The following is a 144,179-nucleotide window of genomic DNA, read 5'->3' as shown; positions in this document are numbered from 1 at the left end:
AGAAATGGGTCACACAAGAAGGTCCAGTCATGGATGACCAAACTCGAGGGTGGTAATGCTGCCTTACAGCAGGTCAGTCTGTCTTCTCACCTCATATATTTTGCAGAGAGTCTCCAAGAATTCTCTGACATAGGGTCGCAGCTTTACATACACCTGAGATATAAGATTTAAATCATGAAAAGCACACTATTAAGGGGTACAAACTTGGCCTCGTTTGAAAGTGAGCTTTCCGGCTGTTGTTATACAAGTCAGATGATGCTGCTTTCCCAAAGATGCAAGTTGTAATTGTTGTATATAGATAGTGATGTGATGCAAGTTGTAACCTTTATCCTTTGTATATGAATAATTTACAAAAGGGCAATTATTCATCACGCTGCTCAATCATCATTTCATTTGGACAAATTATTAGGCTACTTTCATACCGGTGATGTGTGATTCATGGCCCGATATTGCACTTTCCACCATGCGAAAGCCCTGTGGATAAGAGGTGTTTTAATCTGAAAACAGCCTCGCATCACTGAAAGCAATGGAATGAAGAGATTCCCTGCAATGGGGCGGCAGCAGTGCTGGCCCTATTGAAAGCAATGGGAGAACTCTGTGATATTAGCGGCAGGGATTCCTTCATCCCCGCGGGAAAGCCCTTCACCCCTGCCGCCTCTGATGGGACTCCCTGCGTGGATAAAGGAATTGCCTACCTCTGATGTCACAGAGCATTGCTGCCGCTGACCCGATTGAAAACAATGGGCGATATTACAAGAAGATGGAACATGCTGCGATGTGCTTCTCGCATAGCATTGCGGTGTCATGCAGAAAAACATCGCTCCTGTGTGTGAACTGATTCAAATGAATGGGGTTCATATTTGTGCATCTCACAACGCACAAATTTAACACAATTTTATCACCCGTGTGAAACCCGCCTTATTAAACGCATATCTGAACTTAAGTCCTGCTCTTTGCAGCAAAACATAGTCACACTGATTTAAATCGTATGTCACTTCTATGTTAGTAGCACCCTTAGTAGCTACACTAGCCACTTATTAGGCCAGCCTCACAGGACTGGATAGGAATTGCGGAATGAGTGTTTAATCCAGTGCATTGAATTACACAATTCCACTCACATTAGCGGGTCGGAATGGTGTAATCCACTCACGGAAAATGGAATGCAACATGTTCTATTTTAGTGTGGATAACCGCGACATAGAGAACAATGGGCTGTATGGTTGTGGATATACTGACAGCCCATATGCAATTACAATGCGTATGAGCTGCGGGTATCTGTGTCATTCCTAAGCGACAATGCGGGACATATAAAAACACACCCCAAAATAAAAAGGTTTACTGTGCATGAGCGACTGCGTGAGTATGCATGACGCACAGTACATTACTCCGCCGTATGCAGGATCACAGCAGGGCTCATTGTTGGAGTCCGCTGCGGAGCCTCTGCAAGTGGATTCCGTGTACGGCCGTGTGAGCCCGGCATTACTCTGGTCAACCTCAGCCTTTATTGTAAACATTACAGAGTAACAAACCTTGTAGTCGGTATCCTGAAAGGGTGCAAAAAATGTGAACTGCGCATCAGGTTGTGGGAGTAGCGTGCTCTCAACCAGCACTTCTTCCTGCATTAAAAGGGGATATAGTAGCTAGAAGAACAAATGCTGACATACAGTGACAATAGCTAGTGGTACCTACATGTGTGATAGCTCCCCCACGGACTACTCTCTGCTTTACTATTACCTTCTTGAGTCATGTTTTGTACATCTTATCAAACCTCCTAACCAAATCATTTACATTTGCTGAAATACAGAACTATCAAAACACTTATAGAAAAGTTTCACACAAGTCCAATATGCACACAAAATACTTCCCCAACAAAGCTGCAAGTGCATGTAACATAATACACTGAAAGACCAAACCCACCGCACGCTTCGCTGAGGCTACTGACGCAGCATGTTGGGGGGTTATTATGCCTTCTGATGTAATGGGATGTATTGATCCATGTGATCATTACGCCATTTGCTACCCCAGATGAAGCCTCAGTGAATCGCGCGGCGGTGCGGTGGGTTTTTCCTCTTTTTGTATATCATGTTACATACACTTGCAGCTTATGATATTTATAGGGGATTTGAGCGCCGGCACTTTAGTGAATATGTCTGAAATATGAAGTTATATTGCAGACTGAAGCACTTTTAGGTGGTTGAAGTTCTGGTATCCATTAGACCTTACAATGTATATAGAAGGGTTTACCTCCTTATTAATATATATTAAAAATCCATATAATAAGATAAAGTATCCTTTTATGTAGGGTTAGTAATCTCCAGCAATGTACAAAGTAAAACTAGTAAAAAAAAACAAAAACTACCAGCCTTTTCTGAACATTTACAGAGAGCCCGTGGATAGGGGAGAGGGACTATAGAGAGGGGTGCAATTATAGGGGTACAGAAGTAGCAGTCACACCCGGTGCCTCGGGGGGCCTAGAGACATCTAGTATGTTAGCTGGCCCTCCAACTAGTTAAAAACCGAACGTTCTAAGCACAACATAATTAATAATGGGATATGTAGGAACAAAAGGGCTAATTGGCTCCTGCCTCTTGGGGTTTTTGCCTTCCTCTGTGGTAGACGTGATGATTAGTTAGTGTAAAATGTCTATCGATTTGTACTAAACTACGTAGCTGTAGTGACTTTAACTCTTAGAGGATAATGACTGCATAATTTCATTATAGTAATTGCTGGACAATGGCATGGTGAAAGATGTGTGTGTAGTATAATGTTAGCCTAATACAAACATTTCACAAGCAGCCTCTTAAAGAGTTAAGTCACATTCCAATACTGAAGAAGAGTATCCAGCCCCTCCTCCACAGAAACTTCAACAAAGAGATACTTTCAGTTTTGACCGCATGTTAAGACAAAGGCTCCTATGTAGACCAGACTTGAGAGAGAGGTGAAGGGAGGGGGAGGCGAGGAATTCTATATAACCCAGCGAATAAGAATATATATATGTTACTGATGTAATCTGGTAAACGCCCATAAAGGGCAGGTATTATGTGTTTCAATAAATGAGGCTGTCAGGACGTTTCTGGTCAGAGAGCCATCTTGGACATGAAACTGATATCTTGCGTCCAACTTGGGGCAGTGTGCGCATACTGTTTTCCTATACAATTTGGAAGCTACGGAATACCCCGAAACCTGCTGGAGGAAAATATGATCCAGCTCACCTCTGGATCAACAACATAGGGGGATAAACAGGCTGAACTAGACGGACATGGTCTTCATTCGGACTTACAAACTATGTTACTATGTAAGTAAAATCAGAGGCCGTGAGGCAGATGCGCCGATACCAAAACCGTATATAAAATAGATCCGTCTTACCAAGGCCAACACCAAAGAACTCTCGGGAGTACTGCGAGTTTTACATGGGATCCCGCTTCTCCGCGGCCGCAGATTATCTGAAGCAGCTTGGGCGCTACACATGAACTTAAATCTGAAATAAACAAGTCCAGTGAGCGATCCTACAACACTAAACAAGCATTGGCGCGACTAATTCACCACACTCACGGATTGAAATCTTCTCTGGCCTCTTCTCCAGGAAGGGGGCTAAAATACAGAGGGTCTGGAATACTTTTTTGCTGCACTTCTGTAGGATTTGGTGGACTTCGGCCAGCTAGAGAAGGAATGAGCATTATAGACACAGGTTTATCTTAAGTGACGTGTCTGATGTGGTCAGGTCATGTCAGATGCTTAATAAACCGTACAAAAATGACGCTTTATGGAATCAAACGCGGTCAATAGACAGTAAGATTATGGAGAACAGACATGCTGCTACTAGTGGCTACACCATACCCCACAGTGGGATCCAGTATATAAAGGAGTCAGAGTATTCCCTATAAGGAGGACACATACTACCGGTATTACTCTAGACTCTTAGCCTTTAGGCTGGGTTCACACGGGACGAAACTTCCGTGTGGAATGTCCGCACGGCAATACCGCCCGTGGCTCCCACTCATGAGATTAGCCAGCAACGTGGACGAGATTTTGCAAAAATCTTGTTCACACGCTGTGGCCAAGCTGCGCGGAAACAGACACACCGCATGCAAAGCAAAGATGCAGCATGTCAATTCTTTTTTCATTTCTGCAGCAGCTTATCTCCTTTCTATGGGGAGAGATGGCCGCAGCAGAGATGCAAGCGGCGAAGCTGTGGGTTTTCAAGCTGCGCTTATTTCGCGTTTTTTCGGGGTTGCCAAGCCGCAGGATGTCCGTCCCGTTTGAATCCAGCCTTAGGCCGCCTGCAGATGGTCGGGTCAGATCCCCTGCGAGAATTCTTGCAGCAAGACCCGACTTCCGCCCCTGCAGGCACCGTTGCGGGTCTCACCTGCTCCTGCGGCTCCGTCTCTGTGTTGTGCCAGCTGCCGCCCAGCCGACACATGCGCAGAGCGGAGCCAGGAGTGACATTTCTGTGCGGGCCTCTGCGAGACCTGCACAGAAATAGAGCATGCCACGATTTGTTTTCTGCGTGTATTTTCACGCAGACAAATCGCGTCCGTCTGCCTAGGATTGCGTTTTGTAATGCAATCCTATGGCAGCGTCCACGGGCGGAAATTTTGTGGGAAATCCCGCTGCAGAAATTCCGCCCATGTGCAGGCGGCCTATGGGTGCTTTCACACGTAAAAGAGTATTCCGCTGTATTAAAAAAATCCACACCAAGATTTGCACGCCTAACATTGATCTTCGCACGGATTTGCAATGGAACTCGGCACTATGAAAATCCGCACATTGAGCACACGGATTTTGATGTGGATTTTTGTGGTGGAATATTCCAGTATATGCAATTGCTCATTTACCCTTCTCATAATAAACAAATATTGTAGGTTTTTGGTAAAACTTTTTTTTTTTGTTCGTAGCCCCCTTTAACAGTTCTTAGCATGAACATACATTGAGAAGGGGCCCGCCCAATCAGCACACTACATGGGGACACATCTTCCTCTGGCACCAAATATCACAAGTGGACTATCATAGTTCACAGGATAGAGAATAACTTTCTGATTGGTGGCCATCTGACATCCCCTATCAATTCAGAAAATGCATCCTTGGCATGTACCAAAGTGCAGGTAGTAAAAGGACGCAGATGCATGCCTCGACTCCATGCACTTCAGTGAGACCTCCAAAGAGAGCCACGTTCAAGTATTCAGTGGGCGTTCAGATACTGACCCTCTGCTGATTGGGCAATGCAGCATGGGAAGTAAAGGAAAAAAGTGCAGCACAGTGAACTACTTGCAGAAATCTAGGCTTTCTACATGCCCTCTGCATAATAGTATACTGCAAACAGCATAACAGCAATAAAACGGGGGAGACCCCCTGAAAATCAGAACCTACAAACATGAAACATGGTGCAAATACCAGCAAATGAGTGATAGGGCTACCTGGTGTATTAACATAGTTGTTGAAAACTCAGGTATGCATTAAAAGGTGTGTTCCCATTAAAGACTTATATGGCATAGCCACAGGATAGGACATTAGAAAAAGTCTAAGTGTGGGTTCTGGATGGGGGACATGTACCTATCAGAAGTTTTGGTCCCCATTGTCACTGGCCACAATAGCTGGGGTGGTCATAAGAACAATATTAGCCAAGAACCCTTCTCTACACCATTTGCATAACTCCCATAGAAGTCAATAGGAGTTATGCAAACAAATTAGCACATGGGGCTACGCTCTTTCCATAATATGGGAGCTGTGAAAGTTGGGTAGCTAGCTGTATTTTGCTTTTTTGTAACTCTCATTGACTTTTATGTAAGCTGCGGAAACCATGTAGCTCAGTGAAGTTCTATTGTTGCTGTTAATCCGGCCATCTTATAACCAGCATGTTCACACCTGTAACCCCTTAATGTTCCATAACGTACAGTTACGTCATGGCGGTTGGGGTCTGTATGGAAAGGGACTGGGGGGGGGTCAATCCTGCTCCATACAATGCGGCTGTCTGACAGCTGACACCTGCTCGCAACCGGCGCATAAAATGCTCACATTGAATGCTGCTGTCAATTCTAACAGTGGCATTTAAATATCGCTGTTGGATTTCAGGGGTCCCGGCCACCTCATCTACGTGAGATTCCTTTCGATTGCCTGAAGGCTTCCAGGGCTGCCAGTGGCGTAGGTTCATAAACTGCCTGTCAAATTGCAGTATATGTAATGCTATGGTATCACATTACACTGCTAGAGCGATCAAACAATTGCAAGTTCAAGCCGTTTACGGAGACCCAGGCTAGTTTCACACGGGCAGTCTCGATTTTGCCACGAGAAAATCGCGGCAAAAATTGCATCTTTGTTCCTGCAATTTTATGAGAGTTAGCGATCCTTTATTCTTAGAATTATCGCGAATTGCTGCCGCCCGTGTTAACAAAAAAAAATATATCGGGCTTTTTTTTGCGAAGGTCAGTTGGACATACTAATGTTAAAAAGGAGGCTCCATAGGGCAACATGGGCGATTTAAAAAAAATGCAGAATGCTCTATTTTGTTGCGGACTCCATTGAAGTCAAGGCTCCATGTGCAAAAAAAAAAAAAAAAATTAAAATAGTGATTAAAAAGAAAAAAAAAGTGGGGGTACCAAATAGGAACCACAGGACATCCCTCAAAAATATGAGCCCTCGCACAACTATGTTGATGGAAAAAAAAAGTTATGGCTGTCAGAAGAGAAGAGGGTTATTAATTTCGAAAGGGAGGAGGAAAAAAACAAAAATGAAAAAAAAAAGGACCGTGTCCTTTAGGGGTTAAGGAGAACCAGTCATCGACTATAAGTACTAGAGATGAGTGAGCACACTCGTCTGAGCTTGATGCTCGGTCGAACATTAGGGTACTCGAGATGCTCATTACTCGAGACGAACACCACGCGGCACTCGAGTCAATTCCATTTCCTTCCCCGAATGTTTAGCGCCATTTTCTAGCCAATAGACATGCAGGGAAGGCATTACCACTTCCTCCTGTGACGTGCCAGCCCTATCCCACCTCCCTGCAGTGAGTGGCAGGTGAGATCAAGTGACCGCCAGGTACTTAAAGCGGTCCCGCCTGCGGCTCGCCTCAGACACACGCTGGCAGAAATTGGGGAAAGTGCTGCTGCTGCTGCTATAGGTAAAGTGTTAGTGTAGGATCCTGTCCTCAAGTACCCCAACGGTCCTTATTAGGGCCACATCTGACCATGTGCATTACTGTTGTGGCTGCTGGGAGCAGTTTTGCACAATTTTTTTTTTTCATCTCGGGCCGTGCAGGCTATTACAGCTATAGCGTTCTCAGGCTGCAGTCAATTATACAGAGTATAGGGAAGGTGGTACTGAGATAGGGACAGGGGTAGTGTAGGATCCTGTCTACAAGAGCCCAACGGTCCTTCCTAGGGCCACATCTGACCGTCTGCATTTTACTGGGTGGCTGCTGGGAGTTGTAGTGCTTCAGTATTACACAGCTAGGCCTGTTTGCAGCCTTCCGTATAATTTTTTTTCTGTCTGGAGTTAGCATTACAATACCACTGTCAGCGTTAAAGTGGACGCAAATAATTCCATAATTATTTATACCGTTCTCAGTCTGCAGTGAATTAGACCGTGGTCTCACTGCTAAACAGTACTGTAATATTTCCTGGGCCACTGCAAAGTATTTCAGCTCTGCCGCTGTGCAGAGCGTCTCACAATACCCTTTCCTTGGAGGGGTTGAGATCGCCGCAGTTACCAGCACTATCTACTGGCTTTAGAGTCTTCTCCCCCTCCACACAGCCTCTATAATCTACAAGTCTCTGCGAGCGGTAAATTACCCCTAGGTATCAGCACAAGACAGCGGGTTACTTTTTTCAAGTCACAGCATAGAGCCTCCGCTATCTACAAGTCTCTGTGTGCGGTGAATTAATTTGTCAGTGCTGTACAGTGGGGTTATTTATTTGGCCCCTGCTCTATTAGTAATCCGCCATGATGAGAGGTAGGGGTTGAGGACGTGGACGTGGACGTGGACGCAGAGGTCCAAGTGAGGGTGTGGGCACAAGCCGAGTTCCTGGTCCAAGTGAATCACAGCCGGCTGCTGCGGGATTAGGAGAGAGGAAAGTTTCTGGGGTCCCCAGCTTCATATCATAATTTATGGGTCCACGTGGTAGACCTTTATTACAAACAGAGCAGTGTGAGCAGGTCCTGTCGTGGATGGCAGAAAATGCATCCAGCAATGTATCGGCCACCCAGTCTTCTACGCCGTCCACTGCTGCAACTCTAAATCCTCTGGCTGCTGCTCATCCTTCCTCCCAGCCTCCTCACTCCATGAAAATGACATATTCTGAGGAGCAGGCAGACTCCCAGGAACTGTTCTCGGGCCCCTGCCTTGAGTGGGAAAAAAATCGTTCCTCTCTCACCTGAGGAGTTTGTCGTGACCGATGCCCAACCTTTGGAAAATTCCCAGGGTCCAGGGGATGAGGCTGGGGACTTCCGGCAACTGTCTCAAGAGCTTTCAGTGGATGAGGAGGACGATGACGATGAGACACAGTTGTCTATCAGTGATGTAGTAGTAAGGGCAGTAAGTCCGAGGGAGGAGCGCACAGCGGATTCGGAGGAAGAGCAGCTGGACGATGAGGTGACCGACCCCACCTGGTTTGATAAGCCTACTCAGGACAGGTCTTCAGTGGGGGAGGCAAGTGCAGCAGCAGGACAGGTTGGAAGAGGCAGTGGGGTGGCCAGAGGTAAAGGCAGGGCCAGAGCGAAGAATCCCCCAACTGTTTCCCAAAGCACACCCTCCAGTCAGAGGCCTAGGTCTTCCAAATGTGTGGATGTTTTTCAGTGAGAGCGCGGATGACCGACGAACAGTGGTGTGCAACCTGTGTCGCACCAAGATCAGCCGGGGAGCCACCACTACCAGCCTCACCACCACCAGCATGCGCAGGCATATGATGGCCAAGCACTCCACAAGGTGGGACGAAAGCCGTTCACCGCCTTCGGGTCGCACTACTGCCTCTTCCCCTGTGCCCCAACCTGCCACTCAGATCCAACCCCACTCTCAGGACAGAGGCACAAGCGCCTCCCAGCCTGCACCCACACCCTCACCTCCACTGTCCTCGAACCCATCCAGCAATGTCTCTCAGCGCAGCGTTCAGCTGTAGCTAGCGCAAGCGGAGCAAAAGCGCAAATACGCCGCCACGCTTCCGCACGCACAAGCTTTAAACGTGCACATTGCCAAATTAATTAGCTGCCGTACAGGCTTGTGCAAACGGAGGCTTTCAAAAACATGATGGCGGCGGCCCCGCGCTACTCTGTCCCCAGTCGCCACTATTTTTCCCAGTGTGCCGTCCCAGCCCTACACCAGCACGTTTCCAGCAACATAAATCGTGCTCTCACCCACATTGGGGGAATTTGGTGGAGACTGGGACCGAGTCAGAGCCTGGGACTACTCACATCCTACCCACACCCAGAATAGTAGGTCCTACCTCGGTGCTGGTATCTGCGGAGGTCCATGCCACCTCCTTTAAACCCTACCCCTCCTCTTACGCAACCTCTACCTCTCAATTAAGAAGTGTGAGCAGCAAGTCACCAGCAGTCGGTGTGGCGCGGCAGCACAGCGGTGGGCAAGCGTCAGCAGGCCGTGCTGAAACTACTCAGCTTAGGTGACAAGAGACACACGGCCCCCGAACTGTTGCAGGGTCTGACAGAGCAGACCGACCTGGCTTTCACCGCTGAGCCTCCAAACTGGCATGGTCGTGTGTGACAACGGCCGTAACCTGGTGGTGGCTCTGCAGCTCGGCAGCCTCACACACGTGCCATGCCTGGCCCATGTCTTCAATCTGGTGGTTCAACAGTTTCTGAAAAACTCCCCGCACTTCTCTGACCTTCTCGGCAAGGTGCGCCGCGTCTGCGCACATTTCTGCAAGTCCAAGACGGACGCTGCCACCCTGAGGACCCTGCAACATCGGTTTAATCTGCCAGAGCACCGACTGCTGTGCGACGTGCGCACAAGGTGGAATTCTAGGCTGCACATGTTGGCCAGGCTCTATGAGCAGCGTAGAGCAATAGTGGAATACCAACTCCAACATGGGCGGCGTAGTGGGTAGTGGTAGTCAGCCTCCTCAATTCTTTACCGAGGAGTGGGCCTGGATGGCAGACATCTGCCTGGTCCTCGGAAATTTTGAGGAGTCTACCCAGATGGTGAGGGGCGATGCTGCAATCATTAGCGTTACCATCCCGCTGCTATGCCTGCTGAGAAGTTCACTGCAAGGCATAAGGGCCGACGCTTTGTGGTTGGGGGATGACAGTATGTCGCTTGATAGCCAGACCATCCTCACGTCTATATCTCAGCGCATTTTGGAGGAGGGGGAGGAGCAGGAGGAGGGGGAAGAGACAGCTGGGCACACAGCAGAGGGTACCCATGCTGCTTGCCTCTCATCTGTTCAGCGTGTATGGGCTGTGGAGGAGGAGGAGGATCCTGAAAGTCATCTTCCTAGCAAGGACAGCCATGTCTTGCGTACTGGCACCCTAGCACACATGGCTGACTTCATGTTAGGCTGCCTTTCTCGTGACCCTCGCGTTAGACGCATTCTGGCCAACACGGATTACTGGGTGTACACCCTTCTCGACCCACGGTACAAGGAGAACCTTTCCATTTCATTCCTGAAGAGGAAAGGGGTACGAGCGTAATGCAATACCACAGGGCCCTGGTGGACAAAGTGATGCTAAACTTCCCATCTGACAGTGCTAGTCGGAGGGAGCAGTGTAAAAAGATGGTGAGGGAGTATGTAGCCGATTGTACCACCGTCCTCCGTGATGCCTCTGCTCCATACAACTATTGGGTGTCAAAGCTGGACATGTGGCATGAACTTGCGCTGTATGCCCTGGAGGTGCTGGCTTGCCCTGCCGCTAGTGTCTTGTCAGAGAGGGTGTTTAGTGCAGCTGGGGGAATCATCACGGATAAGCGTAACCACCTGTCAACTGCCAGTGCCGACATGCTTACACTCATAAAGATGAACAAAGCCTGGATTTCCTCAGACTTCTCTTCTCCACCGGCGGAGAGCAGCGGAACCTAAAGATTCTTTTTGCTGCAACCGCAGATAAAAGCGCTCTTCTCTATCACTGGAAAAGCGGGGCATTTAGCTTTGTCAATCTGTCTCTGATATTAGTCCTCCTCCTCCTGAAACATCATGTCATCACGCTGAACTGCCAATTTTTCTGCAGCCCAAAAGGCTCATCTAACAATTTTTTTCCAATTTTTCAACATTTCAAAAGCTTTGATACTTTAACATGAACCAATTCTTTTTAAGAGGGCTGCCTCCAGGCTGTGTTACAAATTAAGCAACAGTGAGCTGTATCTTTAAAAAAAATATTTATGGGTTTCACCTGCCCTCTTAGTTGAGCAATTTCTCAGGGGTGCATTTGTACTCTTGGTACACTAATTTTTCCGGCCTTCGCCTACAGTCATGGTACCCCAATTTTCAGGGTTTCGCCTATACTCTTGCTGCAGAAATTTTACTGGGGTCTGCCTAAACTTCTGCTACATAAATGTTACTGGGGTCTGTTTATACCGTTACTACATAAATGTTACTGGGGTCTGTTTATACCGCTACTACAGAAATGTTACTGGGGTCTGCCTGTACCGCTGCTACAGAAATGGTACTGGGGTCTGCCTGCACCGCTGCTACAGAAATGGTACTGGGGTCTGCCTGCACCGCTGCTACAGAAATGGTACTGGGGTCTGCCTGTACCGCTGCTACAGAAATGGTACTGGGGTCTGCCTGTACCGCTGCTACAGAAATGGTACTGGGGTCTGCCTGTACCGCTGCTACGGAAATGGTACTGGGGTCTGCCTGTACCGCTGCTACGGAAATGGTACTGGGGTCTGCCTGTACCGCTGCTACGGAAATGGTACTGGGGTCTGCCTGTACCGCTGCTACGGAAATGGTACTGGGGTCTGCCTGTACCGCTGCTACGGAAATGGTACTGGGGTCTGCCTGTACCGCTGCTACGGAAATGGTACTGGGGTCTGCCTGTACCGCTGCTACGGAAATGGTACTGGGGTCTGCCTGTACCGCTGCTACGGAAATGGTACTGGGGTCTGCCTGTACCGCTGCTACGGAAATGGTACTGGGGTCTGCCTGTACCGCTGCTACGGAAATGGTACTGGGGTCTGCCTGTACCGCTGCTACGGAAATGGTACTGGGGTCTGCCTGTACCGCTGCTACGGAAATGGTACTGGGGTCTGCCTGTACCGCTGCTACGGAAATGGTACTGGGGTCTGCCTGTACCGCTGCTACGGAAATGGTACTGGGGTCTGCCTGTACCGCTGCTACGGAAATGGTACTGGGGTCTGCCTGTACCGCTGCTACGGAAATGGTACTGGGGTCTGCCTGTACCGCTGCTACGGAAATGGTACTGGGGTCTGCCTGTACCGCTGCTACGGAAATGGTACTGGGGTCTGCCTGTACCGCTGCTACGGAAATGGTACTGGGGTCTGCCTGTACCGCTGCTACGGAAATGGTACTGGGGTCTGCCTGTACCGCTGCTACGGAAATGGTACTGGGGTCTGCCTGTACCGCTGCTACGGAAATGGTACTGGGGTCTGCCTGTACCGCTGCTACGGAAATGGTACTGGGGTCTGCCTATACCGCTGCTACAGAAATGGTACTGGGGTCTGCCTATACCTTTGCAACTGGAATGTTACAGGGGGTCTGTTTATACTATGGGTGCACAATGACCTCTCATCGCAGTGTTTTACCTATCTGGGCCAAAAACACTGACTGACTAGGGCATGAATTGTGGGCCGAGGCCAATATGTATTTTCTCTCGTGTTACCACAGTTATCCGGGGCACTGGTTTGGGCCAAACAAGAGGAGCAATACTGCACAAATGAGACATGCACAGCTGCACTAGCATCGGAGTCCGCTCTATGCCCGCGATTGCTGAGGGTTTGTGCAGAGGCCTATGTCCTCGGCGCAGTGAAAGCCTGCCATGTTTGGGCACTCTGATTTCTTCATGGTTCGCGTCTTGGGTTGCCTAGGACCCAGCTATGCTGTTGGTGCACACAGACTTCCCATAGCGGTGTTTTACCTGTCTGGCACAAAGTCACTGACTGACTTGGGTAGGGTGCAGAGTGCAGATGGCTTTCCCCTTGCGTTGGCGATGAGGTATCCGACACCCAAACGCAATGAATAGTGTGGCACATGGATTCCCCATTGCTATGTGACTCACGGCACCTTGTGTGCGCTGTGGACGCAGGGTCGTGCGGGGGGTTGGGCAGCATTTAACCCAGGAGAAGAGGCAGCAGTGTGTCCCGCAGGCAGTGCTTGTGCTTGGTTGCAGGTAGTGTGGTGCTTAGCTAAGGTGTGCCTTGCTAATGAGGGTTTGTCTGAAGTACAAATAGTTAGGGGGGGGGGGGCAGACTCTTGCCCCTATTGTGGCTTAATAGCGGGACCTGGGAGCCTGAGGTGCAGCCCTGCATGCTGCCCCTGCCCTTCCCTATTCGTTTCTGTGGTGTTTCCATGACTTTCGGATGTTTTCCAGAGTTTCACAAATCAAGATCTATGCGGAGCATCGGTCATATACAAAAATGCTCGAGTTGCCGGTTGACTTCAATGGGGTTCGTTACTCAAAACGAGCTCTCGAGCATTGCGAAAAGTTCGACTCAAGCAACGAGCACCTGAGCATTTTGGTGCTCGCTCATCTCTAATAAGTACCATAGACTAAGTTATGGTGCTTATAGCTTAGCTGATGTGGCATGCGGCGGAGCCTCTTCATATTCACTAAATGGAGTGTGGGTAGGGAACTGGGGGTGCCCAGAGGAAACCCACACAAACATACAAAAAAACTCCATGCAGATGTTACCCTTGGTGGGATTTGCCCCTGGTACCCCATTGCTGCAAAGCAACAATGCTAACCACTGAGCCAGTGTGCTCAATAAGAGTTGCAATTAAATGACAGCACGCAAATAGATGGTGGATGTACCACATGTGCAGCCACTTCAGCTGTATAGGGGCCCAGGAAGGGAGAGGGCCCGGGCTGCCTGGGACATTGCAGCTGGACCCCCTGGAGTTTCATTTTTTCAATGAAGTGGGTTCTGTGCTATACAAGACTGCTTATACTCACCTCCTGGCCACTTTGGTCCACCACCGACTTGTCACGTTAGATTGTGAGATTGCTGAGGCCAACCCCCGCTTTGCATTGAGGTTGAGGATTGGCTGCTTGTCACATGATTGCAGTACGCAGTAGTTAGCAGGAGACCAAAGTGCAGGAAAAAAAGTTAGTTTATTGAGCTTTATTTGAACTCTAAAGCTAGAGTATCCAACAATCATTAGGTGTTCGATGTAGCAAATGTACGGGCAAACTCTGGGAGATACCTACTGGAGGAAAACACATTGCATACTCACCAGATCTGCTGCTATCAGGAGAGTTGAGGCAAACAAGAGGACTGGAAATACCGGACTCTCCTGGGGAAGATTCATCTATCTGGAAATGAACTCGAGTCCTGCGATGTTGATCTGTGAATCAAGTTTACACTATTACACTCCTTCGTTTAAACTCTCGAAGTATTGTACTGGCCCAGTACATGCTTTCCTGGCCCCCTCCATAATGTCATACATGTCACATCTTATGTAGATGCTCTGTGCAAAACAGTCTTGTCATTCTGTTTTGTGTATTGCACAGCTGCAGCATGTGACGAGTTAATGTCTAGTGTGAGCCGACTGTCTGGTAAATGTAACAATTTCTATCCTGTCACGTGGTATGAGTGAAGGTATAAATGTGAGTGCTTGAGAGCGGGAAAAGGAGTTCAGGAGTCCATCTTCGAGAGCTGCTAGAGAAAGTACAGAGGCACATGAGGGCCTGCTGCTATGAAGAGAGAGTGAGCAGCAAGTGACTGCATCTTTCCAAGGCCTAGTGCAGAGGTACTCATTCACAATTGTTTCACAACTGAGCACCCTGAAGTCTGGGTCTGCCATGTGAAGGTACTCTAGTTTATCTAATTTCTCCACTTTCAAGTCTGTAATCTGGGAGAGGCCCAGCGCTGCCCTGACCTTGGCTGCGTGCATCCCTCCGGGAGGGAGCATGGTAAGTGCCACCATGACAAGCCAGCATCTCGCCCTCCCAGTTCCTCAGTGTATGCCATTGATAGGGGGTCAATCATATTTTTAATAACCTAACATAAGAAAGATAAGGAAACAGTGTAATAAATGTGACATCAGTTATTTGGTTATATAATGTTATGTATTATGGAAATGAAAAATATGTAAAACATTCCGGAAGTTGCTAATAGAACTTGGATATAGAATCATATGTAAAAAGGTATATTCAAGCGTTTATTTGGATGATGACTTTAAAATACTAAAATGTATGATTAATTAGATTTTATTCAGCTATCTTACAAGTCTGAACCCTTCACCAGGTACTGAATACTAAGTAAGTGGCTAAAACCAGTTCTATGTGTTTAACTAGAAACAATGCCCCTCTTTTGATGTGCAAATTGTTGATGGACCTTGAAGATTACATTCTGGTTTGGGAAGAAGTGTAATTAAAAATGTACTCAGACAGTATGGAGCCATCTGTATGTAACTGTTTTATGTCCACTTCAAACAGTTTTGCTGATACCTTTTGTTTAGAAGGCTTTTGATTTACAGCCATGTTGTAATCTGTTGGAATGTGGACTTGGTCAGCAAAAGTAGATTGAAACTAAGTATCAGGTAACATTTGGAAACGCCTTCTTTCCATCTTGCATAAAAACTAGCAAATGTTCGAAAATAAACTAGAACTCATTCTGATACACTAGACTGTCTGTGTGTAGTGGCTTATTATGGTTCTCACCTATGAGTACTCAATATAATATTTCCTCTTAATTTGGACTCAGGCAACATTAGCATTTGGTCTCCGTTGACAGACCCCCAACACCATGTGTCCGGGGACACCCCACGGGACTCTGCAGTATCTGATCCAATTCTGTAAAGTTGTGTCCAAACTAAAAGCCATCTGTCAGTTTTTCCTGCACACAGCAGTCAGCATGTCTTTTTGACGCAGTGGCGGCGAGCGCCTCAGCTGCACCACAATTGTTCCTGTGTGATGCAGCACAATATAAACTAGGAACAGCCCACAATGATGTACATATCTGAGATGTTTGGCCAGAACTCAGCACCTTGACATTTTCTCAATACTGGTGGCCAAATGATTGGTTAGCTCAGCAGAAGCCATGACCACTGGCTTTCTATTGCTGGCTGCATTACTCAGGAGGAGAGCCAAGTGGCATCAAGGGAAAGAGAACGAATGGCAGCTCGAGGGACAGTTTGATTTGGTAGACTATACTTTGCTAAACTTATTTGTCAGATTGTGGCACATTGCAATGTTCTGCTGCATCGAAAATGGATAAGATTAATGGACGTTGCATAATAGCGATGTTGGAAATACCCCTTTTAAGTAGGCTTCTAACCAACCAAGCAGGTTGTTGCATCAAACATGACTGAAACTTGGTTGGCGAATGGAACAAGTTATTTACCTTCATCTTCAATAAAATCTTGCAAATGTTGCACGGTGTGTTTTCTGCTACACGGGGTCACTGCATCATCCCAAGCAGTTATATTATTAACAGCGGGCAATTTCAACTTCACCTAATAAATAAAGTCATGAATTAAACGAGCTCTTAGTGGAATCATACCTGAAGGAAGGTTGTTAAAAGCAGTTCTAATGCTAGGAAGAACATAAATTTGCTTTAGAACAAAAATGTATTTATTTTTCTTTTATATGTCTCTATGGCTTTTACTGCTAATCTATGCTGCTGGAGTGAGGCTCTGGACGGAATCAGTCTCCTTTCCCCTTTGGCAGCTGACAATATAGGAGCCTTCTCAGCTACAATGTTACTGCAAAAGCTCTGGTGCTTCCAAGACATGCAGATTAGAAAACCATTTCTGTTGGTAGCTCTGCAGGGCACAGATGATCACCATGCAAAGACCTCGCTGTGGGGTGCAGAGTCCATCCTCAGATGTCAGAGGCAACCTCATGATAGTTGTCAAGAGTCAGAAATAGGTCTCAAATCAGCATCATCATCAGCCTTAGAAACACCATATAAGATAGCTAGCTAGAAATCTGAAAGCTAACTTAATGAGGTTTGATGTTCACATCTAACTTTCTTCACTGGTTAGTATCTACAAGGAAAGCATTAGAGATATTATACAACAGTTTGCGCCAGTTTACATGTGAGCGCTCACACTTTGCGGTCGTCTGTTCATAGACTGTGGGGTCACAGCACTGATACTTTCTTCTGGGTTCTTCATACTATTAGATTCCTTTGGAGCCCGGGATGGCATTTTACGAGACCTCAGAATCATTCCCAAACTCCAACCGAAAAACCCAAGGTGATCAAAAACTGGAACGTTTATCCTAAAAATACATTGCATCAAATTAAACAATTGTATGCGCTTGGCTAACAGCCATCAGAAGGCACAACTACACAATGATCCAACAGAAACCCGTAATGCAAGCATTCATGATAAAGAGGGAAAGACTAGAACAAGTCTTTGTATTTAGTGTGTTTGACCGACCACTATTGTATTCATAGTCCTTACAGCCAATCTGCCTTCTGCCTCATCTCCGTGATACAGGTTCAGTGTACACAGGGGCGTAACTATAGAGGGTGCAGGAGATGCAGTTGCACCCGGGCCCAGGAGCCTTAGGGGGCCCATAAGGCCTCTCCTCTCCATATAGGGAGCCCAGTACTATGAATAAAGCATTATAGTTGGGGGCCCTGTTACAGCTTTTGCATTGGGGCCCAGAAGCTTCAAGTTACGCCTCTGAGTGTACAGATACCCGAACCAAACATCTTAATATATACCTACATATAGAGACAAGCACAGCACATACACAAATTAAAGGGAAGCTTTAAGCTAACTTATGGGCTCAATGTAGGTGACCCGATGGGTCCGGGGATTTAGGGTTATACTTCCATTCTATGCAGAATTCTGATAAGAACTTTTTTTTAAGCAACCATTTCTTTAAATTCTGTGCCTCTAGGCGCTTGGTGAAAATCGATGCAATCGTGCAGATGGGAGGGACCTCTGTTACTTCCAACCCCTGAGCAGATAAAAGCTCCGCAGGGATCGGAATATGAGCTAGTGACATCAGAGATTGGTCAGCAGGTGGGAGAGAGCTATACTCCTGTGGACTGCCGTAAAAGCAGGGTTGCGTTTACAAGCATTATACCTAGCACTGCTTACCCGTGTGACGACAATAAGGGCAGATTGAGAAAGAAGATGCGTGCAACTGAGGAAAACAAGTTCTGCATTATCCACTCTTGCAACCCAGTAGTAACAAAGTGCTGACGGTATTCTGTGCTGAAAGTGCTGTTAAAAAAGTTCAGTGCGGAGTAAGAATAATGATGTAGTACTTCTATAACAATGCAGGAGGCTGCTGGGTAAGGCCTGTGACTTTTACAGATGCATCCTGGTGGTCCACAGCAGAGTAGATGGGTTGACGAGCCTCGCAGCCTCCTCTGCAGTAAGTCTAAGTGTCGTGGCCTGAAGTAGGCATATTTGTTAATAAATGCTCATATATATGTGTATATATATGTGTATTGCACAGCTGCAGTGTGCAAGAGGTTAATGTCTAGGTATCTCTGGAAAACGTAACAGTTTGTGTGTATCCAATGTTGTCACATGAGCATGAAAGATATATGTGTTTGTAAGGTGTGCAAATGTGTTATTGGAGTCTTGGCCAAGCAGTCAGTCAGTCTTGTCCGTCCGATAGCAATTGAGTCTGCAAGTCTACATGTGGGCAGGAGACGTCCCCACCTAGGCCTATCCTAGAGAGATAGGTCCATTTACTTTGAATGGAGAATACCCAGTCTTATCCCCAGTTGGCATAGAGTTGAGAAGCTACAATTGAAGTATTGAGACAGTACTTTAACCCCTTAGTGACTGGGCTTTTTTGCTTTTTTCCATTTTTGTTTTTTCCTACTCCCTTTTAAAAAATCGTAGCTCCTTTATTTATCCATCGAAGTCGCTGTATGAGGGCTTGTTTTTTGCGGGACGAGTTGTATTTTTCAATGGCACTATTTATTGTACCATATAATGTACTGAAAAACTTTTTAAAAATTCTTAGCGGAGAGAAATGGAAAAAAAACCACATTCCACCATCTTTCGGTGCATCCTGTTTCTACGATGCACAAACTGCAACAAAAACGACCTATGGGTCAGTACTAGAGATGAGCGAGCACCAAAATGCTCGGGTGCTCGTTACTCGAGACGAACTTTTCGCGATGCTCGAGGGTTCGTTTCGAATAACGAACCCCATTGAAGTCAATGGGCGACCCGAGCATTTTTGTATATCGCCGATGCTCGCTAAGGTTTTCATTTGTGAAAATCTGGGCAATTCAAGAAAGTGATGGGAACGACACAGCAACGGATAGGGCAGGCGAGGGGCTACATGTTGGGCTGCATCTCAAGTTCACAGGTCCCACTATTAAGCCACAATAGCGGCAAGAGTGGGCCCCCCCCTCCCAACAACTTTTACTTCTGAAAAGCCCTCATTAGCAATGGATACCTTAGCTAAGCACCACACTACCTCCAACAAAGCACAATCACTGCCTGCATGACACTCCGCTGCCACTTCTCCTGGGTTACATGCTGCCCAACCCCCCCGCACAACCCAGTGTCCACAGCGCACACCAAAGTGTCCCTGCCCAGCCTTCAGCTGCCCTCATGCCACGCCACCCTCATGTCTATTTATAAGTGCGTCTGCCATGAGGAGGAACCGCAGGCACACACTGCAGAGGGTTGGCACGGCTAGGCAGCGACCCTCTTTAAAAGGGGCGGGGCAATAGCCCACAATGCTGTACAGAAGCAATGAGAAATCCAATCCTGTGCCACCTCCATCTGGAGCTGCACACGTGGGCATAGCAATGGGGAACCTATGTGCCACACACTATTCATTCTGTCAAGGTGTCTGCATGCCCCAGTCAGACCAGGGTTTTCTATAAATAGTCACAGGCAGGTACAACTGGGAATCCCCAACTCCGCAATGGGAATTCCGTGTGCACCACAGCATGGGTGGCTCCCTGGAACCCACCCGCTGTACATAAATGTATCCCATTGCAGTGCCCTGGACAGCAGAGCTAATGTCAGATGAAATGCAGGTGGGCTTCGGCCCACACTGCATGCCCCAGTCAGACTGGGGTTCTTTAGAAGTGGACACATGTAGTTACAACTCCGTGTGGACCCACAGCATGGGCGGCTCCCCGGAACCCACCGGCGGTACATAAAAATATCCCATTGCATTGCCCATCACAGCTGAGGTAGTAATGTCGTGCTTAATGCAGGTGGGCTTCGGCCCACACTGCATGCCCCAGTCAGACGGGGGTTCTTTAGAAGTGGACACAGATGCATTTACAACTCCCTGTGGACCGACAGCATGGGTGGGTGCCAGGAAGCCACCGGCGGTACATAAATACATCCCATTGTAGTGCCCAACACAGCTGATGTAAGGTCAGCTGTAATGCAGGTGGGCTAAAAATTAATTGGATTACACTGTAGGTGAGGGCCCCCAAAAATTGGTGTACCAACAGTACTAATGTACCTCTGAAAAATTGCCCATGCCCAACCAAGAGGGCAGGTGAAACCCATTAATCGCTTTGGTTAATGTGGCTTAATGTGTAACTAGGCCTGGAGGCAGCCCAGTTAAAATAAAAATTGGTTGAGGTGAAAGTTTCAACGCTTTAATGAGCATTGAAAACGTATAAAAATTGTTTAGAAAAATTATATGACTGAGCCTTGTGGGCCTAAGAAAAATTGCCCGTTCGGCGTGATTATGTGAGGTTTCAGGAGGAGGAGCAGGAGGAGGAGGAGGAATATTATACACAGATTGATGAAGCGAAAAGGTCCCCGTTTTTGATGGGGATACACAACGATGCTTCCATCCGCGGTTGCAGCCTACGTATTGTTTAGGTACCGCTGCTGTCCGCTGGTGGAGAAGAGAAGTCTAGGGAAATCCGGGCTTTGTTCATCTTGAGGAGTGTAAGCCTGTCGGCACTGTCGGTTGACAGGCGGGTACGCTTATCTGTGAGGATTCCCCCAGCCGCACTAAACACCCTCTCTGACAAGACGCTAGCCGCAGGACAAGCAAGCACCTCCAGGGCATACAGCGCTAGTTCAGGCCACGTGTCCAGCTTCGACACCCAGTAGTTGTAGGGGGCAGAGGCGTCACGGAGGACGGTCGTGCGATCGGCTACGTACTCCCTCACCATCCTTTTACAGTGCTCCTGCCGACTCAGCCTTGACTGGGGAGCGGTGACACAGTCTTGCTGGGGAGCCATAAAGCAGTCAAGGGCCTTAAAGAGTGTTGCCCTGCCTGTGCTGTACATGCTGCCTGATCTCCGCGCCTCCCCTGCTACCTGCCCCTCGGAACTGCACCTTCGGCCACTAGCGCTGTCGTATGGGAATTTTACCATCAGTTTGTCCGCCAGGGTCCTGTGGTATAGCAACACTCTCGAACCCCTTTCCTCTTCGGGTATGAGAGTGGAAAGGTTCTCCTTATACCGTGGGTCGAGCAGTGTGTACACCCAGTAATCCGTAGTGGCCAGAATGCGTGCAACGCGAGGGTCACGAGAAAGGCATCCTAACATGAAGTCAGCCATGTGTGCCAGGGTACCTGTACGCAACACATGACTGTCCTCACTAGGAAGATCACTTTCAGGATCCTCCTCCTCCTCCTCCTCCTCAGGCCATACACGCTGAAAGGATGACAGGCCAGCAGCATGTGTACCCTCACCAGTGGGCCAAGCTGTCTCTTCCCCCTTCTACTCATCTTCCTCCTCCTCACCGCGCTGAGATATAGACAGGAGGGTGCTGTGACTATCCAGCGACATACTGTCTTCCCCCGGCTCTGTTTCCGAGCGCAAAGCGTCTGCCTTTATGCTTTGCAGGGAACTTCTCAAGAGGCATAGCAGAGGAATGGTGACGCTAATGATTGCAGCATCGCCGCTCACCACCTGGGTAGACTCCTCAAACTTTCCAAGGACCTGGCAGATGTCTGCCAACCGGGCCCACTCTTCTGAAAATAATTGAGGAGGCTGACTCCCACTGCGCCGCGCATGTTGGAGTTGGTATTCCACTATAGCTCTACGCTGCTCATAGAGCCTGGCCAACATGTGGAGCGTAGAGTTCCACCGTGTGGGCACATCACACACCAGTCGGTGCACTTGCAGATGAAACCGATGTTGCAGGGTGCGCAGGGTGGCAGCGTCCGTGTGGGACTTGCGGAAATGTGCGCAGAGCCTGCGCACCTTTCCGAGCAGGTCTGACAATCGTGGGTAGCTTTTCAGAAAGCGCTGAACCACCAAATTAAAGACGTGGGCCAGGCATGGCACGTGAGTGAGGCTGCCGAGCTGCAGAGCCGCCACCAGGTTACGGCCATTGTCACACACGACCATGCCCGGTTGGAGGCTCAGTGGCGCAAGCCAGCGGTCGCTCTGCTCTGTCAGACCCTGCAGCAGTTCGTGGGCCGTGTGCCTCTTATCTCCTAAGCTGAGTAGTTTCAGCACGGCCTGCTGACGCTTGCCCACCGCTGTGCTGCCACGCCGCGCGACACCGACTGCTGGCGACGTGCTGCTGCTGCTGGCACATCTTGATTGCGAGACAGAGGTTGCGTTGGAGGAGGAGGAGGAGGGTGCTTTAGTGGAGGAAGCATACACCGCCGCAGATACCACCACCGAGCTGTGGCCCGCAATCCTGGGGGTGGGTAGGACGTGAGCGGTCCCAGGCTCTGACTCTGTCCCAGCCTCCACTAAATTCACTCAATGTGCCGTCAGGGAGATATAGTGGCCCTGCCCGCCTGTGCTTGTCCACGTGTCCGTTGTTAAGTGGACCTTGGCAGTAACCGCGTTGGTGAGGGCGCGTACAATGTTGCGGGAGACGTGGTCGTGCAGGGCTGGGACGGCACATCGGAAAAAATAGTGGCGACTGGGAACTGAGTAGCGCGGGGCCGCCGCCGCCATCATACTTTTGAAGGACTCCGTTTCCACAACCCTATACGGCAGCATCTCCAGGCTGATAAATTTGGCTACGTGCACGTTTAACGCTTGAGCGTGCGGGTGCGTGGCGGCGTACTTGCGCTTGCGCTCAAACACTTGCGCTAGCGACGGCTGGACGGTGCGCTGAGAGACATTGGTGGATGGGGCCGAGGACAGCGGAGGTGAGGGTGTGGGTTCAGGCCAGGAGACGGTAGTGCCTGTGTCCTCAGAGCGGGGTTGGATCTCAGTGGCAGGTTGGGGCACAGGGGGAGAGGCAGCGGTGCAAACCGGAGGCGGTGAACGGCCTTCGTCCCACCTTGTGGGGTGCTTGGCCATCATATGTCTTCGCATGCTGGTGGTGGTGAGGCTGTTGGTGGTGGCTCCCCGGCTGATCTTGGCGCGACAAAGGTTGCACACCACTGTTCGTCGGTCATCTGCACTCTCAGTGAAAAACTGCCAGGCCTTTGAGCACCTCAGCCTCTGCAGGGTGGCATGGCACGAGGGGGCGCTTTGGGAAACAGTTGGTGGATTATTCGGTCTGGCCCTGCCTCTACCCCTGGACACCGCACTGCCTCTTGCAACCTGCCCTGCTGCTGCCCTTGCCTCCCCCTCTGAAGACCTGTCCTCAGTAGGCGTAGCAAACCAGGTGGGGTCAGTCACCTCATTGTCCTGTTGCTCTTCCTCAGAATCCTCGGTGCGCTCCTCCCTCGGACTTAATGCCCTTACTACTACCTCACTGATAGACAACTGTGTCTCATCGTCATCGGCCTCCTCACCCACTGAAAGGGCTTGAGACAGTTGCCGGAAGTCCCCAGCCTCATCCCCCGGACACTTTGCAATGGTTGGGCATCAGTCACGATAAACTCCTCTGGTGGGCAATCTGAGCAGGGGCCCGAGAACAGTTCCTGGGAGTCTGCCCGCTCCTCAGAATGTCTCATTTTCATGGAGTGAGGAGGCTGGGAGGAAGGAGGAGCAGCAGCCAGAGGATTCTGAGTTGCAGCAGTGGACGGCGCAGAACTCTGGGTGGACGATAGGTTGCTGGAAGCACTTTCTGCCATCCACAACAGGACCTGCTCACACTGCTCATTTTCTAATAAAGGTCTCCCGCGTGGACCCATTAAATGTGCTATGAATGTGGGGACGCCAGAAACGTGCCTCTCTCCTAATCCCGCCGCAGTCGGCTGCGATACACCTGGATCAGGAGCTCGGCCTGTGCCCACACCCGGACTAGGGCCTCCACGTCCTCGGCCGCGCCCACGTCCTATAGGCCTACCCCTACCCCTCAGCATGCTGTATTACCAGTAATGCAGAAACAGAACGCTGTAATTAAATGTGCCGCTTATTGGCCTGTGGTTGGAGGCTGAGTTCGCTTACGGAACGCAAGCCTGCTGTAACACTTAGCTGGCTGTGTATGATTTTGTAGAACTACTACACCCAGCACACACGGACCCAGAACACTGAGCACAGTGACAGGCAGGCCAAATAGATTTTTTGCCCAATATTTTTTAGAAAAGGCCCACTGCGTATATTCAATCAAAAATATATGTCTTCTGTCCCTGCCTCCACACTTCTGTCCCTGGAGTATTACTGCAGGGCGCAATGCTCTGCACGGCCGATATGCCAAAAAAAAAAAAAGTGCAACACTGCAAAAAGCAGCCTCCACACTACTGCACACGGTTAGATGTGGCCCTAAGAAGGACCGTTGGGGTTCTTGAAGCCTACAATAACTCCTAACACTCTCCCTACAGCAGCTCCAACACGATAGCACTTTCCCTCAGCTAACTCACAAGGCATCTGAGGCGAGCCGCGGGAGGGGCCGATTTATATACTCGGGTGACACCTGATCTCGCCAGCCACTCACTGCAGGGGGTGGTATAGGGCTTGAACGTCGCAGGGGGAAGTTGTAATGCCTTCCCTGTCTTTCAATTGGCCAGAAAAGCGCGCTAACGTCTCAGAGATGAAAGTGAAAGTAACCCGAACATCGCGTGGTACTCGTTACGAGTAACGAGCATCTCGAACACGCTAATACTCGAACGAGTATCAAGCTCGGACGAGTACGTTCGCTCATCTCTAGTCAGTACGATTACTACAATACCAAACTTATATAGTATTGTTTTTGCTGTAGTACTTGTATTTTTTTTTTAAGATATTACATTTTTTTCAATTATTTTCTGCGGTCATTTTGTGCGCGCGATAACTTTTTTATTTTTCCATCGACGTAGTTGAGCAAGGGCTCATTTTTTGCGGGATGTCCTGTAGTTTCCGATAGTTTTAATAATAGATATGGCAAAAGGGGGGTGATTTAAACTTTTATAACTTTTTTTTTACAATTTAAAAAACTTTATTGATCTTTTTTTTTTACTTTACTTTGAAGTCCCCCTGGGGGACTTTAACATGCGATGCTTTGATCGCTCCTGCAGTATGACGTAATGCTATAGCATTACGTCATACTGCTTTTTTACAGGCAGTCTTTCAAGCCACCCTGTGTGGATGGCTTGATAGGCAGTCTACTAAGGCAGCCCTGGGGCCATTCATTAGTCCCCCGGCTGCCATGACACCTGCACAGATCCCCCGATCTCACCGCGGGGGGGCCGTGCGGGACCCCCAAACAGCGTTCGGGGGATTTAAATGCCGCTGTCAGAATTGACAGCGGCATTTAAAGGGTTAATAGCCGCAAACGGCCGAGCGCGGCTATTGCCCGGAGGTGTCAGCTGTAATAAACAGCTGACGGCCGCGCTGTATGGAGGGAGATAGCAGCGCTACCTCCCTCCATACACATCCTGCTGCTGCAGGACGTAAAAACACTATGGCCCGGTCGTTAAGGGGTTAACAGACAACTAAATAGTGAGTGTTGGCCGGTAGAGAGAGTGAGAGAAGTCGTCCGGGAGAGTGATCCTACAGATAACATGGACTATATATGTCAAGATGTCCCGAGTTGCCTCCCTGCCTCCTCACAGATAGAAGTTGTTTCTAATCTAATCCTCCTGCAAGACCTGTCGTGTATTATCCCCGTTGGATGTTCCAGTCAAGAAAGGCTTTACCTCCCATTCCTGATTTAGTCTATTTAAAGTACAGCCCTGTGTGTGTGGACTATTTATTGCACCATCATCGGAGTTCACCGCAGTGGATGAAACGATGGCGTCACCCATGACATATACTGAAGTTGCCATGCAGAGGTTTATACAGCTAACCACATCACCAGCGCTGCCTGGATTGGCCTTCCAGGATCTTGGTAAAGGGTTGCACACGTCCTTCAGGGGAGGAGATTGTAGTGCCACCGTGACATCCCTAGCAGCTACCCTGCCATCTCCTCAGCTGTGGGCCCTGCGCCTTGGTCACTTCATAAGCAAGACCTTGCATGAAGTAGCCCCCTGCCCAGGCATATGTATAGTATCATACCAGACCTCCTGAAGACGCTGTAGGGCCCTGGTACTACTGCTGTACTATTACAGTAGCAGTCACCAGGAAGACCCAGCAAGAGAGCAGAACGTCGTTAACCACCTAAATGCCACGGTCAATAGCAACTACAGTGCATAGGTGGTTAGAGGAAGGGCTGTGATAGGTTCTCCAGCGCTATGGCTCAGCCAATCAGAGCCAGCGCTTCCTGGAGGCGTTTGGAAACCCCTAACCAGGAAGCGGTGACTGAAGACAAGTGCTGGGGACCTGTAGAGAACATAGTAAGTTAGACTGAAGGAAGACACTGTCCATCTAGTTCAGCCTGTTTCCACCCTCTAGTTGATCCAGAGGAAGGCAAAAAAAAAACCAACGAGGCAGAAACTAATTAGCACATTTGGGGGGAAAAAATTTCTTCCGGACTCCATAATGGCAGTCAGAATAATCCCTCGATCAACGTTCCTACCTGACTGCAAGACCCGGATCAACAACCCTGCTGGTTATTTAATGTCTATAACCTGTAAAATCATAGCGTTTTAGAAAGGCATCTAGTCCCTCTATGGATTTTGCCATCACAACGTCCTCAGGCAGAGAGTTCCACAGTCTCACTGCTCTTACAGTAAAGAACCCCCTTCTGTGTTGGTGATGAAACCTGCTGTATTCTAGACGTAGAGGATGCCCTCTTGTTACCGTCGCAGTCCTGGGTATAAACAGATCATGGGAGAGATCCTTGTATCGTCCCCTAATGTATTTATACATAGTTATTTGGTCGCCCCTTAGCCGTCTTTTTTTTTTAGAGTAAATAACCCCAGTTTTGGTGCCTCTCTGGGTATTCCAGTCCCTTCATCCCGTTTATTAGTTTAGTTGCCCTTCTTTGAACCCCCTCCAGTACCCTGAGCACCGGAGTCCAGAACTGTACGCAGTATTCCATGTGGGACCTGACAAGTGCCTTATATAGTGGGGGGGTAATGTTCTCATCCCTCGCCCCTATACCTCTTTTAATGCACCCCAAGACTTTATTAGCTTTTGCAGCAGCTGACTGGCATTGGTTACTCCAGTTTAGTCTACAATCCACTAGTACCCCCAGGTCTTTTTCCATATCACTTTTCCCTAGCAGTACCCCATTTAGTGTATATTGGTGACATCCGTTTCTCCTGCCCATGTGCATAACCTTACGTTTATCAACATTGAACTTCATTTGCCATTTTTCTCCCCAAGCCCCCAGTTTATCTAGGGCTGTTTGTAGCCGCACATTGTCCTCTGCGGCGGAGCTGACAGCGCCTGTTAGGTGATGTATTATTTTGTTGTTTTTTCTTTTTAAATGTATCTAGGTACACACACCTTTAATTCCCTGCGGACTTCCAGGTAGTAAGATCATATACTATCTAGTATGTGATTATTTTGGCAGTGCCCTGGTCTCAGCTGTACCATCCCAGAGGCAGGTTACCCCCATCACTTGGCTTCTTTTTCAAGATCCCACTGTCTCAAGCCAAATAGTGCATTATCCCTCCTGGACGGTCAGGAAAGCGGACCTCACCCAGCAACGTCTGTCTGAATAACGTGTGATCCACTGCCATTACACTATGGTCTAAGGCCGCTGGCAATTACCCCTCCTCTCTCTACTACCGCCCGTCTCTGGTTTTAGACGAGTGCTAGGAGGCGAAGTAAAGACTCCAGTCCTGAGAAAGAGGACAATTCCATGGGGAAGCGACACAAAAGCTTTGGATCTACTCCGTGAAAGGAACCCTCTGCGATCATCGATGTCTTAGGCCTCGGTCACACGAGCCTGGTTTTAGTGCAGTATGGGCGCGTGAAAAGATCCTGTCTAATAGAACCAATGTAGATCCAATACACCAGCTCACCGCACAGACAGGTGCAGGCACACCCCACAGCAGTAGGAAGCAGAACCTCCGACACTTCCGTGGATACCAGAATAAAAACTGTGTTTTATTTAGACATCAGGATAAAAACATCTTGCAAAAAAGTTTTCTGTAAGATGTTTTTTATCTATGATGTCTAAATAAAATACTGTTTTTATTCTGGTATCCAGGGAAGTGCCAACGGTTCAGTTGCCTAATAAAACCAATGGATTCCTATGGAAACATTCAGATGAAGAAATCAGACATGCAAAAAGTTTGCAACTAACAAAGATAGGAGATGCAAAGCCCGTATCTGAGGTCCGTGCTGCGAGGAAAGATCAGACCCGACCTATTTGTGGTGCGTGATGCGCCAGAGTATCTCCCATGGGAGCCGGATAACACGCAGCACGCAGCTCCCGATCATGTGAATGGGCAGTGTCACTGCTAATTAAGCTCCAGACTTAATAGCTGGAAATCACCCGCTTACGCCATTTTCTCGAGCGTTATGCGTTTTTTTGCGATTATATTTAAGTGTGAAAAGCACGCTCGTGTGAACAAGCACTTAGAGAGGACAGGCGTATGAGGACTTCAGCAAAGTAAGGGTTCTGTGAGAGGGGGTGATATCCACATTATATATAATAACATGGAACCCCTCAGTATAATGAGGCTTGTTAAAAGAAAGAGACCCGCACGAAATGAAGCGTGCTGCGGGCATTTTCCCGCATGTGTGATTCGCACGCCAAGGAAAAATGACATCCGCAGGTATTTAATTACCTGCAGGTGTCCAATGCATTCCTAGGGGCGCGGATCACGCGTGCAGAATACGAATTTGATAATTCTAATTAACCCGTGGACATGGGGCATAAAAATTCTGTTGCGGAAAATCTTTCTGCAACGGATTTAAGGCTGCATTCCCACGAACGTATATCGGCTCGGTTTTCACGCCAAGCCGATATACGTTGTCCTCATCTGCGGGGGAAGGGGGGGGGGGGGATTTGAAGGAAGGAAGAGCCATGAGCAGAAACTGAGCTCCTGTCCCCTCTCTGTCTCCTCTCCGCCCCTCTGCACTATTTGCAATGGGGAGAGGCGGGATGGGGGCAGGGCTAAGTTTTGGGAATTAGCCCCGCCTTCGTCCCGTCTCTCCCCATTGCAAATAGTGCAGAAGGGCGGAGAGGAGGCAGAGAGGGGGCGGGAGCTCAATTCCTGCTCATGGCTCTTCCATCCACCCCCCACCCCCCCCACCGCACACCAGGACAACGTATATCGGCTCGGCGTGAAAACCGAGCCGATATACGTTCGTGGGAATGCAGCCTTAAGGACGTCGGGCAGAATTGTTGTTACAGGACAAATAATTACACAATTAGTCTGCAGAAAAAAAGACCCAAGAAATTCAGCAGAAAAGCAGCAAAATCCACATCAGCGTTGCGTCCTGCAGACAATTCTGTCCCCATGTGAACGGTCGGTGCATGCATATATATATATATATATATATATATATATATATATGTTTGGTATTTTAATCCCCCAAGGCTTCATGTCCACAGGGGAATTAGATTTAACAAATCCATGTGGGAGAAAAAACAAAAATCCACATACCATAGGAACGCATGGAGCATCCGCGGTTAATTAAATAGCCGCAGATGGTATTTAGGTGATTTGTGGATTTCACACGCGGGGGGAAAAAAAAATTCCATGGCACGCTCCATTGTAACGTGGATCACACATGCGGGAGCTCATATTTCAATGATTTTCCACATGAAGACAATTATAGCGCATTCACAGCAGACATCCGCGCCGGCCCGATTTCCCCGTGGACACGAGGCCGAACACAGACTTCACATAAAGCTCGGCGCCGCCCGTAAATGTCACGATGGAAGCAGCTACTTCTTACCTCTCACACCCGCCTGCAGCTTTGTACTCCACCAAGAGAAATAGTTTCTTCTGACTTCTCATATTGTCCAGCTAATAATAATCACTAATCACTTTCACCAGGATTAACTTATTAGACCCTGGTTAACATGTTCAGGGCTGAAGCATGGTGGCCGACGGCTGTGTATTGTGCCAGTAGTAATGCCCTTTAATGTGCACAATCGTCTGGCTATTCACTGCCGACCTGCTGGACGCCATGGTCATTGCCAAGTGATAGCCCCCGTGGGCCACATGCACAGCATTCGCCTGACCGCGGGGCTCATGGCCTGAACTGATGGACCAGAGACCACTAGAATACCAGGGTCTCGGTAGGGGGTCTTGTTATAGACTACTCTACCCAATAGCATGTTGGTTTGTGGATGTATTGGGCATCTAGTCCAGAATAGCTGCAGCGTGCTTCTGCTGGGGGTGGGGGGGGGGGGTGTTCGTATTTCAGGGTGATGTTTTCTAAGCCCAAACCAGAAATGGATCCAAAATCTGGAAGAAATCCGAATCTTTCCATTCCACTGTTTCTCTCTACGCTCCACTTCTGGTTTCGGCTCCCAAAATACTGACATGTGAATAAGCCCTTCTGGACTGGGAGGACTTACCCACTAAACCCGCTCCCCATTACACAAAGACCAATACAAGTATATGCTGGCTTGTTGTGGGTAGGCCACAGCCTTTATTTAACCGTATAAAATTTAACCAATAATCCTTTTTCTTCTCTCCTTCCATGCCAAATACTAAATGTCCAATTTTAACCGAAAATTAACTGTAAAAATGAGGCGTAAGAAGCCCCCTAACGGCCTGAAAAGCCCTTCCATTCCTTGCTGGCATGGAAGTCCTAAAATTCCGCCACGAAGGATGCAGCATATTCCTATGTTGCACTCCGCCCCCCACATGCCAGCAAAAGAGCCGACTCTACCCCATCCTGCAACCTGGACAGAAATGTATCTAGTCCTATATCACTAAGATGCACCCCGTCACCTCGCATCATCCCGCGCTCTCTTCTTTCCAACTCCCAATGACGTATGGCTACTCCACCTAACGCTTGCACGTGCTTGGACAATCTGAAATTAACGGTCCTCCGCACTCGCTCAATCGCTTCGTTATCTCTCGCCTCCCTCCAAATTCTTCTGGCCACGATGTCTGACCACACTATTACGACTCTCTTAAAAAACTGTTTGAAGCGATATATGTCCTCCTTCATCAACGCAATGAGCTGCGCTACTTTAATCCTTCCGAGATCATTTCCTCCTGCGTGTATGACTAAAATCACTCTATCTTTTGTCCAGCTGCTGATTTTTAAGACCTCCTGAAGCAGCCTGGGCCATTGTAAGCCTCTGATTCCGTGCCACCTTACTTGAACATTTAGGCCTAAGTTCACACCGATCGGCCTATTTCTGGCTCTCCTTTCCGCCCAGTACACATGACTAGGTACAACGGAGTCGTCGCTGTGACCACTTACCCTTTTAAACCTAGCTTATCTAAAATAAACACCGACAACTTCTTTTTTGGATTAAATTTGGCCACAGCAGCCAATTTTATTATAACATACAACAATAAATCCTAATAACACTTTTAACCCTGATCCTAACTACTATGGAGAGATCCTTGGAGTTCCCAACAAAAATTTATATATCTGTCGCCTCACCCAAAAAACACGGAAAATAGGTGTAACTGTCTCCCGTCTCCTAAAAATCCTGACTCGGGAAACCCTATTTTCCAAACTACGCCTCCCGTCTCCAATCACCTGACTCGGGAGACTCGACATTTACCTCGAGTCACCAACCTCCCGACCCCGAGGCTATCTAGCCATACCCCGGCTATTAACAACCACAACTTTAGCAGGTAACCCCCTGCCAAAACAAGAGGCGACAGACCCACCTACAATTTAAAACTAACCAGAGGGGGGAGGAGGTAACTCTACTAACCCCTGCCTCCCCCCTTACCCCCTCGTATATTGACTCCAAGGACCCCCCCTAACCGCCACAGCCAGCACGGCTTGAAACCTCAAGCCTGCGCCGCCCTCCACAACAACAAGGCGCGCTCCACTCCCTCCTGCACCGCCTCCAGCCACAAATCCAAACCTATCTCATTTAAATGAACCCCATCTTGCCTCCAATAGTTCCCCCTGCCAGATTCTAGGTCTATGTGTCGCACCGCGACCCCCCCAATCCTTCCCACAAAGCGAGACACTTCTCTATTAAGTTTTATCCTGGCCTTGTCTAATCCCCTTGCTGACCGTACGAACTTCCATATCTGTCTCGGCACAATCTCCGACCACACCACCACCATCTTCTTATGTGCTGCTAACAATCTCAGGATATCATACCTGATATCCCTCGATAAATCCCTGAAGGGCCTTTTTCCCAAATCATTCCCCCCTGCATGTATAACAACTATGTCCGGGGCCCTGTCTAAAACCACCATCCTCTCAAACTCCTCCAACACTTTGCGCCAAGACATCCCTCTAACTCCCAGCCATCTCAAGACCGCCTCTGACCTAGGAAACCTCAACTGTCTCCCGTCCTGCCTTACACTAGCCCTCTCCGCCCCCCAATACACATAAGAGTGGCCCATAATCCACACTAGCGCCGATTGTGGACCTGAAACAAAAAAGGAGAAAACAAAATTGACCAACACCCCTTGATTATAATTATACCCCCTACCCCCCTAGCGCTTTTACAGCAACTGGGGGCGAACATACAATTTATATCTCCCAGATTGCCACCTACCGATTTTCCTGATCGACTCGCCCGACAAACCTTGCACCTGTGCCTCTGTGGCCGCCCCCACCCTAAACGAGTGTGTCCCAAAATGCGACTCATCTAAACCGAGCTCCCTCAGCGCCTTCTTAAAGATCGCTGTAAACTGGAAGCGTGACAAAAACTGGCCCCCCTCGTGCTGCAATACGGGACCTAATCTCTTGCCCGCTACCCCCGTATAGCTGACCCATGTCGACACGGGACACATCACTGACCCGTGAACCCTACCCAATCTAATCAACTGTCCCCGCCCCGCCTGATCTGTTTTTGATCGGCGTATGACCAGCTCTAAATGGTCATCAATTTTAACAGCGCCCCCACTCTATCTTCCTCCGCCTCTCCTACCCTAAGCTGACCTACCCAACCTTCCCACTCCTGCCACGCTGCTATATACGCAGCTCTAGTACCCTGAGCCAGTGACCTCTCAATTAGATGCCCCACTGCTCCCTTACCACACTCCAAAGCTGAGACGGGCATGTCCTCCCTCGGTCCTCCGCCTGGGGGGCCAGGGTCCTGAACCGCTCCCACTGAAACCGAGAAAGAGCATCCGCGATTGAATTCTCAATCCCCGGCACGTGCACCGCCACTATCCAAATATTCATCTTCAATGTTTCCAATACCAGGTGGCGCAACAAATTCACCACCGGGGGTGATGAGGCAGTCAAAGAATTGATCACCTGCACCACCCCCATATTGTCGCAATGGAACCTCACCTTCTTGTTCTGAAGGCGATTGCCCCAAAGCGCCACAGCCACCACAATTGGAAACAGTTCCAAGAATACCAGATTCTTCGTCAAACCTTCCTCCCGCCAAGTGACCGGCCATTCCCCAACACACCATTGCCCTTGGCAATATGCCCCAAATCCAGCGCTCCCTGCCGCGTCCGTAAATAACTCGTAGTCCACATTCTCACTCACTTCCGAGATAATGATGGACCTCCCATTGTATTTGTTTAAAAAGGAGGCCCAGACTGCTAGGTCCCCTTTTAAACTCCTCCCCACTCTGATGTAGTGATGCGGGGCTCGAATTCCCGCCGTGGCCGACGCCATCCTTCGACAAAATATTCGCCCCATAGGCATTATTCTGCAAGCGAAGTTCAACTTGCCCAATAATGACTGAAGCCCCCTCAGCGTGACTTTCTTAGCGTTCCGTGTCTTTTCCACCTCGCATTTTAAATCCCGCAACTTATCTTCCGGTAATTGACATACCATCGCCACCGTGTCAATCCAGATGCCCAAAAACTGAAGAGAAGTTGCGGGACCCTCTGTCTTGTCAGGAGCCAAAGGCACCCCGAACCGATCCGCCACCCACTGTAACGTTCCCAGCAGAGTCGCACACATGGGCGACTCTGCTGGGCCAATACACAAAAAGTCGTCAAGGTAGTGAATTACTGACTGCAGCTTTGCAGTGTCTTTCACTACCCATTCCAAAAAAGTGCTGAAGGCTTCAAAGTATGCACATGAGATTGAACATCCCATGGGCAGACATCTATCGGCGAAATACTTACCTCCCCAAAAACAACCGAGTAAGTGAATACTATCTGGAGAAACCGGCAAAAGGCGAAATGCCGACTCAATGTCGGCCTTCGCTAACAGCGCCCCCCTTCCGTACCTTCTTACCCATTTCAGTGCCGCATCAAACGACGTATAAACCACCGAACAGAGCTCAGGGTCTATACCATCGTTCACTGATGCCCCTTTCGGATAAGAAAGATGGTGTATTAGCCGAAACTTATTCGGTTCCTTCTTAGGTACTACTCCGAGGGGAGACACTACGAAGTTCCGGAAGGGAGGCTCCTGAAAGGGGCCTGCCATCCGCCCAAAGCTAATTTCTTTTGACAGTTTCTCCGAAACCACTTCCGGATTCCTCATGGCCGAGAGTAAGTTCTTTGTTGATAACGGGATTTCGTGCTTCGGGGGAGGGATGTGAAACCCCCCCCGAAAACCCTCTACTAACAATTTTGCCTTCTCCCTGTCAGGATACCTATTTAGAAACCTGACCATCTCTTCCAGCCTCACCGGCGTCCTCCCTTTTTCCACCCCCTCCTGCGGCCTTTCCTTTTCCTTTCTTGAAGCATTTTGATGCTCCATGTGACCCGCCATTGCAGTGTGAGCAGATATGCTTAAATCTGCAGCCTGATCCGAATTTGCATTGGCCCTCATTGAATTGCCAACACAAACCGACTCTATTAGCCCCCGACTGCCCCCCCTGGTTTTCCCCTTGTGAGGTTGAAGCCAGGCCTGATGGCCCGGCTCCCCCGTGAAAAGGCTGCCCAAATCGACTAGGTGCCATAACCCGAAGCCACAGACCAATATCCTTTTGGTCCCAACGGATTGACGGCCTCACTGCCTTACGTTGCCTAAATTGTTCGTCGTACCTTAACCAAGTTTGACCCCCATATACCCGATACGCTTCGCCTATAGAATCTAAGTAACAGAAGAGGCCGGAACAGTTCTCCGGCGCCTTCTCCCCTATTACGCTGGCCAATATCGCGAACGCCTGCAACCAATTATTAAATGTTTGAGGAATTAAACGCCATCTGCGTTTTTCTTCCTCCTCCTTCTTATATTCGGTCCTTTTGCCTTTGTCCAAATTAAATTTCTCCAAAGGCAAGAGGGAGAATATCTCTACAAATTCGTCCCGCCAAATCTTCTCCTTCGTTTCCTTCTTAAGATGTGCTCCTAATGGGCCCTCAAAACACACGTATACCTCCCCTTTCGCCCTATCATCCAACCGCACTGCTTCGCCATCTCTTTCCGTTTGAACGGCAACCGTCACCCCCGACGCCGTTTCTTCTGCCCCCCCCGAGCTGACCCCTAGCGTACTTACCCTACTGGAAGGGGTTGCCATCGAAGTACTCCATGCTGCCACCGGCGATGGCCCCGCCTGCACTCCCCCAGTCGCCCCAGCGGGGAAGACCTCCCCGCCAGATGACACGCTACCCGGCGTGTTGAACGCCGATCCAGGCAAACCGACCGACCCCGCTTCCTGCCTCCGCAGGAACTCCCACATACAACCCATAAGTGCCCTCAAATCGTTATCCCCCCCATGCGCACCAGCAAAACTGACCGCACCACTACCTATACCCCCCCTACAGGCACAGATCTAGCAATAACATTTACAGTGTTTTGTGTGGTAGACTCACCGGGCTGCGCAGGTGCTGTGGGCCCACCAGCCGCCGCTCCGTCTTCCTGGCGTCTCATCCTGGGATCCGTCCATGTCCCGCCCGATCCGTCTGATTCCTCCGCCGACTGCCGCCCCTCCGCTGCGCGCGCAGCCGCTCCGCTGGAACTCAAAAAACCGGCATTAGTAACATCCTCCGGACCAGCCTGCTGCTGTCCCCTTCTTCCACCGAACACCTGCTCCAGCTCCCCTCCCCTGGTCCCCCGGCTAACCCTCCCGCTGAGTCCACACTGCTCACCTCCAGCAGCTCTGGACCCTCTGCTCTGTCCTGACACGGATCCTCTCGCCGAACTGGGACAAGGGCGCTCCTCTCTGCTACCCTCACCGCTGGAGCGCCCCCCCCCTCTAACTGCTCCTGGAGCCGACTGTGCAGTCGCAGGTCCCGGCCCCCTCGCAGCCCGGGTAGCTGCGCTGCACGCAGCGCCACGCCGCCGATTAGGATTCCTCCCAGCCCTGGCCCCCCCGCCTGCCGCTGCGGGGGCTGGCCCGGCTGGAGGTTCCACTGATGGGCTCCCTGTGCGGCGCCGGTGCACGGGCGCGTGCTCGGGGCTAAGCCTCTCCGGCGCACGCGCCCGACGCGGCCTCCTCTCCCTCTCCGGAACTGCCGCCGCTCCCCCCTCTCCCTCACTTGCCAGTCTTTCGAGCCACCCGATTCCTCGCTCAGCTGCCGCTGCCCGGATCCTCTCCATCAGCGCTTCCATCTCTTCAGGCTCTTCTTGAACTGCAGTACCTCCGATCTCCACCGGGGGCAATCTTCCTTCCTCCGGTCTTCACACAAGCTATCCCCTTCCTCCGGTCTTCTCCCCAGCGATCTTCTTGCTCCGGTCTTCTCACCAAGCAGTGTTTTGTGCTCCGGTCTTCTTAACAGCGATCTTCCTGCTCCGGTCTTCTCCCCAAGCGGTGTTTTGTGCTCCGGTCTTCTCACCAGCGGTCTTCTTGCTCCGATCTTCTCACCAGCGGTCTTCCTGCTCTGGTCTTCTCCCCGGCGGTCTTCCTGCTCCGGTCCTCAGGTAGGTCTTCTAATTTCTTCTGTCTTCACCCGATCGTCCTCTGCTCCAGGTCCTCCCGATCTTCTTCAGCTGCCACGCTTAAATTCTTATCCTGCTGTCTTTTTTCTTCGTTCTTCACTCTTCTCCTCGTCCAGGCTCCAGGTCCGTCTTCTTCCTCTGCTGCTCCCGGAATGACTCCTCCCCCCTTCCTTCCCGCTCTTTCTATCCCATAAACCTTTTCTCCCCCTCATTACCCCCTCCCTTTTAACCTCAACCTCACCTTATTTTTATTTAAACTATTAACCCTTTCCTCCCCGTTAACCCCGTCATGTTCGCCTTCACCTACGGCCCTGCGGGCCCCGGTTCCGGCCTCCCTTAAGAGTGGCCTACCACCCATACTGTCCAATCCGACACTGTGAATAAAATAAGAAAGAAAAACACCAAAACACAAATCGCAACATATTTACAATTCTTCATAAAACTCTCAGATCCGGTCGAACGTATGAACAGTACGCATCCGATCTCCAACAACCCACCTTTTTAACTCCCTCCTTACCCATACCGCACGTAAAAGCAGACGTCGCAGCTCCAATCCTGAATGAGTGCGACCCGAATTCCGTTGGATTGAGGCCTAATTTTTTCAGGCTAGCACGCATGACTGCCGTGAATTGAAATTTCGTTAGAGGGAGGCCCGACGCGTGTCTCAAAAACGGGCCCGTCCCGCAATGCCACACCAAAAATTCTTTTATAAGTGAAATCGGGCACCACTTTGTCCCCAATTTGCCTATCCTTATCCATTCTTCCATCCCATATATATCTGTTTTTGATCTTCTAATACAAATCTTGATACAGTCTCCGTCAGCTACCACGTCTGCGAAAAGAAGGCCGCCGGGTCTCGTTTTACACGCCGACACTAACTCCCCTATTCGCAACGCTGCGAAAAAGGCAAGTGAAAAGGCCACGCGGAAAAGCTCCGTGCAGACTGTTTCTAGCACGTTGAGTATAGCACTTAATAATTCGAATGTAATCGGGCGCCTGCCGTCCTTGGTCGCCTTGTCCTTCTTCCATCCTTTGACAATTTGCCCAAAAACGAAATCCTTAGTCACGTCTCTTGAGCCGTGCAATCGTAACAAAAAGGCTATAGCCGATAGCTGTTTTTTCGCCGCGTCTGCTGATGCCCCTTTTTTCCGCATCGCCGACAGGATATCTAGTGTTACCGCACTCGCTCACTCTTCCACTGGAAAAATTCCTCCTGCCGCCGCCAACCATTCTTTCCATACGTTGTTATAACGTCTCCATGTGGCACTTGTTACTGACGCTTTAACGAGAGCTAAGAGCTCTCTTCTATCGTTTCCCATAAGAAAGCAGGGCAACATACCCCCTCGACATCCGCTGTCGGGTGCAGCTCCCTGAAATTCGACATCTGAAAACGAGAAAGAGCATCAGCCATTGCATTCAGGTAACCAGGGACATATCTCGCTTTAAACTTAACATTGTGCTGTAAACACCGTAAAATCAAGTGGCCATGTTCCAGGCCATGCGGCAGAACACCACCGGTCACCAAATATCACTCCAAATCCACATGAGCCAGCTGCATCCGATACCAAACCGATCTCCTCATTTTGCCTTTCTTTATCCAGACATATAACTTGCCCGTTGAATGAACTAAGAAAAACTTTCCAGATGTGCAGGTCCAACCTCATCCCTTTCGTCACTCTGATGAAATGATGAGGTTCCCGTGCCCCTTTTGTCGCTAGTGACAACCGACGGGAAAACGCTCGCCCCATAGGAATGACCCTGCACGCGAAGTTAAGTAAACCTAACAAAACTTGTAGTTGATGCAGTGTGACCTTTCGTGAACTGCCGATCAACTCAACAACTTGTCGCAAACGCGCCACCTTGTCGTCAGGCAAGCGGAAAATCATTACCTCTGTGTCAATTTCAATCCCTAAGAAGCCTAACCTCGACGCGGGTCCTACCGTTTTCTCGTCCGATAGTGGAACCCCAGCTTTCTGCATTAATGCTCGAAATGACGAAAGTAGGAACTCACAGACCGTCGAATTCGCCTGTCCAACAAAAAGAAAATCATCTAGATAGTGCAAAACCGATGAGATGCCCGTCTCCACTCTTAACATCCACTCCAAAAAGGAGCTGAAAACTTTGAAATAATAACAAGAGATGGAGCAACCCATCGGCAGGCACATATCAACAAAAAACTGACCCTCGATGCTGCACCCCAGCAGATGAAAACACTGCGGATGCACTGGCAACAGCCGGAAAGCCGATTCGATATCGGCTTTTGCTAGCCATGCGCCTCTACCCGCCTGTCTAACCAACTCAACCGCGCAATCGAACGACGCATATGACACCGCCGCTTGCTCTTTCGATATGCCGTCATTGACTGATTCACCCGACGGATAGGATAAGTGATGGATAAGCCTGAACTTGCCCGTTTCCTTCTTCAGTACTAGTCCCAAAGGGGAAACCCGCAAGTTCCCAAATGGCAGCTCCTGGAAGGGGCCTGCCATTCGTCCCAATTCCACCTCCTTGAGCAACTTCTCCATCACTAACTCTTTATTATCTTGCGCGGATTTTAAATTGTGGCAGAACGACACCGAGGAAGACGGGGAATGAGGAATAAAGAAGCCTTCGGCAAAACCTGCTCTAAGCAGGTTTGCTTCGGGTCTCCGGGGGTACCTGTCGAGCCATGGCTCCAGGTACCGGACATTCACTGGCGTTCACTCCTGTGCTGGGAACCCTGGGTGTCATTGTTGCTCGTTGGTGCCGGAAATAACGCAGCGCTGCGTGCGAACCTCCGCAGATTGAACATTCATGCCGAAATTTGCACGAGGCATAAAAACGGCAGTGGCCTTCGTTAAAGGCCCAGCATGAACCGGAGAGCTTTGGGGCCACAGGGGCCTGTGGCCCGCTGGCGCCTGTGGCCGTCCCTTGAAAAAATGGTTTTGTCGGTTTCTGCGCCAGTATCAGCTGGATCCAGACGTCCGTCACCTTCGACGCCCAGCGAATGTGTTTGGAACTCGAGATCCTGCGACGAAAATCCTCGTCGTATCTCCACCAGGCCGATCCGCCATGCAGTTTATATGCACTGTGGATCGTGTTGATATACACGAGTAACTCCGGGCCCTTGTGCGGATGCTGTTTGCATACCACGTGTGCCAAAATCAGGAAGGCCTGAAGCCAATTCCCGAAAGTTTTTGCCACCTTAGGTTTCTTATCGCCTCCACGCTCCGCGAAACGTTCCTTATCAACTGACACGTGCTCGATGGATAGTAGAGACCATATATCCACATAACATCCGCTTGTTATTTTACCCAACACCTCATCCTCCAGACCCGCGTCCAACGGGGCCACACCACAAAACAGCGAGTCTGCTAGTTTCAGAGCCTCATTCGCTCCTGCCCCCGAAGGCAGGCACCTTTGTCCTTGTAGCGGACCACCAACCTCGGGTGAGCCCGAACTCCCCGGTTGAGTATAGGACACTGGTAGTCCTTTATCTTTATCATAACCTTCCACCAAGGCTCTAAGAGCCGCCATAAAATCATCCTTCCGGCTAGCGCCGGGCACATTATCCCACACTTTGTGATATTGCACAGACTCACCCGCCTCGTTGACCTCCGGCATAGCCAAGGGAAAATTGGGGGCGGGCAGTGACGATTGGCTGTAGACTCCTCATGCCGTGTGTCGTTCCGTGCGATCATTGTGGGTGACACCCCGGCGCCTCGGACTCCTCGGTCTTGCAGCCCCGCAGGCTGAAAACCCGGCGTTAGGTCTGCTCCTACTCGCTCCTTCTCTAATATCTGCGGAAGAAGCCGGTGAACGTGAAAAAAGGTGCCTTGAAACCCGAGTGTCCGACCCTCGGCTGCTCTGCCTGGCCCTACGCGACACCACTTCTGACCGACCGCTTGCTGTGACGACTCGCGGGACATTGCTCCTCCTACTCTCCACTCCTGCCGCTGGGGAGGATGAGCTGCTACACTCCTCTCGCTCGCTAGCTGTCTGCCTCCACTCCGCTGCTGCTTGCCGCCTAAACCTAGTCTGCGCATAATCCCTATGGCTGGCATTGCGATCGTGCCATGTGCTGAAGTGTGCTGCGCAATCATCTAGTGGGGCCCTCTCTGCACTGCTGCTGGCTAAAGCCCTGTCCTCCCTATGCCTTGCGGTAGCCCCCCCGGGGTGCCTTAGGCCCCCCCCGCGCTGTGGCGCGAAAAATCGCTGCCTCCTCCGCCCTGTCTGCGTGCCCCCCCCCCTTATCTCCCCTTGCCTGCTGTTGGATCTGACTCCTTCGCCCCTTATCACGCTGTAACCTGCTCGTTTCTCTCCCATCCCGCCCGCTTTCCCCCCCGCTGCTGTCCTCCCACGCACTTTCCGGCATCTCTCTCCTAATGGCCGCCGCAGATCCGCGGCCGGATCTACTTTCTTCGCGCATATCCCTACGCGCGCCTGCCGCTCCACGTGGGGAGCGCTCCGGGACCTCGCTCCTCGTTCTGCCGTCAGCCGCGGGGATACCTCCCCCCGCGCCGGACTTACCCGACCTGGACCCCGCCGGACCTCCACAGGTTGGTGCCGCTCTCCCAGCTACCTCTGTCTCACCAACACACGTGCGTCCTGCCGGCTCCACTTCCTCCCTACCGCGCGGTGCTACTCCTCACTGGTCGTTCCGTCCTGGGACTGCCGGTACATCGGCCTCTCTTCGCCACCGGACTGGGGCTCAGTCGTGCTGGTGGGTTTCTTCTCTGGGTCAGTCTTCCGCGGGGCTCTTCACTGCTGGGCAAATCTGGCTGGCTGCTACCTGCCCCGGCTTCCACCGCTGTCGTCCCCGATAGATCTTCGGCCATCTTCACGAGCCAGCTAGTGCCCTGGGTGGCCACCGCGTCCTTGATCCTTTGCATAAGTTCCTCCATTCTTCAGTTCTTCTGGGTCCGTCTTCACTCTTCTTCTCCACGGTCCAGACTGATCCTCCTCTTTCTTCTTCTTCCCCTCACCCAGTTAACCCCTCCCCTACCCCTGGTCGCTTCCTCTCTTCTTGGCTCCTCCCCCCCCAGACCTCAGCATCTTCACTAGCACGTTTTCCTGCTATCTAGACGCATCTATGCAAGTGCTCCAGCCCAACCGCAGGTCGACTGCCTGAAGCCACAGCATGAGGGCTTATTCAGATGAACGTGGGCGCAACTACACTCAGCGGACAGAGCATGCCTGCGCCTGAGTGAGGGGAATCCCTTCCCCTTCGCCGTTCATTTTAAACTCTACGCCTGAGGTGCCACCCGTTCCTCCCCACGAGTAGCATTCACCACAGGGCGGGAAAATGAAATCCCTGAAATCCATTGCAGCCCGTGGTTTCATCTTGTCTCGTTATGTGGCCATGATTATCACAGTATAAGGGTACAATATATCACGCCCGGACGATATACGCCTGTCTGAATAAGCCCTAAGGGGAGAAAACCACATCCGTCTGAATCCGCCGTACGGCTGTATTTACACGGCCATTGTCGAGCTGTGCTGATGCTCTCAGGCACAAAACGCATCTGACGGAACATGGCTGCCGCATCCAAGTTCTGTGTGACGTGCGGGATGGCGCACATTAGCATGTACTATTTTTGTGCGAGACACGGAATTGGACATGCTGCAGTTTTTATGTCTCGCAACATTGCCGTGAGGGCTTAAACAGATTGGCGCATCCTGTTATGCGGTCATGAAAATCACAGTTCCATAACGGAACTAAACCGAACCACTGATTTCAAGGATTTTGTTTCCGCAATTGGGACTCTTGCATGGAAAAAGTAGGACTTGCCCAATGCAAAGTGCAAGAAATATTAGGCAGCTCTTATCTTCCCACTTTTTTTTTGTGCGCACTAACGCGAAGTTGAGATAGTCCGAAAAAAAAAACAAAACCCTTGTTCATGCGCTGATACTCTCCGCAGCGGTGAATGTATTAGCGCATGCGCCCGTCTGTTTTTGCCCTGAAGATAAAATCTGTAAATCCGCGTAATGGGAACGATGGGGTTATATTTGGAGCATCTCGCAACGCACAAAACTTGCACAGAAGTATCAGCTGTGTAAATACGGCCCAACAGATGATGCTGCGCGTTCAGCTCGATGCACCCGCGGGCGGGAAGAACGTCTGTCTGCATTGTAGGCACATAGATGCACCCGCGGGCAGGCAGAGCGCCTGTCTGTATTATAGGCACATAGATGCACCCGTGGGCAGGCAGAGCGCCTGTCTGTATTATAGGCACATAGATGCACCTGTAATACGCTTAGGCCGCTTTCAGACAAAGTCTTTTTTGTAAAAATGCCAGGTTTCTTATATTTTCACATAGTGCTGTTTTTTGTTCACTGTTTTTGCAGTGACATATAAGAATCTCTACAAACATGTTAGTTTTCGATGCCGTTGTTTCTCACTTTTAGGGTCCTTCACACGGGCGTATTTGTGCATATGAACAGACCTCGTGTGCGCAAAAAAGTACAGAATATTGCACAGATGCAAATCAACCTTGTTCATAGCGCACATTTGTTGTGCTGAAGTGTGACCATTCGCACATACAGTCATCTGATGGAGTCTTTAATGCGCTTCTTGGGTCCATGGTGGCTTTCAGAATGGTAGCACAATGTAGGTCTCGCGTTTCTTCTGTTGTTTTCCTAAGCGGGCGGCACACAGGAAAAAACGGACATGTCCGCGTTTTTTGGCTCAAAAAGTGTGCTGCCCGCTACGCCCCCTGCGGCTGTGACAGCTGCAGCAGGGGATTTCTTGGATGTAAGCCCCCTGGATGCTGTCACATCCAGGGGTATCACCTGTGGGCAATGGGGCCGGTGGCAGCTGCCGTGGCCCTATTGACATACGGAGAGCATTGCGATGATTTCTTCATCTCTGCGGGTATTCCCATTGTCACAGTCACACTCAATCACAGCATTGTCACAGTGTCCAGTTGTCTATTGAAGTCAAGGCTCCATCTGCAAGAAAAAAATTTATAAGGGCTCCGTCACACGGGGTTTCACCTCGCGCTCAACGGGGCCGGCGGCAGCAGCGCCAACCCCATTGAGAACATATAGTGAAGATCGCGATCCTCTGTCACAGCTGTGGCAGAGGATCACAATCTTCACTATATGTTCTCAATGGGGTCGATGCTGCTGCCGCTGGCCCCATTGAGCGCGAGGTGAAACAGCATCCAGGGATTTCACATACATAGAACACCAGTTTGCCGCAGTTACATGCGTTCTGCGAACCGTCGTCCTATAGTTTTCGCCGCAGGCATTTTCCCGCATGTAAAATTTGCACATGTGACCACTGCTATTGAATAGCATTGGTTCTATCTAGTGCAAATTTTTAGACGTGCGTAAAAACATGTGACTGAGCCCTCAGTACGCTGGTTAGTATACTTCATTAGTACGTTGTTCAGTATTCTGTAGCAGTACGCTAGTCAGTAACATAGTAATATAGTAACATAGTATATAAGGCCGAATGAAGACAATGTCCATCTAGTTCAGTCTATTAATCGTCCTATGTTGTTGATCCAGAGGAAGGAAAAATCCCCAAAAGGCAGGAGCCAATTAGCCCTTTTGGGGGAATATTCCTTCCCGACTCTCTAATGGCAATCAGACTGTTCCCTGGATCAACCCCTAATAGTTCCTACCTGCCTGTATACCCGGATTAACAATTAACCTAAGATTTATATCCTGTAATATCCTTCCTCTCCATAAAGACATCAAGTCCCCTTTTAAACTCCTCTATCGATTTTGCCATCACCACGTCCTCAGGCAGAGAGTTCCACAGTCTCACTGCTCTTACAGTAAAGAACCCTTTTCTGTGTTGGTGATGAAACCAGCTTTCCTCTAGACGTAGCGGATGTCCTCTTGTTACCGTCGCAGTCCTGGGTATAAACAGATCCTGGGAGAGATCCTTGTATTGTCCCCTCATGGATTTATACAGAGTTATTTGGTCGCCCTCTAGCCGTCTTTTTTCTAGAGTAAATAATCCCAGTTTTGATGCCTCTCTGGGTATTCTAGTCCCGTCATTCATTTATTAGTTTAGTCGCTCTTCTTTGAACCCCCTCCAGTACCCTGAGCACCGGTGTCCAGAACTGTACGCAGTATTCCATGTGAGGCCTGACAAGTGCCTTATATAGTGGGAGGATAATGTTCTCATCCCTCGCCCCTATACCTCTTTTAATACACCCCAAGACTTTATTTGCCTTTGCAGCAGCTGACTGGCATTGGTTACTCCAGTTTAGTCTACAATCCACTAGTACCCCCAGATCCTTTTCCATATCCCTTTTCCCTAGCTGTACCCCATTTAGTGTATATTGGTGACATCCATTTCTCCTGCCCATGTGCAGAACCTTACATTTTTCAACATTGAACTCCATTTGCCATTTTTCAGCCCAAGCCCCTGGCTTATCTCGGTCCGTTTGTAGCCGCACGTTGTCCTCCGTTGCATTAATTATAATGTATAATTTTGTGTCATCTGCAAATATTGATATTTTGCTGTGCAGCACCTGGGCCATGGATCCCTGAAACATGGACAGTAGGGCCATCTCAGGTGTGAACCCAACATCCGTTCCGCACAGACTGTTGTATAAAGCTTCCACATCCCTCCATAATGCCGCTACCGGAGGGCATACCCACCAGGTGTGGACCATATTCCCCCTACTGCCCGAGCACCTCCAGCACTGGGTGGAGGATTGGGGAAACATTTTGTGCAATCTTTCCGGAGTTGTATACCACTGAGACAGGACCTTGTAATTCAGTTCTTGCAGTCTAGAGTGAACTGTAACCTTGTGTGTTAGAGTGAAAGACTTCCGCCAGAGATCGGCAGGAAAGCTTTTCCCCAGCTCGCCCTCCCAAACTCCCGTATACCTCGGGGGTTCGTCCCCCATCCCACGATCCAGCATTAGCCTGTATAGCTATGAAATTAAGTGTCCCGGGGAATTGGGAGACACGCATAGCTCCTCGGAGGGAGTGAGAGCCCTGTGTAGATCTGTCCTGGGTGTCAGGGAGTCCAACGAGCCCCTCAGCTGTAGATATACCATCCAAGCTCCCGGCAGAGCCCGTGTCCCCACGAAAAACTCCGCTAAAGGTTTAATCCCCGTATGGCGTAAAACATCCCTCAGGCGTGGTACCCGTATCGTAGGGGTTAGCAGCAAGGTTATGTTCCACTGGAAAGCTTTGAATTGTGGGTTAGCCAGAATTGGGGTAAGAGGGCTCGGAATCGAGACCAGCTCGTCTCGTCTGGCGAAGCCCGACAAAGCCTCAGCCAGTAGTCTCAGCAGCGGGGATACTCTGCGCGAGTCTCTAGTCAGGCCTCCTGGAATCCAAAACATCCCCTGGGCCAAGCACGGCTCCAAGTCGAGCTCCATCTCGACCCAGAGTTTGGGCTCGCTGTGCTTGAAGAGATCGAGGACGTACCTAGCTATATTAGCTTTGTAATACAAGGAGAAGTCCGGAAGACTTAGGCCTCCCCTGTCTTTGGTTCTAACCAGCGTACTGTGTTTTAATCGGGGCCTGCGCCCTCGCCAGGCGAATTTGGTGATTAAGGAGCGGATGTGCATCAAGAATTGTCTATGCAACCGTATGGGGAAAGCCTGAAAAAGATATAGGAACCTTCGGAGCGAGACCATCTTAACCGCGTTGATTCTGCCGCTCCAAGACAGAAACAAGGGGTTCCAATTATTTAGGTATTTGTCTAAGTTCTCTATGAATGGTTTATAATTTAGATTGAATGCGTGAGAGGGGTCAGCAGGGAGCTGAATGCCCAGGTATTTTAAGGCCTTGCTTTGCCATTTAAATGGGAACTGCCCTTTCAGCCTTTGCTCCTCAGTCTGAGGGACCGTTACGTTCAGTATCTCTGTCTTTTGGAGATTAGTTTTAAAGTTGCTTATTTTACTAAAACTGTTATATTCTTGTAGCAGGACCGGAATGCCGACGCTTGGGCAGGATAAATATATCATAAGGTCGACGGCGAACAGGGACAATTTATACTCCGCATGTCTTGCCTTGACGCCCCTGATAGAATCGTTTCCTCTGATAGCATTGGCCAACGATTCCATAGTTAAAATATAAAGGGTGGGTGACAGCGGGCACCCCTGTCTGGTTCCGTTATGGATGGGAAAGGTATCTGATAACAACTTGTATAAGGCCTTAATCCTCTCCCTCATACGGGGTCCCAGTCTCATACTCCGCAGAGTGGCCTCCAAGAAGCTCCATCTCCCTCTGTCGAAGGCCTGTTCAGCGTCAACAGCCATAAGACAGAGTGGGGTCCCCTCGAGATCAAGGACACGCATTTGATAACATTATCCTTACCCTCCCTTCCCGGGACGAACCTCACCTGGTCCCTATGGATTAATTTCAGGATGAAGGGTTGCAGACGGGTCGCGATTAGTTTAGCGAAGAGCTTAATGCCAGTGTTTAAAAGTGATATGGGCCTGTAATTACTGCAGACTGAAGGGTCCTTTCCCGGTTTGGGCAGGACCACTATGTGAGCCTGTAAGGCCCGGGCTGGGAAGGCACACCCCCCCATTCACCGCATTAAAAGCCCCCAACAGCCACAGGGAAATTTTGTCTTTAAAGATTTTATAGAACTTGGAGGAGAACCCATCTGGACCCGGGCTCTTACCCGTTTTAAGTTCTTTTATTAGGCCAGATAGTTCAGGCGTCGAAAAGTCCCCCTCCAAATCCCCGAGCACAGCTGAGTCCGCGAGTTTTGGGGCTAAGCTATTTAAGTAGTCCCGTGTGTCCTCTTCCCCTTCATCATTGGACTTCTCGGTCTCTTGCTTAAGATTATAGAGGTCGTTATAGTAAGTGCGAAATACCTCCAAGATCTCGGAGGTCGCGTGGGCTATAGGGGCTGAGGGGCTGCTGGACTCACCCCTGACCCCCCTCTGGCTGCCTTCCTTCTCTGTATGGCTGTGGGCTGCAGGGTATATAGGCATAGTCTGACCTGCATGGTGCTGCTCCTGGGGCCGGCCGCTGCTCTCCCTCCTCCGCTCGGTGTGGGGCATCTGTAGCGGTTGGTGCCGTGCAGAATCTGCCCCCGCTGTCTCCTGCTCGTCGCCCCCCACCTCGGGGTTCATCTCTCAGGTCGCCTCTGCCTGCACTCTTCCTCCTGCATCGCCGCCGCTCTTCGCGCTCTCCTCCCCCGCCAGCGCCATCTTGGATTCACTGCTGCAGTCGAGAGCTTCTCTCTGCGGCTGTAGGAAATGTTCGAGCCCACCTCTGTTGCGTCCCAGCGGGTGCCCCGGGGTGCTCTGGGCTCTCCTTCGCCCCATCTTGCCTGTCTGCGCTTAATTAATATGCCGGTAAGCCGCTGGAAAGGCCGTTGCTCCACCATAGGCTAGCTCTGCCCCCCCCGAAGGATGATTTTAAGGTGAGCTTAAAATCCATCTTTCAGCTGGAGAGAGAGAAGATGGACCACATGCTTCTTCACGGGAGTCGGAGATTACATTGTATTCTGCCAACAGCCCGTGCGAGAACAAAGGAGCTGTGTGCAAAGCTCAGGCCACATGTTATGCTCTGCAAACAGCTCCTGGAGGCCCTTTTACACACAAATGAAGCTGATAAAGTGTAAATGGTCATTAGTGCCCATTAACCCTTTATGCAAAAATGATCGCTAAAGCTGACAATCTTTCAAACGTTTAAAAGGTTGTCTTTGCGTGTAAATGGGCCTTTATTTGTAGTAGTTCCAGGCGACTTTATAGTAATTGTTTAACTGGTAGATTGTCATGTTTATCTTCTGATAGTCTCTGTTCTTTAATAAATATGTTGTTACTGTAATTTCTTATTCCGCATCCTATTTCTGAATCTATGCCGCGCTCCCACCGTCCACGACAGACATTTAAAATGTGCAATAAAATATAAACTGTAACAAAGTGTGAGACGAAGGAACAATGTAACATATTTGATGCTCGTAATACAAGATTAAATCAAAACAAAAGTTCAAACTAGAGGTAGCACTTAAAATGAGGATCAAAAATATATAGAGACCCGCCTCCGATCCTAGAGCCAGGCCCCTCGCTTCTTGGGATGAGTAAGGCCTCCTTCCCACGAGCGTGACGGGCTCCGCAGCGTAATATTACGCAGTGAAGCCCGTCACGGCGCCCCCCAGAGCCCCTATACTTACCTGTGGGAGATAGCGTGAAATCGCTTCCCCGCCCACCACCGCCGCGTCACCGCTCGTCACCGCCCACCGCTCTCGCGTCACCAGCCGTGTCACGTGCACAGCCGGCCGTGTCACGTGACGCGGCCGGACCGCGTCATTTGGCGTCATATGACGCTCGGCGGTGGGCGGGAAAGCGTTTTTTCACGCTATCTCCCGCTGGTTACAGCGGGAGATAGCGTGAATGGACGGCTTCCATTGACTGCAATGGAAGCCGTCAGTGCGTACAGCCCGTCCTCACCCGCAGAAAATAGAGCATGCTGCGGGTGAGGACGGGAGAAATCGCGGTGCGTAATTCCGCGGTGGAATTACGCATCGTGAGCATTGAGCTATTAGGTTCAATAGAACCTAATAGCTGCGTGCAACGCAGCGGATTTTCGCCGCGAATTACGCGGCGGAAATCCGTTCGTGGGAAGGAGGCCTAATACAGTGAAAGGCAGGCAAATCCCCGCAATGTACGTCACAAAAAAAGTGTTTAGAAACATTTAAAGGGCCACTTCGTAGATTTTTTTTATTTACTCATTATGCAGCTATCCCCCAGTAGACAATCGGAAACAATCAGCACAAGCGGGTATTTAGGATTGTATTACCAGTAGTGGGCGCAAGCAATCAGAAGGAATATCAGTCTTTGCTTCTTGGACATCCGGTGGTTCCGATGCTTCACTTTAAATGTCTCTGCACCAACGTACTAAGCACTTGTATGGGGACTGGCATGCAAATACAGGCTGTACTTTTAAACTTATCTCCAACCACAATCTGTGGTGTTAAGAGTAAAGACCCAGTTGGGGTTTGACATGCATTTTTTCTTGCGGTTATGTGTTTGCGCTGCTGTAGTTATGTCACGTGTCTCATTCTTTTATTCCCCCCCCTTTTTTTTTTAAATATGGACATTGTAGTCAATTGTGATGTTGGACTTTATCTACTTTTTTCATCCAGACCACTTAGAAGACATAGGAGTTCCATGAAAGCACCCATGTTCAGAGGCTGGTAAGCTCAGGCATAACCACACTATACCTCGTATGCAGTGCAAGACCATATCACTCTTGGAGAAACCAAGCTGACCGCTATCCAGTCGTGCCACGGCCTGCAGGGTCCCCGCAAGAAATGCAAGTGGCCTAAAAGCCATCCACATGCCAAGCTGTAGAGAAAAACTAGAATCTGATAGATGACCCATACCTCAATAATACACAACATACCACTTATATCTGCCACACTCCCAACACCAAACTTGACTACACTTTTCAGATAAACCCTACGGGGCAACTTCTGCCGCTGCTCCTATTCTTCATCGGATGCTTCATCAGCCTTTCCTGGTCACTGCCACAAACTGGAATCATTAATGGAACATCCGTGCCAACTGGTCTTATTGCCCGAACACATTTAACTGGACCAGCCCTGAGCTCTGAGCAAAATGTATCTTAGCTGGGCGCACACGACTGTATGTATACCGCGTATTACGCAGGCTCTGTACATCCATGTGATACATGCTAAAGCCAGGCAATCAATTACATTGCCTCACGGAATTCCGTTTGCGGAGCCAGTTACAGTCGTGTGAAGCCAAATCATACAACAAAGCTATGTGACAGCTCACCTGCTGCCCGGGAAACCATCAGCCTCCTGCAGCTGCTCGCCGCGCCTAAGACTTTAAGCCAAAGGGGAGTCAGATACCCCTTTTAAAAACGACCCCAACAAGAAGTAGAACAACAGCATCGAATCCCCAGTAACCCCTTCTGACCCACCTGACTACAAAACTCCATCTGCACATATTGAGCGACCCACCAGCATGTAGTCTTACTTGATTGGTTCCTCTTTAAAAGAAGATTCTTGCAGATCCCATTCAGCTCAAGTAGTTTGAATTTACTGTATACAACTGCAGATACAGTGGCACAAAGCTTAGTGGTGGCCGTCTCATTAAGAGGCACAATATGCTTACTGGTTTTAGCCCACAGTTGAGGCACAGAGCTCTTCCGGTTATGATTAAACACAAGGTGACGGTATTGCTTGAATATTGCAGAATGTCCCAGGCCACCTTTCTAGAGCCCTACTCCTTTAAAGGGGTTGTCCCGCGGCAGCAAGTGGGTCTATACACTTCTGTATGGCCATATTAATGCACTTTGTAATGTACATTGTGCATTAATTATGAGCCATACAGAAGTTATAAGAAGTTTTTCACTTACCTGCTCCGCTGCTGGCGTCCTCGTTTCCATGGAGCCGCCTAATTTTCAGCGTCTAATCGCCCGATTAGACGCGCTTGCGCAGTCCGGTCTTCTTTTCTGAAAGGGGCCGCTCGTGCCGGAGATCAGCTCCGTGTAGCTCCGCCCCGTCACGTGCCGATTCCAGCCAATCAGGAGGCTGGAATCGGCAATGGACCGCACAGAAGCCCTGCGGTCCACCGAGGGAGAAGATCCCGGTGGCCATCTTCAACCGGTAAGTAAGAAGTCACCGGAGCGCAGGGATTCAGGTAAGCGCTGTCCGGTGTTCTTGTTTAACCCCTGCATCGGGGTTGTCTCGCGCCGAACGGGGGGGCTGTTGGAAAAAAAAAACACGTTTCGGCGCGGGACAACCCCTTTAAGGCCCAATGTCCACGTGTGGCCCCTGCATGGGAGATCCATGCGTCTTGCTGCCCATAGAGATGCTTAAAGCATGTGGATGTGATTTCTTACTGGCGTGCACGGGGAAGAAATCGCAGCATGCTCCATTTTCCTGCGGGTCTACCTTATGGACGGCTCCCGCGGCTTCCATTAAAGCTAATGGAGGTCGTCCATACTCGCGGCACAGCTGCGGATGTGTGGGAGAGCAGGAGTTTAAAAAAAACAAATAGCGCATGCGTAAGGTATGAAAAGAAGAAAAAAGCAGAAAAAAGAAGATGCGGCCGTGACGGAGGGGAGACCCGCAGTGTCCTGACAGGTGAGTATGATGACTTTTTCCTCCCCATGTCCGCAAGCAGGTAAGGATTCTGCTGGGGGAAGTCATGAGTGGAATCCCTGCCTGCCAGTGGATATAGGCCTGAGTCAGACCCTCGTCTCACGAGTTTCAGTTCATTTCCCAGTTCTCTCTGCTTCCAAGAGTCGCCGGGCATTTCGCTGAACCAAGTAGCTTTGTGCCGGATGTGAATGGAGTCTCCAACGCAGATCTGAACAAAACTTTCGAATGTCTCTTCACTTTCATGCTAACAAGATGGCTGTCGCCAGTAACCAGCGCAACATCCCAACACGACCCGCATATGCCATAGCGGGTCCGAATATTGTCCTTATGAAGATTTAGTCCCGGCTCTCACGTCTTTAGGAATATCTTTCATTAAATTGGTCACTTTGTGCTGATGATACGAGGTGACAACAAGCAACACACGAGCTGTCCATGACGATTATGATGTCACACGAGCTGTCCGCGACGATTATGATGTCACACGAGCTGTCTGTGATGATTATGATGTCACACGAGCTGTCCATGACGATTATGATGTCACACGAGCTGTCTGTGACGATTATGATGTCACACGAGCTGTCCACGACGATTATGATGTCACACGAGCTGTCTGTGACGATTATGATGTCACACGAGCTGTCCATGACGATTATGATGTCACACGAGCTGTCCGCGACGATTATGATGTCACACGAGCTGTCCGCGACGATTATGATGTCACACGAGCTGCCCGTGACGATTATGATGTCACACGAGCTGCCCGTGACGATTATGATGGCACACGAGCTGTCCATGACGATCATGATGTCACACGAGCTGTCCACGACGATTATGATGTCACACGTGCTGTCCGCGATGATTATGATGTCACACGAGCTGTCCACGACGATTATGATGGCACATGAGCTGTCCGCGACGATTATGATGGCACATGAGCTGTCCGCGACGATTATGATGTCACACGAGCTGTCCGCGACGATTATGATGTCACACGAGCTGTCCACGACGATTATGATGGCACACGAGCTGTCCGCGACGATTATGATGTCACACGAGCTGTCCACGACGATTATGATGTCACACGAGCTGTCCGCGACAATTATGATGGCACACGAGCTGTCCATGACGATTATGATGTCACACGAGCTGTCCACGACGATTATGATGGCACACGAGCTGTCCGCGAAGATTATGATGTCACACGAGCTGTCCGCGATGATTATGATGTCACACGAGCTGTCCGCGACGATTATGATGGCACACGAGCTGTCCACGACGATTATGATGTCACACGAGCTGGCCGTGACGATTATGATGTCACACGAGCTGTCCGCGACGATTATGATGTCACATGAGCTGTCCGCGACGATTATGATGGCACATGAGCTGTCCGCGACGATTATGATGGCACACGAGCTGCCCGTGACGATTATGATGTCACATGAGCTGTCCGCGACGATTATGATGGCACACGAGCTGTCTGTGACGATTATGATGTCACACGAGCTGTCCACGACGATTATGATGTCACACGAGCTGTCCACGACGATTATGATGGCACACGAGCTGTCCGCGACGATTATGATGTCACACGAGCTGTCCACGACGATTATGATGGCACACGAGCTGCCCGTGACGATTATGATGTCACACGAGCTGTCCATGACGATTATGATGTCACATGAGCTGTCCACGACGATTATGATGTCACATGAGCTGTCCACGACGATTATGATGTCACACGAGCTGGCCGTGACGATTATGATGGCACACGAGCTGTCCACGACGATTATGATGTCAGCAGTATGACATGACTATGGGTTTTGCATCATTACCAACAACCAATCAGAGAAGTGCTTATATTTTTGCGGGGCCGATCTTAAATTTAAAACTGTGATCTTAGCAGTTATTAAAGCTTTCATTTGGGGACAATCCTACAGTCCGGGAGGCGTCCTGCGACCGCAGACAAGCACTATCTGTTCAGTATTTGTCTCCGTATATCTTATTTTCTACTGTACAAACATTGATCCCGATTTGCCCAACAGAAAATAGCAATATGAAAGCAAAAACACAAAAAAAAACACCGGTCATGCTGCATTTTTAAAAAACACAGTGTTACTGTCCACAAAACCCGGAGGTAACGTGCAAGTCTGTATGTGGCATCAATGTGTTTTCAGCTGCAGCCAAGAGCACCTCTGACACCGCTGAATTACCAAGGGGGATGACCAGCTGGTGGTTTTTCCCTTTTATTCTGACGGCATTTACCTTGCAGTATAAATATTTTGTGTGGTGACACCGAGAGCACCAGAAGGATTGTCGTGCGGATTTGCAGGAGATCTACTGTAATGGATTGACGTGTAGCACAACAGGCAGTGTACAGAAGCTGTTTTGTGCTACCTTCCACCTTTGGACACAGATACAGTAGATCCCAGACAAGGGGTTGAGAGAGTGCAGTGCCACCTGTGGCCAGTAGAGAGCAGCACCAGTTTGCAATGTCTGAAGACATGCCGGCATGTGACTATTACGTCTTCCACTGAGTTATTTGTAATTATTCTAGCAGTTCTTGTCTGTCTGTCCGTCCGGTCCGACCGCTCGGCGTGCTTCGCTCTTCGTCCTTCTAACTAAAGCGCAGACATAGATAAGAAAGGGCCGCTCGTATAAGCATTGTTTATAAGACAAAATACGCCTTGATGGAAGATTTCCTGAAGCTTCCCGTATAGAATAAGCGGAGTGCGCCAGGTTAAGGCTTATTCAGAGAATCGTATGCGCAAAAACGCGTGATGCAGGAAAAAAAACGCTCCTGAGTATGACCCATTCACAAGCAGAGGGTCCAAATTTGTGCAAGATTTGTGCTTCTCGCAATGCACAAATCTCGCGCGGGTGAAGCCGGCCTAACCGTTTTGTCTGGATTACTTCTTAAGGGCTTTTTACCCGCTAGCGGGTTTTTTTCGCTGCGATTTTGCTGCGTTTTTTCTTGACATTAGAAAGTCCCACTGACATTTGGAGGAAAAAAAGACAGCGAAATCACAGCGAAAAAAACGCTAGTGGGTAAAAGTCCTCATTGGTGACAGCGGGGAATATATTGTATATAAGTAGCCAATAAGCGGCCAGACAGGGGCGTCCTAAATCTGCCTCAGGACCTCTACATTATAAGCCCCACGTGACAGATTTACGGGACGTCACCAGGCCTTCTGGCTGGCAGATGTCACCTGTCAGATGCTTTAGCGCCAAAGCGGGGGTCCAGCGCCACAGTGAGCATATTGGTGTTATATAATTTTGGGCATGGGGAGCCCAGAACTATATAAAGTCAATAACGTGGAAAACTGCTTTAACCCCCAGATGACCAAGCCAAAGTTTGGAAATCTGCCATGTGTCACTTTAACATAACTCCAGAAAGGTTCTGCAGATCCCAGTGATTCTGACGTCGTTTTTTCGCCACATTTAGGTGGAAAAAATAGACAGAATTTGTGGATATTTATTAAAAGCGTCAAAATGTGGTAAAGTTTTTAAAAAATTGTCACATCTACAGCCCACGTGGCTTTACTCCCCGGAAGAAGCATGTTTTTACGTCCCTGGGAATTACAGCCTACTTAGCTAGGATGTAAAGTCTCTGGTTGGTCACTAAGGGATTAAGGCCGTATTTACACTGTTAAGCACAATATTAGTTCAGAAAGTTCGGAGCCGTACCACGCTCAGAGACACAGAACTTTACCCGCGATTGCAATGCATTTTGGGAGAAAAATTACATCGCACTCGCATGAAAATGGCATGAAAAATCTGTGCGTATAAATATACTCTAAGGCCTCATGTCCACGGGGAAAATCAGGCCCGCTCCGGATTCTCCATGGAGAATCTGCAGCGGGTCCCTCCTGCCCAGCGGACATGAGCGCTGAAAATAGGAATAAATGAGAATAAACTCACCTCCCATCCGCTCCGTTTCTTCTCTTCGCCGCGGCGTCATCTTCTCTGCGTCGCGGCCGGATCTACTTTCTTCGGGTCGGCGGATGTGCATGATGACGTCGGTGACGTGCCCCGCGCATGCGCCGTCCCGAAGAAAAAAGATCCGGCCGCGACGGAGAGAAGATGGCGTCGAGGCGAAGAGAAGAAACGGAGCGTGTGAGTAAATTCCGAATTTTGTCTCCCGCGGATCCGGACGGCTTCCATAGGCTTCAATAGAAGCCCGCGGGAGCCGTCCCCGCGGGAGACCCGCATGAAAATGGAGCATGGTCCAGATTTTTTCATGCTCCATTTTTTTTAAAATCCCTTTTATTGACGATCCGCGGGTATTTATCTACCCCGCGGGTGGTCAATGCATCCCTATGGGGTGCGGATCCGCGGGCAGGAGAAGAGTTAAAATCCTCTGCGGATTTTAATTCTTATTTTGCCTGTGGACATGAGCCCTAAGGGCTCATGTCCACGGGCAAAATATGATTTAAGATCCGCAGCGGATCTCCCGCATGCGGATCCGCACCCCATAGGGATGCATTGACCACCCGCGGGGTAGATAAATACCCGCGGATCGTCAATAAAAGGGATTTTAAAAAAAATGGAGCATGAAAAAATCTGGACCATGCTCCATTTTCATGCGGGTCTCCCGCGGGGACGGCTGCCGCGGGCTTCTATTGAAGCCTATGGAAGCCGTCCGGATCCGCGGGAGACCTAAAATAGGAATTTAAAAGTATTTACCCATCCGGAGCGGACCGGGAAGGTCTTCTATTCCTCACGGCCGGATCTTTCTTGCTTCGGCTCGGCGGATGTGCCCGGCGCATGCGCGCGGCACGTCGGCGACGTGCCGCCGGCGTGACGAATTCATCCGCCGGCCGAAAAAGAAGATCCGGCCGTGAGGAAGAGCAGAGCTTCTCCGCCCGCTACGGATAGGTAAATTCTTTTAAATTCTTCTTTTCAGCGCTCATGTCCGCGGGGCAGGAGGGACCCGCTGCAGATTCTACATGTAGAATCTGCAGCGGATCTGATTTTCCCCGTGGACATGAGGCCTATGCTCCATTTACAGAGGACGACCGTCCACTAAACAACCGCACGAGTTCTGACGTCACCACTAGTTGTTCGCGCTCGTGCAGAGCGTTTACAAAGGCAGATCACTGCTGACTTCTCGCTTACTCCATGCTGACTTCTCGCACATTCTATGTGAACCCTGAGTGTGGAATGTTTAGACGCAGCGAGTGATCAGCCATGAAATCCATGCTGGTTGAAAGTGAGCAACAAACAAACAGTAAACGGTTTGCCTTTAGACATAACAATTACTGCGCACTTTTATTAATTTGAACACATTTTCCTTCATAATCGTCCCATTTAACGGCCCTTTAGACCGTAGATCCTGCGAGGCGACTCCCAGGCGTCCCGCTGCTAACAGCTTGTGTTGTGCGACGTCCCCAGGAATCCTGCGCTGGTAACTGCTTGTCATCCAGATGGGAGGAACGGCATGTCGGAGCGCATCTAATCACAGAAATAGGGAAGCAGCTGCGGCGCGAGGATCTGTACGTAAAACAATTAATGTCATTGTCAAATCAGAAATCACTTTTAATTTCATTAACCCTTTCAGGTCCAGCGATTTATTTTTTTGGTTTTTCATTTTTGCTTGTTTTGTTATGCACTTCTTGTTTTTGGGGCACAAGTTGTAGTTTTTATTGTAACTTTAAAATAAATGTAATTGTGGGGAAAACCCTCCGCAGTTTTACCAGTTTTGCCGGGGTTTAGTTTTTACAGCGTCCGCTGTGCAATGATTCGTTCACTTTACTCCGTGCGTCAGCAGGATGACAGCGATACCAAATCTATATGGTTTTTGTGTGCTGTACTACTTTAAAAGAAAAGTTTGTTGAAGGTGACCTGCAGTTTTCATTGGTACCACTTTGGGGTGAGTAAAACTTTCTGATTACTTATTTTTAAAACTTTTTTGGGATTTGTTGACTGCAGGATAAATAATTGTTCTTTGATATTTCAGACTTTTAGTCTTCTCACCCTGATCTCGATCTTACATCAAGATATAAAAACATCACATGTGGTTCCAAATTCCCCCATAACACTTGTTTCCATTTTCATGATTCCTCATGCCAGTCCCGGGGGCATTCTACACTCTCTTGCTTGTTGACATGCCGCACTTTCTTTGCAAGTCCTCATTCCCAGCATGCTTTGCTCTGGTATCCATAGCTGCTACCATTAGGAAGACCACCGACTACTCTTTCCCAAATGTTGTCTATTAGGACTAAGCATGTTCAGTGACTGAGCCTCTCCATGTGTACGACATCAGTACTGATACTGCATGCAATGAATCGGCTGGAAACGAGACAGGGGAGGAGGGGAAAACAGACTGTCGCAATAGGAAATCAGAGTAACGCGACTGAACACATTAAATATGCCCAAACAATCCCTTTAATAGGCACCCATTAATTATCTGGGAAGATTTTGCTAGACCCCGGACTGCAATGTCAACTTATTGGCAACCCAATACAGGGGGACTGTTGGCACAACAGAGGGCCCCCCACCTACAGCTTGGACCGCATGAAGTATAATCACATTATGTGGTTGGGAAGGGGTTAATTAGATTTAGGTATATATAAGTGAAAGCATGGTGGCGCGGCGTTAGTCTCTCTCCAGTGCCAATTTTATCAACAGGGATTCACTCCATTCTGATGGATCTGATGTTATCAAAAATTAACAGAAGGTCAATCCTAGTATTACTTTCCAACACTTGTGGAGTTGTGCTTGGTGTGACTGTAAGGGGGGAGCCCAAGTAGGAGGTTGTGCTGTAATGAGCTCTCTTATGCTTCCTATACTTATGTAATCTGGATGGTACAAGAATGACCTCTATTGGTCATCCTACATTACTGCAGTTTGTGTATTTCTCTGTGGAGTGTTGTATGTGACTCACCATTGGCTGCAGAGGTCAGGTGGGAGATCTAGAGGATTTGAGTTCATAGAGAGCTGCAAGCTAAAGAGTAATTCCGGTGGTACTGAGCCTTAATAGAGACTGCATTGCCGAGAGAGAGCTGTCAAAGGAGTGAGGAGTCATCTTGGAGAGCTGTATGAGCCGTGTCCTGGAAAGGAACCGTGGTACAAGAAAGGAGGCAGTCGGTGTCTGAGAAGTGCAGCTTCATAATGCCCCAGAATTAAAGTCGCTGAAAGAACAAAGCTGCAGGGCGTCCAGCTAGTGAGACCACTACAAAGCATTCACCTCATCCTGCAGCATCAGGGTATCTCCCCCAGACGTCCAAAGACACATCACTTACCAAACACGGTGCAGATATGTAAGTGAGGAAGGTCCTCTGGAAAGTCCCGACGTGTGGACACGGGTGCTGACACAAACACAGGCCCGCCAGGTAAAATACTCAAGCTCAAGTCGACAGCAGAGGAACACATCCGCCAGTTATGGAGAAGTTATTGAACAACACTTATTTTCAGGTTGTGTGCAGGACAACCATCATTTCTGGGGTGAAACAGTTGATATTACCATGTGTAACGGAAGATATTTGATTATGGACAAAAGTTATTTATATTGTATGAATTTAAACTGCGCAATAACATACACCGAATATACCAGAAAAGAACTTGTCTGAACTTGTCTATGTACTGAGGAGACATATGGTGATATAGCGTTTCCCCAGAAAATAAGACACTGTCTTACATTTTTGACCCCCCCCCCCTCCCAAAAAAGGGCACAGTGTCGTCTTTTCGGGGGGGCCTCACCTCGTCCAGGGCGTCCCGATGCCTCCCGATGGTCTTTGACGGGGTGCTGCAGTAAGCTGCGTCCTCCTCGTCTCACAGCGGCACTCTATGAGCCAATCACAGCCATTCAGTGAATGATATCACTGAATGGCTGTAATTGGCTCATCGAGCACCGGCTGTGATTGGCTGCCGGCACTCAATTAGCCAATCACAGCGCTCACTGTGCTGGAGGCGGGGTATTCAAAGCCCCTTCACCAGCAGAAGCTCCCCTGTGAGACGGGGACGCAGCTTCCCCCAGTGCCGCTGAAGACCATCAGGACGCCGCGGAGCAGGTGAGTATTGTGTGTTGTTTTTTTTTTGTTTTTTTAGGACACCTGAGCTAGGTCCTATTTTCAGGTGAGGCCTTTTATTTCAAGCCTCCCCAAAAACCTGATAGGTCTTACTATCGGGGTAGGACGTAATTTCGGGAAAACACGGTATAAGATAAGGACATGTTCTACACTTGGCCTCTTGGCCCTCTGTCAAGATGTTATTCACCGTGACTTAAGGTTTCTTGTAAGTAATGCAAATGAAGAATTAGAATGTATTCAATGAATGCCATGTAAAGTCTAAAAAGAACCAATCACAGGTTGGATTGAGAACTGTCCAATGAACTATGATATTTCTTGGAATTTAGAAACTGTACTAAGAATAATGCGATGTAACCAATGGACACGAGAATGTCTTAATTTAACCTATGAAATGCTGAATTGTAAATTAACCAATAACCTTGTAAAGTTAATTGTCCAATGATATTGTGACACCCCAATGTGAGGGGCTACAAATAAAGATGCCTGATAGTCATCAGGTAGGAATTGTTGATGAATCCATAACTGTGTGGGCTCTGTCATTTAATTCCTCCATCATATGGCGTACTGAAGTCTTGCTGTGAGCAGCCCTACGGCACGGGCCTCCTGGACTTCAGTCCAGTGTGCCACTCCACAGCAGGATTAAGGCGCTCACCCCGTGGTCTCCAGACACAAGCATGGCTGTCGTCACTCCCCAAACTAAACTTATTTATCACTGAAGACAACCCATTTCCACTCCATTTTGTCATTCATGACACTGCTGCAAATGGAGGTGACAGTGCGTGGGTGTCAAAGGCAGTAGATGAAATGGGTGCCGTAAGACCAAATGTCCTTTAGCCAAGTGCTTAGAAATTATTTCGAAAGACACAGAGGTGAAACGATGCCGCCCCCTGTCTCTGGTTAGCAGACAATGAAACAGTTGGAGCTGCTGGTGCTTGTTGGGCGATCAGATGGTCCTCTCTACTGGTGGTCTGTAGGGGGCGTCCTGAGCCCGTTCACCTTGTGTGCCCTCACACATCCACTGGTCTCAAACCTCCTAACAGTCTGGTCAGACGCCCCTCTCTACTTGTGGCCTGTAGGGGGCGTCCTGAGCCCGTTCACCTTGTGTGCCCTCACACATCCACTGGTCTCAAACCTCCTAACAGTCTGGTCAGACGGTCCTCTCTACTGGTGGTCTGTAGGGGGCGCCCTGAGCCCGGTCACCTTGTATGCCCTCACAGATCCACTAGTCCCAACACCCCCGAACAGACGGCCGGTGGGGGACAATTCATGGATACGACCATCCAGCTCCTCACATCCCAATAATGCACCCTTCTCAGACTCTGGTAACGGGGTAAAATCTCTTCTCTGTGTCGTAGAGGCATCTAGTGGTCAACAAGAAGAGGTCACTACACACAAGGAGCCTACAAGAGCCTTTTATAGACCAAGGGGGGGAACCACTTTTAGGGCCTCCGGTGACAAGCCCGTTCACCTAATCACCACAACTCTCAGCATTTACAGATCTGCCTGAGATATAACTGCATGACGAGTTTTGCTGAAAACGACAACTTCTTCTGGGGTCCGGAGTGTTTTGACCAGGAGTGTAAATGCATAATATATATTTGTGTGTTTACCGTTAGACCCCCAGTAACGTAAACCTCTACTAACCAAAGGTGGAGAAGCATTCTAAAACCCCCTGCTACCAAGTAATAAAGGTCAGCTGACCGCTCCTCAGCGCCGGATCTTCCACTTGATCATCAAGATTTGTACGCACAAAGTATCATAGATGCATTTTATGTTTTTAGCTGGTAATGTTCCAGTATGTCTGTCAGTATGTATGTCTTCCCTGCTTTAAGAAATAAAAATGTTCTTGGAGAGCACATACTATCCTTCTGCTCTCTGGGTGTATCCGTATAGTGTCTTCATACATCACAGTATTACGGCCCTCACCCACTTGCGTTTGTTTTTAAGGCTGAGATAGCGCAGCTTTTTTTTAACACAATTGTCAATGGGATTTTCTAATGTTAATAAGGGAGATGGAATAAATCCCCCACAGCGCCACCTATTGGAAGGCAGCATTCCTTCAAGCCAAAGTCAGACTTCTTATACAAGCCTTGTAACAAAGACTGGGAATTAAAAGCAAAGCCAAACTCCATGTGCATACAGCTGTTTCAGTGTGCTTGCCCTTCATCAGTGTACAGTAGGAGTCTGGCTTTACTTGTGCCAGTCCTGGGATCGGGGTCAGAAACGCTTTCTTTTCTCCTTAGGGAGAGCACCTAGACAGTGAGTGAGGAGATTCAAATAGCCATGCACGCTCCTCTGGGTAATATGCAAATAACGGAGATGGAATAAAACCTCTAAAAGTCTGACTTTGGCTTGAAGGAATGCTACCTTCCAATAGGTGGCACTGTAGAGGTTTTATTCCATCTCCCTTATTTGCATATTACCCAGAGGATCGTGCAGGGCCATTTGGGTGCTCTCCCTCAGGAGAAAAGATAGCGTTTCTTTCTAATGTTAAAAACGTATCGCACAAAAATCACAAAGTACGAACTTGTGATGTGTTTTTAACATTAGAAAGTCCCATGACAATCGCGTTAAAGAAACGCAAGTGGGTAAGAGCCCTTCCAGAGCTCTCAGCGCCCCATAGACTGCTATATTACTGCACAAAAATATTATGAGATGAGCAGGTAGACCCAAAGAAAGGCTTTTCTTTTTTTTTTTTATAAAGAATCTGCCATGTCTGGCTGAGGGCTTGGGGAATGTTCAATCAGAGGCAGTACTCAGCTGTCATTCAATGACGGCTGGGCACTGCCTCTGATTGGCTGAGCGCTGTGGCCAATCAGAGGCAGCGCTTTCTGGAGGCGGGAATTTTTCAATCCCCGGCCTCCAGAACAGAGAAGACTGTCGGGACTGGAGAGAAGAGCCAGACAGCTCTTCTAGGTGAGTTAAACTTTTTTTTTTACTTTTTTTTTACAGCTTGCTATGATTTTTAGGGAAGGGCTTATATGGCAAGCCCTTCCCTGAAAATCATTGCTGCAAGCCCACTGCTTTCAATGGGGCTGCAGCAGTGCCGGCCCCATTGAAATAAATGGGATAGCATCACAGGCTTCTGCCACAGCTGTCACAATGTTCTCCCTATGTTTTCAATGGGGCTAGCGCTGTTGCCACAGGCCCCATCGAGAACAATGGGCGATATCGCAGATGACTCTTTGCGATGCAAGGTTACATTGAAAACATCGCGAATGAGAATGAAACAAAATCATTGGTTTCATTATCATGCGTCTTCACTCACTCTCGCAGCGCTGGGCTATCGTATAGCGAGTCGGTGTCCGCCCTCAGGGTGCCTTCACATGATCTGGAAAATTCTAGCAGAAAAATTTGCATCAAATCCTCATCTAACGTGTGGATTTTGTTCTGGATTTGTGCAGATTTAGTAAATGTGGTAAATCCGCTGTACGATCCGCGTTAGACATGAGGATTGTGGCGCACATTTTCCCGTAGTGGAATGTTCTGCTACATTAGAAGCACCTAAATCAACAGGTCTTACGTACAAATGCTTTTTCTGTAACACAGAGTTAGTTTGCTTTGTTACAATGTATTTGCATCTTAGGCCCAATGTCCACGGGCGGATTTGATTTGCGGAATCCGCACGTTAGATCCAGCCACCCATAGGGAGGCATTGAGCGTCCGCACTTCATTCAACACCTGCGGATTTGTTTTTATTTGATTTGCAGATGCCATGCACAGATAATAAATCGCAGCATGCTCCATTTTACCGCGGATCACGCGCGGATGTACTCCATTCATCTCTATGGGAGCTTAGGATCCGCAAATACAGTTAGGGAGGTCGGAAAAAGGCTGGGCGCTGGGGTTGTGGATTTTTCTGCACGGATGACTCACATTGCATCCGCTGCGGATCCGCATGAAAAATCTGCATGTGCCGTGGATATGAGGCCTTAAAGGGCCACTCTGGGGATTTTATTTCCTATTGATTCATGATGTGGCTATCCCCCCCAGTAAATATAAGTGGGCTAGTGTTATCTTGTTTAGTTATTTCTATCACTTTGAAATTCCCAGCATCTTTATTATTCTCAGATGGTCATGTGATCTCCTTTCTGACCGGCTCACATCTACTTGGGGTTATGGTCTCTGAAACTAGTCAGATTCTCAGTCTGTGTGATGCAGTTACATGGAGCCTACCACAGAAACTGCCTACAGGGGAACATAGGCACTCCTGTCACACAGTTATAATAGAGGAGATCACAGCTCATTCTCCTCACTGGATATTTATGGTCTGCATGTTATTTAGGTGAATATAGAAGACAATGATAATTAAACTGTCCCTCTACAGACAAATATAGTATAGCCTTAACTAGTGCTGTGCTGATGCATCATGGAATAGAGGTGAACCGGGAAGTAAAACATTGTAGAATTAAGTGATGCCTAATAAGCATCAGACAAGGGGCTGCACTGCAAGAAAGTGGCTGCAGTACACAGAAGAGACCTTCAGAGGGCAACAGGCAGTCAGGGGAGGGGGATGGTAAAAAGAATGTGTTTTTTCTGGAGTGGCCTTTAATAAATTATATTATTTTGCTATGGACATTCCAAGTTTAATGCGTCCCATGTGCCAGTGGTTACAGGTGTTCGCAGTTGTACTTGGATCTGCCTTCTGCCTTCAGCTTTGCTGTTATTCTTGATGACTTTGGGCTTCCTGCCCTCTGTGTCTGCATGTATAGAACAGAACGGCTGTTGTACGAGGGTCTCAGGAGGACGTTCTGCACATTCTGTTTAGCCGTTCCACCTGGTAGTCCTCGTGTTGTGACCAGGGCCGGACATAGCTGTGAGCGGTCAGCAGGATTCTGTTCAGCGTTCGCTCGTGGTTCACGTGTCTCGAAGGCATCATGATATATTCTTTATGTTCTTGCAGCATGGGACAGTCACACTTGTTGGAAACCCAAATGTATTCACGCTGCACAAGAGGGAACTTGTTCTTGTAAACATGTTTAATCTGCACATCGTAGCGCGACTCCTGGCCCATTGTCTTCCGCCTCGAGATCCTGCCACGGATTACTGCAGGGTACGAGATAAACCAACAAGTAATTAAGTGACACTTTGAGGGTTTTCTCATTTCAGGCAGAAGTTCTACAACTTTCCGATGTTCTTTGTGTTTCAGTTCCTGACAGTTTTCTGCTTTCTGACATTCCAGAGAGTAAAAGCTCGTGTTCACACACAATTGTATGACTCACAGCTCTTAGGGCAGCTGCATACGGGCGCATCTGCGGCCGCAAGATCTGATTTCAATGGGTTCCTTCACACGCATTTCTTTTCATGCGCATTTCAAGCGCAGGTAAAAAACGCAACATGCTTTATTTTGGTGCGCAACTGCACACCGACGGTAACCATCTGCCTGAAATTGTGCACTGAACTGTTCAATATCCTTGGGTTAAACATGGCGCTGCCTGGACCGCGCCAACGTGCGCGATTCGGTGCACCTTACATACAGCATGCACGTCAGCATATATGCACTCACACCCGTGTGCGGCCGCCCTTAAACACAAAACGTGTCCTGTACAGTACCTGTGTGTACAGCTCATGGTCAAAAGGGGTCTTCAACCTTGGAATGTTTCCATTCACTGACAATCTGTTACTAGAATGAATAAGGCAGGCCATACACATTAGATAGCTACTTGCCAAGTGCTCATTTGCCCGACTGCTATTTGATGTTCCCATACAGATGCAGCCAATCAGGAATGTGTTCTTAATTAACAGAGTTAATAAAGCCACTACCAGTCACCTCTGGCGGCAGCAAATTTCCCTAAGAACAAAAGGACCGGCACTTGAAATTCAACTGCTTGATCCTTATCTCCCTGAATATTGGCTGTCGAGGGAGAGCCGGGAGGCCCCTTACATATTAAATGATTGGCCAAACCCATCGAAATCAGTGGGTGTCACATCCAACCTGGCCGTCCTGGATCTGTCACTCGCAGATCTACCACAAATGGAAATAAAGACAAAACTAGAACGGAACCAAAATATGGGAAACACTGTCCCTATACAATCAAACAGTGGGAAAGGGCGCTGCCTGAAAGCAGTGTGATCGCCCCGATAAGGACGGCCCCGACTGCGTGCCTCGGCCCCTAGTTGACCCCACATGGGAAAAGGAAACCACACCAGAAAACCAAAACTACAAAGCAAGTAACTGAACGATCCAGGAGCAAACATCTGACTGCTAGTCTAGTCAGAGAGTGACTGAAAATCAACTGCTGTTCAGCTCGGTCTCCAGCCAGGCTAGAATCACCCACATAAGCACGTTACACCTAATCCCACACCCACAAAGAGGTAGAAACCTCTCCAAAACCATCACCAGACTATCAGCAAGGCAGCAATCCCAGAATCACCACAACAGCGGGTTTGACTGATGTGCATCAAATGTGTATGGCGATATAACATTATGCAATTTTTTTCTATTGGTGCTGTGACTGTGCCAAGTCAGAATACACGACAGTTGAGTAAGTAGGACTATGGCAGGGCAAGTTATCAACCCCCTTAGAAGGAGTTTTCTGGTTGTAAACTATTGATAGCCTATCCTCAGAATAAGTCATCAATAGTAGATTGGTGATGGTCTGTTGCCTGGCACCTCCATAGATCAGCTGTTCTCTAGGTCAGTATGCTTGTGCACTGAGCTGCTTTCTGCAGCACTGTTTCCAATGTAGTGGCCAGGCTTGGTATTGCAGGCAAAGTTCCAATTCACTTTAATGCCTGTAATACCAAGTCTTGCCAATACAGTAAGAATGGAGCTGTCTGTTTTCTGCAGAAATTGGCTCAATACATGAGTGCGAACAGCTGGTTCTATTCACTGACAATAAGCAGGATAATGTAGACGGTGAGGAACTGAAACACAAACTACTTTAGAAAACTGCATTATACAATGATTAAGCTGGTAAGACCGCACAACCCCTTTCCAGTTTAGAGGTCACCGTACAATACACATCAATGGGGTTGCTGACATCCTATTCAAATGTAGTGGTCATAATTTAAGGAATAGGAGGATGCCGCAGTATGCTCATTACTTTGTGGTAAACCTGCAGATTTCATCATTTGCAACGTATAGGCAGGGTTCTTACAGGGCGGATTCTCAGTGGAAATACAGATATTTTTGGTATAACTTACCGTAAAATCTCTTTCTCGTCGCGTTCATTGGGGGCCACAGCCTAGACCATGGGATATAGCCACTGCCCTAGGAGGCGACACTAAGCAAAAAAGTGTTAGCTCCTCCCCACCTGGCTATATCCCCCCTGCAGGCACTCAGCTAATTAGTCTGTCTGCAAGCAGTAGGAAGCCAGTGGGAGTAAAATTATACATACTATGTTTTATACATACCAAAACATATTTTTGGCGTAATTCTCTGCCAAACCATGACCGAAGAACAGAAAGTTCCAGCAACCGCTTAAATAACAAGGGGTGGGTGCTGTGGCCCCCAATGAACGCGACGAGAAAGAGATTTTACGGTAAGTTATACCAAAAATATCTGTTTCTCGTCCGTATCATTGGGGGCCACAGCCTAGACCATGGGACGTCCACAAGCAGTCCCGAAAACAATATATTGGGTGGGCGTTCAAAGTTCGGCTGTGCGGTCAACGACCGCCGCCTGCAAGATCTTCCGGCCAAGAGCGGCGTCAGCTGATGCAGCTGTGTGGACCTTATAAAATTTTGAGAACGTATGTAAGGAAGTCCAGGTGGCTGCCTTACACACCTGAAGGGCTGAGGCTCCGTGACGGACTGCCCAGGAAGCCCCCACCGCCCGTGTGGAGTGGGCCGTAACCCGAAATGGCGGCGAGCGTCCTGAGGCGTGATACGCCTCTGTTATCAGGGACCTTATCCATTTCGATAGGGTGACTTTTGAGGCTGCCAAGCCCCTCCGGGTCCCCTCCGGAATAACGAAGAGGGTGTCGGTCTTACGAAACTCCTTTGTTCTTTTCACATAGATCCTCAGCGCCCTTACTACGTCCAGGTGGTGCAGCATTTTTTCCTTTTTGTGTACTGGATCTGGACAAAAAGAAGGCAAGACAATTTCTTCATTAATGTGAAACTGCGAGACTACCTTTGGTAGAAACTCGGGTGATGGTCTTAGTACCGCTTTGTCCTGGTGGAAGATCATATATGGCACCTGTATAGACAAAGCCGCCAGCTCCGAGACCCTACGAATTGACGTGATAGCGACGAGGAATACCACCTTCCAGGTCAGTAGTTGCATAGAAATTTCCTTCAGCGGCTCAAACGGCTGGTCCGTCATAGTGTCCAACACGAGATTAAGGTCCCAAGTTTGGACCGGGGGTTTAAACGGGGGTGTCGTATGAGCGACTCCTTGCAGGAATGTACGTACAGCCATCCTATTTGCGATTGGCTTTTGGAACAGTACCGTTAATGCCGACACCTGTCCCCTCAACGAACCTACCCTCAATCCTACTTCGAGGCCCGATTGTAGGAATGCAAGAATTCTGGCCACCGAAAATTGCATCGGTTGTACCTGCCTCTCCTCACACCAGGTGAAGAAGCGCTTCCAGACTCTATAATAAATTGCAGATGAGGCTGGTTTTCTGGCCCGTATCAGTGTCTGAATAACCTTCTCCAAATAACCTTTTCTTCTCAACACCTCGGTCTCAACGGCCAAGCCGTCAAATGTAGAGACTTGGAATTCGGGTGTAGAAAAGGCCCCTGGGATAGCAGGTCTCTTTGCTCTGGAAGATGCCACGGTGTGTCGAACAGCATTTCTATGATGGTTGCGTACCAGCTTCTTCTTGGCCAGTCTGGCGCTATTAATATCGCTGGTCGCCCTTCCTGCTTGATTTTCCCTAGGATCCTCGGTATGAGAGGGATTGGTGGAAATACGTATAGGAGCTTGTACTCCCCCCACGAAATGGTCAGCGCATCCGTTGCCGCTGCTTGTGGATCCCGCGCTCGGGACACAAATGGGCGTAGTTTGTAGTTTAGTCGGGTTGCCATGAGGTCCACGTCTGGTGTACCCCATTTCAGGCATATCGTCCGAAAAACTTCTGGGTGCAGCCCCCATTCGCCGGGATCTACTCTTTCCCGGCTTAGGTAATCCACCACCCAGTTTTCTATTCCGGGAATGTAGACTGCGGAAATTGAGCTCAGATGCTTCTCCGCCCACGTTAGTATGCCTGCTACCTCGCTCATTACCGACGCGCTCCGTGTTTCCCCTTGCCGGTTGACATAGGCCACCGCTGTGGTGTTGTCCGTCTGGACGTGTACATTTTTTCTCTTGAGGCTGGGCCCGAAGTGTCAGGTAGATGGCCCGCAACTCTAGGATGTTTATATGCAGCCTTGTCTCTCTTTGACACCAAACTCCTTGAACAGACTGGTCCCCCAGTGTTCCGCCCCAACCTGAAAGGCTGGCGTCCGTCGTCACTACTATCCAACGCCTTGGGCCCTAAGGCCGTCCCGCCTGAAGCCTCCCAGGTTCCAGCCACCACTTCAGTGACCTTTGGACTTGAGGGGTTATCTGGATTCGCTGTTCCAGGGTCAGCCGGGACCCGTTCCAGCGTGACAATATCAAGTGTTGTAGCTTCCGCGACCGGAACTGGGCGAAGGGAACCGCCTTGAATGCTGCCACCATCTGGCCCAGGATAGCCATGCAGTGTCTGATGGTTAGCAGTTTCCCCTGTATTAGGGACCGGACCCCCTGCCGGAGCTTGTCTACCTTTGCTTGGGGTAGCAGGACCCGGTGCTGGCTGGTTTCAAATATCATGCCCAAAAACTCCAAGCGTTGTGTCGGTATTAGGCACGATTTTTGGCGGTCCACTATCCAGCCGAATTCTTCTAGAATCTTCATCGTGACGTGTAGGCTTCTGATGTTGCCGCCCCACGACGGTGCCTTTATTAGTATATCGTCCAGGTATGGAATGGCCGATATACCTTCCGCATGGAGTAGCGCCATCACTGCTGCTAGTACCTTCGTAAAAACTCTTGGAGAGGTAGACAGGCCGAATGGCAGTGCCGTAAATTGAAAATGCCTTCCCTGTGTTTCGAAACGAAGGAATTTTTGATGTGTTTCCCGAATCGGGATATGGAGATAAGCGTCCTTGATATCTATCGAGGACAGAAATTCGCCCGGCTGCATGGAGTTTATCACGGACTTGATTGACTCCATCCGGAAGTGTTTTGTTCTGATGAATTGATTCAACCTCCTTAAATCCAACACCGGCCTCACTCTGCCGCCCTTTTTGGGTACAAGAAAAAGATTCGAATAGAACCCTTGCCTCTCTTGTGCCCCCGGTACCGGTTTCACAACCCCCTGTGCCAGAAGATTCTGCACTGCCTGCTGTAGGTTGGCTACTCCTTCCAGGGTGGTAGGCACTCTGGACCTGCAGAACGAATTCCGTGGGAGAGTCGTGAATTCGATTGCATACCCGGATGTCACAATCTCCTGCACCCACTTGTCGCTCACGCGCCTCCCCCATGTCTCCCGAAATTGGGAGAGCCTGCCCCCCACCCTGGTGAAACTGGGTGGGGGCAGCATCTCATGCCGCGCTCTTTGATCCCGCCGTTTTAGATGTTCCGGGTCGGGATCGCCATGTTAGTCTTGTTTTGAAAGAGGGGCCCCTCTTTGCGTCCGTCGGGGTTCTCGTAGACTGGGACCACTGCCCTGACCCTGGACGGGACGAAAAACGCCGAAAGGATCAAAAAAACGGTTTCCTTTTTAATGGAACCTTCTCCTTTCTTGCCGGCATTTGTGGTAATGACGTGCTCTTGCCGCCTGTGGCGTCCTTTATCATGTCATCCAGTTTAGGTCCAAACAGCCTGTTTCCTTTGCTTGGCAATTTTGTTAGAGCCATCTTGGATGCTGTATCTGCTGACCAGCTTTTCAGCCAGAGAGTTCTCCTTGCCGCGACCGATGCAGCGGATGCCCGGGCAACGAACTTGGCTGCGTCTAGTTCTGCTGCGCATACAAACTTGTTTGCCTGTATGACGTTGTCTGTCAGTTCGAGCAACTCACTCGGTGGAGCGCCTGCTACAATGTCTCTCCGTAGCTGTTTGGCCCAGGCTATGGACGCCTTACTGACCCATGCGGCCGCAAAAATCGGCTGCAAAGCAGTGCCTGTGGCTTGAAACACTGTTTTCGCCAACGTATCCAGCTTCCTGTCTTGAGGATTAGCCAGCGTTGCTACTTCGGCTGTTGGCAATGCTGTGCTTCTAGACAGTCGTGACACTGGTGGGTCGATTACCGGAGGTACCGCCCAACCCTTTTTCAGACCCCCTGGGAATGGGTATGTAATTTCCCAAGTCTTCCCGGGTTGCCTAAATTTTTTGTCCGGGTTCTGCCATTCCTTGTTAAGGACCTCCGAAAAATCCGGATGGTCTGGGAAGACCTGTCGTGATCTCTTCTGCCGTCTAAATGACACCGTGGAAGGAGCCGTCTCTACTGGTTCCTCTGTTACCTGGAGGGTTTCTCTTATGGATATTACCAGGCCGTCCATTAGACTGGCTAGGCGCGACACCTGTTCCTCGTCTAGCTCCGAAACCGACGAGCCTGCAGAGTGGTCGTAGTCTTCAGACCCCATGCCCTCGCCTGCCGTTTGGGCCGTGTCCTGGGACGCCCATGAGCAAGATGCTCGAGGGGACTCATGGTGAGCCCGGGCCGGTCTCGCAGAATACCGGGACCGTGAAGAATGCCTTGATCTGTGGTAAGTATGCATGGACTCCCTGGACCCATGAGAGCCATGAGAGTCTCTGGACCGTCTGGACTTGGAGGATCTAGACGACCTCCTGGTGTGGCGCGATCTATGGGGAGTGTCCTCGCTGCTACGGGACCTCCTTCTTTTGAGAGTCTCTGGACCTTCTGGACTTGGAGGATCTAGACGACCTCCTGGTGTGGCGCGATCTATTGGGAGTGTCCTCGCTGCTACGGGACCTCCTTCTTTTGTGTGCCCTCCCTCGTGCATATTCCGAGGAGGACGCGTCTGAGCTGGGCTCTAACTGGCGTAAAATCGCCGCAGTGGATGTGGCCAAGCCAGAAATGGCAGCGGCCAGGGACCTTGCCCATTGGGGTTCGGGCCCTGGCTCCACAGGGGCGGCGGGGGGCACCGGGGTCCCTGGAGCTGCGCGCGCCACGGCACATCTAGCGCAGCGGGGGTCGACTTGACCGCAAGCAAACTTAACGCTGCAGGTAGTGCAAGCGTAATGCTTCACCCTCCCCTTGGCCGGGCTGGAACCCTCTGATCTAGGGTCAGACATGGCAAAAGAAAACAACTTCCAGGTAGCGGGTAAGCTACGTACCATTACAGGAATGCCTGCAGGGGGGACGGGGAGGGCGAGGGGAGAACACCGCGAAGTGCTGCCTTGGGCAGGGCTTACCCGGTCTAGCAGCTGTTTCCGCGGTTCCCCCGGTCCAGCTGGAGCCTCTGGTCCTGACGCTTGGATGCTGTCGGGAGTCGACGCGGGTCCACCACACGATCTCGCAGCGTTGGTGACCCGGCAGGTGCTGTGGCAGGGACTGCTGCGGCGTTGTTACAGCTGCTGGTGCCAGAGACAGGAGGTGCTGCTGCTGTCCGGGTGCTTTCTCCGTAGCAGAAAGGAATTGCAGGGCTGAATGGCTGGACGGATGTGCTGCTGTGCTGCTGTATGCTCAGAGAGCTGCGCAGTGCTGGGCTCCGAAGTGCAGACAGAACGAGGTGTCAGCTGCTGAGAGCGGTCAGTCCTCCGTCTGGCTGCCCCTTTTAAACTTGCCGCGGTCGGAGGGGGCGTGGCCTGCCCCGGAAGCGCGCCCGCGACCCGGAAGTGACGTTTCCAGCCGTGATGACGGCGCTCCGCCCCCCGGAGCGCCGCGCCCAGAAGTGGCCTGCCGGCCGGCGCCCTGGCGTCCTGCAACATGCCTCGCTTCTATCCCTGCTCAGGAGAGCTGCCGCTGCTACTGCCGCTGCCATCCTGAAGCTCCATAAGGTACCCTGCGTCCGCTGCCGCCGCCAGTATGGAGTCCCCAAACGGAATGTTGCCGCCGCCGCTGTCAGTGTGAAGTCCCAATGGGGCGTCTGCCCGGGAGCCACAGCCTGTCCGTGCGTCGACCGTTCCAGCAGTGCTGCCCCCTATGCGTCACCGTCAGACAGTGCGCTACTCCAGGGAGGGGGAGCCCCATGGCTGGCGGGTAACCGACTCAGATGCGCATTGCATGGTCGGGCCCCTTTTTCTTCGCTGGGTGAGACGCCGCAGTAGTGGTGGAGACACCCCCTGCCTGCGTCTCCCCCGGGAGGCCAGTAGAGCCAGGGAAAAGCCCCGACTCCCCGGATTCCCGTGACTAGCCACGTCTGCCTCCTAGCAGACACTAAGCTAAAGACTAATTAGCTGAGTGCCTGCAGGGGGGATATAGCCAGGTGGGGAGGAGCTAACACTTTTTTGCTTAGTGTCGCCTCCTAGGGCAGTGGCTATATCCCATGGTCTAGGCTGTGGCCCCCAATGATACGGACGAGAAATAGCAGTTTGGCCGCAGCGAAAAACCACAAGATTTCCGCCGGGAGAACCGCCGCTGCAGAACCCACGGCGGCTTTGAAGCGGCCCGGCCGCTCGCTCTTCCGCTGCGGCCAGCGCTCACATACAGAAGAGCGCGGCCGCAGCGGGAAAAAAAAAAAGACCATGCTGCGGCCGGCAAATCCGCGCCGCAGCGGCTTCTGCCGGCTTAGCCGCAGTGGATTTGCTGTCCCGTGTGAACGATATTTCTGAGAAATCTCGTCCACATGGCTGGCTAATCCCTGGATTAGCGGCCGCATGTGGATTTGCCGCGGCAAAATTCCGCACGGAATTTCCGCGGCAAATCCGCCCGGTGTAATCCCAGCCATAGTGTGAAATCCAGTGACACAATTCACGTGAAAAAAAGTCGGGTCTTACTCCAATGCCTCCATCTATTGTACACCTAAATTCCTTATTTTGCTGCATTTTTTCCCTTGACATCTTGGGCTGTTTTATCTTTTTTCACTGACTTTTTCTCCAGTCTTTATGGGGTTAAAAGCTTTAAAAAAATGCTTTTTTTCACATTTATGGTTGTTTGTTTTTAAAATTAGTATATTTACACTAAAATAAAGTATAGAAATGGATCCCTCATTTTGTTTCGGACGTTTTGATATATAATTTCTATAGTTTGGGAATACAGGGCGCATGTGGTTTTGGTTGGCGTCAGCAATGAGTCGTTCTCTGTTTTATGTATATATTTTTATTTTATTCTGTAATTTTTTTTTAACATCTTTGTCCTCCATGACATTGTCATTTTTTGTTAAATTATTTCATACTTTTCCACTGTAACTGGGCAATCCATAGGAGCCCCAGTTACAGGGAAAAACATCCCCCTGTAGAGACAACAGTCACTAACAGAGCTGATCAGGGTCTGCTAGGATCCTCCAGCCTTGCTGTGCAGAGGGCACATGGCGGTTACGCGATCGCTGGATCACACAGTGGAAGTTATACTTCCGCCCTCTCTGTGCACTACATAGTGCTTATTGAGCGCTATGTACCCATGAAAGGAGAAGGCAAAAGTGGTTAAAAACTTCTCCTACCTCCTCCTCTGGGTCCTCGGCTGTGACTAACATCCAGAGACCCAACATGCATTAGCTATGATCCCGTGCCGAACTTCTGCTATTGGCCAGGGTTAAAGCCCATAAATTTACCATGCCTGGTTCTTAAGGGGGTTAAGATTCAGGGATAATTCCCACATGCATGAGGGAGTTGTACCTGAGATTCCTATACACAACTGAACCCTCCGGGTATTGGACAGTGCATGTCCTATTCTTGTCCGTAATATGGATGAAAATAGTACATACTGGGATTTTTTTGGCATGGACTGCAGGTCCGAAAAAACCCATTAAAGTGAATAGGTTCATGTCCGGTCCGTCTGCAGTCGGTTGCAAACACGGACAAGCTACACGTATGTGTGAATAAGACCGACTACCATTAGTCGTCCACATAACTTCTGGCTGGTCAGGGTCGCAGCTGATCATCAGATTAGATATGACAACAACAGTTTACAGACCAAATCTCAGGCTTACCAAAATCACTCTGACAGTAATGCCTCCTCCTCTGGGATCGGCCCCGGAGCCGCGGGCACTGCTGGCAGCCTCATCCGTGAAAGAGAAATGGGAAAAGTCCATAACAATGATATTATGAGGAAACTGAACATTCAGGAAGAACTTCACACAACATTAATGGCTTCAATTAAAACCTCCGGATTTATGGGTAACGGATGCCTAACAGCGGCGTCCATCACCTATAGGGCGTAATGGCCTCCTGTAAAAAACGTATCTGTTCAATGGATGCCATTCTAGCCTGTGGGTGATGGCGGTCACCCTTTGGCATCCATCACCCATAGGCTATAATGGTATCCGTTTAAGCAACACATCATAAAAAGCTCTTGAAAAGTTTGCAAGATATCCGTTAACCCCTTAGTGACGGCCCAAAAGTGTTTTTTTTTTACGTCCTGCCATTGCAGGACGTGTATGGAGGGACATGGCGCCGCTATGTCCCTCCATACAACACAGGTGTCAGCTGTTTATTACAGTTGACACCCATGGGCAATAGCTGCAATCAGCTGCGCGGTTGATCGCAGTTATTAACCTTTTAAATGCCGCTGTCAATTCTTTCAGTAGCATTTAAATGCCCCGAACAATGTTCGGGTGTCCAGTGAGATCAGGGGAGCCGTGCAGTTGTCATGGCAGCTGGGGGCCTTCTGAAAGGCCCCAGGGCTGCCTTAGGAGACTGCCTATCAAGCCATCCCCGTGGGGTGGCTTGATAGCTTGCCTGTCAAACAGCAGTATGACATAATGCTATAGCATTACGTCATACTGCAGGAGCGATCAAAGCATCGCTGGTTGTGGTCGCCCCTGGGGACTGAAAGAAAGTGTAAAAAAAAATTTTTACTAATTATTTAAAAAAAAGTAATAAAGGTTAAAAAAAAAAAAAAAAACCCTTTTGCCATATTTGCAATAAAAGAATCTAAATAATAAAGCAAAAATACAAATTTGGTATCACCGCGTCCGTAAAAGTCCAATCTAGCAAAGTAATGCATTATTTACCCCGCACGGGGAACGTCATCCGAAAAAAAAAAAAGGAACGCCAGAAATGCGCTTTTTGGGTCACCCTGTCTGCAAGAAAAAATGTAATAAAAAGTGATCAAAAAGTCATTTGTATACAAAAATGGTACCAACGGAAATGCCAGAATGTACTGCACAAAATGAGCCCCCATATAACTATGTCGACAAAAAAATAAAAAAGTTATTGTGCGCAGAAAATAATTTAAAAAAATTAAATATCTTTGAAAAAAAATACAAGTAGTACAGCAAAAAAAACCAATACAAGTTTGGTATTGTAGTAAATCGCACTGACCCATAGAATAAAGTTATCAGGTCATTTTTGTTGCAGTTTGTGCGCCGTAGAAACAAGAAGCACTGAAAGATGGCGAAATGTTGTTTTTTTTTCAATTTCTCCCCACTTAGAATTTTTTACAAGTTTTTCAGTACAGTATATGGTACATTAAATAGTACCATTCAAAAATACAACTTGTCCTGCAAAAAACAAGCCCTCATACAGCGACGTCGATGGATAAGTAAAGGAGTTACGAGTTTTTAAAAGGTGGGAGGAAAAAATGAAAATGGGAAAAAAGCAAATAAGCTCCGTCAGTAAGGGGTTAAATGAATGATGGACGGTAGCATCCATCACCCACAGACTATCATGACACCCGCTTAATAGATTTGTTTTTAACCGGTTGCATCTGTATGGAGTAGCAGTACTGCATTTTTTGTGCAGCTTTTTTTTCTCACTTTTGATGCTATTATGGGTCAATTTGTGTTTTTTAAACTTAGCGCGTTTTAGGTATGGCTTTTTTTTTTTCAGGCGTTTTCCTATAAACTTCTTTATAGAGAAAAAAAAACTTAAAGATACATTTCAAGAGTCTGTGACTAGAAATGAGCGAGTATACTCGCTAAGGCACATTACTCGAGCGAGTAGTGCCTTAGCCGAGTATCTCCCCGCTCGTCTCTAAAGATTCGGGAGCCGGTGACAGGTGAGTTGCGGGAGTGAGCAGGGGGGGGCGGGGGGGAGAGAGGGAGAGAGAGATCTCCCCTCCGTTCCTCCCTGCTCTCCCCCGCCGAGTCTGGCATGGAGCGCCGGCTGAGATATATCATTATTTAGTAAAGTTTGTACAAGTTACAATAGTCAATAGGAAATGGAATTCAATAAATGGAATTCCCATAAGATGCAGGGAGGAAATTCTTTCAGCAAGCACAGATGCTCAAGAAGGAAAGAAGCAAACAAACTTTCTGCATAGATATTCTGTATTACATGGGTATATACTGGTACTTACTGGATTACAGCAGTTCTAAAAAGAGATAGCATTTTGGAATAGCTGATGTGTAGCTATCTTGAGTCTTTTTTAATGCTGTGGTCGGGTTTATAAAACCCATTTTTAAATGCCTTATTTATGAATACTGGGATAATGGGAGGGCCTCTGTTTAGGATCCTCATCAAATAACCAGAACACAGAGGGATTTGGCACATCATTGCTTTACAAGGGCATCCCGTTGCCTTCAGTGGCCACAATATCATCTTTTTCTTCTGTGGTATCACTTGCTGTTGGGTTTCCCAAAGTCTATAGTTGGCCCCAACATTGGGATATCCTGTAATCATCTTCTCATTACTAAATTAGATGGTCCAAATCTGACAATGCCTTTACATGATTTATGATGCCTCCAAGAGCCATGAAATATTAAATAGTAAGCCACAGATTAGTTAACCTGTTTCTATCTACTGTGCATTTGACCCTATCCCATCTCAACTCAACCCCAACCATACCAATGTGTTCCTCCCTGTTCTAACGCACCTTCTAAGCCTTTCACTGACTACCAGTGTCTGCCCTTTGCCCTTTAAACATGCAGCCATCACTTCTATCCTTTAGAAGCCATCCCTTGACTATCCTCTCTGCTCAGCCACCGCCCACCTCACTTCTCCTATTTGCGTCAAAGCTCCTGGAATAGCATATCCTCTCATCTCTCCTTCAACTCACTATTAGACCAACTTGCAATTTGTTTTACAACCTCACCTCTACTGAAACAGCCCGTGCCAAAGTCACCAATGAACTGCCAACTGCAAAAGCTTCTAAACATTACTTAAAGGGGTTGTCTCGCGGCAGCAAGTGGGGTTATACACTTCTGTATGGCCATATTAATGCACTTTGTAATATACATCGTGCATTAATTATGAGCCATACAGAAGTTATTCACTTACCTGCTCCTTTGCTAGCGTCCTCGTCTCCATGGTTCCGTCTAAATTCGCTGGCAGCTTGCTTTTTTAGACGCGCTTGCGCAGTCCAGTCTTCTCCTTTCAGCACGAGCCGCTTCAGTGTGCTCCCCGCTACAGCTCTTCTGCACATGCGCAGATGAGCTGTCACTGCTCGGGAGCGCGCTGGAGCGGCCATTCTGTACCATCCTCTGTTAGAGGAAGGTGCAGAGCCGCCCAGCCCAGCAGCCCAGCCGAGAAGCCGAGAAGCCGCCCAGGTAAGTGATGGGCCGGGGGAACTGTCGCTGGGCCGGGGGAACTGTCGCTGGGCCGGGGGAACTGTCGCTGGGCCGGGGGAACTGTCGCTGGGCCGGGGGAACTGTCGCTGGGCCGGGGGAACTGTCGCTGGGCCGGGGGAACTGTCGCTGGGCCGGGGGAACTGTCGCTGGGCCGGGGGAACTGTCGTTGGGCCGGGGGAACTGTCGTTGGGCCGGGGGAACTGTCGCTGGGCCGGGGGGGGCTGTCGCTGGGCCGGGGGGGGCTGTCGCTGGGCCGGGGGGGGCTGTCGCTGGGCCGGGGGAACTGTCGCTGGGCCAGGGGGGGCTGTCGCTGGGCCGGGGGAACTGTCGCTGGGCCGGGGGAACTGTCGCTGGGCCGGGGGAACTGTCGCTGGGCCGGGGGAACTGTCGCTGGGCCGGGGGAACTGTCGCTGGGCCGGGGGAACTGTCGCTGGGCCGGGGGAACTGTCGCTGGGCCGGGGGAACTGTCGCTGGGCCGAGGGAACTGTCGCTGGGCCGAGGGAACTGTCGCTGGGCCGGGGGGGGGGCTGTCGCTGGGCCGGGGGGGCTGTCGCTGGGCCGGGGGAACTGTCGCTGGGCCGGGGGAACTGTCGCTGGGCCGGGGGAACTGTCGCTGGGCCGGGGGAACTGTCGCTGGGCCGGGGGAACTGTCGCTGGGCCGGGGGAACTGTCGCTGGGCCGGGGGAACTGTCGCTGGGCCGGGGGAACTGTCGCTGGGCCGGGGGAACTGTCGCTGGGCCGGGGGAACTGTCGCTGGGCCGAGGGAACTGTCGCTGGGCCGGGGGGGGGCTGTCGCTGGGCCGGGGGGGCTGTCGCTGGGCCGGGGGGGCTGTCGCTGGGCCGGGAGAACTGTCGCTGGGCCGGGGGGGCTGTCGCTGGGCCGGGGGGGGCTGTTGCTGGGCCGGGGGGGGCTGTTGCTGGGCCAGGGGGGGCTGTCGCTGGGCCGGGGGAACTGTCGCTGGGCCGGGGGAACTGTCGCTGGGCCGGGGGAACTGTCGCTGGGCCGGGGGAACTGTCGCTGGGCCGGGGGAACTGTCGCTGGGCCGGGGGAACTGTCGCTGGGCCGGGGGAACTGTCGCTGGGCCGGGGGAACTGTCGCTGGGCCGGGGGAACTGTCGCTGGGCCGGGGGAACTGTCGCTGGGCCGGGGGAACTGTCGCTGGGCCGGGGGAACTGTCGCTGGGCCGGGGGAACTGTCGCTGGGCCGGGGGAACTGTCGCTGGGCCGGGGGAACTGTCGCTGGGCCGGGGGAACTGTCGCTGGGCCGAGGGAACTGTCGCTGGGCCGGGGGAACTGTCGCTGGGCCGGGGGAACTGTCGCTGGGCCGGGGGAACTGTCGCTGGGCCGGGGGAACTGTCGCTGGGCCGGGGGGGCTGTCGCTGGGCCGGGGGGGGCTGTCGCTGGGCCGGGGGAACTGTCGCTGGGCCGGGGGGGGCTGTCGCTGGGCCGGGGGGGGCTGTCGCTGGGCCGGGGGGGGCTGTCGCTGGGCCGGGGGAACTGTCGCTGGGCCAGGGGGGGCTGTCGCTGGGCCGGGGGAACTGTCGCTGGGCCGGGGGAACTGTCGCTGGGCCGGGGGAACTGTCGCTGGGCCGGGGGAACTGTCGCTGGGCCGGGGGAACTGTCGCTGGGCCGGGGGAACTGTCGCTGGGCCGGGGGAACTGTCGCTGGGCCGAGGGAACTGTCGCTGGGCCGAGGGAACTGTCGCTGGGCCGGGGGGGGGGCTGTCGCTGGGCCGGGGGGGCTGTCGCTGGGCCGGGGGGGCTGTCGCTGGGCCGGGGGAACTGTCGCTGGGCCGGGGGAACTGTCGCTGGGCCGGGGGAACTGTCGCTGGGCCGGGGGAACTGTCGCTGGGCCGGGGGAACTGTCGCTGGGCCGGGGGAACTGTCGCTGGGCCGAGGGAACTGTCGCTGGGCCGGGGGGGGGCTGTCGCTGGGCCGGGGGGGCTGTCGCTGGGCCGGGGGGGCTGTCGCTGGGCCGGGGGAACTGTCGCTGGGCCGGGGGGGCTGTCGCTGGGCCGGGGGGGGCTGTTGCTGGGCCGGGGGGGGCTGTTGCTGGGCCGGGGGGGGCTGTCGCTGGGCCGGGGGAACTGTCGCTGGGCCAGGGGGGGCTGTCGCTGGGCCGGGGGAACTGTCGCTGGGCCGGGGGAACTGTCGCTGGGCCGGGGGAACTGTCGCTGGGCCGGGGGAACTGTCGCTGGGCCGGGGGAACTGTCGCTGGGCCGGGGGAACTGTCGCTGGGCCGGGGGAACTGTCGCTGGGCCGGGGGAACTGTCGCTGGGCCGGGGGAACTGTCGCTGGGCCGGGGGAACTGTCGCTGGGCCGGGGGAACTGTCGCTGGGCCGGGGGAACTGTCGCTGGGCCGGGGGAACTGTCGCTGGGCCGGGGGAACTGTCGCTGGGCCGAGGGAACTGTCGCTGGGCCGGGGGAACTGTCGCTGGGCCGGGGGAACTGTCGCTGGGCCGGGGGAACTGTCGCTGGGCCGGGGGAACTGTCGCTGGGCCGGGGGGGCTGTCGCTGGGCCGGGGGGGGCTGTCGCTGGGCCGGGGGGGGCTGTTGCTGGGCCGGGGGAACTGTCGCTGGGCCAGGGGGGGCTGTCGCTGGGCCGGGGGAACTGTCGCTGGGCCGGGGGAACTGTCGCTGGGCCGGGGGAACTGTCGCTGGGCCGGGGGAACTGTCGCTGGGCCGGGGGAACTGTCGCTGGGCCGGGGGAACTGTCGCTGGGCCGGGGGAACTGTCGCTGGGCCGGGGGAACTGTCGCTGGGCCGGGGGAACTGTCGCTGGGCCGGGGGAACTGTCGCTGGGCCGGGGGAACTGTCGCTGGGCCGGGGGAACTGTCGCTGGGCCGGGGGAACTGTCGCTGGGCCGGGGGAACTGTCGCTGGGCCGGGGGAACTGTCGCTGGGCCGGGGGAACTGTCGCTGGGCCGAGGGAACTGTCGCTGGGCCGGGGGGGGGCTGTCGCTGGGCCGGGGGGGCTGTCGCTGGGCCGGGGGGGCTGTCGCTGGGCCGGGGGGGCTGTCGCTGGGCCGGGGGGGGCTGCCGCTGGGCCGGGGGGGCTGCCGCTGGGCCGGGGGGGCTGCGCCGGTTACCTGCTGCCTGGCGGTGGGTGACTGTGTGCCGTGGTCGGCCGCGTTGAATCCAGGGGTCCGGTCGGCGGCTGCGGGGCGTCTGGTTGTCAGGGAGACACAGCTGGTAGCGTCTCGGGAGCGCGCACGTCGGGCTACAGCAAGCGAAGGGAAAAGAGCTGGCGGCCATCTTGGGGAAATTTTTATAAGTTGCTGAAACGCTGGAACTGTAAGTAGAAACCAGCTAGAAAAGTCATTTACAGGGGTAATTAGTAATGTATGCTTAATTAGGGGGACTGGGCAAAAAAAAAAATTCACTGCTTCCTCGAGACATCTCCTTTAATGCTCCTTCTAGACCTGATCTCTGTCTGTGACACATATAACCAATCCTTCATGTTACAGTTCCTCCACTCTTGACATCATAGACTTGGCCCTCTCCTGGATCTCCTCACACCTCGCTGACTGTGTATTTAGTATCTCCAAGTCACACACCACATCCTAACCTTGCCTTCTCTCTGTTGGTGTCCCTCAAGACCCTGTCCTAGGATTCCTACTCTTCTTCACGTACACCTTTGGCCTAGGGCAGTTCATAGGATCTAACAGCTTTCAGTACCACCTTTACATTGGTGACACCCAAATCTAGGCACAGATGTTACCTCTCAACTATCCAGAATTCCAGAGTATCTATCAACCACATCATCCTCCTTCTCTTCCCACTTTCTAAAACTCAACATGGAGGAACTGAACCCATCATCTTTCCTCCATCTCACTCAACACCCCAGTAGCTCTATACCTTCCCCAGTCCCACAAGTCCACTGACTCGATGTAACATTTGACTCCACCCTCTCATGTCAACCACACATACAAGTCCTCGCCACCTCTAACACAAATCTCAAAAACATCTTACATGATTTCTCCTTGACCTCCAGTCAACAAAAATGTTAGTTTATGCCCTCATCATCTTCTGCTGGATTACTGCTCCTTCCCGTCTGCAGCTTTCCACCCAGCACCCTTAAATCTCTCCAGTCCATTCTGAATTCTGCTCTCTGACTAATTCACCTCTCTCCTCGCTATTCCCTGCTCTCTCTCCCCTATCCTAATCCCTACACTGGTTGCGCATTGTCCAGAGAATCCAATTAAAAATATTATCAATGACATACAAGGCTGTCCACAACTTGTTCTCTCCATACATCTGCCCTAGTCTCCTGAGACCTCCTCTCATGTAATCCCCAATTCTCCACCTACCTACCTCCTCAAATGTAATCCCCGGTTCTCCACCTACCTACCTCCTCAAATGTAATCCCCGGTTCTCCACCTACCTACCTCCTCACATGGAATCCCCGATTCTCCACCTACCTACCTCCTCACATGTAATCCCTGGTTCTCCACTTACCTTCCTTCTCTGTTCTCCTCTAATTTGTTCCTCACATATTCATCCCCAAGATTTCTCCCATGCATCTCCTATACTTTGGAACTCCCTAGCCCGAACACATCAGACTCTCCACCACCTGGGAACCTAAAAACCAACCAACCACTTCAGAAAGGTCTACAACCAAAGGTAACTCTGCTACCCCCACAACATGAGCACCTTCTACCCCGCCTACTGCCTCCTTCGCCCTTCTCTTCTGGATATAAGCCCTCGCAGGAAGGTTGCACCCTCCCTCTCTACCAGTTTGCACCTCATTTTGTTCAGGTATATGGTTACTGTTTTATATGTAACGCACTGAAAGCCGTTTTCATTTGTATAGAGCTCTGGAATTAATGGTGTCTTAAAATAAGGGTTAGTGAAATTAAACCAACTCAGAGGACTCTGGAGGGCGCTCTGCTGCTCCAAATAAGACAACGTCCACTTCAGGCGATTCATTCGCCATTTATGAATAAAAAAAAAAGTTTAAAAAGTTCCCGATAGGTGGCGCTGTGGCAGAGCCGGTCTACAGTGACAGACCTGTATCAGTGTCCGGTCTGAGGACATTCATCAGCATGTTGTACTGACTCACTGCGTTCAGTGGGGGAAAACAGGGTTTTATAAATTCAGAGAGTTGTAGAAAATCAAGGGGAACTAGGCGAACATTTGTAGCATGGTTTGCATACCTACAGCGCCACGTATTGGCAACTTTTTACCTAAATTCTTTTTCCTAAATGGCGGTCGCATCGTTTGAATTGGCCGTTATTGGAATTTCATGCCATTTGGGGCAGCAGGCGCCTTCCTCTGAGTTGGGGGAGTTTAATGTTGTTCTATATTAAACATAGCGCAGGCAGAGATGTTGTACAGTAACTCGCACATTGGGGGTCTTTCCTGTAAAGGTTATTTCTTTCTCGTTGCTGGTTTATGCACCCAACTGACTGGCTCTGTGTAACCTCTGAGTTGTATGGAGCTGTAACACTGCAGAAGTCAATGGGGCCTTACTGAATCATATTTGCCTACTATTTCATATAGGAGCAAGTTCCTTTGATTGTCAGTTTCTAACATGATGGGTAGTAAAACCGTCCTCCTCCTGCAAGTCTCAACCATTCTCTTCAAAGGTGGCAAGCATGGCATGTGCCAACATGTGGGACTAAATTCACTCCAAAGTAGATTAGACCGCTGCAGAACGTCCCTGAAACCCCCTTTTGCTTTAATGTTACATCTGAAGCAATAATGGCAATGCAGTAATGGACATGAGCAGCAGGCAGTGACATCTCAGGGACATACCTGCTTCGGCTCTAGAATGGTTAGTTCTCTTCTCCTCCTCCTCGGCCGTGCCTCCTGCACTACCGGATGTGGGTGGCTGACCCGTCGCCTGCACTCTAAAATCGGCTGTCTGATGTGTAGCTTGTGAATCCCTCTGCATGTTGTAGTAGCTGTCCTTGGGCAGCCAGTATTCATATTCAATGCCGGGGTTCTGTTCCTGAAAGACAACCTATAGGGGTATAATAAGGTAAGTTATCAACAAATGTGAATGACCGGCCCACAGATTGTTGTAGTAACATAGTGACATAGTGACATAGTTCGTAAGGCCGAATGAAGACAATGTCCATCTAGTCCAGCCTGTCTAGCCTCCTGTGTTGTTGATCCAGAAGAAGGCAAAAAACCCCAAGAGCAGGAGCCAATTAGCCCTTTTAGGGGAAAAATTCCTTCCCGACTCCCTAATGGCAATCAGACTGTTCCCTGGATCAACCCCTAATAGTTCCTACCTGCCTGTATACCCGGATTAACAATTGACCTAACATTTATATCCTGTAATATCCTTCCCCTGCAGAAAAACATCAAGTCTCCTTTTAAACTCCTCTATGGATCCTGCCATCACCACGTCCTCAGGCAGAGAGTTCCACAGTCTCACTGCTCTTACATTAAAGAACCCCTTTCTATGTTGGTGATGAAACCTACTTTCCTCTAATCGTAGCAGATGTCCTCTTGTTACCGTCGCAGTCCTGGGTATAAACATATCATGGGAGAGATCCTTGTATTGTCCCCTCATGTATTTATATATAGTTATTTGGTCGCCCCTTAGCCGTCTTTATTCCGGGGTGAATAATCACAGTTTTGGTGCCTCTCTGGGTATTCCAGTCCCGTCATTCCGTTTATTAGTTTAGTTGCCCTTCTTTGAACCCCCTCCAGCACTGTAACATCTTTCCTGAGCACCGGTGACCAGAACTGTGCGCAGTATTCCATGTGAGGCCTGACAAGTGCCTTATATAGTGGGAGGGTAATGTTCTCATCCCTCGCCCCTATATGTCTTTTAATGCACCCCAAGACTTTATTTGCCTTTGCAGCAGCTGACTGGCATTGGTTACTCCAGTTTAGTCTACAATCCACTAGTACCCCAGGTCTTTTTCCATGTCACTTTTCCCTAGCAGAACCCCATTTAGTGTATATTGGTGACATCCGTTTCTCCTGCCCATGTGCATAACCTTACATTTATCAACATTGAACTTCATTTGCCATTTTTCTCCCAAGCCCCTGGCTTATCTCGGTCCGTTTGTAGCCGCACATTGTCCTCCGTTGCATTAATTATATTGTATAATTTTGTATCGTCTGCAGATATTGATATTTTACTGTTTAGCCCCTCTATCAGGTTGTTGATAAATATATTGAACAGAATGGGGCCTAATACTAAACCCTGAGGCCCCCCACTAGCAACGGTGGCCCAAATCAGAGTATGAGCCATTTATTACCACCCTCTGTTTTCTATCATTGAGCCAATTCTTTACCCAATTACACACGTTTTCACCCAATCCGAGCTGTCTCATTTTGTATATTAGCTTATTATGAGGCACGGTGTCAAATGCTTTAGAGAAGTCCAGATATACGAGATCAATAGATTCTCCCAGGTCCAGCTTAGAGCTTACTTCATCGTAGAAACTGATTAGATTGGTCTGACATGATCGACCCTTCATGAATCCATGCTGGTGAGGAGTTATTCCCTTGTTCTCCTTGAGGTACTCATCAATGGCGTCTCTCAGAATCCCCTCGAAAATTTTTCCCGTTACTGAAGTGAGACTTACTGGCCTGTAGTTACCAGGCTCACTTTTGGTCCCCTTTTTGTAAATTGGAACGACGTTGGCAATGCGCCAATCCAATGGTACAACACCGGTCTTGATAGTGTCTAGAAATATTAGATATAGCGGCCTAGCTATCTCATCACTTAGTTCCCTTAGTATCCTTGGGTGTATTCCATCTGGGCCTGGCGATTTATCGATTTTAATCTTCTTTAATCGGTTTCGCACTTCCTCTTGCGTTACATATGACATATTTTGTGAGGGGTTCATTTTATTCCCCTGCATCTCGTGTGGCATTTCCTTTTCGTTTGTGAATACACTTGAAAAGAAACTATTTAATAGATCTGCCTTCCCCCCTCATCGTCTTCAATGATTTCCCCTGCATTATTTGTTAAAGGGCCAGCACTCTCCCTGCAAATCCTTTTGCTGTTAATATAGCTGAAAAATAGTTTTGGGTTGTTTTAGCTCTCTTTGGCGATCAGCCTTTCTGCCGCCTTCTTGCCAATTTTGATCTTTTCTTCGTATATTTTGTTTTTTTTCCCCTGTATGATTTTAGCGCTTCTTCGCTGCCTTCTTGCTTTAGTAGTATGAACGCTTTCTTTTTTTCATTTATTGCCCCTCTTACCGTCTTGTTGAGCCACAATGGTTTCCTTTTACTTGAAGTTCTTTTATTTTTAAAGGGAATGAACTGCTCACATGAGGTGATTAGGATCCTTTTAAACTCCTCCCCTTTGTCCTCTGTACTGATATTTTTGAGGATGTTGTCCCAATTAATGTTACCGATTGGCCAGGCTCTATGAGCAGCATAGAGCTATAGTAGAATACCAACTCCAACATGGACGGTGTAGTGGGAGTCAGCCTCCTCAATTCTTTACAGAAGATTGGTCCAGGTTGGCAGACATCTGCCAGGTCCTTGGAAACTTTGAGGAGTCTACCCAGATGGTGAGCGGCGATGCTGCAATCATTAGCGTCACCATTCCTCTGCTATGCCTCTTGAGAAGTTCCCTGCAAAGCATAAAGGCAGACGCTTTGCGCTCGGAAACGGAGGCGGGGAAAGACAGTATGTCACTGGATAGTCAGAGCACCCTCATGTCTATATCTCAGCGTGTTGAGGAGGAGGAGGGGGAGGGGGAGGAGCATGAGGAGGAGGGGGAAGAGACAACTTGGCCCACTGCTGAGGGTACCCATGCTGCTTGCCTGTCATCCTTTCAGCGTGTATGGCCTGAGGAGGAGAAGGAGGAGAAGGAGGAGGAGGAGGATCCTGAAAGTGATCTTCCTAGTGAGGACAGCCATGTGTTGCATACAGGTACCCTGGCACACATGGCGGACTTCATGTTAGGATGTCTTTCTCGTGACCATCGCGTTACGTGCATTCTGGCCACTACGGATTACTGGGTGTACACACTGCTCGACCCACGGTATAAGGACAACCTTTCCACTCTCATACCCGAAGAGAAAAGGGGTTCGAGAGTGATGCTATACCATAGGACCCTGGCAGACAAACTGATGGTAAAATTCCCATCCGACAGCGCTAGTGGCAGAAGGCGCAGTTCCGAAGGCCAGGTATCAGGGGAGGCGCGGAGATCAGGCAGCATGTACAGCGCAGGCAGGGGAACACTCTCCAAGGCCTTTGCCAGCTTTATGGCTCCCCAGTAAGACTGTGTCACCGCTCCCCAGTCAAGGCTGAGTCGGCGGGAGCACTGTAAAAGGATGGTGAGGGAGTACGTAGCCGATCGCACGACCGTCCTCCGTGACGCCTCTGCCCCGTACAACTACTGGGTGTCGAAGCTGGACACGTGGCCTGAACTCACGCTGTATGCCCTGGAGGTGCTTGCTTGTCCTGCGGCTAGCGTCTTGTCGGAGAGGGTGTTTAGTGCGGCTGGGGGAACCATCACGGATAAGCGTACCCGCCTGTCAACTGACAGTGCCGACAGGCTAACACTCATCAAGATGAACAAAGCCTGGATTTCCCCAGACTTCTCTTCTCCACCAGCGGACAGCAGCGGTACCTAAACAATACGTAGGCTGCACCCGCGGATGGAAGCATCGTTCTCTATCACCATCAAAAACGGGGACCTTTTAGCTTCATCAATCTGCGTATTATATTCATCCTCCTCCTCCTGCTCCTCCTCCTGAAACCTCACGTAAATCACGCCGAACTGGCAATTTTTCTTAGGCCCACAAGGCTCAGTCATACGACTTTAGTAAACAATGTTTATTCGTTTCAATTCTCATTAAAGCGTTGAAACTGGCACCTGAACCAATTTTTATTTTAACTGGGCTGCCTACAGGCCTAGGTACAAATTAAGCCACATTAACCAAAGCGATTAATGGGTTTCACCTGCCCTCTTGGTTGGGCATGGGCAATTTTTCTGAGGTACATTAGTACTGTTGGTACACCAATTTTTTTGGGCCCTCGCCTACAGTGTAATCCTAGTAATTTTTATGGGCTTCGCCTGCACTCATGGTACAACAAGGTGTGTGGGGTTGGCCTACACTTTTGCTACATAAATGTAACTGGGGCCTTGTCTATACTGCAACTACTGAAATATGCAAGAGACTGTTATCTCCCTAAACTGCTGCAACGGGAATATTCCTGTGGCCTGTCTTGACTGCTACTACTACTGAAATGGAACTGATACTGTGCTCCCCCTATACTGCTGCTTCGGAATTGTTACTGGGGCCTGTCTAGACTGCTACTACTACTGAAATGGAACTAATACTGTGCTCCCCCTATACTGCTGCTAGTGATATGTTACTGGGGCCTGTCTAGACTGCTACTACTACTGAAATGGAACTAATACTGTGCTCCCCCTATACTGCTGCTAGTGATATGTTACTGGGGCCTGTCTTGACTGCTACTATTACTGAAATGGAATTAATACTGTGCTCCCCCTATACTGCTGCTAGTGATATGTTACTGGGGCCTGTCTTGACTGCTACTATTACTGAAATGGAACTAATACTGTGCTCCCCCTATACTGCTGCTAGTGATATGTTACTGGGGCCTGTCTTGACTGCTACTTCTACTGAAATGGAACTAATACTGTGCTCCCCCTATACTGCTGCTTCGGAATTGTTACTGGGGCCTGTCTGGACTGCTACTACTACTGAAATGGAACTAATACTGTGCTCCCCCTATAATGCTGCTAGTGATATGTTACTGGGGCCTGTCCCTAATGCTACCGCTGAAATGTTACTAATTCTGGGCTCTACCTATACCGCTGCTAATGCTATGTCACTGGGGTGTGGAAACGGAGGCTTCCCAAAGACATGATGGTGGCGAGGCCATTTCCCACCAACGCGGTTACTGTTAAGGTGCATATAACCACGGACACGTAGTGCCTCAAAAACATCCCCCTCCTCCTCCAACAATGAAAACATTCTTGGCAAATACCTTTGCATAGGTCCGTCTGGTGGCAGTCCAAGAATTTCACCTTTACCGACACAACAAGAGAGCCCCCCCACCACCCCCCCGCCACGGCCCACTTAATCCTGGCCACATTCCGAAAACCAACTAAATAAAACCGCGCTACTAGGTCCGGAGTCGCCACCACATTCCCACCAACGCGGTTACTGTTAAGGTACATATTACCACTCTGACTGGGGCATGCACTGTGGGCCAAAGCCCACCTATATTGTATCTGACGTTAGCTCTGCTGTCCAGGGCACTGCAATGGGATATATTTATGTACCACCGGTGGCTTCCTGGGACCCACCCATGCTGTCGGTCCACACGGACTTCACAATAGGGAGTTGTACCTGCCTGTGTCTACTTATAAAAAACCCCAGTCTGACTGGGGCATGCAGTGTGGGCCGAAGCCCACCTGCATTAAACCTGACGTTAACTTAGCTGTGCTGGGCAATGCAATGGGATACATTTATGTACGGCTGGTGGCTTCCTGGGACCCACCTATGCTGTCAGTCCACACGGAGTTGTAACTGCATGTGTCTACTTATAAAGAACCCCAGTCTGACTGGGGCATGCAGTGTGGGCCAAAGCCCACCTGCATTAAACCTGACGTTACCTCAGCTGTGATGGGCAATGCAATGGGATATATTTATGTACCGCCAGTGGGTTCCAGGGAGCCACCCATGCCGTGGGTCCACAGGGACTTCACATTAGGGAGTTGTACCTGCCAGTGTCTATGTATTAAAAACCCCGGTCAGGCTGGGGCATGCAGTGTGGGCCGAAGACCACCTGCATTTAATCGGACGTTACCTCAGATGTGATGGGCACTGCAATGGGATATATTTATGTACCGCCGGTGGCTTCCTGGGACCCACCCATGCTGACAGTCCACACGGAGTTGTAACTGCATGTGTCCACTTCTAAAGAACCCCAGTCTGACTGGGGCATGCAGTGTGGGCCGAAGCCCACCTGCATTAAACCTGACGTTACCTCAGCTGTGATGGGCAATGCAATGGGATATATTTATGTACCGCCGGTGGGTTCCAGGGAGCCACCCATGCTGTGGGTGCACACGGAATTCCCATTGCGGAGTTGTACCTGTCTGTGACTATTTATAAAAAACCCCGGTCTGACTGGGGCATGCAGACACCTTGACAGAATGAATAGTGTGTGGCACATGGGTTACCCATTGCTATGCCCACGTGTGCAGCTCCTTATGGAGGTGCCACAGATTTGGAGTTCTCATTGCTTCTGTACAGCATTGTGGGCTATCGCCCCGGCCCTTTTAAAGAGGGTCGCTGCCTGGCCATGCCAACCCTCTGCAGTGTGTGCTTGCGGTTCCTCCTCATGGCAGACGCACTTATAAATAGACATGAGGGTGGTGTGGCTATGAGGCCAGTGTGTGGCATGAGTGCAGCTGAAGGCTGCGCAGGGACACTTTGGTGTGCGCTGTGGACACTGGGTCGTGCGGGGGGGGGGGGGCTGGGCAGCATGTTACCCAGAAGAAGTGGCAGCGGAGTGTCATGCAGGCAGTGATTGTGCTTTGTTGGAGGTAGTGTGGTGCTTAGCTAAGGTATGCCTTGCTAATGAGGGCTTTTCAGAAGTAAAAGTTGTTGGGAGGGAGGGGCCACTCTTGCCGCTATTGTGGCTTAATAGTGGGACCTGGGAACTTGAGATGCAGCCCAACATGTAGCCCCTCGCCTGCCCTATCCGTTTCTGTGTTATTCCCATCACTTTCTTGAATTGCCCAGATTTTCACAAATGAAAACCTTAGCGAGCATCGGCGATATACAAAAATGCTCGGGTCGCCCATTGACTTCAATGGGGTTCGTTACTCGAAATGAACCCTCGAGCATCGCGAAAAGTTCGTCTCGAGTAACGAGCACCCGAGCATTTTAGTGCTCGCTCAACTCTACTTATCACCCCTGTGAGATTTGCAGGTTTCGTCTTCCTATGTTATATCTGGATAATTAAAGTCCCCCATGATATAATTACTTCATTGCGGTTTGACATCTCTTCTATCTGCCTTAATAGTAAGTTTTCAGTTTCTTCTGTTGCTTTTGGTGGTCTGTAGAAAACCCCTATCAGGATTTTGTTATTTTTTTTCTCCCTTTATTTCTACCCACAGAGATTCCATCTGTTCTTCTCCTACTGCTATATCCTCCCGTAGTCTCAGCTTTAAGTACCCTGTTTCCCTGAAAATAAGGCATAGCATGATTTTCCAGAATTTTTCAGGATGCAAAGTGATTTTTCAGGCTTTTTGAAGATGCTTGAAATATAAGCCCTACTCCAAAATTAAGCCCCGCTAACAGTTAATTAAAAAAGTCAATTTAAATAGTGTCCAGGCAGCTATACATGTAAAAAAGTTAAACCTTTTTGAACAAAAATTAATATAAGACACTGTCTTATTTTTGGGGAAACACGGTACGATTTATCGTACAGACATACCCCTCCCCCTTTCTGGTTCCTTCGGTCTCTTCTGAAGAGATACCCCTGTAAATTCGCCGCCCAACCACACTTATCATCAAGCCATGATTCCGTTATTCCAACTATATCCTAGTTTTCATCGGCCATTCTCGCTTCAAGCTCACCCACTTTACCAATCAGACTTCTTGCATTCGTGGTCATACAATTTATATTGTTTTTTTGGTTTTTTTAAATTCGTTTTGTTGCTATTCGAACTATTGGCTGATCTAACAGTTCTAACTGTACTAACCCCATCCCCTGCTAGACCCCGATTCCCCTTGCTTAGACCCGGGTCGCTAGCTACACTGGCTACCCCACTATTTCTCTTTTTGCTCCCCCCCCCCAGTCCCTAGTTTAAACACTCCTCCAGCCTTCTAGCCATCTTCTCCCCCAGCACAGCTGCACCCTCCCCATTAAGATGCAGCCCGTCCCTACGGTAGAGCCTGTAGCCGACAGCTAAGTCAGCCCAGTTCTCCAGGAACCCAAATCCCTCCTTCTTACACCAACTCCGGAGCCACTTGTTTACCTCCCTAAGATCCTTCCTCTCCCTCGCCGGGAGCCGAATCTTTTCTTCCGAGCGGGCAGGTACTTGCTAAGGGCAATGCTCGCTCGAGTAATTGCCCTTAGCGAGTATACTTGCTCGTCTCTAGTGGTATCACATCTGCGTTGGGGGTTCTGTTTTCTGACTTAGTTCAGGGAACAGGAGGGAGGAATCCCCTGGCCGAACAGCTTTGTCCTATGATGGAACCAAACGGCACTGAAAGGTATTTTGTGCCCAATCTGCGGAGGTTTCAGCTCAGATGTGAAACCACTCCTATTGTATCTTTTCTTTAGAATTGCTTTATAAAATGGCTGGGGTTCTTGACTAATGAAGTATGTTGCCCAGGGTTATGCTTATCACTATTAATGGTCCCGCCAGGCGGCCCGCACCTTGGGCCAAATCATGTATCTTGTCTCTGATGTTCAATAGCATGTGTGATGAAAACTCGTCTACCTACCCATTCGCTTGGAGAGAGCAAGAACATACATAAGAAAAAACAGCAGAAGTCAGCAATCACTGCTTGACATATACAAGAATATAAATGTCTCACCAGAACATACAAGTCCTCATCGGTGGGCCCTGATGCCTCCAGGAACTCATGACTGATGGTCACACGGGAGTAACGAACCTCTGTCCCCGCCACTTTGTATACTCCAGACCTAGACATTGCCCAGTTCCCATTAATCACATAGCCTTTACTTAAACTCATCAGGGCTGAAGAAAAGAAAAATGTGCACAATATTACAATGTCAGTAAATGTATCGCCTAGATAAAGAGATTGTAAACTACTGAAATATCCATGATTCAAAAAAAAAAATAGATGTCTCCATGGTTACAGACTACAAACAGACCACGTGTGCAGTCTGGCCCCTCCGTCATGTATTTCTTCACTTCCACTGTACCACAGGTTTTGCTAAGCAACAAATACTAGAAACAGTAGGCCACGGAAGGAAGTAACACTTCCTGTGGACCAAGGAGATCCATATGTATACAGCTCCTATGCACACACATATAATACTAGTCCACAACTGTATTCCTTGATAGTTTATGCTCTACTCTACAGCTTTACACGCTGGGACATGTGGTCTTTATACCAGACACTGTACAGGAATAGAATGCTGGAAAAATAAAAGGAATTGTCTCAACATGGCCCCATCCTTAAAGGAAAGCCACTCAAATTAAGATTACTAATTTAATTTAAGGTTCCGCAATTCTTCATGTAGTCTTAGGGGACTTTTACACGAGCCAGCAGTCGGGTGCTTAAGTGCCCCACAGCCGTCCCACAAATTATAATTCATTGGTCTTCCTTTTATGGAGGAGTAATAATTACTGAGTGAATGGATGTGGAGCGCGCCAGAGATCTCTACCAGCCGCCTCCATTTACTATAAACAGGCAGTCGTTCGTAGATGGATAGCCATGGGCCACGGTGTGTGGTGACCTAAAACCCAAGTGAGCGACTCTCACGCACTTGCCCTGTTCAGTTGTGTTTAAACAACGGACAACAGTCTCTCCTAATCGCTGTTTTGACTATTATAAAAGTACCCTAAAACCAACATGGTGTTCAAATTTGATGTGTTTTAAGCCATTTTTTTAAAAAAACAGATGAGGAAGGTTTGATGAAGTATCCTTAAAAAAAGAGATACAATTGTAATGGGTAAAGCCGGGCGTAGACACTGGACCTCCCGCTTGACAGTCCAAAGGCCACCGGACATCTCCTATCATGAAGTCAGGCATCTGATAAGATGGATTTCCGCCTATTCAATCATGTCCTACCCGGCTTCTGGCCACATCCACTGCTTATAGGGACTGGCAGCCCGCTTCCTAGACCATATTAATAGTTTGGGGGTGGAAATAAAGTGGTACACAATGTAATTCTAAAAATGGAGTAGAGAAAAGTCTGTAGGAAAAGAGGGTTTAATTTAATATTAAACTTCACCCAAGACCTTGTTTCCCTTTCAGTCCATAGCATTTAGTAAGGCTTTACGTACTGTTATAAGAGGGGAACATACGGAGGAACCCCACAGCGGCACCCGGGTCATACAGGTCTACACTCCAGAACCATGCACTGCAGTGTGCAGTATGCGCACACAGTGAGCGTGAACCTGTGGGAGAGAGCTGGAGCTAGCGCTGTATGTGGGACCCCTAGATCTTGTATACTAGACAGTTATCTGCATTCCAAGATGTTTTCCAGAAGTGCAGAGAAAGTCGAGATGGTGGAAAACAACAGATCTAAGAAAAGAGAGTTGAATTGTCTTCACTTCACAAGCGAGCAATGTTCTTCTATTTACCTAAAATGTTTTGACTTTTATCAGTCACCTTGATCCGCCTCGCACCAGCGGGAATACGGGTGACATTCTTGTATCCGAAGACTCCTAGGAAAATAAAGTCACATTAAATATTGAGACAAAATATTTGCCATCCAATAAAACCTTAAAGCAGCTTAAATCAGACTGTTCACACGGGACGAGGCGTCCGTTCCTGCTACGGAGACGTGTTATCAGGGAAAGTTCGAGTGATTGCGGTAAATGTAACGCTAAAAGTATTCATACCCCCCATGGAGGTTAAGCAGGTTGTGGTTAAAAGTTTATATTTTAATATAAAATTGTGCCTCCTCCGTCTGTCATCGCTGCGCCGCCTGCAACATGTGGATACAGTGAATGTCAGCGTGAATCCACAGTAGATGGAAAAATCCAGCAATCTGAGTGACTTCCAATGAAATGGTCATCAGTGCTAGACCAGCCGGGGTGAAGACTTCAAAAATTGCCAACTTTGTGCATCAGTATCAAGAGTATACCGAGAATGGAGTAATCGAGGAAAGCAGCATGAATCGCTGACCCCTTCCTGTCAGCTGGTCTGAACATGTCAGAACCTCCATCTAATCTGCAGCAACTACAAGAAGCTTTCTGTCCGCAGGGGCCGATTTTCCTGCAGAATGATATCAACATGAAGAGGAATCTATGCTGTGAAGGCCTAAAGCACGACTAGTTGGGTGTCTCTAATAACGTGACCAGTGGCCTGGCTTGGACTAGAGTTGGCTCCAGCTGTCAGAGATTCATCATCGCTGTAATTTTACAAATGTTGGTAAAATTTTCTTTGAGTGTGAATTAGAAAAACAGCTCGTCACGCCGGCCGGCATCTGTCTCCATCTGGAGGTTTCAATCAGAGCCGTGGAGCACATGGTAATCTGAGAGTAGCCGTGCATAACAAGGCCATTGTAGAAACGAAGAGCAGCAAGGAAAGTCGGGACCAAATGTAAAATACCCAAATTCCATCCCTAACTTGTTTTAGTATATAAGACCGGGCATCGCTGAGGAAGGGGTTAATGTGACCCCAGTGGCAATGAGTGACTTGGCCTTGTCCAGTGTATATAGATAAAGGGTTACGGATGTCAGTTTAGTCTTGGTGGAGGACCATATAACAGTGTTTAGAACATTTTGCTGGCATCACTTCTAGTATCTGTTGAGGGCATCATCTGATCGGCCAACACACCTCTCTGACTTTCCGTGATAATGTATCAGTAGCATAATAATTCACCTCTAGCCATAGAACCTATTGCTGAATATAACCTGAAGATGGATAGAGAAGCCGGAAAACATCCTGGATATGAATACAAGAGTCATTTCGGCCACCGCACTTTCCACACAAATCATTTGTCACTCCAGAACCCAAGATGCCATCACAGCCGGCCGTCTGTAGAGTAAACACACAATTATGTGATTAGGAGATGAGTTAATAGTAACCAGAAGCTAGACCCTTTCCTTACTTTCCTCTTTGTAGACAATTACCAGGCATTGACCATTGATGCAAGTTCCATCAGAGTCTTCTCCACAACGAGTTCCATCCAACACTCTTCCAAAAGTGTAATAAAAGTTGTGTCCAACGGCCAAGCAGCTCAAGTGGCACGGAATGGGAGCTACAAACATGATGGAGGCAGTTCGATGAAATGACTAATGAACATATTTCGATTCAGTGCAGCCATATGGGGATCACAGGGTCGCACGCTCAGTGTCTGTCTTTATACGTACCTCCATAGAATGGCACCCATTGGTATCTCTGCTGAGATGAGCCTGGAATAGGTCTGGTGTTGTATAGGGCGCACTGTAGATTCCTAAAGGGGATGGAATTTGCTGGGCACAGCTGTAAAAACAAATTTAAAAAAAATTTACCTAAATCTCCTGGTAAAGATCTGCAGATTAGGCCCCTATCATGTGCTACTTATCATCCTGGTGCCTTCTTATGCCTAGATGAGGTCCCAGGTCACGGCTGCTCCTTCTACCATGTGCTATGTGCTACTTATCATCCTGGTGCCTTCTTATGGCCTAGATGAGGTCCCAGGTCACGGCTGCTCCTTCTACCATGTGCTACTTATCATCCTGGTGCCTTCTTATGGCCTAGATGAGGTCCCAGGTCACGGCTGCTCCTTCTACCATGTGCTACTTATCATCCTGGTGCCTTCTTATGGCCTAGATGAGGTCCCAGGTCACGGCTGCTCCTTCTACCATGTGCTATGTGCTACTTATCATCCTGGTGCCTTCTTATGGCCTAGATGAGGTCCCAGGTCACGGCTGCTCCTTCTACTATGTGCTATGTGCTACTTATCATCCTGGTGCCTTCTTATGGCCTAGATGAGGTCCCAGGTCACGGCTGCTCCTTCTACCATGTGCTACTTATCATCCTGGTGCCTTCTTATGGCCTAGATGAGGTCCCAGGTCACGGCTGCTCCTTCTACCCTCCTCTATGACAGTCATCTGACACTCTGGAATAAATGGCTAACCAGAGACCTACCACGGACTGGCACGACTTGTACTGCCGCTGCTCTCCTGCACAGGTGACTTCTATGTTATCCCTGTGAAAGAAACAAAACCGGTGACTACAGCCCGCTTCACCTGAGTGGCGGCGCATTTGTGCACGCTTGCGTGCTGCATATTTATGACGTGAACAATGCTTTTTTGCACGCGAATCGGCGTATTTTTTGGATCTACAAGCCATGGTCATTTGTGCAGCAAACAAAGGCACACCAACTGAGGGGCTAATTACTTCCAGTGGAATTCCGCAGTGTTTCACGCATCCCCCATTGACTTCCATGTGGACCCTTGCTGTGCACAAAAATAAGGCATGTTCTATTTTTTTTTTTTTGCGTGACTGAAATACGTGCACAAAATACAGAAATGTAAAGGAACCTATTGAAATCAATGGGTTCTATGTGCATTGCGCACGCAAGTTTTACGTGCACAAATACGCCCATACGCAGTGAGCCTAAGGTAAGTAACGTGTTCTTAGCACTGTACATACTGGAAATGTATGGATTTTGAATGATTATAAAATAAAATGAATACTAATACAAGAGCACATAAAAGACGTTATCAGGTTAAAAAATAAAAAAATGCCGCAAATATGTGAAAGTGTAAAACAAAAATAGCAGCAACAAAAAAGACCCCTGAACTTCCCTCCGCCCCGGCAATCCAACACGGCAGCTTCTGCTGTTCTCCTGGTCTTTGTTTCAATGTAGACACCATGTGACCACTGCAGCCAATCAGTAGAGAGAAAATGTTCCCCACTCTTCATATTTCCAAACAATATACACTATATATTTTATTGCATCAAAAGCCGATTTTCTTCTATCCCATTAAGCAATAATAAAGGGGTTTTTCTCGAGACCCCCAGCAAAACCAAGACCAGCCTATCCAAATGCTCCATTGTCGCGAGCCTGCGCCTCCGGTGCGCATGCTCAACTGCTGCTCCATTCACTTCTATGGAACGGAGGGAGATTGCTAAGTGTATTGATGTCCGCCAGTGGTCACACATGCACATTGTCACTCCATTCACATGTGGAATTCAAGTCTCAGGATCCCTGTGTTATGTTGGTGCTGAGCGTTTATGCACCACTCCCAGCACAGATGCAAGACAGTGTTCACATGGGCCGAATAAACTCCAGAAATTCCCACAACAAAAAAATACTAAAACCAGTACCCAACACAAACAAGGGGAAAGCGAGGGGAATCTAGCCCTAACAGCCACAGGGAAGAAAATACTCCTGCCTACAGTGGGGCGATCGTCCTGAAAAGGGCAACCCCACATCCCAAACCTAGGACAACTATGCTGACCCTGGGGCATATTTGGGATTTCAGTCGCAGTTCAGTAGCAGGGAGCGATTCCAGCGACCTGATTGCTTGTTGTGGACACCCCCCCCCCTTTGGAGATGTGCACGAGTGGCCGGCCCGTGTAGCACCAACATATTCCACAGCGCTTTCAAAGGACACAAAACAGGACAACAATTCCATGTGGTATACACTTATTTGGAGAGAGAGGGGTTGGGTGGTTCAGGAGGTGCAGGGGCAGGCGGTGAGGCACAAAACATTACGAAGATTACATGTAGTATTTAATTATAAGGAAACAGAACAGGGGGTGATAAGGAGGTACGGGGGCAGAAGATGTATATGAGCCATAGGGAGGGGCAGGGGGCATGTTGTGAGGGTGGGGGATTTGGTCAGGAGATTTGGCATGCCTCTCTGAAGAGGTGCGTTTTTACGTTGCATCTGAAGTTCCCTGGGTTGGGGATTGTCCGGATGTTTTGGGGTGGAGCGTTCAAGAGAATCGGTGCTGCTCCAGAAAAGACCTGGAGGTGAGGATGTGAGGATGGAATTAAGGGGAGTTTAATCTCAATGTGTTGGCTGATCGGAGTGTGCGGGCTAGACGATATATGGACAGGAGACAGGCGATGAACAGTGGCAGGGCGCCGTGGAGAATGAGTGCAGCAACTGGCATAGTGCAGGGGTGTCTGAGAAGCGGTTGGATAGGAAGAAGAGTCTAGCTGCTGAAGTGGCCCAGAGTTAACAGGGCCCCTCCATAAGTATGAATGTATTTGTCTTGTGCCTATGTGTTGTCAGTGTCTTCTATGTTTCATGAATTTGGTGTGTATTGCACCTCTGCAGCACTGAATGGGTTACTGTCTTGGTTATGTCTGGACAATGTATCTTGTTGTGTGTCATGTTACCATGTTATATATATGTGATTGCAAGGTGTATGCAAGAGAGAGTCAAGTCAGTCTAGGAGACTGAGTTTGGAGTCTAGTCTAGCATGTACTTCTGAGTGCAAGGAAGAGAGAAGTTCTGCTGATTGAACCCCACAGACACTGTTCGGTCTGTGCGTGGGGATGAAAGAGGCTGAGTGATGACCTTCTGTGTGCCCTGGGCCCAATTCACCCAGGCCTTCCTGCTATTGACCTGTAGGACTGAGAGAGTGAGAGGAACCGCCATGCAGCACTAGAGTGTCCTTCTTTAAACGTGAGTGTTGACTGGTAGAGAGCTGGAGAGTGAGAGAAGGAGAGTGGCTGGGAATAGAACCCCGCAGATAACTAGGACTGTGGACTCATCTGTCATCCTGTGATTCCTCCCTGTCACACCACTAATGTGTTTGCATCGGTGTCCTGATAGCATGCGTATATCACGTTGTTTGGACTGTTGAACGTTAACACCAGTAAACAGGCTTAAACGACCGTTCCTGGTTCTGCTTAGAAAACGTTACCACTGTCTTGACTCTTTATTTGCAATGTGAGAATTCACAGTAGAGGACGGAACGGTGGCGTCACAAGTGACAACAAGGACTAAAGGTAAACCACATCTTGGGTTACCCTGTGAAACTTCCCCAGCAGTAACTTGGACGGGTCCCAAGCTACCCCAAAGGGAGGAGATGGTAGAGCTCCGTGACAAGGCCTCAATCTACCCCGCTGTCTCCTCGGCTGTGTGCCTGCTCCTCGGATGCTGCACTGCCGCATTTAGTATGGATTGGAGAGGGGAGAGCCTGGTGCTAGGAAGGCTGGTGAGCAGTTGCAGTAATCGAGTCGCGAATGAATGAGGGTGACGAGTTTCTTTAGCATGTCCGTGGTGAGAAATGGCGGGATTTGGGCAATATTCCTGAGGTGCAGAAAAGTAGATTGATGGTTGAACAAGTGTTGCACAAACAATGGTAGACACATTTCAGTACATATTGGCTGTTACTGTTGTTCAAACGGAATATACATGTACAATGTCACTGGGCACCGGTAGTGGCCCAGAGTTAGTGGGGCTCCTCTATAATATTAAATATGTCTGTCTGGTTCCGTTTGTTTTGTCAGTGTCTTGTGTATAATATGCATTTGGTTTATGTGTGTTGCTCTTTTGCAGGATTGAATGGGTTAATGTCTGGGTTATGTCTGAAAATGTATCATGTTGTGTGTCATGTGACCATGTTAGATATATGTGTTTGCAAGGTGCAGTGCAAGGGTCTTCTTGAAAAAGTCAGTGCAGAATTAGCAGGTTCTTCTGACAAGTCTGCGAGTCAGGGAGTGAGCCACACAGATATGGATCGGTCTGTGTGGGGAGAGAATGGAGGAAGCTGAGCGATTCCCTTTTGCTTGGCCTGGTACCAGTTCACCCAGGATATGCCAGTAAATAAAAATAAAATCTTGTTATTTGCATAGTGCCAACTTATTACACATCGCTTTCAGGTAATTTTTCTTATTTATTACGCCCCACTAAGCTGGGTGTTCATTTTACCGACCTCAGAAGGATGGAAGGCTGAGTTGACCTTGAGCCGCCTCCCTGAACCATGTGGGGATTGAACTTGCAACCTTCAGGTCGTGACTGAGAACTTACACTCTGTGCCACACGAGGCTCATACTACCACTAAGTGCTGGGTAAGAAGGAAGGACCGTTGTTGGCAAGAGAAAGGCACAAGAAGCGTGAGTGTTGACCGGCAAAGAAAGAGTTGCTGGGAGCGTGATCACACAGATAACTAGGACTGTGGATTGTCCAGAATACCCCGAGAAACCTCCCTATCACACCACCTAGTCTCGTTGTATCTGTGCCAATCTACTGTGGTAAAGTGGACTTTACTTAAAGTTACAGTAAATGGACACTACCAACCATTCTCTAAGTTATTGTCGTCATCAAGATTCACCGCCGATGATGGAATGATGGCGTCACAAGTGACAAGAAGATTACAGGTAACCTCCAGTTACTTTTCCCCCGTGACTTTCCCCAGCAGTAACTTGGTTGGGTTCCGCACAACCCCAGAGGAGGAGATGGTAGAGCCACTGTGACAAGGTCCTTATCTGCCTTGCCATCTCCTCAGTTGTGGGACTGCTCCTCGGACGCTGCACAACAAACAAACTATCTTTTTGAGAACGTATTTTCAAAGAAAGATCTTTCATGTCAGTCAGACAAAAATTTCAAATGCAGCAGACGATAATGGTCTGTCATTGGTCAACTAAAACGATCGTTCACCCAAAGAGCAATTGTCTTAAGTCATCCATTTTCATCAACTTTAGTGTCGTCTAGAAGTCACAATTGTCAGAGTAATGTGTTTCCTGTTTTTATCAATACTTGGGTTTGTAGCTCTGTGTCATTCTGATCAGTACCGTATTCTGGAGTTCCCAGAGGTTGTTTGATGTGTCGTTGGACACACGAGATCTACAAAAATCACAGAGGGGAGGGGGAACACAAAAACATATTTCACAGGAAAAGCGCCAAAAATGCAATACCTGATAAGGTGCAGAGCAGGCACGATCGCCATAAGGCCGGCACAATGGCCATAAGGCCAGCACAATGGCCATAAGGCCGGCACGATCGCCATAAGGCCGGCACGATCGCCATAAGGTCGGCACGATCGCCATAAGGTCGGCACGATCACCATAACGTCGGCACGATCGCCATAAGGTCGGCACGATCGCCATAAGGCCGGCACAATGGCCATAAGGCAGGCACGATCACCATGAGGCCAGCACAATGGCCATAAGGCAGGCACGATCGCCATAAGGCCGGCACAATGGCCATAAGGCCGGCACAATGGCCATAAGGCCGGCACAATGGCCATAAGGCCGGCACAATGGCCATAAGTCCAGCACATGGGCCATAAGGCCGGCACGATGGCCATAAGGCCGGCACGATCGCCATAAGGTCGGCACGATCGCCATAAGGTCTGCACGATCGCCATAAGGCCGGCACAATGGCCATAAGGCCAGCACAATGGCCATAAGGCCGGCACGATCGCCATAAGGCCGGCACGATCGCCATAAGGTCGGCACGATCGCCATAAGGTCGGCACGATCGCCATAACGTCGGCACGATCGCCATAAGGTCGGCACGATCGCCATAAGGCCGGCACAATGGCCATAAGGCAGGCACGATCACCATGAGGCCAGCACAATGGCCATAAGGCAGGCACGATCACCATAAGGCTGGCACAATGGCCATAAGGCCGGCACAATGGCCATAAGGCCGGCACAATGGCCATAAGGCCGGCACAATGGCCATAAGTCCAGCACATGGGCCATAAGGCCGGCACGATGGCCATAAGGCCGGCACGATCGCCATAAGGTCGGCACGATCGCCATAAGGTCTGCACGATCGCCATAAGGCCGGCACAATGGCCATAAGGCAGGCACGATCACCATGAGGCCAGCACAATGGCCATAAGGCAGGCACGATCGCCATAAGGCTGGCACAATGGCCATAAGGCAGGCACGATCGCCATAAGGCAGGCACGATCGCCATAAGGCTAGCACCATGGCCATAAGGCAGGCACGATCGCCATAAGGCTGGGACAATGGCCATAAGGCAGGCACGATCGCCATAAGGCAGGCACGATCGCCATAAGGCAGGCACGATCGCCATAAGGCAAGCACGATCGCCATAAGGCAGGCACGATCGCCATAAGGCAGGCACGATCGCCATAAGGCAAGCATGATGGCCATGAGGCCGGCACGATGGCCATGAGGCCGGCACGATGGCCATGAGGCCGGCACGATGGCCATGAGGCCGGCACCATGGCCATAAGGCCGACACGATCGCCAGAAGGCCGGCACGATGGCCATAAGTGCGGCACGATCGCTATAAGGCCGGCACAATGGGCATAAGGCCAGCCTGATCGCCATAAGACCAGCACAATGGCCATAAGGCAGGCACGATCGCCATGAGGCCGGCACAATGGCCATAAGGCAGGCACGATCGCCATAAGGCCGGCACAATGGCCATAAGGCAGGCACAATCGCCATGAGGCCGGCACAATGGCCATAAGGCAGGCACGATCGCCAGGAGGCCAGCACAATGGCCATAAGGCAGGCACGATCACCATGAGACCGGCACAATGGCCATAAGGCAGGCACGATCGCCATAAGGCCGGCACAATGGCCATAAGGCAGGCACAATCGCCATGAGGCCGGCACAATGGCCATAAGGCAGGCACGATCGCCAGGAGGCCAGCACAATGGCCATAAGGCCGGCACAATGGCCGTAGACCCTAACAATATGCAGCGAGCCAGACTATAAACCGGAGGAGCTAAACTGTCCGCTGCAGACTCATATCCAGCCGCCCACTCAATCCACGTCATCTATTTAGGATTAAAAGTAGACAATTGGAAAATCGCAGCTACAGATCGTTGTAGGCCGGTGAGAATGCTGGTATCTCAGAATACATAACAATTCATTTTGATAAGCAAGTGAAAAAACTGATGTTACATATCTGATGTTTTGACGGATTATGTGAACGACGACGATGACGAGGGTCCGCCACGATCATTTACCTTTTACAAACTCCTGCCTCTGAAACTTCTAATTAACTACTTAGATTTTATTCCTAAGCTTCCGACCATATGCTAAAAAAAACGTCCAGACGTGAGTCCCATGGCACGGGAAACCCCATTGTTATATACGATCCTCACGTTCTATGCGCAAAATCTTCTGATCACACCGTGTCCCTGTGCGAGATCATTACCGCCTCCTCATACAGCTCGTGGCTGTATGCAGAATGATCCCGGAGGGCTGACCGGGCTTAAGGGGTACTAATTTATCCACTCTGACACATGGAAGTATTGTGGTCAGTATTTTCCATTATAAGGGTGACTACCCACTATAGTTCTTTTTATCCTACAGAGGAGTATATAAATATAAATATAAATATATATATAATATTATACAGCGGTCTATATATATAAGGGTGACTACCCACTACAGTTCTTTTTCCCTGCGAAATTCGCAGCGTTTTTTTTTCTCTAGGGGTCTATGGGACTTGTAATGTTAAAATCGCAATCAATTGCCACGATGCGTTTTTAACTTTAGAAAGCCCCAAAGACACCTGGAAAAAAAACGCAGCAAATTCGCAAACACTAGTGGGCAGTCACCCTAATAGGAAAAACTCCAAAAAGTCCAAAAAGTCCAGAAAAGGAGTGTAAATATTTATACCTTTTCTTTGTGTTGGTCCCATCCCTACTCCTGACTTAGGCCGGCTGTCCACGGGCTGTTGAATTGGTATCCTGCAGCGAAGCTCCGCCGCGGAAGTCGCCGCCTGGTAGCGGCAGCCGCCAGCGAATCTCCGCCGGTCAGCCCTATCTAATAGATAGGCTGACCGCGGAGAATCGGGGCAATTCACAGCATGCGAATTCTCCGCTCGTGGACAGGTGCCAGCGCTTTCCGTAACAATGCTATGGGAAGCGTCGGCCAGCGTGATTTGCTGGCGGTTTACCGCCAGTGAATACATGTCCGTGGACAGGGGGCCTTAGAACTGTTGAGGCAAAATTCTAAATACACAAGTGTGAAAGTGACCTTATAAAGATAAACCGTAACAAAAGAATTAAATAATTGAAATATTTAAAGGGGCTGTCCGAAATATAAGAAACCCCCCTCCCCCTTCATTGATCGCTGAGCCCTGCCGTATATAGGCTGCTGCAGCCTGTAAACCGCATGTCACGGAGGAGATTCAGAGGACTTGCAGGGAGATGGGAGAGATGACTAGAAGGTCATTTATTACTTTCTGTCAAGTGATCCTATTTTTACCATAAAAATATATCTTGGACAACCCCTTATTATGTGAATACTTATCTGTGTCTACTTACCTTTGGCACTTGCGGTATCTAAGTGTTACCCCCTCTCCGCAGGAACTGGAGCAGCCAGTCCAAGCTCCCCATAGGGCCCAAACTCCAGAAGTTGAATGGAGAATCTTGTTTTCTAGTACCTACTTTTAAACAAAAACACATTGGACACCAGATTACGCATCTTCAGAACGGCGGCGACATCTTACTTGTGATCCACTTGGTTGTCGGTGAATCTATAGGGAAGCAGAATACTGATCACAGGCATTTTAAGGCTTTATTAGAAACCCGAGCTTGCTAACAAGTTCATAAAGAGAGAAGTCTGGCCCCATGGCAAACTGCTGATTGGCTCCCCCTTCCCCTTTAAACATGGATATTGCGGACTGAAATGCAGGAGCCCCAATAGGGCGATGTCTCACAGGACTTTTTGGAAGTTTTTGAATTCCAGGCAGATGTTACTGAGAAGGAAGTGAGATGAAAAAAGGAGGGATTTAGGATTTATACTTCTCCTTCTGCCAGCGGTATCATTCAATGTATTATATCACGTAATGAAAAAGTCACACATTTTTAGATGGGATGAAATGGGAAAAAATGCTGATCCCGCATTGCTTTGTGAGTTTCCTTTCTGCCTCGTTCCGCTGCAGTAGAGATGATATCTCTATTCTGCCAGCCAATGTATACAGTTTGTTTAGGTTTTACTACTTTCTGAGCCCTATAACTTTTTTATTTTTCCATTGCTGGAGCAGCATGAGGGCTCGTTGTTTGCGAGGCAAGCTGTATAGTTTATTCTTGCTATTTTGGGGTACAAATGGCTTTTTGATTAATGTTTACTACAAATATTTGGGAGGGGGATCAGTTCGTTTATTACACTAGATTGGCTTTTTGATAGATGTACTGATGTTTGGATGTTCAGTTTTCACATCGCTCATCTTTGATGTAACACTGTCCTAACAACTGTGCGCAACAGCTACCATGGCTTAGCATGGGGATTCCTAAACTAGGTGCCGCGGCACACCAGGCCGGATTGGCCATTCAGTCCACTAGAGAAACTCCTGGTGGTCTGGTGATGTCTTGGGGCCACCCATGACTATACTGCAGTAGCAGCAGCAGCAGGAATCCCCCTGAGCCTACAGTTTACGAGGTGGCCGGGGAGGCTATAAAGTAATAAACAGTATACGCACCTTCTTAGTTTTTCCCCAGTCCGATCCTGCCAGACTTCCAGCTCAACCATGCAACCGGAAGTCAGGAAGGACTGAAGTGGAAGGAAGGACTGCTGGAGCGGAGCAAGTACGGTGAGTATATTGTTTTATCATTAATTATACAGTATAAGAGGGACCGGAGAACAACAAGAGGGAGTGGAGGGCTACAAGGGGTCATCATTATTACTGACAGTGCCACAAGGGGGATCACTATTAATGATGGGGCAACAAGAGGCAGCATTTTTAATAATGGGGCAACAAGAGGGGACATTATTCATGACGGGGCAGAAAGGGAACATTTTTAATGATGGAGACAATATGACAGAGCATGTTTAATGACTGGAAAAGGGGTGCATTATTACTACTGGGGCCACTAAGAGGGGGCGCTATTACTATAGATGCCACCAGAATAACGGAGGTAAAATCACAGGTTGTGATAAGCTACGTGCCACGTCCTGACCACAACCCCTTTTTGGTAGGGGTGACCTGTGATAAAATATTTTTTCCAGGAAGCAGTTGAGGCAAGTTTTAGGGTTTGAGCGGCTATTAGTCATCTGAATAACAGCAGGGCCAGGCAACTCTCTGATGTGTATGGGGGGACGCAAATTTCCTTAACAGATGATGTTGCAGAAAGAATAATCGGGGGGGTGTGAATTTCAGGAGACAAGCCAGCAAACATTCCTGTGTACGGGGCAGTTGGGGGGAAACGGACGTAGGACGAATGATTGGTACTGAATGTGTGGGCAGCATTAGTGCCGGGAACCCCACAAATATTATCTATGCCAGGTTAAAGATGGGAATTTGCATCATACAATGAAAGATATATCCCCTATAGTAAGATATATCCCCTATAGTAAGATATATCCCCCATAGTAAGATGTATCCCCTATAGTAAGATATATTCCCCATAGTAAGATATATCCCCTATAGTAAGATATATCCCCCATAGTAAGATGTATCCCCCATAGTAAGATGTATCCCCTATAGTAAGATATATCCCCCATAGTAAGATGTATCCCCCATAGTAAGATGTATCCCCCATAGTAAGATGTATCCCCCATAGTAAGATATATCCCCCATAGTAAGATATATCCCCTATAGTAAGATGTATCCCCTATAGTAAGATGTATCCCCCATAGTAAGATGTATCCCCTATAGTAAGATGTATCCCCCATAGTAAGATATATCCCCTATAGTAAGATATATCCCCTATAGTAAGATGTATCCCCTATAGTAAGATGTATCCCCTATAGTAAGATGTATCCCCCATAGTAAGATGTATCCCCTATAGTAAGATATATCCCCTATAGTAAGATATATTCCCCATAGTAAGATGTATCCCCTATAGTAAGATGTATCCCCCATAGTAAGATATATCCCCCATAGTAAGATATATCCCCCATAGTAAGATGTATCCCCCATAGTAAGATATATCCCCTATAGTAAGATATATCCCCCATAGTAAGATGTATCCCCTATAGTAAGATATATTCCCCATAGTAAGATGTATCCCCTATAGTAAGATGTATCCCCCATAGTAAGATGTATCCCCTATAGTAAGATGTATCCCCTATAGTAAGGTGTATTTCATAGTCTCCTCTTTCATATTCCAGTTATCCGATGTGAATCTTAGGTTACGTTTTACATAAAGTCTTTCTGTTCCGTCAAATAAAAGCCCGGAATCGGACTGTCTGACCCGGCGGGATTCACATGTCATCTTTTTTGCAAGAACACAATGTTTCTGCCATTTTTTCTTAACGGTGTTTTGCTTAAGGCCAGTAGTAACATATTAAAAGCCCTACAAACATTACATTCTTGTGGTGTTTTTTCTCACTTTTGCTGTATTTTTGGGTTTATGGTGCTTTTTGCAAACTGCCCCCTCTCTGGGTATGGCATCTTACTCCAGCAAGCTCTGCGCTGCTTATGAGAGGCCAGTCTTAGTAGATGGGCCTCATGTACTTTCTGAAGAAACTAAAAATCTCAGTACAACGAGAACCCAAGATTGGAATACCTACAAGAATAAGATCTATGCTTGGAAAATAAAAAGTCAACAAAAAAGTTTAATGACACTTTAATTGGCACTTTAGCTGTTTACCACATTATGCAGACAGAATGTTCCAGAGTTTATAATCTGAGGGTATTAAAACCTAATCAAAAAATAGCAATGCTTGTTGGAAGCACATTGTTGTCATAGCTGACATGCTTCTGCATACATGTTCCTCGTGAACGGAGGCTGCAGATAACGGTGACAATACCTCTAGAGTGGTGACAGGCCCACTGACAGCCCCTCTCCTGGCAGCTGCTGACAAGGGACAATGGGAGGACAAGTGCAATTTCAGAGTATTTCCTGTTTCCTATGATAAGGTCAGGGATGAAAGTTCTGAGTACTTGAACTATTTTCCATAAGTCAACTGCCTTGTTAGCACGATATAAATACTGCAGAGTATTCTCTGCCAAGGACGGCTGCAAGAACACTACTGTGGGGCAGAACAATATAAAGTCTGGGTGAAGTGGGACAGCATGCTGCATAACTTCACCTGGCAAAATACTGGGTGACATGCCGAAACTGGATGGTCCGTCTTATAGTCAATGGGGTTCGTCCGATGGCATTCATGCATGCCATGTATCACATATCACACTTCAGTTTTTCTCTTGTTTGGTTCTTATGACAGAGCTGAACAACAGAAAATTTGAACGCAGATGTGAAAAGAGCCGCCATGTTGTCATGGAGTCAGCATGATCTTTATACAGAGGAGCCATATTACTGAAACTATAAGAAAATAAAAGGTTAATGTTTAGAAGGGACCATGTTGTCACTTTCATGCTGCCTGACCGCTGCAGGAAACGACAACTGCCCTCATTGCAATAAACTCTGTTTTATACCCCAGTCTAGCTCAGCAGCGCACTGAAGTGAAGGCTGAACAATCTATTAAGAGGTGACAGCTTCTTACTATATTTGTGATGCTCAGACCCCGAAGATGTGGCATACATTATAGTACATCTAACAGGCTGTGAAAGGCCGTACCTACTTCCACTAAGTTTCTTCTTTCAATGACCAACAACCACATCATAGAATGATGTATAAAATAGGGTAAAAAACCTCAGATTAGGGCAACATAATCCACCTGCCTGTTGTGAGGAAGGGATTGTTATCCTAAAATACAGAATCTGTACAACATGATACTATTGATGTTTTACGCATTATTGGCTAGTCAGAGAAAGCTGAGAATTAGCGGTGGAGCGAAGAGAGCGGAAAACTGCTAAAGAAATGCATTATACAAGTCATACAAATATTGCTATTCCTTATGTACAGACAAAAGTGCGATTACGGGGCGACTGTCATCCCAAGTGAACATGGGACCTGACAGCGCCAGTGAGTAAGAATCGCTCACTTGTTGGAGTCGCTATGTTTTCAGCTCTTCTACAAACCAAGTGACTGTGGATCCGTTTAAACAGGCAGTTGATCATCCATGAATGACTGCCTGTTTACTGTGAATGGAGGCGGCCGGCCGGAAAAGAACTCCATTCAGTGAGCGATCGTGGCTGGGACAACTGTCAGGTGCGTAAGCGCCCAATAGTTGCCCCGTATAAGAGTCTACAATCCAAAAAAGTCTTCATGAATGCAAATGCCTCAATTAAGATGCAAACCGCTGGTATCACTCAAGAACTGATAGAACTTTGCTAGAAAACATTGAAAATGCCCCCCAGTTCTGGAACAAGAAGCTGTACCAGAATGATGGGTAGAATATAGCATGAAGGAGTGAATGGGAGGCCCCTGATCCAAGCATACCACCTCATGGTCACACATGGAGGGTACATGGAGCACATCCGGCTATCAACACAACAGGGACACTGCTGTCTACTGATGAGGATTACTGAAGCGCTCAGACTCAATCAAAAGCTGCAAAGCTGATATGATTTCACGCGTTAGATGGATAATGCCCCAAAACCTAGTGCAAAAGAAACCCAAGAGCTTCTTAAGGCAGAGAAATGGAATATTCTTCAATGAAGGAGTCTTGTGACTCCTAAGTGATGGAACAGCTTAGAATTTACTGAAGACAAAGCTGACAGCACAAAGATGCACAAACGGTCTACAACTGGAGGTGGCTGCGGTTAGGGCCTGGCGGGGAATCTCAAGGGAAGAAACTCAGCATTTGGTGATTTAAGGTAGTCGGTGACTGCAAAGTATTTACATCTAGGGACTAAAAATAATAGTTATATTCATAATAACAAGTTTGACTAATTATTTTTTTTCCCTGTGAAAATGGAGAAACTATAAAACTGGCTGTGATTGCTAAATGGCTAATTAAAGCTGAAAGTCTACACTTCAATCACACACTGATTGACTTCTCTCACATCCATTATGGTGATGCACAGATGGTAAATGATGGCATTGTCCAAATACTTCTGAACCGAACTGTATCAATAAACACAACACCATCAGGTAGTAATCTTATACATACAGTCCAATAGAGTCAGAATGACAAAGCCCAGAGCCTCCTCATGATGGGTCATCGATAGAAAGGGGTTGTCCCGTGGCAGCAAGTGGGTCTATACACTTCTGTATGGCCATATTAATGCACTTTGTAATGTACATTGTGCATTAATTATGAGCCATACAGAAGTTATAAAAAGTTTTTCACTTACCTGCTCCGTTGCTGGCGTCCTCGTCTCCATGGTTGCCGTCTAATTTTCGCCGTCTAATGGCCAAATTAGACGCGCTTGCGCAGTCCGGGTCTTCTTATCTTCTCAATGGGGCTCCGTGTAGCTCCGTGTAGCTCCGCCCCGTCACGTGCCGATTCCAGCCAATCAGGAGGCTGGAATCGGCAATGGACCACACAGAAGCCCTGCGGTCCACGGAGGGAGAAGATGCCGGCGGCCATCTTCACCGGGTAAGTAAGAAGTCACCGGAGCGCAGGGATTAAGGTAAGCGCTGTCCGGTGATCTTTTTTAACCCCTGCATCGGGGTTGTCTCGCGCCGAACGGGGGGGGGGGGGGGGGGTTGAAAAAAAAAGAAAACCCGTTTCGGCGCGGGACAACCCCTTTAATCAATAGGGACCCGCTGCTCTGGATCCCCGGCGATCAGCAGTGCAGTGGATCAGATGTTGTCATCGAGGTTGAGACACGAAGAGCCATAGCGGTCTTTACTTTGCTTTGAAATCAATGGTAGCTGAAGCGGCAATTACACTTCTGGCACTTCCACCTCTGGCATTGAGGTCAAATGTATAAGCGCAATAGGAGCCTTCAGCTGTCATTGATTTCTATGGGAGTGAAGCCAGCTATGCCACTACCTGTCCTGCCCTCGATGATGACGTCCAGCCTGCTGCACTGACAGCGGGCACCAATCAGCTGATCGCCAGCGATCCTGAGCAGCGGGTCCCCAGTGATTAATTATTGATGACCTGTCCGGAGAATAGGTCATAAATAGTTTTTGCCCAGAAACACCCTTTAATGACTCTTCCTCCTGTCCCCTGGGGCGTAAAGCCTCTCTCCTTCTTCATAGGGGTTTCTTCACAGTCCAAAAACAAGCTCTGGCTTTCTATGAAATTAGTTTTGGATTGTGTAACTGTTGCTGGGAGTGATGGAAGTGAAAGCCTTCATTGCAGAACACAGAGCTGCAGAATTTCAGGAGTTGTGCTGCTACTTGTGAAAACATAACCTACAGCTACATTCAATGGTTCGTAGACCTACAGCTTCCTGAGTCGTGTGAAAGAAGAGTCAATGTCCACACAGGGGTCTATCAATTGACTACCAGAATACTGCACACACACAAACAATCACCCATTTGGATGCACTTAACATTCGCTCTACCTTGACTATAATTTATGCTTCTAATTCCTTGACAATGTGTTTTAACCCCCTCTCACCTGACTAATTGCTTGGCTGTTGACTGAGTCCAGGACCAGTATTAATACAGGAATCCTGAACCTGTGAGGATACACAAGTAAGTATCTACAACCGCAGGCACTTCACACCGAAACGCAAGGCTGAGAATGTACGACTCACCAGATCTCCAGCCGCATTCTGGATGCTTCACAGAAACTTCATGCTGTTTTCACAAACTCCGTCAGAACCCCAGATGTCGGTGGAAGTGCTGATCTTACAGACCGGATTCCTCTTACTGCCCCTCCATAAAGAGTGAATGAGCAATAATGGCATTCTAATTACTAGGAGAAGCTTAGGAGTTCACCCATCCCTCCTCACCAGCATGATCTCACAGCCAGATATTCATCTCCTCCCCTGATACTGTACAGTTCTCTCCCACTTACTGTCCATTATAGCACAATGCTGGGATGTCAGTAAGTGATTGCAGCTGGACGCTGTATCTCCGGCTATTGTTACTACATTGCTCCAGGAGAGTAGTGCACACATCCCACATCCGACCTCCATGATCTCCATCGTCTCCAGACTCTTTCACGTCTGTCACATGCGCTCAGTGTGAACCTGCTTCCATCAGTGAAGAGAACGGAGCACCAGTGACGGGCCTGCCAGTTTGGGTGTTGCCAATAGTGAATGCCAACTGAGCTGCCCAGTGCTGGGCTGTGAGCATGGGTGCCACTACAGGATGTCGGACCCTCATGGAGTCTGTGTATGGCAGGTTGGTCAGAAACATGCAGCCCAGTAGCCCGCTGGAGGGTATTCTGTAGGGCACTGGCCATGCTCCCCTCCGTTCCTCCGCACACACAGGAGCAGACATCGGTCCTGATGCTGAGTGATGCCCTTCTATGTAACGGCCATGTCCTGGTATTAGCTCCATGCTCTTGGAACTGTGCTGGGAGACACAGCAAACCTCCTCGCTCCGGCATGTATGGATGTGCCATCCTGGAGGAGCAGGACTACCTGTGCCAGCTGGTTGGGCTGCAGGTAGCACCTTGTGTACCAGAAGTGGCAAGGACAGCAGCGCAAAGCAGAGCTACAGAGGAATCAGGAAGGAGAAGGAGACAGTAACTGTCTGTGGCCACCATCTGCAAAAGTAGACCCTTTCTAGGGCACGATGACCAGACTTCTGATTTAGGCAGGACAGTGCCACTTTGGGACCCTGTGACCCGCTTTCCCCAGGGTCCCCAGCTGTTACTCATTCTACAGCGCTGCTGCGGGATGCACCCACTAACAACAGTCTGTGCACCCAGGATCCCAATTCCCTGACTTCTCCTCCTTGGTTCCACAGGAGGAGAAAAGGAGAGAAGGCGGCCAGGCACACACACTTCCGCCAGCAGCAGCTACGAGAAGAGAAGCAGCTGCTCTCTGAAGACCAGGAGAAGATAAGTATGTTACTGTGGGGGCTACTCTGGGGATCATTGTTACCACTGGGGATGATATAAGGGACAATATTACTACTGAGGTCACTGTGGGGGTCACTATTACTACTGGGGCTGATATAGGGGACACAATTACTACTGAGTAGAGATGAGCGAGCACCAAAATGCTCGGGTGCTCGTTACTCGAGTCGAACTTCCCGCGATGCTCGAGGGTTCGTTTCGAGTAACGAACCCCATTGAAGTCAATGGGCGACTCGAGCATTTTTGTATATCGCCGATGCTGGCTAAGGTTTTCATTTGTGAAAGTCTGGGAAATTCAAGAAAGTGATGGGAACGACACAGAAACGGATAGGGCAGGCAAGGGGCAACATGTTGGGCTGCATCTCAAGTTCCCAGGTCCCACTATTAAGCCACAATAGCGGCAAGAGTGCCCCCCCCCCCAACAATTTTTACTTCTGAAAAACCCTCATTAGCAAGGCATACCTTAGCTAAGCACCACACTACCTCCAACAAAGCACAATCACTGCCTGCATGACACTCCGCTGCCACTTCTCCTGGGTTACATGCTGCCCAACCCCCCCCCCCCCCCCCCCGCACGACCCAGTGTCCACAGCGCACACCAAAGTGTCCCTGCGCAGCCTTCAGCTGCCCTCATGCCACACGCTGGCCTCATAGCCACACCACCCTCATATCTATTTATAAGTGCGTCTGCCATGAGGAGGAACCAGAGGCACACACTGCAGAGGGTTGGCAGGGCCAGGCAGCGACCCCCTTTAAAAGGGGCGGGGCGATAGCCCAGATTGCTGTACAGAAGCAATGAGAACTCCAAATCTGTGCCACCTCCATCAGGAGCTGCAAATGTGGCCATAGCAATGGGGAATCCATGTGCCACACAGTATTCATTTTGTCAAGGTGTCGCATAGCTCAATCCACACTGCAAGGGGAAAAGCCATCAGCACTCTGCCCCCTACCCAAGTCAGTCAGTGTCTTTGTGCCAGACAGGTCAAACACCGCAATGGGAACTAAGTTTGCACCAACAGCATAGGTGGGTCCTAGGAAACACAATACATGAACCAAAAATTGATCTGAGCGGCCAAACATGGCAGACTTGCACCGCGCCCACGGCATAGGCCTCGGCCCACAGATTCAGCAATCCTAGGCTGGAAGTGGACTTTCACTGCACCCAGGACATAGGCCTCTGCACAAACCCTCAGCAATCGCATGCCTACAGCGGACTTCAATGCTAGCGTAGCTGTGCACGTCTCATTAGCGCTGTATTGCTCCTGTAGTTTGTCCCAATGCAGTGCCCTGGATAGTAGAGCTAACGTCAGATTAAATACAGGTGGGCTTCGGCCCACACTGCATGCCCCAGTCAGACTGGGGTTCGTTATAAGCAGACACAGGCAGGTACAACTCCGTGTGGACCAACAGCATGGGTGGGTCCCAGGAAGCCACCGGCGTTACATAAATAAATCCCATTGCATTGCCCAGCACAGCTGAGGTAACGTTAGATTAAATGCAGGTGGGCTTCGGCCCACACTGCATGCCCCAGTCTGACCGGGGTTTTTAATACATACACACAGGCAGGTACAAATCCCTAATGTGAAGTTCGTGTGGACCCAAAGCATGGGTGGCTCCCTGGAACCCACCGGCGGTACATAAGCAAATCCCATTGCAGTGCCCAGCACAGCTGAGGTACTGTCAGATTAAACGCAGGTGGGCTTCGGCCCACACTGCATGCCCCAGTCAGACTGGTAATATGTACCTTAACAGTAACCGCGTTGGTGGGAATGTGGTGGTGACTGCGGACCTAGTAGCGCGGTTTTATTTAGTTGGTTTTCGGAATGTGGCCAGGATTAAGTGGGCCGTGGCGGGGGGATGGTGGGGGGGCTCTCTTGTTGTGTCGTTAAAGGTGAAATTCTTGGACTGCCACCAGACGGACCAATGCAAAGGTATTTGCCAAGAATGTTTTTATTGTTGGCGGAGGAGGGGGATGTTTTTGAGGCACTACGTGACCTCTCCACGTGTCCGTGCTTATATGCACCTTAACAGTAACCGCGTTGGTGGGAAATGGCCTCGCCGCCATCATGTCTTTGGGAAGCCTCCGTTTCCACACCCCAGTGACATAGCATTATCAGCGGTATAGGCAGAGGCCAGAATTAGTAACATTTCAGCGGTAGCATTAGGGACAGGGCCCAGTAACATATTACTAGCAGCAGTATAGGGGGAGCACAGTATTAGTTCCATTTCAGTAGTAGTAGCAGTCTGGACAGGCCCCAGTAACATATCACTAGCAGCAGTATAGGGGGAGCACAGTATTCGTTCCATTTCAGTAGTAGTAGCAGTCAAGACAGGCCCCAGTAACAAATCACTAGCAGCAGTATAGGGGGAGCACAGTATTAGTTCCATTTCAGTAATAGTAGCAGTCAAGACAGGCCCCAGTAACATATCACTAGCAGCAGTATAGGGGGAGCACAGTATTAGTTCCATTTCAGTAGTAGTAGCAGTCAAGACAGGCCACACTAACATTCCCATTGCAGCAGTTTAAAGGGGTAGTCCCGCGAAAGCAAGTGGGTCTATACACTTCTGTATGGCCATATTAATGCACTTTGTAATGTACATTGTGCATTAATTATGAGCCATACAGAAGTTATTAGAAGTTATTCACTTACCTGTTCCGTTGCTGGCGTCCTCGTCTCCATGGTGCCGTCTAATTTTCAGCGTCTAATCGCGCTTGTGCAGTCCGGGTCTTCTTCTTTTCTGAATGGGGCCGCTCGTGCCGTAGAGCGGCTCCGTGTAGCTCCGCCCCGTCTCGTGCCAATTCCAGCCAATCAGGAGGCTGGAATCGGCAATGGACCGCACAGAAGAGCTGCGGTCCACCGAGGGAGAAGATCCCGGCGGCCATCTTCAACCGGTAAGTAAGAAGTCACCGGAGCGCGGGGATTCAGGTAAGCGCTGTGCGGATTTTTTTTTAGGTCCCTGCATCGGGTTTGTCTCGCGCCGAACGGGGGGGCTGTTGCAAAAAAAAAAAAAACGTTTCGGCGCGGGACAACCCCTTTAAGGAGATAACAGTCTCTTGCACATTTCAGTAGTTGCAGTATAGACAAGTCCCCAGTTACATTTATGTAGCAAAAGTGTAGGCCAACCCCACACACCTTGCTGTACCATGACTGCAGGCGAAGCCCATAAAAAATTACTAGGATTACACTGTAGGCGAGGGCCCAAAAAAATTGGTGTACCAACAGTACTAATGTACCTCAGAAAAATTGCCCATGCCCAACCAAGAGGGCAGGTGAAACCCATTAATCGCTTTCGTTACTGTGGCTTAATTTGTAACTAGGCCTGGAGGCAGCCCAGTTAAAATAAAAATTGGTTCAGGTGCCAGTTTCAACGCTTTAACGAGAATTGAAACGTATAAACATTGTTTACAAAAGTAATATGAGTGAGCCTTGTGGGCCTAAGAAAAATTGCCCGTTCGGCGTGATTACGTGAGGTTTCAGGAGGAGGAGCAGGAGGAGTAGGAGGAATATTAGACACAGATTGATGAAGCAGAAATGTCCCCGTTTTGGATGGTGAGAGAGAACGTAGCTTCCATCCGCGGGTGCAGCCTACGTATTGTTTAGGTATCGCTGCTGTCCGCTGGTGGAGAAGAGAAGTCTGGGGAAATCCAGGCTTTGTTCATCTTGATGAGTGTTAGCCTGTCGGCACTGTCAGTTGACAGGCGGGTACGCTTATCCGTGATGATTCCCCCAGCCGCACTAAACACCCTCTCTGACAAGATGCTAGCCGCAGGGCAAGCAAGCACCTCCAGGGCATACAGCGCGAGTTTAGGCCACGTGTCCAGCTTCGACACCCAGTAGTTGTACGGAGCACAGGCGTCACGGAGGACGGTCGTGCGATCGGCTACGTACTCCCTCACCATCCTTTTACAGTGCTCCCGCCGACTCAGCCTTGACTGGGGAGCGGTGACACAGTCTTGCTGGGGAGCCATAAAGCTGGCAAAGGCCTTGGAGAGTGTTCCCCTGCCTGCGCTGTACATGCTGCCTGATCTCCACACCTCCCCTGCTACCTGGCCCTCGGAACTGCGCCTTCTGCCACTAGCGCTGTCGGATGGGAATTTTACCATCAGTTTGTCCACCAGGGTCCTGTGGTATAACATCACTCTCGAACCCCTTTCCTCTTCGGGTATGGAAAGGTTCTCCTTATACCTTGGGTCGAGCAGTGTGTACACCCAGTAATCTGTAGTGGCCAGAATGCACGTAACGCGAGGGTCACGAGAAAGGCATCCTAACATGAAGTCAGCCATGTGTGCCAGGGTACCTGTACGCAACACATGGCTGTCCTCACTAGGAAGATCACTTTCAGGATCCTCCTCCTCCTCCTCCTCCTCAGGCCATACACGCTGAAAGGATGACAGGCAAGCAGCATGGGTACCCTCAGCAGTGGGCCAAGCTGTCTCTTCTCCCTCCTCCTCATGCTCCTCCCCCTCCTCCTCCAAAACGCGCTGAGATATAGACATGAGGGTGCTCTGACTATCCAGCGACATATTGTCTTCCCCCGCCTCCGTTTCCGAGCGCAAAGCGTCTGCCTTTATGCTTTGCAGGGAACTTCTCAAGAGGCATAGCAGAGGAATGGTGACGCTAATGATTGCAGCATCGCCGCTCACCATCTGGGTAGACTCCTCAAAGTTTCCAAGGACCTGGTAGATGTCTGTCAACCAGGCCCATTCTTCTGTAAAGAATTGAGGAGGCTGACTCCCATTACGCCGCCCATGTTGGAGTTGGTATTCCACTATAGCTCTACGCTGCTCATAGAGCCTGGCCAACATGTGGAGCGTAGAGTTCCACTGTGTGGGCACGTCGCACAGCAGTCGGTGCACTGGCAGATTAAACCGATGTTGCAGGGTGGCAGCGTCCGTGTTGGACTTGCGGAAATGTGCGCTGACCCGGCGCACCTTTCCGAGCAGGTCTTACAAGTGTGGGTAGCTTTTCAGAAAGCGCTGAACCACCAAATTAAAGACGTGGGCTAGGTATGGCACGTGCGTGAGGCTGTCGAGCTGCAGAGCCGCCACCAGGTTACGGCCGTTGTCACACACGACCATGCCCGGTTGGAGGCTCAGTGGCGCAAGCCAGCGGTCCGTCTGCTCTGTCAGACCCTGCAGCAGTTCGTGGGCCGTGTGCCTCTTATCTCCTAAGCTGAGTAGTTTCAGCATGGCCTGCTGACGCTTGCCCACCGCTGTGCTGCCACGCCGCGTGACACCGACTGCTGGTGACGTGCTGCTGCTGACACATCTTGATTGCGAGACAGAGGTTGCGTAGGAGGAGGTGGGTGGTTTAGTGGAGGAAGCATACACCGCCCCAGATACCAGCACCGAGCTGGGGCCCGCAATTCTGGGGGTGGGTAGGACGTGAGCGGTCCCAGGCTCTGACTCGGCCCCAGCCTCCACTAAATTCACCCAATGTGCCGTCAGGGAGATACAGTGGCCCTGCCCGCCTGTGCTTGTCCACGTGTCCGTTGTTTAGTGAACCTTGGCAGTAACCGCGTTGGTGAGGGCACGTACAATGTTGCGGGAGACGTGGTCGTGCAGGGCTGAGACGGTACATCGGGAAAAGTAGTGGCGACTGGAAACCGAGTAGTGCGGGGCTGCCGCCGCCATCATGTTTTTGAAAGCCTCAGTTTCCACAAGCCTATATGGCAGCATCTCCAGGCTGATCAATTTGGCTATGTGCACGTTTAACGCTTGAGTGTGCGGGTGCGTGGCGGCGTACTTGCGCTTGCGCTCAAACAGTTGCGCTAGCGACGGCTGGACGCTGCGCTTAGAGGCATTGCTGGATGGGGCCGAGGACAGCGGAGGTGAGGGTGTGGGTGCAGGCCGGGAGATGGTCGTGCCTGTGTCCTGAGAGGGGGGGTTGGATCTCAGTGGCAGGTTGGGGCACAGGGGGAGAGGCAGTGGTGCAAACCGGAGGCGGTGAACGGCCTTCGTCCCACCTTGTGGGGTACTTGGCCATCATATGCCTGCGCATGCTGGTGGTGGTGAGGCTCTTGGTGGTGGCTCCCCGGATGATCTTGGCGCGACAAACCTTGCACACCACAGTTCGTCGGTCGTCTGCACTCTCAGTGAAGAACTGCCACACCTTTGAGCACCTCGGCCTCTGCAGGGTGGATGGCGCGAGGGGGCGCTTTGGGAAACAGTTGGTGGATTATTCGGTCTGGCCCTGCCTCTATCCCTGGCCACCGCACTGCCTCTTCCAACCTGCCCTGCTGCTGCACTTGCCTCCCCCTCTGAAGACCTGTCCTCAGTAGGCTTAGCAAACCAGGTGGGGTCCGTCACCTCATCGTCCAGCTGCTCTTCCTCCGAATCCTCTGTGCGCTCCTCCCTCGGACTTACTGAAATTACTACTACCTCACTGATAGACAACTGTGTCTCATCGTCATCATCCTCCTCACCCACTGAAAGCTCTTGAGACAGTTGCCGGAAGTCCCCAGCCTCATCCCCCGGACCCCGGGAACTTTCCAAAGGTTGGGCATCGGTCACAACAAACTCCTCCGGTGGGAGAGGAACGATTGCTGCCCAATCTGGGCAGGGGCCCGAGAACAGTTCCTGGGAGTCTGCCTGCTCCTCAGAATGTGTCATTTTCATGGAGTGAGGAGGCTGGGAGGAAGGAGGAGCAGCAGCCAGAGGATTCAGAGTTGCAGCTGTGGACGGCGTAGAAGACTGGGTGGTCGATAGATTGCTGGATGCACTTTCTGCCATCCACGACAGGACCTGCTCACACTGCTCAATTTCTAATAAAGGTCTACCGCGTGGACCCATTAATTGTGAGATGAATCTGGGGACCCCAGAAACTTGCCTCTCTCCTAATCCCGCAGCAGTTGGCTGCGATACACCTGGACCAGGAGCTCGGCCTGTGCCCACACCCTGACTTGGGCCTCCGCGTCCTCGCCCGTGTCCACATCCTCTAGGCCTACCCCTACCCCTCAGCATGGTGTATTACGAGTAAAGCAGAAACAGAACGCTGTAATTAAATGTGCCGCTTATTGGCCTGTGGTTGGAGGCTGACTTCGCTTACGGAGCGCACAGCAGAGCCAGGAAACAATTATGCGCAAGCCTGTAGTGAGACCTAGGTGTGTATGACTGAGCTACTGGAATTCACAGTGCAGAACCAGTCAAGTGGCCAAAGGCCAGTGGTAGGCCTTAAGTATTTTGCTTCAATTTTTTTAAATGGTGAGGTGAAAAACCAGACAGACACCGTATGCAGCGTATATATTGTATACTCTTTCCCTCTTGCGGGATGACGGCGATCATGTAACGGACACAGCAGAGCCAGGAAACAATTATGCACAAGCCTGGTGTAATGCTTAGCTGGGTAATAATGAGCGACTACTACCCCCAGCAGACACGCAGTAAACTGAAGACGGTCACAGGCAGCCCAAATATACTATTTTTTCCCAATTTTTGGGAAAAAGCCCACTGCCTATATATGGATTTCCCTGTTGGAGGATGACTGTGGTTATTGAAAGCACAGTGCAGCCAGAAAAAATTATGCGCAAGGCTGCAGTAACACCTAGCTGGGTAATAAGTGAGCGACTACTACCCCCAGCAGACACGCAGTAAACTGAACACGGTCACAGGCAGCCCAAAGATTTTTTTTTCCAATTTTTGAGAAAAAGCCCACTGCCTATATAGCCTTATATGGATTTCCCTGTTGGAGGATGACTGTGGTTATTGAAAGCACAGTGCAGCCAGAAAAAAATTATGCGCAAGGCTGGGTATTAATTAGCGACTACTACCCCCAGCAGACACGCAGTAAACTGAAGACGGTCACAGGCAGCCCAAATATAGTATTTTTTCCCAATTTTTGGGAAAAAGCCCACTGCCTATATATGGATTTCCCTGTTGGAGGATGACTGTGGTTATTGAAAGCACAGTGCAGCCAGAAAAAATTATGCGCAAGGCTGCAGTAACACCTAGCTGGGTAATAAGTGAGCGACTACTACCCCCAGCAGACACGCAGTAAACTGAACACGGTCACAGGCAGCCCAAAGATTTTTTTTTCCAATTTTTGAGAAAAAGCCCACTGCCTATATAGCCTTATATGGATTTCCCTGTTGGAGGATGACTGTGGTTATTGAAAGCACAGTGCAGCCAGAAAAAAATTATGCGCAAGGCTGGGTATTAATTAGCGACTACTACCCCCAGCAGACACGCAGTAAACTGAAGACGGTCACAGGCAGCCCAAATATACTATTTTTTTCCAATTTTTGGGGAAAAGCCCACTGCCTATATAGCCTGTATATGGATTTCCCTGTTGGAGGATGACTGTGGTTATTGAAAGCACAGTGCAGCCAGAAAAAATTATGCGCAAGGCTGCAGTAACACCTAGCTGGGTAATAAGTGAGCAACTACTACCCCCAGCAGACACGCAGTAAACTGAACACGGTCACAGGCAGCCCAAAGATTTTTTTTTCCAATTTTTTTGAAAAAGCCCACTGCCTATATAGCCAGTATACCTCTTTCCCTGTACCACTGTCCCTGCCTCACCAGTACTGCCCCTATACTCAGTAAAATGACTGCAGACTGAAGACGCTATGGTCTGCATGCCCAATATACAAAAAAAAAAAATGCAACACTGCTAAAAGCAGCCTCAACAGTACTGCACACGGTCAGATGTGGCCCTAAGAAGGACCGTTGGGGTTCTTGAAGACGAAGATAACAGCCCAACACTCTCCCTATAGCAGCTACAGCAGGATGGCACTTTCCCTAATGTCTCTCAGCGTGCATCTGTGGCGAGCCGCGGCCGCCCCCAGTTTCTATACTCGGGTGTCATCTGATCTCCCCAGCCACTCACTGCAGGGGGGTGGGATAGGGCTGAAACTTCACAGGAGGAAGTTGTAATGCCTTCCCTGTGTTTCTATTGGCCAGAAAAGGGCATAAATTTCTCAGGGAAGAAAATGGAAGTGACTTCAACACCGCGTGGTGCTCGTCTCGAGTAACGAGCATCTCGAGCACCCTAATACGCGAACGAGCATCAAGCTCAGACGAGTATGCACGCTCATCTCTACTACTGAGGCCACTGTGGGGGTCACTATTACTATTGGGGCCAATATAAGGGATACTATTACTACTGAGGCCACTTTGGGGGTCACTATTACTACTGGGGCCAATATAAGGGAACACTTACTACTCAGGCCACTGTGGGGGTCACTATTACTACTGGGGCCAATATACTATTACTACAGTGGCCCCAGTAGTAATAGTGTCCTTTATATTGGCCCCACTAGTAATAGTGACCCCCCACAGTTGCCTCAGTAGTAATAGTGTCCCCTATATCAGCCCCAGTAGTAATAGTGACCCCCACAGTTGCCTCAGTAGTAATAGTGTCCCCTATATCAGCCCTAGTAGTAATAGTCACCCCCACAGTGGCATTAGTAGTAATATTGTCCCTCATATCATAAACGATGAGCGATGATCCTGAACGATGAGCGTTCAGTGTAAATGGCAGCTGGTTAGTAGTGAACAGCTGCTATGTTAAGTGAATGGGGCAGGGGAGAGAGTGAGAAGTGAAATCTCCTCCAGCTGCTCCACTGCAAGCCAATGATACTTACTCCTGTGCAATAGCACGAGTATGTGTGGGGACAAGTGTCAGGCATCGTTTGCACAACATTCGTCCTGTGTAAATGGGGCTTAAGATGGTAGTCACTGGGCTATACTGCTCCTTCTGGCAGATGACAAAAATGGTGGTATACTGTATAAAATATAGGCAGTTGTTATGGCCTGCTACCTGCGGAGTCGGGTAGGAAAAGATGGTAGTTGTTATGACGTCAGTCCATATATGGATAGGGACCCATTCCAGACATGAAAAATAATACCAAAAATTGAAGAACTAAAAAATAATGGGGATAGTAGTCCTGGCTCTTCTGTAGTTTTGTGTGGTACCTCAGTGCAGTAGCTGTAGGTGATGGAAAGTACTTCAGGAAGCAGTCTTTAGATGAAAACAATTCCATCTTTATTATGCTAGTTCTTTATCTCAACAGTAGTTACATCGTTATCTGTACGGTGATATCATTGAAATCACAGACTCCATGTACATCATTCACTATAGATTGGGTTAGCTGACTTGGATCGTACTCCCTACTAAACCTCCTCGATCCCTCTGCAGCATTTGACACTGTTGACCACAAACTCCTCCTCAGTATGCTTCACTCTATCAGTCTAAAGCACACTACTCTCTCCTGGTTCTCCTCCTACCTCTCTAACCGCTCTTTCAGCATCTCCTTCACTAGCACTATTTCCTCTCCACTCCCCCTCGCTGTTGGGATCCCCAGGGCTCGGTCCTCGGTCCCCTCCTCTTCTCTATCTACACGGCCCCAATCGGACAAACCATCCACCGAATTGGCCTCTAATTTCACGTTGCTGGCGTCCTCGTCTCCATGGTGCCGTCTAATTTTCAGCGTCTAATCGCGCTTGTGCAGTCCGGGTCTTCTTCTTTTCTGAATGGGGCCGCTCGTGCCGTAGAGCGGCTCCGTGTAGCTCCGCCCCGTCTCGTGCCAATTCCAGCCAATCAGGAGGCTGGAATCGGCAATGGACCGCACAGAAGAGCTGCGGTCCACCGAGGGAGAAGATCCCGGCGGCCATCTTCAACCGGTAAGTAAGAAGTCACCGGAGCGCGGGGATTCAGGTAAGCGCTGTGCGGATTTTTTTTTAGGTCCCTGCATCGGGTTTGTCTCGCGCCGAACGGGGGGGCTGTTGCAAAAAAAAAAAAAACGTTTCGGCGCGGGACAACCCCTTTAAGGAGATAACAGTCTCTTGCACATTTCAGTAGTTGCAGTATAGACAAGTCCCCAGTTACATTTATGTAGCAAAAGTGTAGGCCAACCCCACACACCTTGCTGTACCATGACTGCAGGCGAAGCCCATAAAAAATTACTAGGATTACACTGTAGGCGAGGGCCCAAAAAAATTGGTGTACCAACAGTACTAATGTACCTCAGAAAAATTGCCCATGCCCAACCAAGAGGGCAGGTGAAACCCATTAATCGCTTTCGTTACTGTGGCTTAATTTGTAACTAGGCCTGGAGGCAGCCCAGTTAAAATAAAAATTGGTTCAGGTGCCAGTTTCAACGCTTTAACGAGAATTGAAACGTATAAACATTGTTTACAAAAGTAATATGAGTGAGCCTTGTGGGCCTAAGAAAAATTGCCCGTTCGGCGTGATTACGTGAGGTTTCAGGAGGAGGAGCAGGAGGAGTAGGAGGAATATTAGACACAGATTGATGAAGCAGAAATGTCCCCGTTTTGGATGGTGAGAGAGAACGTAGCTTCCATCCGCGGGTGCAGCCTACGTATTGTTTAGGTATCGCTGCTGTCCGCTGGTGGAGAAGAGAAGTCTGGGGAAATCCAGGCTTTGTTCATCTTGATGAGTGTTAGCCTGTCGGCACTGTCAGTTGACAGGCGGGTACGCTTATCCGTGATGATTCCCCCAGCCGCACTAAACACCCTCTCTGACAAGATGCTAGCCGCAGGACAAGCAAGCACCTCCAGGGCATACAGCGCGAGTTTAGGCCACGTGTCCAGCTTCGACACCCAGTAGTTGTACGGAGCACAGGCGTCACGGAGGACGGTCGTGCGATCGGCTACGTACTCCCTCACCATCCTTTTACAGTGCTCCCGCCGACTCAGCCTTGACTGGGGAGCGGTGACACAGTCTTGCTGGGGAGCCATAAAGCTGGCAAAGGCCTTGGAGAGTGTTCCCCTGCCTGCGCTGTACATGCTGCCTGATCTCCACGCCTCCCCTGCTACCTGGCCCTCGGAACTGTGCCTTCTGCCACTAGCGCTGTCGGATGGGAATTTTACCATCAGTTTGTCCACCAGGGTCCTGTGGTATAACATCACTCTCGAACCCCTTTCCTCTTCGGGTATGGAAAGGTTCTCCTTATACCTTGGGTCGAGCAGTGTGTACACCCAGTAATCTGTAGTGGCCAGAATGCACGTAACGCGAGGGTCACGAGAAAGGCATCCTAACATGAAGTCAGCCATGTGTGCCAGGGTACCTGTACGCAACACATGGCTGTCCTCACTAGGAAGATCACTTTCAGGATCCTCCTCCTCCTCCTCCTCAGGCCATACACGCTGAAAGGATGACAGGCAAGCAGCATGGGTACCCTCAGCAGTGGGCCAAGCTGTCTCTTCTCCCTCCTCCTCATGCTCCTCCCCCTCCTCCTCCAAAACGCGCTGAGATATAGACATGAGGGTGCTCTGACTATCCAGCGACATATTGTCTTCCCCCGCCTCCGTTTCCGAGCGCAAAGCGTCTGCCTTTATGCTTTGCAGGGAACTTCTCAAGAGGCATAGCAGAGGAATGGTGACGCTAATGATTGCAGCATCGCCGCTCACCATCTGGGTAGACTCCTCAAAGTTTCCAAGGACCTGGTAGATGTCTGTCAACCAGGCCCATTCTTCTGTAAAGAATTGAGGAGGCTGACTCCCATTACGCCGCCCATGTTGGAGTTGGTATTCCACTATAGCTCTACGCTGCTCATAGAGCCTGGCCAACATGTGGAGCGTAGAGTTCCACTGTGTGGGCACGTCGCACAGCAGTCGGTGCACTGGCAGATTAAACCGATGTTGCAGGGTGGCAGCGTCCGTGTTGGACTTGCGGAAATGTGCGCTGACCCGGCGCACCTTTCCGAGCAGGTCTTACAAGTGTGGGTAGCTTTTCAGAAAGCGCTGAACCACCAAATTAAAGACGTGGGCTAGGTATGGCACGTGCGTGAGGCTGTCGAGCTGCAGAGCCGCCACCAGGTTACGGCCGTTGTCACACACGACCATGCCCGGTTGGAGGCTCAGTGGCGCAAGCCAGCGGTCGGTCTGCTCTGTCAGACCCTGCAGCAGTTCGTGGGCCGTGTGCCTCTTATCTCCTAAGCTGAGTAGTTTCAGCATGGCCTGCTGACGCTTGCCCACCGCTGTGCTGCCACGCCGCGTGACACCGACTGCTGGTGACGTGCTGCTGCTGACACATCTTGATTGCGAGACAGAGGTTGCGTAGGAGGAGGTGGGTGGTTTAGTGGAGGAAGCATACACCGCCCCAGATACCAGCACCGAGCTGGGGCCCGCAATTCTGGGGGTGGGTAGGACGTGAGCGGTCCCAGGCTCTGACTCGGCCCCAGCCTCCACTAAATTCACCCAATGTGCCGTCAGGGAGATACAGTGGCCCTGCCCGCCTGTGCTTGTCCACGTGTCCGTTGTTTAGTGAACCTTGGCAGTAACCGCGTTGGTGAGGGCACGTACAATGTTGCGGGAGACGTGGTCGTGCAGGGCTGAGACGGTACATCGGGAAAAGTAGTGGCGACTGGAAACCGAGTAGTGCGGGGCTGCCGCCGCCATCATGTTTTTGAAAGCCTCAGTTTCCACAAGCCTATATGGCAGCATCTCCAGGCTGATCAATTTGGCTATGTGCACGTTTAACGCTTGAGTGTGCGGGTGCGTGGCGGCGTACTTGCGCTTGCGCTCAAACAGTTGCGCTAGCGACGGCTGGACGCTGCGCTTAGAGGCATTGCTGGATGGGGCCGAGGACAGCGGAGGTGAGGGTGTGGGTGCAGGCCGGGAGATGGTCGTGCCTGTGTCCTGAGAGGGGGGGTTGGATCTCAGTGGCAGGTTGGGGCACAGGGGGAGAGGCAGTGGTGCAAACCGGAGGCGGTGAACGGCCTTCGTCCCACCTTGTGGGGTACTTGGCCATCATATGCCTGCGCATGCTGGTGGTGGTGAGGCTCTTGGTGGTGGCTCCCCGGATGATCTTGGCGCGACAAACCTTGCACACCACAGTTCGTCGGTCGTCTGCACTCTCAGTGAAGAACTGCCACACCTTTGAGCACCTCGGCCTCTGCAGGGTGGATGGCGCGAGGGGGCGCTTTGGGAAACAGTTGGTGGATTATTCGGTCTGGCCCTGCCTCTATCCCTGGCCACCGCACTGCCTCTTCCAACCTGCCCTGCTGCTGCACTTGCCTCCCCCTCTGAAGACCTGTCCTCAGTAGGCTTAGCAAACCAGGTGGGGTCCGTCACCTCATCGTCCAGCTGCTCTTCCTCCGAATCCTCTGTGCGCTCCTCCCTCGGACTTACTGAAATTACTACTACCTCACTGATAGACAACTGTGTCTCATCGTCATCATCCTCCTCACCCACTGAAAGCTCTTGAGACAGTTGCCGGAAGTCCCCAGCCTCATCCCCCGGACCCCGGGAACTTTCCAAAGGTTGGGCATCGGTCACAACAAACTCCTCCGGTGGGAGAGGAACGATTGCTGCCCAATCTGGGCAGGGGCCCGAGAACAGTTCCTGGGAGTCTGCCTGCTCCTCAGAATGTGTCATTTTCATGGAGTGAGGAGGCTGGGAGGAAGGAGGAGCAGCAGCCAGAGGATTCAGAGTTGCAGCTGTGGACGGCGTAGAAGACTGGGTGGTCGATAGATTGCTGGATGCACTTTCTGCCATCCACGACAGGACCTGCTCACACTGCTCAATTTCTAATAAAGGTCTACCGCGTGGACCCATTAATTGTGAGATGAATCTGGGGACCCCAGAAACTTGCCTCTCTCCTAATCCCGCAGCAGTTGGCTGCGATACACCTGGACCAGGAGCTCGGCCTGTGCCCACACCCTGACTTGGGCCTCCGCGTCCTCGCCCGTGTCCACATCCTCTAGGCCTACCCCTACCCCTCAGCATGGTGTATTACAAGTAAAGCAGAAACAGAACGCTGTAATTAAATGTGCCGCTTATTGGCCTGTGGTTGGAGGCTGACTTCGCTTACGGAGCGCACAGCAGAGCCAGGAAACAATTATGCGCAAGCCTGTAGTGAGACCTAGGTGTGTATGACTGAGCTACTGGAATTCACAGTGCAGAACCAGTCAAGTGGCCAAAGGCCAGTGGTAGGCCTTAAGTATTTTGCTTCAATTTTTTTAAATGGTGAGGTGAAAAACCAGACAGACACCGTATGCAGCGTATATATTGTATACTCTTTCCCTCTTGCGGGATGACGGCGATCATGTAACGGACACAGCAGAGCCAGGAAACAATTATGCACAAGCCTGGTGTAATGCTTAGCTGGGTAATAATGAGCGACTACTACCCCCAGCAGACACGCAGTAAACTGAAGACGGTCACAGGCAGCCCAAATATAGTATTTTTTCCCAATTTTTGGGAAAAAGCCCACTGCCTATATATGGATTTCCCTGTTGGAGGATGACTGTGGTTATTGAAAGCACAGTGCAGCCAGAAAAAATTATGCGCAAGGCTGCAGTAACACCTAGCTGGGTAATAAGTGAGCGACTACTACCCCCAGCAGACACGCAGTAAACTGAACACGGTCACAGGCAGCCCAAAGATTTTTTTTTCCAATTTTTGAGAAAAAGCCCACTGCCTATATAGCCTTATATGGATTTCCCTGTTGGAGGATGACTGTGGTTATTGAAAGCACAGTGCAGCCAGAAAAAAATTATGCGCAAGGCTGGGTATTAATTAGCGACTACTACCCCCAGCAGACACGCAGTAAACTGAAGACGGTCACAGGCAGCCCAAATATAGTATTTTTTCCCAATTTTTGGGAAAAAGCCCACTGCCTATATATGGATTTCCCTGTTGGAGGATGACTGTGGTTATTGAAAGCACAGTGCAGCCAGAAAAAATTATGCGCAAGGCTGCAGTAACACCTAGCTGGGTAATAAGTGAGCGACTACTACCCCCAGCAGACACGCAGTAAACTGAACACGGTCACAGGCAGCCCAAAGATTTTTTTTTCCAATTTTTGAGAAAAAGCCCACTGCCTATATAGCCTTATATGGATTTCCCTGTTGGAGGATGACTGTGGTTATTGAAAGCACAGTGCAGCCAGAAAAAAATTATGCGCAAGGCTGGGTATTAATTAGCGACTACTACCCCCAGCAGACACGCAGTAAACTGAAGACGGTCACAGGCAGCCCAAATATAGTATTTTTTTCCAATTTTTGGGAAAAAGCCCACTGCCTATATAGCCTGTATATGGATTTCCCTGTTGGAGGATGACTGTGGTTATTGAAAGCACAGTGCAGCCAGAAAAAAATTATGCGCAAGGCTGGGTATTAATTAGCGACTACTACCCCCAGCAGACACGCAGTAAACTGAAGACGGTCACAGGCAGCCCAAATATACTATTTTTTTCCAATTTTTGGGGAAAAGCCCACTGCCTATATAGCCTGTATATGGATTTCCCTGTTGGAGGATGACTGTGGTTATTGAAAGCACAGTGCAGCCAGAAAAAATTATGCGCAAGGCTGCAGTAACACCTAGCTGGGTAATAAGTGAGCAACTACTACCCCCAGCAGACACGCAGTAAACTGAACACGGTCACAGGCAGCCCAAAGATTTTTTTTTCCAATTTTTTTGAAAAAGCCCACTGCCTATATAGCCAGTATACCTCTTTCCCTGTACCACTGTCCCTGCCTCACCAGTACTGCCCCTATACTCAGTAAAATGACTGCAGACTGAAGACGCTATGGTCTGCATGCCCAATATACAAAAAAAAAAAATGCAACACTGCTAAAAGCAGCCTCAACAGTACTGCACACGGTCAGATGTGGCCCTAAGAAGGACCGTTGGGGTTCTTGAAGACGAAGATAACAGCCCAACACTCTCCCTATAGCAGCTACAGCAGGATGGCACTTTCCCTAATGTCTCTCAGCGTGCATCTGTGGCGAGCCGCGGCCGCCCCCAGTTTCTATACTCGGGTGTCATCTGATCTCCCCAGCCACTCACTGCAGGGGGGTGGGATAGGGCTGAAACTTCACAGGAGGAAGTTGTAATGCCTTCCCTGTGTTTCTATTGGCCAGAAAAGGGCATAAATTTCTCAGGGAAGAAAATGGAAGTGACTTCAACACCGCGTGGTGCTCGTCTCGAGTAACGAGCATCTCGAGCACCCTAATACGCGAACGAGCATCAAGCTCAGACGAGTATGCACGCTCATCTCTACTACTGAGGCCACTGTGGGGGTCACTATTACTATTGGGGCCAATATAAGGGATACTATTACTACTGAGGCCACTTTGGGGGTCACTATTACTACTGGGGCCAATATAAGGGAACACTTACTACTCAGGCCACTGTGGGGGTCACTATTACTACTGGGGCCAATATACTATTACTACAGTGGCCCCAGTAGTAATAGTGTCCTTTATATTGGCCCCACTAGTAATAGTGACCCCCCACAGTTGCCTCAGTAGTAATAGTGTCCCCTATATCAGCCCCAGTAGTAATAGTGACCCCCACAGTTGCCTCAGTAGTAATAGTGTCCCCTATATCAGCCCTAGTAGTAATAGTCACCCCCACAGTGGCATTAGTAGTAATATTGTCCCTCATATCATAAACGATGAGCGATGATCCTGAACGATGAGCGTTCAGTGTAAATGGCAGCTGGTTAGTAGTGAACAGCTGCTATGTTAAGTGAATGGGGCAGGGGAGAGAGTGAGAAGTGAAATCTCCTCCAGCTGCTCCACTGCAAGCCAATGATACTTACTCCTGTGCAATAGCACGAGTATGTGTGGGGACAAGTGTCAGGCATCGTTTGCACAACATTCGTCCTGTGTAAATGGGGCTTAAGATGGTAGTCACTGGGCTATACTGCTCCTTCTGGCAGATGACAAAAATGGTGGTATACTGTATAAAATATAGGCAGTTGTTATGGCCTGCTACCTGCGGAGTCGGGTAGGAAAAGATGGTAGTTGTTATGACGTCAGTCCATATATGGATAGGGACCCATTCCAGACATGAAAAATAATACCAAAAATTGAAGAACTAAAAAATAATGGGGATAGTAGTCCTGGCTCTTCTGTAGTTTTGTGTGGTACCTCAGTGCAGTAGCTGTAGGTGATGGAAAGTACTTCAGGAAGCAGTCTTTAGATGAAAACAATTCCATCTTTATTATGCTAGTTCTTTATCTCAACAGTAGTTACATCGTTATCTGTACGGTGATATCATTGAAATCACAGACTCCATGTACATCATTCACTATAGATTGGGTTAGCTGACTTGGATCGTACTCCCTACTAAACCTCCTCGATCCCTCTGCAGCATTTGACACTGTTGACCACAAACTCCTCCTCAGTATGCTTCACTCTATCAGTCTAAAGCACACTACTCTCTCCTGGTTCTCCTCCTACCTCTCTAACCGCTCTTTCAGCATCTCCTTCACTAGCACTATTTCCTCTCCACTCCCCCTCGCTGTTGGGATCCCCAGGGCTCGGTCCTCGGTCCCCTCCTCTTCTCTATCTACACGGCCCCAATCGGACAAACCATCCACCGAATTGGCCTCTAATTTCACGTTGCTGGCGTCCTCGTCTCCATGGTGCCGTCTAATTTTCAGCGTCTAATCGCGCTTGTGCAGTCCGGGTCTTCTTCTTTTCTGAATGGGGCCGCTCGTGCCGTAGAGCGGCTCCGTGTAGCTCCGCCCCGTCTCGTGCCAATTCCAGCCAATCAGGAGGCTGGAATCGGCAATGGACCGCACAGAAGAGCTGCGGTCCACCGAGGGAGAAGATCCCGGCGGCCATCTTCAACCGGTAAGTAAGAAGTCACCGGAGCGCGGGGATTCAGGTAAGCGCTGTGCGGATTTTTTTTTAGGTCCCTGCATCGGGTTTGTCTCGCGCCGAACGGGGGGGCTGTTGCAAAAAAAAAAAAAACGTTTCGGCGCGGGACAACCCCTTTAAGGAGATAACAGTCTCTTGCACATTTCAGTAGTTGCAGTATAGACAAGTCCCCAGTTACATTTATGTAGCAAAAGTGTAGGCCAACCCCACACACCTTGCTGTACCATGACTGCAGGCGAAGCCCATAAAAAATTACTAGGATTACACTGTAGGCGAGGGCCCAAAAAAATTGGTGTACCAACAGTACTAATGTACCTCAGAAAAATTGCCCATGCCCAACCAAGAGGGCAGGTGAAACCCATTAATCGCTTTCGTTACTGTGGCTTAATTTGTAACTAGGCCTGGAGGCAGCCCAGTTAAAATAAAAATTGGTTCAGGTGCCAGTTTCAACGCTTTAACGAGAATTGAAACGTATAAACATTGTTTACAAAAGTAATATGAGTGAGCCTTGTGGGCCTAAGAAAAATTGCCCGTTCGGCGTGATTACGTGAGGTTTCAGGAGGAGGAGCAGGAGGAGTAGGAGGAATATTAGACACAGATTGATGAAGCAGAAATGTCCCCGTTTTGGATGGTGAGAGAGAACGTAGCTTCCATCCGCGGGTGCAGCCTACGTATTGTTTAGGTATCGCTGCTGTCCGCTGGTGGAGAAGAGAAGTCTGGGGAAATCCAGGCTTTGTTCATCTTGATGAGTGTTAGCCTGTCGGCACTGTCAGTTGACAGGCGGGTACGCTTATCCGTGATGATTCCCCCAGCCGCACTAAACACCCTCTCTGACAAGATGCTAGCCGCAGGACAAGCAAGCACCTCCAGGGCATACAGCGCGAGTTTAGGCCACGTGTCCAGCTTCGACACCCAGTAGTTGTACGGAGCACAGGCGTCACGGAGGACGGTCGTGCGATCGGCTACGTACTCCCTCACCATCCTTTTACAGTGCTCCCGCCGACTCAGCCTTGACTGGGGAGCGGTGACACAGTCTTGCTGGGGAGCCATAAAGCTGGCAAAGGCCTTGGAGAGTGTTCCCCTGCCTGCGCTGTACATGCTGCCTGATCTCCACGCCTCCCCTGCTACCTGGCCCTCGGAACTGTGCCTTCTGCCACTAGCGCTGTCGGATGGGAATTTTACCATCAGTTTGTCCACCAGGGTCCTGTGGTATAACATCACTCTCGAACCCCTTTCCTCTTCGGGTATGGAAAGGTTCTCCTTATACCTTGGGTCGAGCAGTGTGTACACCCAGTAATCTGTAGTGGCCAGAATGCACGTAACGCGAGGGTCACGAGAAAGGCATCCTAACATGAAGTCAGCCATGTGTGCCAGGGTACCTGTACGCAACACATGGCTGTCCTCACTAGGAAGATCACTTTCAGGATCCTCCTCCTCCTCCTCCTCAGGCCATACACGCTGAAAGGATGACAGGCAAGCAGCATGGGTACCCTCAGCAGTGGGCCAAGCTGTCTCTTCTCCCTCCTCCTCATGCTCCTCCCCCTCCTCCTCCAAAACGCGCTGAGATATAGACATGAGGGTGCTCTGACTATCCAGCGACATATTGTCTTCCCCCGCCTCCGTTTCCGAGCGCAAAGCGTCTGCCTTTATGCTTTGCAGGGAACTTCTCAAGAGGCATAGCAGAGGAATGGTGACGCTAATGATTGCAGCATCGCCGCTCACCATCTGGGTAGACTCCTCAAAGTTTCCAAGGACCTGGTAGATGTCTGTCAACCAGGCCCATTCTTCTGTAAAGAATTGAGGAGGCTGACTCCCATTACGCCGCCCATGTTGGAGTTGGTATTCCACTATAGCTCTACGCTGCTCATAGAGCCTGGCCAACATGTGGAGCGTAGAGTTCCACTGTGTGGGCACGTCGCACAGCAGTCGGTGCACTGGCAGATTAAACCGATGTTGCAGGGTGGCAGCGTCCGTGTTGGACTTGCGGAAATGTGCGCTGACCCGGCGCACCTTTCCGAGCAGGTCTTACAAGTGTGGGTAGCTTTTCAGAAAGCGCTGAACCACCAAATTAAAGACGTGGGCTAGGTATGGCACGTGCGTGAGGCTGTCGAGCTGCAGAGCCGCCACCAGGTTACGGCCGTTGTCACACACGACCATGCCCGGTTGGAGGCTCAGTGGCGCAAGCCAGCGGTCGGTCTGCTCTGTCAGACCCTGCAGCAGTTCGTGGGCCGTGTGCCTCTTATCTCCTAAGCTGAGTAGTTTCAGCATGGCCTGCTGACGCTTGCCCACCGCTGTGCTGCCACGCCGCGTGACACCGACTGCTGGTGACGTGCTGCTGCTGACACATCTTGATTGCGAGACAGAGGTTGCGTAGGAGGAGGTGGGTGGTTTAGTGGAGGAAGCATACACCGCCCCAGATACCAGCACCGAGCTGGGGCCCGCAATTCTGGGGGTGGGTAGGACGTGAGCGGTCCCAGGCTCTGACTCGGCCCCAGCCTCCACTAAATTCACCCAATGTGCCGTCAGGGAGATACAGTGGCCCTGCCCGCCTGTGCTTGTCCACGTGTCCGTTGTTTAGTGAACCTTGGCAGTAACCGCGTTGGTGAGGGCACGTACAATGTTGCGGGAGACGTGGTCGTGCAGGGCTGAGACGGTACATCGGGAAAAGTAGTGGCGACTGGAAACCGAGTAGTGCGGGGCTGCCGCCGCCATCATGTTTTTGAAAGCCTCAGTTTCCACAAGCCTATATGGCAGCATCTCCAGGCTGATCAATTTGGCTATGTGCACGTTTAACGCTTGAGTGTGCGGGTGCGTGGCGGCGTACTTGCGCTTGCGCTCAAACAGTTGCGCTAGCGACGGCTGGACGCTGCGCTTAGAGGCATTGCTGGATGGGGCCGAGGACAGCGGAGGTGAGGGTGTGGGTGCAGGCCGGGAGATGGTCGTGCCTGTGTCCTGAGAGGGGGGGTTGGATCTCAGTGGCAGGTTGGGGCACAGGGGGAGAGGCAGTGGTGCAAACCGGAGGCGGTGAACGGCCTTCGTCCCACCTTGTGGGGTACTTGGCCATCATATGCCTGCGCATGCTGGTGGTGGTGAGGCTCTTGGTGGTGGCTCCCCGGATGATCTTGGCGCGACAAACCTTGCACACCACAGTTCGTCGGTCGTCTGCACTCTCAGTGAAGAACTGCCACACCTTTGAGCACCTCGGCCTCTGCAGGGTGGATGGCGCGAGGGGGCGCTTTGGGAAACAGTTGGTGGATTATTCGGTCTGGCCCTGCCTCTATCCCTGGCCACCGCACTGCCTCTTCCAACCTGCCCTGCTGCTGCACTTGCCTCCCCCTCTGAAGACCTGTCCTCAGTAGGCTTAGCAAACCAGGTGGGGTCCGTCACCTCATCGTCCAGCTGCTCTTCCTCCGAATCCTCTGTGCGCTCCTCCCTCGGACTTACTGAAATTACTACTACCTCACTGATAGACAACTGTGTCTCATCGTCATCATCCTCCTCACCCACTGAAAGCTCTTGAGACAGTTGCCGGAAGTCCCCAGCCTCATCCCCCGGACCCCGGGAACTTTCCAAAGGTTGGGCATCGGTCACAACAAACTCCTCCGGTGGGAGAGGAACGATTGCTGCCCAATCTGGGCAGGGGCCCGAGAACAGTTCCTGGGAGTCTGCCTGCTCCTCAGAATGTGTCATTTTCATGGAGTGAGGAGGCTGGGAGGAAGGAGGAGCAGCAGCCAGAGGATTCAGAGTTGCAGCTGTGGACGGCGTAGAAGACTGGGTGGTCGATAGATTGCTGGATGCACTTTCTGCCATCCACGACAGGACCTGCTCACACTGCTCAATTTCTAATAAAGGTCTACCGCGTGGACCCATTAATTGTGAGATGAATCTGGGGACCCCAGAAACTTGCCTCTCTCCTAATCCCGCAGCAGTTGGCTGCGATACACCTGGACCAGGAGCTCGGCCTGTGCCCACACCCTGACTTGGGCCTCCGCGTCCTCGCCCGTGTCCACATCCTCTAGGCCTACCCCTACCCCTCAGCATGGTGTATTACAAGTAAAGCAGAAACAGAACGCTGTAATTAAATGTGCCGCTTATTGGCCTGTGGTTGGAGGCTGACTTCGCTTACGGAGCGCACAGCAGAGCCAGGAAACAATTATGCGCAAGCCTGTAGTGAGACCTAGGTGTGTATGACTGAGCTACTGGAATTCACAGTGCAGAACCAGTCAAGTGGCCAAAGGCCAGTGGTAGGCCTTAAGTATTTTGCTTCAATTTTTTTAAATGGTGAGGTGAAAAACCAGACAGACACCGTATGCAGCGTATATATTGTATACTCTTTCCCTCTTGCGGGATGACGGCGATCATGTAACGGACACAGCAGAGCCAGGAAACAATTATGCACAAGCCTGGTGTAATGCTTAGCTGGGTAATAATGAGCGACTACTACCCCCAGCAGACACGCAGTAAACTGAAGACGGTCACAGGCAGCCCAAATATACTATTTTTTCCCAATTTTTGGGAAAAAGCCCACTGCCTATATATGGATTTCCCTGTTGGAGGATGACTGTGGTTATTGAAAGCACAGTGCAGCCAGAAAAAATTATGCGCAAGGCTGCAGTAACACCTAGCTGGGTAATAAGTGAGCGACTACTACCCCCAGCAGACACGCAGTAAACTGAACACGGTCACAGGCAGCCCAAAGATTTTTTTTTCCAATTTTTGAGAAAAAGCCCACTGCCTATATAGCCTTATATGGATTTCCCTGTTGGAGGATGACTGTGGTTATTGAAAGCACAGTGCAGCCAGAAAAAAATTATGCGCAAGGCTGGGTATTAATTAGCGACTACTACCCCCAGCAGACACGCAGTAAACTGAAGACGGTCACAGGCAGCCCAAATATAGTATTTTTTCCCAATTTTTGGGAAAAAGCCCACTGCCTATATATGGATTTCCCTGTTGGAGGATGACTGTGGTTATTGAAAGCACAGTGCAGCCAGAAAAAATTATGCGCAAGGCTGCAGTAACACCTAGCTGGGTAATAAGTGAGCGACTACTACCCCCAGCAGACACGCAGTAAACTGAACACGGTCACAGGCAGCCCAAAGATTTTTTTTTCCAATTTTTGAGAAAAAGCCCACTGCCTATATAGCCTTATATGGATTTCCCTGTTGGAGGATGACTGTGGTTATTGAAAGCACAGTGCAGCCAGAAAAAAATTATGCGCAAGGCTGGGTATTAATTAGCGACTACTACCCCCAGCAGACACGCAGTAAACTGAAGACGGTCACAGGCAGCCCAAATATAGTATTTTTTTCCAATTTTTGGGAAAAAGCCCACTGCCTATATAGCCTGTATATGGATTTCCCTGTTGGAGGATGACTGTGGTTATTGAAAGCACAGTGCAGCCAGAAAAAAATTATGCGCAAGGCTGGGTATTAATTAGCGACTACTACCCCCAGCAGACACGCAGTAAACTGAAGACGGTCACAGGCAGCCCAAATATACTATTTTTTTCCAATTTTTGGGGAAAAGCCCACTGCCTATATAGCCTGTATATGGATTTCCCTGTTGGAGGATGACTGTGGTTATTGAAAGCACAGTGCAGCCAGAAAAAATTATGCGCAAGGCTGCAGTAACACCTAGCTGGGTAATAAGTGAGCAACTACTACCCCCAGCAGACACGCAGTAAACTGAACACGGTCACAGGCAGCCCAAAGATTTTTTTTTCCAATTTTTTTGAAAAAGCCCACTGCCTATATAGCCAGTATACCTCTTTCCCTGTACCACTGTCCCTGCCTCACCAGTACTGCCCCTATACTCAGTAAAATGACTGCAGACTGAAGACGCTATGGTCTGCATGCCCAATATACAAAAAAAAAAAATGCAACACTGCTAAAAGCAGCCTCAACAGTACTGCACACGGTCAGATGTGGCCCTAAGAAGGACCGTTGGGGTTCTTGAAGACGAAGATAACAGCCCAACACTCTCCCTATAGCAGCTACAGCAGGATGGCACTTTCCCTAATGTCTCTCAGCGTGCATCTGTGGCGAGCCGCGGCCGCCCCCAGTTTCTATACTCGGGTGTCATCTGATCTCCCCAGCCACTCACTGCAGGGGGGTGGGATAGGGCTGAAACTTCACAGGAGGAAGTTGTAATGCCTTCCCTGTGTTTCTATTGGCCAGAAAAGGGCATAAATTTCTCAGGGAAGAAAATGGAAGTGACTTCAACACCGCGTGGTGCTCGTCTCGAGTAACGAGCATCTCGAGCACCCTAATACGCGAACGAGCATCAAGCTCAGACGAGTATGCACGCTCATCTCTACTACTGAGGCCACTGTGGGGGTCACTATTACTATTGGGGCCAATATAAGGGATACTATTACTACTGAGGCCACTTTGGGGGTCACTATTACTACTGGGGCCAATATAAGGGAACACTTACTACTCAGGCCACTGTGGGGGTCACTATTACTACTGGGGCCAATATACTATTACTACAGTGGCCCCAGTAGTAATAGTGTCCTTTATATTGGCCCCACTAGTAATAGTGACCCCCCACAGTTGCCTCAGTAGTAATAGTGTCCCCTATATCAGCCCCAGTAGTAATAGTGACCCCCACAGTTGCCTCAGTAGTAATAGTGTCCCCTATATCAGCCCTAGTAGTAATAGTCACCCCCACAGTGGCATTAGTAGTAATATTGTCCCTCATATCATAAACGATGAGCGATGATCCTGAACGATGAGCGTTCAGTGTAAATGGCAGCTGGTTAGTAGTGAACAGCTGCTATGTTAAGTGAATGGGGCAGGGGAGAGAGTGAGAAGTGAAATCTCCTCCAGCTGCTCCACTGCAAGCCAATGATACTTACTCCTGTGCAATAGCACGAGTATGTGTGGGGACAAGTGTCAGGCATCGTTTGCACAACATTCGTCCTGTGTAAATGGGGCTTAAGATGGTAGTCACTGGGCTATACTGCTCCTTCTGGCAGATGACAAAAATGGTGGTATACTGTATAAAATATAGGCAGTTGTTATGGCCTGCTACCTGCGGAGTCGGGTAGGAAAAGATGGTAGTTGTTATGACGTCAGTCCATATATGGATAGGGACCCATTCCAGACATGAAAAATAATACCAAAAATTGAAGAACTAAAAAATAATGGGGATAGTAGTCCTGGCTCTTCTGTAGTTTTGTGTGGTACCTCAGTGCAGTAGCTGTAGGTGATGGAAAGTACTTCAGGAAGCAGTCTTTAGATGAAAACAATTCCATCTTTATTATGCTAGTTCTTTATCTCAACAGTAGTTACATCGTTATCTGTACGGTGATATCATTGAAATCACAGACTCCATGTACATCATTCACTATAGATTGGGTTAGCTGACTTGGATCGTACTCCCTACTAAACCTCCTCGATCCCTCTGCAGCATTTGACACTGTTGACCACAAACTCCTCCTCAGTATGCTTCACTCTATCAGTCTAAAGCACACTACTCTCTCCTGGTTCTCCTCCTACCTCTCTAACCGCTCTTTCAGCATCTCCTTCACTAGCACTATTTCCTCTCCACTCCCCCTCGCTGTTGGGATCCCCAGGGCTCGGTCCTCGGTCCCCTCCTCTTCTCTATCTACACGGCCCCAATCGGACAAACCATCCACCGAATTGGCCTCTAATTTCACCTCTATGTCAACGACACCCAACTATACGCCTCTTCTCGCGACATATCAGCACCATTCCTCTAAAACATCACCAACTGTCCATCTGCTGTATCTAATACCATGTCTTCCCTTTTTCTTAGACTCAACCTCTCAAAAACTGACCACCTTGTCTTGCCGCCCTCCGACCTTTCCACCAACATCTCCATATCAGTATCTAGCACCATCATAATCCCCATACAGCATGCCCGCTATCTTGGGGTTACACTGAATTCTGTCCTCTCCACCCCCAACATCCAATTCCTGGCCCAAACATGCCACCTGCACCTGAGGAATATTGCTAAAATCTGTCCGTTCTTCATCACAGACACCCTAAAGATATTCATCACCCTCATCCATTCCCAACTCAACTACTGCAACTCGTTGCTCATTGGCCTTCCCCGCACCAGACTCTCTGCTCTCCAATCCATACTAAATGCGGTAGCTAGACTTATCTTCCAATCCAGCCACTTCTCAGACGCCCCTGCACTATGCCAGTCATTGGCTGCTCATCCATTGTAGAACTCAAGTTCAAGCTCATAACGCTCACTCACAAAACTCTCCATGAAGCCACACCACCGTACATCGCCCCCCTCCTGTCCACACATCACCCAGCCCGCACACTCCCATCCGCTGATACACTTATACTAAACGCCCCTTTAATACGAACCTCAGATGCTCGCCTCCAGGACTTCTCTAGAGCAGCACTGATCCTCTGGAACACTCTACCCCGAAACATCCGGACAATCTCCGACACATGGAACTTCAGACGCGCCTTAAAGACTCACCTCTTCAAAGAAGCATACCAAACCTCCTGATCTTAAACCCCATCCCCACAACATGCCCCTACCCGTCCTTATGGCTCCACACACTTTCCACTTTGCCTATTGTGTGCTTTTCCTGCCCCTGTACTTCCTTATCACCCCCACTCTGTTTAAAAAAAAAAAAAAAAAGAATATCATATGTAACTTGTCGTACTGTTTGTGTTCCCCCCGTGCTTCATCTCCTGCAACCGGAACCTCCTGTATCACCCCCCACCCCGTTTGTTTCCAACTAATTGGATACTGCATGTAATTGTCGCATGGTTTGTGTTCCCCCGTGCTTTGGAAGTGTTGGCGCTAAACAAATAAAGATTATTATTATTTATTTTATTCTCTTTTGCATCCAGTCCTTTAGTAGCTGCATGTGGGATTGGAGCCTTAAAGGGGTTGTCCCGCGCCGAAACGGTTTTTTTTTTTTCAATAGACCCCCCGTTCGGCGCGAGACAAACCCGATGCAGGGGTTTAAAAAAAAAAAACGGATAGTACTTACCTGAATTCCCGCGCTCCGGTGACTTCTTACTTACCTTGCGAAGATGGCCGCCGGGATCTTCACCCTCGGTGGACCACAGGTCTTCTGTGCGGTCCATTGCCGATTCCAGCCTCCTGATTGGCTGGAATCGGCACACGTGACGGGGCGGAGCTACGAGGAGCAGCTCTCTGGCAAGAGCGGCCCCATTCAGAAGGGAGAAGACTGGACTGCGCAAGCGCGTCTAATCGGGTGATTAGACGCTGAAAATTAGACAGCACCATGGAGACGGGGACGCCAGCAACGGAACAGGTAAGTGAATAACTTCTGTATGGCTCATAATTAATGCACGATGTATATTACAAAGTGCATTAATAAGGCCATACAGAAGTGTATACCCCACTTTGTTTCGCGGGACAACCCCTTTAATTTTACCAGGTTGGCATGAAATTGCAGTGGTCCCAGCAATAGTATGTGAATTCTTGGATGACGATCCTTTGACAGTACTTGTAGGAATGATTCAGCCTTCTACGTATTCTATAGCGGCGTGACACCATGGTGTATCTGTGATAGTTGTCACTTTTATAACCGCTGAGATCTCTGGTGACTTTGTATATGGAAACATCTCAGATGTGACATACTGCAGTCTCCATCAGGGACGGGGGCTTCTGTAAAATACTCTCGCACCGATAGAGAGACCCGGGATAAAGTAAATATTTGGAGCCGATCCTGTTGTCATTCCTGAAGTTATGAGCTTTAAACCTGCTAAATAAATTGTAGGAAGAGAATAATTTCATAACTTTGTACCGAAATATAAACCTGACCATGTTAGGCGTCTTCTGGGACCGCATACCGAACCAGCGACAATACCCTAGAGTTTGGAAGTTTCCCTAATCCCAAGGGACAGTCCAAGGTTTCTAGTACACAATACCTTTACTGCGATTGTATTAGCACATGCCCCAACATTTAGTACCCGAACCTCCTATGGAGGGAAGTGCAGAAAGTTACTATTGTTACTCAGTGTTCCTTCACTAACTTGGTTGCTTCTCTTGAGTTGTCTCTGCTCCATCTAAGGCATTTTTCAAACGGGCGTTGCATTTTTCGGCTGGCCACATCATGGCTGTAAAACGCATGAATGAGAGAAAGGCGCAACCAAGTTGCAGTTAAATGTCGCTTTTTCTCGCCCATTCACACGGCCGGGTGTGGCGTATAGAAGCCGCAGCCCAGAAATCCTTCAACTGGCTCAATAGAGCCAGCTGACACAGTTTAGCAGAGCTAGCCACTGCTTAACTCCCTTCCTTTTCTGACGGCTATCATAGGCTCCCATAGGAGACTATGTGAGCCACGAGCGTATTGCAGCCAAAAGATAGGGCAAGACCTATCTTTGCCGGTCGTGTCAAAATTCGGCCGCCAATTTAGCAGCGTATATGCTATCTTTTCCAGGCCGTCGATTTTATGTGGCTGAACAACGCCTATCAGAATGAAAGCCTTGGAATCCAATGCGAGGATCGCCGTTTTCGTTTGAAGTTTTATCGCTGCTAAATAGCCGCAAAAAAAACACTTGTGTTATTAAAGGGGTTGTCCCGCGAAAGCAAGTGGGGGTATACACTTCTGTATGGCCATATTAATGCACTTTGTAATATACATCGTGCATTAATTATGAGCCATACAGAAGTTACTCACTTACCTGTTCCGTTGCTGGCGTCCTCGTCTCCATGGTGCCGTCTAATTTTCAGCGTCTAATCGCCGGATTAGACGCGCTTGCGCAGTCCGGTCTTCTTCTTTTCTGAATGGGGCCGCTCGTGCCGGAGAGCGGCTCCGTGTAGCTCCGCCCCGTCACGTGCCGATTCCAGCCAATCAGGAGGCTGGAATCGGCAATGGACCGCACAGAAGACCTACGGTCCACCGAGGGTGAAGATCCCGGCGGCCATCTTCACCAGGTAAGTAAGAAGTCACCGGAGCGCGGGGATTCGGGTAAGCACTATTCGGTTTTCTTTTTTAACCCCTGCATCGGGTTTGTCTCGCGCCGAACGGGGGGGCTATTTGAAAAAAAAAAAAAAACGTTTCGGCGCGGGACAACCCCTTTAAGTGCTAAGTCATACTCTTACTGGGTACATCCCTTGTAAAAATGGCCTCATGCTTACCATAAAGGGTATTACACCTAGAACCAATGATACCTATCCACTGGACACCCTCTTCCGAGGAAGAGTTTGTACGGAGTTTTCTGTGCGGTCAGGCGCACCAGTGGATAATGTTTCCAGCTGGGATTCTGCTTAAAATAGTATTACTATACCATGCTAATAATCGGTTGGTTCCGGCATATTGTTCTAGTAACCCTGATTATACATATCACTATCTACCCACAGTATACACATAAACATACACGGTAATGTTCTCTTGTTGAATGCTGCCCCCTGCTGTTAGATGTAGTTGAGTGTAGACGGCTTTAGCACTACCGCTAGAGGGATTTAACCACAATCGCAGCATATTAATGCCATTTTCTATTTAGAAGTAGAGATGAGCGAGCACCAAAATGCTCGGGTGCTCGTTATTCGGGACGAACTTTTCGCGATGCTCGAGGGTTCGTTTCGAGTAACGAACCCCATTGAAGTCA

At 49.7% G+C, this 144,179-nt stretch overlaps 3 protein-coding genes across 4 annotated transcripts in view; all 3 read right to left on the bottom strand.

Moving 5' to 3' along the window:
* The window catches only part of LOC136627137 (CTD small phosphatase-like protein 2-A), a 21,473-nt gene extending 4,046 nt beyond the window's left edge, over window positions 1-17,427 (bottom strand). The window contains exons 1-6 of the mRNA XM_066602075.1: window positions 17,175-17,427; window positions 16,466-16,577; window positions 14,355-14,465; window positions 3,553-3,658; window positions 3,367-3,478; window positions 1,530-1,616 (exon numbers count right to left, since the gene is read on the bottom strand). Of these exons, the coding sequence (XP_066458172.1) occupies window positions 1,530-1,616; window positions 3,367-3,478; window positions 3,553-3,658; window positions 14,355-14,465; window positions 16,466-16,577; window positions 17,175-17,363 (717 nt within the window). The 5' untranslated portion in view covers window positions 17,364-17,427. The remainder of the gene's footprint in view (window positions 1-1,529; window positions 1,617-3,366; window positions 3,479-3,552; window positions 3,659-14,354; window positions 14,466-16,465; window positions 16,578-17,174) is intronic.
* Window positions 17,428-52,516: 35,089 nt separating this feature from the next.
* Window positions 52,517-53,824, bottom strand: LOC136628977 (keratin-associated protein 16-1-like). The gene has a single exon (XM_066605052.1). It carries the CDS (start codon window positions 53,822-53,824, stop codon window positions 52,517-52,519), a length of 1,308 nt encoding a protein of 435 aa, XP_066461149.1.
* A 3,606-nt stretch (window positions 53,825-57,430) lies between these two features.
* ADAMTSL5 (ADAMTS like 5) lies at window positions 57,431-113,053 on the bottom strand. Of its 2 annotated transcripts, none has more exons than XM_066604694.1 (12): window positions 112,745-113,053; window positions 112,606-112,666; window positions 105,564-105,682; window positions 97,481-97,541; window positions 96,721-96,832; window positions 96,481-96,608; window positions 96,262-96,385; window positions 94,984-95,067; window positions 93,245-93,408; window positions 84,489-84,696; window positions 75,217-75,285; window positions 57,431-57,653 (listed from the first exon to the last, which is right to left on the bottom strand). In XM_066604694.1, exons 1-12 carry the CDS (start codon window positions 112,759-112,761, stop codon window positions 57,619-57,621), a joined length of 1,182 nt encoding a protein of 393 aa, XP_066460791.1. In that variant the 5' UTR covers window positions 112,762-113,053; the 3' UTR covers window positions 57,431-57,618. The 2 variants fall into 2 exon arrangements, with proteins under 2 accessions (XP_066460791.1, XP_066460790.1); XM_066604693.1 differs by lacking the exon at window positions 57,431-57,653 and adding an exon at window positions 64,576-65,236 and having other exon boundaries at window positions 112,745-113,052.
* Between the last annotated feature and the right edge of the window lie 31,126 nt (window positions 113,054-144,179).

Source organism: Eleutherodactylus coqui, chromosome 5 (assembly GCF_035609145.1).
Source record: "Eleutherodactylus coqui strain aEleCoq1 chromosome 5, aEleCoq1.hap1, whole genome shotgun sequence".
In the NCBI taxonomy this organism is placed as follows: domain Eukaryota; kingdom Metazoa; phylum Chordata; class Amphibia; order Anura; family Eleutherodactylidae; genus Eleutherodactylus; species Eleutherodactylus coqui.
Note: the sequence above shows the minus strand (reverse complement) of the source record. Positions and strands in the feature narration are given on the sequence as shown.

Bases quoted from the DNA above. Each gene is read 5' to 3' on its own strand.
- ADAMTSL5 (XM_066604693.1), bottom strand. The intron at 84,697-93,244 runs GTGAGACATTTA...ATACCCCTATAG, and splicing joins ATGAGGACTTGTATGTTCTG to GTTGTCTTTCAGGAACAGAA. The intron at 65,237-75,216 runs GTAAGCCTGAGA...CGTACCCTGCAG, and splicing joins TTACTGTCAGAGTGATTTTG to TAATCCGTGGCAGGATCTCG.
- LOC136628977 (XM_066605052.1), bottom strand. From the start codon at position 53,824: ATGGACAGCTCGTGTGACATCATAATCGTCACGGGCAGCTCGTGTGCC.